The sequence below is a fragment of the Nycticebus coucang genome, chromosome 23 (assembly GCF_027406575.1).
Source record: "Nycticebus coucang isolate mNycCou1 chromosome 23, mNycCou1.pri, whole genome shotgun sequence".
NCBI lineage: Eukaryota > Metazoa > Chordata > Mammalia > Primates > Lorisidae > Nycticebus > Nycticebus coucang.
The window spans coordinates 137,825-268,984 of NC_069802.1; the positions used below are offsets into that span (position 1 = coordinate 137,825).

General features: G+C 39.8%; 1 protein-coding gene and 3 pseudogenes across 1 annotated transcript; 2 read left to right on the forward strand and 2 right to left on the reverse strand.

Annotated features, from left to right (window-relative positions):
- Positions 1-851: 851 nt before the first annotated feature.
- LOC128575931 (sphingosine-1-phosphate phosphatase 1-like) lies at positions 852-45,856 on the reverse strand (annotated as a pseudogene).
- LOC128575933 (60S ribosomal protein L7-like) lies at positions 28,193-28,940 on the forward strand. Its single transcript, XM_053577752.1, has one exon. The coding sequence runs from the start codon at positions 28,314-28,316 to the stop codon at positions 28,938-28,940; it is 627 nt and encodes a 208-aa protein (XP_053433727.1). The 5' UTR covers positions 28,193-28,313.
- Positions 45,857-57,005: 11,149 nt separating the features above from the next.
- LOC128575930 (diphosphoinositol polyphosphate phosphohydrolase 2-like) lies at positions 57,006-58,548 on the forward strand (annotated as a pseudogene).
- Positions 58,549-112,963: 54,415 nt separating this feature from the next.
- LOC128576079 (protein SET-like) lies at positions 112,964-116,566 on the reverse strand (annotated as a pseudogene).
- Between the last annotated feature and the right edge of the window lie 14,594 nt (positions 116,567-131,160).

Genomic DNA, 131,160 nt, shown 5'->3' on the forward strand with positions numbered 1-131,160 from the left:
TAAAGAAAAAAGCAGGTAAGCAAGTAAGGGCAGAATTCCTCCAGATGAGAGCAGAAAGTGCAGAACGCACCTGCACCTTTGGAAAAAAGCTTCAGGAGAAAACAGTCCACTCTCTTGGGATAGCAGGCCTGCGAGAGGATATCCCTGTACTCGGCAAGGAGAAGACACCATCACATACCAGGCGCTGCAGCACCCGGCCCAGGCAGAATTCCCTCAGGATCTTCTCTTTGTAACTCACTGAGGTCTCTGACAGCCCCCGGTTCCTCTTTTCCTTTTCTGTCTGTGTCTTCGCTTCACAGTAGTAAAACCAAGACTTGGCTCCTCTTTCAAACATCCCGGCATGTGGGGAGCTGGGGAAGTCTCTCCCTCCAGGGCCTTGCTGCTTGGGGTCTTCCCTGGACAACATCCGCACCACAGAGACACCTGGAAACAAAGCTATCCCTGCCATCTGGAATTACGATAGATCTGCAGGAAGCAGGAAAGCTCCGGATTAAACCCAGGGGGCCACAGTGCTGCCCTTCTTGTCCAGAGAGGATTGAGCTGTACTCATTAATCCTTCACAGCAGTAAACTTCGAAAGACAATCCAAGAAATGTAGTCTGGCTAACCCCTGTTCAATTCTTACTTTCAATCCCAAATAACCATTTCCCCAAAGTCCTCCCTGCTGCCACCAAACAATTATTTTCTTGTTATTTTATTTTTGGGGATTCATTGAGGATACAGAGAACCAGGTTACACCACTTGCATATGTGGGTAAAGTCCGTCTTATAATTGGGTCCCTCCCCCAAGAGGTGTGTCACACATCGTGACCCCTCCCCCTCCCCCTCTCTCTCCTCCCCCATTTCCCCACTCCCTGCCGTGTACTAGCATCAATTGTCCTCATATCAGAATTGAGTACATTGAATTCTTGCTTCTTCATTCTTGTGATGCTTTACTATTCTTGTGATGGGTTTCTACTCCATCCAGGTTAATACAAAGGCTGTAAAGTCTCCATCTTTTTTTGTGGCTGGATAGTATTCCATGGTATACATATACCACAGCTTGTCAATCCATTCCTGGATCTGTGGGCAGTTAGGTTGTTCCCACAATTTGGCGATTGTAAACTGAGCTGTAATAAACAGTCTAGTGCAAATGTCCTTATGATAAAATGATTTTTTTTCTTTCTGGGTAGATGCCCAGTAATGGGATTGCAGGGTCAAATAGAAGGTCTAGTTTGAGTTCTTTGAGGGTTGTCCATACTTCCTTCCAAAAAGCATACTTTCTTCCAAAAATGTTGTATTGGTTTGCAGTCCCACCAGCAGTGTAAAAGTGTTCCCTTCTCTCCACATCCACACCAGCATCTGCAGCTTTGAGACTGTGATGTGAGCCATTCTCACTAGGGTTAGGTGATATCTCCAGGGTGGTTTTGATTTGCATTTCTCTGATAATTAGGGACAATGATCATCTTTTCATATGTTTGTTAGCCATTCATCTGTCTTCTTTAGATAAGGTTCTATTCCTCTCTCTTGCTCATTGATCTAAGGGATGGTTGGCTCTTTTTAAGTCAATTAATTTGAGTTCTCTGTAGATCCTAGTTATCAAGCTTTTATTTCGGATTCATAATATGCAAATATCTTTTCTCATTCTGATGGTTGTCTATTTGCTTTGGTTGTTGTCTCCTTGGTAGTACAGAAGCTATTCGGTTTAATGTAGTCCCACTTGTTTGTTTTGTTGTTGTTCCAATTGCCACTGGAGTCTTCTTCATAAAGTTTTTCCCCAGACCCATACCTTCAAGTATTTTCCTTATACTTTCTTCAAGAATTTTTACTGTTTTATGCCTTAGATTTAGGTGTTTTATCCATCTTTAATCAACCAAATGTTCGTTTTCAGCATTACGAATATACTGTGCTCAGAGGCTCCATCGTAAGCTAGAAAGATGCAGCAGGGACTGTGCCGTCATCTCTCTCTGGACTTTCAACACCGTAGTTGGGGTTAGCCACTGTGCTGTGCAGGAGAGCTATTGATAGTGAAGAAAAATAGGTAATGTCAGTTGTTCAATAGGTGTTGTAGTTTTATTAAACTGTCTAGCCTGGGTGTCCTATACCCCCCCCCTTTTATTTCTCTGCAGCAAATTGGAAGAATAAAAGTTGCCTCAGGCCACACATTAAATATCTGGACACTAAAGATAACGATGAGCAAAACAAAAGGTCTGCGCATACTTTTTGCAACATCTGCCACCACAAATAAGCAAAAACAGGGCCCCGATAAGTTAGCACATGGCTCGCAGGCCCTGGGTCAGACACCCCTGGGTGCTGCATTCTCCTTCTTAGTAACATAGTTCCTTTCTGTTTTAGAAACTCAAAAACTTGCAAGTGATCACTTGGTTAAATAATTCAATCCATAAATGACCTCTCTCTTCTGATCCAAGCCTCGTGCCCACTTAATGAAACCAGATTAGGAAAAGGGATTATGGTCAGCTCAGGGAGGTTGCCGCCAAAAGCGATGCCTCCCTACGGATTGTGCAGATACTAATACAATCACTCCGAGCCAGCCTTCGTGTTTACACCTGCCTGGCACCTGGCAGGCCCTGGAGCACCCTCAGAACACTCCTGGGCCCCATCTGTCCGGTGCCTCAGCCCTGTTTTTCCCCAGGGGTGGATCCGAGTGAGTTATGGCATGGGGGCCCTTCTCCCACTCACAGTGCCTGTGTCTTTCCTCTTTAAGACCATGTACAGATAAAAAGTGATTTAAAGAAGCTCACATATTTCTTATTTTTTTCCAGTTAGAAAACTGGGGAAAATATTATCATAACCAATGTGGTCATGGTAAAGTTCTTGGCAAATAAACCTTTTCTGTAGCATCTGTGTGGAAGATTTACTTTTCAGAAGATCAAAGCTCCTTTGCATGGCCAGGTCGTAGTAACTGTAAGTAATAACTTTTGCTGGCTTTGCTTCTGACCTTGTGTGTGACCTAGAGAGAATAACTTTGTCCCTACACTTCATCATGTTCACCATAGGGTCTGGGCCTTGCCGACCCTGCAGACACTACCCTTCCCAGGTTGACCAATTCCCAGAGTTAGCAAAGGACTCGCCTGGAGCCTGCCTTTCCTATGCAAACCAAACAACTCGGAGCCTGCTCCCCAAGCACCTGCCTCCTTTATCATATAACAATATCTGACTTCTTTTCACCCAAGTAGTTTTAGCTTACATGCCACCTCCCCACTCTATGAAAGGTAGCCCTGCCCCCATTCTGTTGGTATCTTTTCCCTACATTATTATTGTTATTTGTCAACTTGACTTTTTTCTAATCCTACCTGTACCACTTTCCAGGAGGAGAAAGGCTGTCTGCACTCTGGGCTACCTAATCACTCCAAGGGCCTGGTACCCAACACTAGTGACAGCTAGTATTGCCCAGAGCCCTGAAATTATTCAAACTAGCCAGTCCTAAACTTGCTTACTCTGCCTCACCCCTTCCTTCCCACGGAAACCACAATAAGGCTCATGCCCATGTTTCCTCCTGGTCCCTCTATCTCCTGACCTACCTGGTGCCACCTCCTCTCGGGAGCTGAGTAACAAGCTAGCTTGTAGCACTCATCTCCTCATCTGTTGGCCTCCCCATGCCTGAATAAGAAAAACTACATCTAAAAACACTGTGGCTCAAGAGGCTAAGGTGCCAGCCACATACACCTGAGCTGGCAGGTTCAAATCCAGCCCAGGCCCGCCAAACAACAATGATGGCTACAGCCAAAAAATAGCCAGGAGTTTTGGCAGGCACCTGTAGTCCCAGCTACTTGGGAGGCAGACGCAGGAGAATTGCTTGAGCCCAGGAGTTGGAGGTTGCTGTGAGCTGTGATGCCACGGCACTCTACCCAAGGTGACAGTTTGAGGCTCTGTCTCAAAAACAAAAACAAAAACCCCACACCCATTGCAAGTACAGACCTGGGGCTGGGCCAGGACAGTGCTGTGAAGCACTTTGAGCTTTGTGAAGAACTGGGGCAGAGACAATCACAGAATCCCTGCTATGTTCTTCAGCATCAGCAATTTCTGTGAACACAGCCCTCATTGAAACTTCTGAGAGAAACAGTGCCATCCTGTGGCTTTTTTGTAGCCTCTCAGGTCATTAAAACACACACACACAAGAAAAACAGACTATTTTTAGAGAAGTGGGGTTCCCATATACCTCCTGCCATCAGCATCACTTCCAGACACATTTGTTACAATCATTGCACCTCCACTGATACAACATTTTTGCCCAAAGTCCTTAGTTTCTGTGAGGGTTGCATCTGGGTGGTGTACATTCAATGGGTTTGGACAGGTGTTCACCATTAGTGCATCACACGGACGGTTTCACCACCTTAAACACCCTCTGCACTCTGCCTATTCATCCGTCCCTCCCCTCAGCCTCTGCCAACCACTGATCTTTTGACTGACTGCGTAGTCCTGCTGCAGGCCGTTTTTACTCCCATAGTTTCTTTATTTGGCTGCCCACTTTGTGCAGGGTGCATGAGGTAGAATAATGGTGAATCAGACAGATAACGTCCCTACTCCCGGAAAGAGGTGCAAGTAGGATTAGAAAAAAGTCAAGTTGGCAAACAAATAACAATAGTAATATAGGGAAAAGACACTAAAAGATACTGACGGAGAATGGGGGCAGGGCTACCTTACATAGAGTGGGGAGGCAGCATGTAAGCCAAAACGACTAGGGTGTAAAGAAGTCAGAGATTAAGAGGGGGCAGAAGATTTTAATATAGACTCGGAATGTGTGAAATCACAGACACAGAAGAGGGTGGGATGTACCCAAGCACTTACGAGTTGTATGAACTAGCAAGTGGGGTTGCAGGGTGTGGAGGTCATGTAGTAATGACAGGAAGGCCACCCGGAGCTCAACCACACTGGCCTGGTGGGTTTGGATAAGGAATTTGGATTTTACTCCGTGGACATTAAAAAGCTCTGGAACCCTTTACCCAGGGGAGTAACATCATATGTTAGATGTCTTAAGAAGCTTATATTTGAGGCTAATATTTTACTCTGTTTTAACATTTGTTCCCTCTCCTTAAATTATCTGGGGGAACCATTTGGACCTAAGTTACATATGTCATGATTAAATGCATCCCTTTGCTCTAAGGATGGAGACATATGTCTTTAGAATAATTACCGACTTCATAAATTTACATTAACACAATGCTTTTATCTAATATGCAATCTGTATTCTAATTTTGTCAGGTATTAATAATGTCCTTTATAGCATTTTTATTCTGCCCCGGATCCAATCTGGAGTCAGGCATTGCATTTAATTGTTGTGAGTCTTTAGTTTCCTTTAATCTAGAGCATTTCTATGTACTTCATCTTTTATGATAATGTTTTTGTTGTTGTTGTTGCAGTTTTTGGCTGGGGCTGGAATGTTTTTGAAGAATACAGTTCCTCTTCCCCACCACTGCAAAAATATATATTCTTCATTTTGTGTTTGTGTGATGTTTTCTTTCAATACTTGTATCATCCTTGTCACTTGTGTTCTTCTACATTCAGGTATGAAATTTGTACAGGATGTTACACCTTCTTGAGAATATTACACATAACATACCCCTGTTTCTTTATTTTATTTAGTCATAGCTGTGTATATTAATGCAATCATGGGGTATAATGTGCTGGTTTTATATACAATTTGAAATATTTTCATCAAACTGGTTAACATAGCCTTCATAGCATTTTTCCAGTTACTGTGTTTAGACATTTATATTCTACATCTAGTAAACTTCACATGTACCCTTGTAAGATGCACTTTAGGTGTGGTCCCACCAATCACTCTCCCTTCACCCATCCTCCTTCCTCCCCTCCCCTCCATCTCCCCTTTCTCCTTCTTCTTGGGCTATAATTGGGTTATAGCTTTCAAGCTATAAACTGGTTTCATAGTAGGGCTGAGTACATTGGATACTTTTTCTTCCATGCTTGAGATACTTTGCTAAGAAAAATATTTTCCAGCTCCATCCATGTAAACATGAAAGAGGTAAAGTCTCCATCTTTCTTTAAGGCTGCATAATATTCCATGGTGCACATATACCACAATTTATCGATCCATTCATGGGTCAGTGGGCACTTGGGCTTCTTCCATGACTTAGCAATTACGAATTGGACTGCAACTAAACATTCTGGTACAAAAATCTTTGTTATAATGTGATTTTTGGTCTTCTGGGTATATACCTAGTAGAGGAATTGTAGGATCGAATGGCAGGTCTATTTTTAGATCTCTAAGTGTTCTCCAAACATCTTTCCAAAAGGAGCATATTAGTTTGCATTCCCACCAGCAGTGTAGAAGTGTTCCCTTTTCTCCACATCCATGCCAACATCTCTGGTTTTGGGATTTTGTAATGTGGGGTAATCTTAGTGGAGTTAGATGATATCTCAAAGTAGTTTTGATTTGCATTTCTCTGATGATTAAGGATGATGAGCATTTTTTCATGTGTCTGCAGGCCATGCCCCTGTCTTCTTCAGAGAAGTTTCTCTTCAAGTCCCTTGCCCAACCTGAGATGGGATCACTTGTTCTTGCTTGTAGAGGAATGGACACCATGCTTGCAAAGGATAATTACTGATTCTTATCACATTAAAAGGAAATGCTGAGAATGGGACAGTCTCCTGGCAAGCCTAGAGACGTTTTGTGACCTGGGGGCAGTCCCCCAAGTAACTCAGTGTTCCAGGATGAGATAAGATCAGTCACTCACTAGTAAGCTAGTGTTAAACATTGATGCTTTGTAGTTCTTCATGAGGGTTGTGAGGAAAGAACACGTGGGGAAAGAGTATTTGAGGAAAGAGCAAGTGGGAATCCTTACGCATGCAACTCTCTACACCTGTTGTGCATGTCATGCCCTTAACTCTCCACACATGTTGTGCATAACCTTAATAAATAGCCATTGCAGAGGGGGCTCTGGGCTACCCTGCACTTAAGGTTAGCTCGCTTCCTGCAAGCTTGTACTTCTAATCCATGTCACGCCTGGTTCCTTCCTGCAGCGACCGAGACCAGTGCCTTAGGGGTCGTGACACTTGCTAATACGTTTGAGTTTTCTGTGGATTCTGGTTATTAAACCTTTGTCGGAGACATAACCTGCAAATATCTTCTCCCATTCTGAGAACTGTCTGTTTGCTTTACTTACTGTGTTTTGGGCTGTGCAGAAGCTTTTTAGTTTGATCAGGTCCCAGTAGTGTATTTTTGATGCTGTTTCAATTGCCCCGGGGGTCCTCCTCATAAAATATTCGCCCAGGCCGATTTCTTCAAGAGTTTTCCCTGCACTTTCTTCTAGCATTTTTATAGTTTCATGTCATAAGTTTAAATCTTTAATCTAGTGAGAGTCTATCTTAGTTAATCGTGAAAGGTGTGGGTCCAGTTTCAGTCTTCTACAGGTTGCCAGCCAGTTCACCCAGCACCATTTGTTAAGTAGGGGATCTTTTCTCCGCTGAATGTTTTTTAATTGCCTTGTCAAAGATCAAATAACGGCAAGTAACTGGGTTAATCTCTTGGTTCTCTATTCTGTTCCATACATCTACCTCTCTGTTTTTGTGCCAGTACCATGCTGTTTTGATCAATATTGATTTATAGTGCAGCCTGAGGTCTGGTAGTGTAATTCCGCCTGCTTTGTTTTTATTTCTGAGTAATGTATCAGCTATTCAAATTTTTTTCTGATTCTATATAAAACGAAGTTTTTTTTTTTTGAGATCTTTAAAGCATAACAGTGGAGCTTTAATAGGGATTGCATTAAAATTGTATATTGCTTTGGGTAGTATACATTTTAATAATGTTGATTCTTCCCACTCATGAGCACAGTATGTTTTTCCATTTGTTAACATCTTCAGCTATTTCTTTTCTTAGAGTTTCATAGTTCTCTTTATAGAGATCTTTCACGTCCTTTGTTAGATAAACTCCCAAATATTTCATCTTCTTTGGCACTACTGTGAATGGAATAGAGTCCTTGACTGTTTTTCAGCTTGACTATTGTTGGTATATATAAAGGCTACAGATTTGTGAATATCAATTTTGTAACCTGAGACACTGCTGTATTCCTTGATCACTTCTAAGAGTTTTGTAGTAGAATCCCTGGTGTTTTCCAGATACACAATCATATCATCTGTGAAGAGTAAAAGTTTGATCTCTTCTGACCCTATATGGATACCCTTGATCACCTTTTCTTCCCTAATTGTGATGTCTAAGACTTCCATTACAATGTTAAAAAGCAGTGAAGACAATGGACAACCTTGCCTGGTTCCTGATCCGAGTGGAAATGATTTCAATTTAACTCCGTTCAATATGATATTGGCTGTGAGTTTGCTGTAGATGGCCTCTATCAGTTTAAGAAATGTACTTTCTATACAAATTTTCTTAAGTGTTCTGATCATGAATGGATGCTGGATATTAACAAAAGCTTTTTCTGCATCAATTGAGAGAATCATATGATCTTTGTTTTTTATTTTGTTTATGTGATAAATTATATTTATAGATTTACGTATATTGAACCAGCCTTGAGACCCTGGGATAAAACCCACTTGGTCATGGTGTATAATTTGTTTGATGTGTTGCTGGATTCTTGTCCATTAGGATCTTGTTGAATATATTTGTATTAATATTCATTAGTGATATGGGTGTATAATTTTCTTTTCTTGTTGGGTCTTTTCCTGGTTTAGTGATCAAGGTGATGTTTGCTTCATAGAATGTGTTGGGTAGTATTCCTTCCATTTCTATATTTTGGAAAAGGTTAATATAGGTACTAGTTCCTCTTTAAAGGTTTGCTAGAATTCTGATGTGAAGCCACTGGTCCTGCGCTTTTCTTTTTTGGAAGATTTTGTATAGCTGATGCTATTTCAGAACTTGATATAGGCTTGTTCAACAATTCCACTTCATTCTGTCTAAGTCGTAGAAGGTGGTGTGCTTCCAAGTAATGGTCAATTTCCTTCAGATTTTCATATTTCTGAGAATAAAGTTTCTTTAATATTCATTAAGGATTTTGTGAATTTCTTTTTTTTTTTTTTATTGTTGGGGCTTCATTGAGGGTACAATAAACCAGGTTACACTGATTGCAATTGTTAGGTAAAGTCCCTCTTGCAATCATGTCTTGCCCCCATAAAGTGTGACACACACCAAGGCCCCACCCCCCTCCATCCCTCTTTCTGCTTTTCCTCCCCCCCCATAACCTTGATTGTCATTAATTGTCCTCATATCAAAATTGAGTACATAGGATTCATGCTTCTCCATTCTTGTGATGCTTTACTAAGAATAATGTCTTCCACTTCCATCCAGGTTAATACGAAGGATGTAAAGTCTCCATTTTTTTTAATGGCTGAATAGTATTCCATGGTATACATACACCACAGCTTGTTAATCCATTCCTGGGTTGGTGGGCATTTAGGCTGTTTCCACATTTTGGCGATTGTAAATTGAGCTGCAAGAAACAGTCTAGTACAAGTGTCCGTATGATAAAAGGATTTTTTTCCTTCTGGGTAGATGCCCAGTAATGGGATTGCAGGATCAAATGGGAGGTTTAGGTTGAGTGCTTTGAGGTTTCTCCATGCTTCCTTCCAGAAAGGTTGTACTAGTTTGCAGTCCCACCAGCAGTGTAAAAGTGTTCCCTTCTCTCCACATCCACGCCAGCACCTGCAGTTTTGAGATTTTGTGATGTGGGCCATTCTCACTGGGGTTAGATGCTATCTCAGAGTTGTTTTGCTTTGCAATGATCTAATATATAGAGATGATACATTTTTTCATGTGTTTGTTAGCCATTCGTCTGTCATCTTTAGAGAAGGTTCTATTCATGTCTCTTGCCCATTGATATATGGGATTGTTGGCTTTTTTCATGTGGATTAATTTGAGTTCTCTATAGATCCTAGTTATCAAGCTTTTGTCTGATTGAAAATATGCAAATATCCTTTCCCATTGTGTAGGTTGTCTCTTTGCTTTGGTTGTTGTCTCCTTAGATGTACAGAAGCTTTTCAGTTTAATGAAGTCCCATTTGTTTATTTTTGTTGTTGTTGCAATTGCCATGGCAGTCTTCTTCATGAATTCTTTTCCCAGACCAACATCTTCCAGTGTTTTTCCTAGGCTTTCTTTGAGGATTTTTATTGTTCAGTAAGTTTCAGAAATGTGCCACCTATGCCTATACTCTTCAGTGTTCTAATTAGAAAAGGATGCTGGATTTTATCAAATGCTTTTTCTGCATCTATTGAGAGGATCATATGATCTTTATTTTTGCCTCTGTTAATATGGTGGATAACGTTTATGGACTTGCATATATTAAACCAGCCTTGCATCCCTGGGATGAACCTATTTGATCATGATGAATGACTTTTTTGATGATAAGCTGTAATCTATTGGCTAGGATTTTGTTGAGAATTTTTGCATCTATATTCATGAGTGAGATTGGTCTGAAATTCTCCTTTTCCTGGTTTTGGTATCAGGTTGATGTTTACTTCATAGAATGTGTATATAGTAGGTATATAGTCTTCTACACCCAGAAGACCAAAAAATCACATTATAACAAATATTTGTACCAGAATGTTTATTGCAGCTCAATTCATAATTGCTAAGTCATGGAAGAAGTCCAAGTGCCCATCGAACCACGAATGGATTAATAAATTGTAGTATTTGTACACCATGGAATATTATGCAGCCTTAAAGAAAGATGGGGACTTTACCTCTTTCATGTTTACATGGATGGAGCTAGAACATATTCTTCTTAGTGAAGTATCTCAAGAATGGAAGAAAAAGTATCCAATGTACTCAGCCCTACTATGAAACTAATTTATGGCTTTCATATGAAAGCTATAACCAGTTATAACCTAAGAATATGGGGAAAGAGGAGAGGGAGGGGAGGAAGAGGGGAAGATGGGCAGAGGGAAGATAATTGGTGGGTTTACACCTATGGTGCATCTTACAAGGGTACATGTAAAACTTACTAAATGTAGAATATAAATGTGTTAACACAATAACTAAGAAAATGCCAGGAAGGCTATGTCAACCAGTGTGATGAAAATATGTCAGATGGTATATAAAACCAGTGTATGGTGCCCTATGATTGCATTAATGTACACAGCTATGATTTAATAGAAAAATAATAATAATAATAGGGGAATTCATTTGTTGTGCAGGTTGAGAAATCCAAGGTCATGGGCTGTAGCTGGTGAGGGTCTTCTTGTTGGTGGGGGCTCTCTGTGCTGCTCCACAGGGTTGTGGGCATGATAGGGTGAGGAGGCTGACTGTGCTAATGTGCTGACTCAGGTCTCTCTTCCTCTTCTCATAGGGCCACCTGTTCCCCTCCCATGGTACCCATTGAGACATTCACCTGTTAATCCATGAATGAATTTATCCATTACTGAGGGCAGAAACTTATGATTCGGTAACCTCTTAAACCCCCCTTCCGTCATACTGCCACGTTGGCTATTAAGTTTGTATATGAGTGTTGGAGGGGACATGCCAACCACAGCATTCCACCCCTGGGCCTGTAAAACTTATCCCCTTCTGACATACAAGTACATTCTTTTCATTTTCATAGCTACAAACTATTAAGTCCCTCCAGCACCAGTTTAAAAGTACAAAGTCCTATCTGTGAGCCTGTAAAATCCAAACCAGCTATATCCTTCCAAGATATAGTGGTGGTCCAAACATAGGGTACGTGATCCCATTTAAAAGGGAGCAATAGGGAAGAGCAAAGGGGTGACAAGGCCAAGCAAGTCTGAAACCTAAGACAGCAGACATTGGATCTAAAGCAGTGATTCTCAACCTATGGGTCACGGCCCCGTTTGGAACAAGGCAGTAATTAGGAAGGTTGAGAACCACTGGTCTAAAGGCTCCAGAATAATCTCCTTTGACTCTATGTCCACTCTGGTGTGCAGGATGAGTCCCCAAGGACTTGGGCAGTCCTGTGCCTACGGTTTGGCTGGAATGAGTCAACCTAGCTCTCCGTGGTTGGTCTTGCACACTGGTAGCTCTTTGGTTGTGGGGTCTTAGTGGCAGTCCTGCTACCATGGTTCCACTGGGCATCACCCTAGTGGAGACTCTTGGCAGTGGTGTTGCTCTCACAGCTTCAGTAGGCATTGCCCTCATTGTGAAAATTTCCCTCTATGCCTAGTCTTTGGTCTCTGAGTTGGAAGAATTAAACCATAGACCACACAGATAACCAGCATGATAGAGTTCATTGACAGGGAAAGATTAATAGAAAGAGTGATAAGCCAGTGGGAAAAGAACCTCCAGCAGTGGAGGCGGGGAATCCAATATGGAAGCCCCCTGAATTTTCAATGTAGGGGGTTTAAATGCTGCTTTTCCTATCCTGTGGGCGGGGGGGGGGGGTTAGGGAAGTATGGCACAATTAGCCAGAGGACTATGTGCAAAAAAATGATCCTGAGGCATCCAACCTTTCAGGTTTTGAATGAGGGAGCCTATTTGTGTTTTGCGAAGGGGGTCTGTAATGATACTGCTTTCTGTGTTCACCTAGGGTGAGAAAATAGGGTTCCCGGTCCTGCCCTGAGCAGCAGAGCACTGCATCACTCTAATAGGGACTCTCTGTGGCAGTTCCAATACCTACTTCCAATTGGCACAGCTTTTATGAGGATTCTCCTACTGAGACAGATCTCTGTGTGGGCATATTGGCTCTCAATGACTCTCTTAAGTTTTAAGCTCCTTTTCTTTTTATTGCAGGTTTTGGGCAGGGCTGGATGTGAACCCACCACCTCTGGTGTATGGGGCTGGAACGCTACTCTTTGGAGTCACAGGTGCTGCCCTGTCCTCCTTTTCGAAATGGTTTGTGATGTATATTTCTCTTTAATTTTCACTTTGGTACAAGTAGGGTAATACTTTAAATGAGATAACATTTATAAAATGTTTAACATTTCTGAAATACTGAAGATAGTATAATGTTTGTGATGATGATGATGATGATTGGATCAAAGTTTGAAAGATTCTTAAGTTAATAGGATATGAGTCAGGCAAAACAAAGGATGAAGTTGGAGTAAGGAAACTCCTGTTTGGAAGCTGATACCTTTTCCCTGCTGGATTGGCCACTTTTTCATCTGAAAACTAGGAATCAACCCAGGAAACTGGGATGAACTTTAGCAGAACACATGAGAGAGTTCTGAAACACCTGGCTTGTGCAGAGCAGTTGGTGGTAGAGCTCAAAGACATCATCAGGCTGAAGGATGTTCAGCTACAGCAGAAAGATCAAGCCTACCAGCTACAGTTTTTTCAGTTCTTGCAGAACATATAATAAAGCCCAGATACCTGTTCATTTAGATTTTTCTCTTCACATAGATTATTAGAGAATCTGGTCCCTGTTTCCCAAATACAGTAACATGATGTCTACTGAACATAACTGTGGTTATATGATAGGTAAGTGATGAATAAACATTTGTCTATTGATATCCCTTGCAAAATGAAAAAAAAAGCTTCCAGTAAAAAAAAATAAATAAATAAATAACAAACCCCAGACTGCATGCAAAGGCTGAAGTCACTCTGCTGAACAAACAGATAGAAGAACTGAAGGCACAACATCAGCCGGGGAAGCCACTCTCCCAGGTATGGTGACTGCGTGGAATGTACATTTTCTCATTCAGAAATGCCTCCCAACATAGCAGAATAGTAAAGCAGATCTCCACTAATCACAGACATTTGAGATGGTAAATCATACATGTTGTCCTTTCCTAGTGTCCTTGGGGTCCAGCTGGACTACAGACTGCACACAGGGAGAAGAAAAATGCCACAGAAACATGGACGTGAAATGTCTCACTGTCACCCAGACTTGAAGACAAATAAAAAAAAAAAAAATTACGAGAGGAAAGCAGTACTGACAGGAAGCATTTAGAGAGGAGAGGTACATCTCTTTTGGAGGCGCTTCATCATTGGTTAGAAGATTAGCTGACCTCTAAGGTGTATTCCAGCTCTGAAATCCTTCATTTCAATTACACTACAGAGAATGTTCTGTGTCCTCCATGGCTTCATGGGTTCTTGTGTGCATGAGTTAGATTACCGTGGACTCCCCAGAGGGAGGCTCTCTAGTTTTCAACTGCTACCACTAACACAGTTTAAGACTGGGGACACAGAGGGGAAAAAGGGCAGCACTGCCTTTTGAGGATCAGAGCATTGACCCATAAGCATTTTCATCATCTTTCCTCTGTGGTTACAGATACTTGTGTTCAGCCAGCTATTTTGAGAAGCGGGGACTTCAGTCTTGTGGAGAGTTTGGCATATGGAGGCAGGAATATCACATGTGCACATTATTGTTATTGAGTCTAGATTTCGCCTGCATAAGAAATCTTTTTACTTTCACAATTTTCCTCTACTTTCCCCTTTGACCCAGTAGTATTCTTATTCTCAATTTGCTTTGCTCTTGTGAAATAGGTTTTAATAATTTATCTAGGCCCAACCCTTGGGGTCATTGGTTAGCTTTCTAGTACCCAGGTTAGTTATGTTTTGCTTTGTTTTCTTTTGGTTTTTCTGAGGGTTTATGTTTAGAGGACATTTCTTTTTCTGAATTGATAACCTTATTAACTTTGCAAAGCATATTTTAACAGCCCTTCTCAAATAATTTATTCATCTTGGTTCTTGTTTCCTTGATGTTTGGTTTTTTCTCTGACAATTCTTACCCTCACCAGCTGTGGTAACACCCACCTCTTTCCCCATCTTGGTTTGTTCCTTTATCTTCCCCGGAGTTATGTCATTAGCTTTTTCAATTGTCCATTTTCTATGGTGCTTTTTAATTTAACTTTTAGCTCCGAGACCTTAACCTAAGCAATGTGATATAGCTCATTTCCTTCTGTTAAATAAATGATTTCTAAACTGCAAGCAGTTACAGCAACACTTTAACTACGATGCACCCAACAAAGGGCCAAGTATTTTATGGGAAATGTAAGGGTTATAATTAGCCTTTTAAGCAACTGAGCCTATTTCTCCACTGAATAAACAAGCACAATCCTTTTTATATGGCGAATAGGTTTGTAATATACCTGTGCAGTATTTATTCACATCCTCATGAATTTAAACAGGAGGTTTCCAGGGCAGAGATCAAACTTATTCTAATTAACATTGTAAAAATGATCTTTTTATAATGAAATGATAGAGAAATTATTAACTCATAATGCTTCAGTGAGGACTAAATCTCTCTTCCTGCTTTCTTTCTTTCTCTTTGTCTTAACTGAAAGCCTCTCAACCTGCAGCCCCAACCCTAACCCTAATTCTAACCATACCTCTATCCCTATCCTTACCTCTACGGCTAAAAAATAAAATATCAGTCTCCCCACTCTGTGGATTTCTGTTTTTACAAACCACCGGAGGAGCCTGGTATGGAGACCAGCCTGAGAAAGAGAAAGACCCCATCTCTACTAAAAATAGAAAAACTAGCTGGGTGTTGTGGCACATGCCTATAGTCCCAGGTACTCAAGAAGCTGAGGCAAGAGGACCTCCTGAGCCCAAGAGTTTGAGGATGCTGTGAGTTGTGACAACACAGCACTCTACCCCATGGTGACTGAGTGAGACTTTGTCTTAAAATAAAAAATAAATAAATGAATAAATAAATAAAACATTAAAGAGGAATAGGTGAAATTAATTTTTCAAATATATCTTATTTGGCCAGGCATGATGGCTCCTGCCTGTAAGCCTAGCACTCAGGGAGGCCAGGAGGGAGGATTGCTTGATGTCAGTTTGAGAACAGCCTGAGCATAGTGAGATTCTGTCTCTACTAAAAAATAGAAAAATTACGCTCAGCTCCTTAGCTTAGCTCAGCTCCTATAGCTTAGACTGGCCATATGCACCGGGGCTGGCAGGTTCAAACCTGGTCCAGGGCCTGCCAAACAACATGACAATGACAACTACAGCAAAAAAAAAAAAAAAAAAAAAAAAAAAAAAGCCGGACATTGCGACAGGTGCCTGTAGTCCCTGCTACTTGGGAGGCTGAGGCAAGAGAATTGTTTATGCCCAAGAGTTTGAGGTTGCTGTGAGCTGTGATGCCACAACAGTCTACTGAGGGCAACATAGTGAGACTGTCTCAAAAAAAAAAAAATTAGCCTGGTGTGGTGGTGTATGCCTATAGTCTTAGCTACTTGGGAGGCTGAGGCAGGAGGTATGATTTAGCTGAAGAGTTTGAGGTTGCTATGAGCTATATTGAGGCCATGGCACTCTAAAAACCAAAACAAAACCAACCAAAAAGTCTGGGGCAACAGAGTAAGACTCTGTCTCAAACAAACAAACAAACAAACACCTTGGGAGGTCAAAGGTGGTAGGATCACTTGAGGCCAGGAGTTTGAAAACAGCCTGGACAACATAGCAAGAACTTATCTCTAAAAAAATTTCTAAAAATGTAACAGGGCATGGCAGAATGCACCTGTGGTCCCAGATGCTTGGGTGCTGAGGCAGGAGGATCACTTGAGTCTAAACATTGGAGGTTACAGTAAGCTATGATGATGCCACTGCACTCTATCCTGGGCAACAGAACAAGCTCTGTTTGAAAAAAGTAAAATAATAAAATAAAAAGACTAACCATACATCGGGGAAGATGTACAGCATCTGGAACTCTCACACATTTTTGGTGGGAATGTATAATGATACAACCACTGCTTGGATGTTTCTTAAAGAGTTAAACATGCACTATATGATCCAGGCATTGGACTCCTAGGTATTTATCCAGGCTGCACTGCTGGTGGGAATACGTTCCTTTTGTAAAGAAGTTTGGAGAACTCTCAGGGATCTAAAAGTAGACCTGCTGTTTGATCCTGCCATTCCTCTACTAGGTATATACCCAAAAGACCAAAAATCACTTTGCAACAAAGATATTTGCATCAAATTGTTCATTGCAGCTCAATTCATAATTGCCAAGTCATGGAAGAAGCCCAAGTGCCCATCGACCCATGAATGGATTAATAAATTGTATATGTATACCATGGAATACTATGCAGCATTAAAAAAGATGGAGACTTTACCTCTTTTATGTTTACATGGATGGAGCTGGAACATATTCTTCTTAGTGAAGTAGCTCAAGAGTGGAAGAAAAAGTATCCAATGTACTTAATACCTTAATGAAACCAATTTATAATTACTCACACTTTCTTATAAAAGATCACAACTATAGCCAGGATGAAGGAGAGACGTAGAGGGTGATGGAAGGGGAGGGGAGAGGTTCAACAGAGGGAGAGTAAATGGTGGGACCACACCCAGGGAGCATATTGTAAGGGTACAAGTCAAACCTATCAAGTATAGAACATAAATGTCTTAACACAATAATTAAGTAAATGAGGTGAAAGCTGAATTAGTTTGATGTAACCATTCCAAATTGTATAAAAAAACACATTGTATCCCACAAAAGCATAAATGTATTCATGATCTATGTATATACGACTTAAGAAAAGGAAAAAGTATTTATCCAGGAAAAATGAAAACATTTCTATAGGAAGACTTCTCTGTGAGTGTTCCTGTTTTGATCTGAAGTGTCATATTTTATTGACAAAGTTATTCATAATATTTTCTTATCTTTTAAATGCCTATAGTGTGAAAATAAAATTTAAAAGCTGTTGGAACTCCAAGAACACTTTTAAGTCTTGAAAGATGTTACTTCTAAGATTATACATTAACTCTCTTTCTTATTGTTCTTACTCTGTAAATGACTTGGAGAAACCAAAGACCAAACCTCCTGCTCTTAGAATCACTGAACTTTGTTGTGATTTAACTGCCTCTTCTTTGTCCTGAACCTAATTTAGACTAGATGGTGCAAAAGACCTTATGACTGTTACATCTTCAACGTGAAAAGTTAAATATACGTTTACCAACTCATTGACCAATCAGACCTTTTTTATTTTATTTTAATTTTTTGAGACAGAGTCTCACCATGTCACCCTGGGTAGAGTGCTGTGGCATTACAGCTCACAGCAACCTCAAACTCTTGGCTTAAGTGATTCTCTTGCCTCAGCCTTCCAAGTGGCTGGGACTACAGGTGCCTGCCACAATGCCCAGCCATTTTTTGGTTGTAGTTACCATTGTTTGGCAGGCCTGGGCTGGATTCCAATCCGCCACCTCCGGTGTATGTGGCTGGTGCTGTAACTACTGATCTACAGATGCCAAGCCCAATCAGACCATTTTGTAACTATGCATTGAGCCTTGCTTAGAAAGATGTTGAAGTTCTGTTAAGCTTCCCCAAACCTTGTCTATATAAGTGACTCCAAACTTCTACACTTTGTAACACTGAAATCTATTATTTGGAATCTGTGCTTCCTGGCTGGCTGTCCTTAAGCTTTGTGCTTGCATAAACTCTAAACTTAATTGTTTTTTTCTGAGTATCTGTATTTAACATCGACAACAGCAATGTCTACTTTTTATTTCAATTAGATAATTTTTGCTTTTGAGAAAGAGAAGTGACTCAGAGCAAGCTGAGAAATGTGAAGTATGCAAAATGTAACTTCAGTTATATCCCCTGTACCCATGCTTGTTGGTAATTGTTTTAAGTAATTTATTTTTTCTTTCCTACCCAGTAGTTTCCAGACCAGCTGATAAATGTCTTAAATGATACTACAAGTTGCACAAGTGTGACCCTGACCCGCTATCTTTATGCTCCTGGAATTTTTGACACAGAGAACTTCAGTAGCTTATGTTATTTTAACAAACCAATATAAATTCTTGGTAAACAACTTAGAAAATACTCTCGTCTTTTTTTTTTTTTCTTTAAAAACTTATCTGTAATTACTGCTAACCAGAGCATCTATTTAGAGTAACTTCCTATGACTTCCTGGCTGCAGTCCCCAACATTGGCCCAATAAACTCTCTCTACTTATGTTAATGTTTGCCTCTGTTTCTTCCTTTAGCTCAATATTTCCTGCCTTTTGTTGTGCTAGGGGTTTAGTAATTTTGTTATTCTTTCAAAATAACCAACTTTTCATTAATTTTTTCAATTGTATATCCATTTTCCATCACTCTTTATTTTTTCTTTTCCCCTTTTGAGTATAATTTGCTACTTTTTAAATAGGCTATTGGATAAGTGACTTTTAAGCTAAGTATTCATTTGAGGATTTCACGCTGTCCCCCAAGCTGGAGAGCAGTGGCATCATCATAGCTCTCAGCACCCTCAAGTTCCTGGTCCACAATCGACCCTCCCACCTCAGCCTCCCTAATAGCTGGGAGCCCAGGCTCACACCACCATGCCCAGCTGATTGGATCACTACGTTGTTCAGATCGCACTTTTTTTTTTGGTGACAGAGTCTTGCTTTGTCATCCTCAGTAGAGTGCCCCGGATTCATAGCTCACAGCAACCTCAAACTCTTGGGCTCAAGTGATCCTCTTGCCTCAGCCTCCCAAAAAGTTGGGAGTACAGGGGCCCACCACAACATTCAGCTATTTTTAGATTTGGGGTCTTCCTCTTGCTCAGGCTGGTCTCAAACTTGTGAGCTAAGGCAATTCATCCTCTTTGGCCTCGCAGAATGATAGGATTACAGGTCTGGGAAAGTATTTTATGAGGAGGACCCCCCCGGGCAATTGAAGCTGGTTCAAAAATACACCACTGGGACCTGATCAAACTAAAAAGTTTCTGCACAGCCAAGAACAGAGTAAGTAAAGCAAGCAGACAGCCCTCAGAATGGGAGAAGATATTTGCAAGTTATGTCTCCGACAAAGGTTTAATAACCAGAATCCACAGAGAACTCAAACGTATAAGCAAGAAAAGAACAAGTGATCCCATTGCAGGCTGGGCAAGGGACTTGAAGGGAAACTTCTCTGAAGAAGATAGGCGCACGGCCTACAGACATGAAAAAATGAACATCACCCTTAATCATCAAAGAAAGGCAAATCAAAACTACTTTGAGATATCATCTAACTCCAGTAAGATTAGCTCATATCACAAAATCCCAAGACCAGAGATGTTAGCGTGGATGTGGAGAAAAGGAAACACTTCTACACGCTGGTGGGAATGCAAATTAATACATTCCTTTTGGAAAGATGTTTGAAGAACACTTAGAGATCTAAAAATAGATCTGCCATTCAATCCTGTAATTCCTCTACTAGGTATATATGCAGAAGACCAAAAATTACATTATAACAAAGATATTTGTACCAGAATGTTTACTGCAGCCCAATTCATAATTGGTAAGTCATGGGAAAAGCCCAAGTGTCCATCGATCCACAAATGGATTACTAAATTGTGGCATATGTACACCATGGAATATTATGCAGCCTTAAAGAAAGATGGAGACTTTACCTCTTTCATGTTTACATGGATAGAGCTGGAACATATTCTTCTTAGTAAAGTTTCTCAAGAATGGAAGAAAAAGTATCCAATGTACTCAGCCCTACTATGAAACTAATTTTCATATGAAAGCCATAACCCAGTTATAACCTAAGAATAGGGGGAAGGGGGAGACTGAGCAGAGGGCGGGGGGAGGATGGGCAGTGGGAGGGTAATTGGTGGGATTACACCTGCGGTGTATCTTACAAGGGTGCATGTGAAACTTAGTAAATGTAGAATATAAATGTCTTGGCACAATAACTAAGAAAATGCCAGGAAGGCTATGTCAACCAGTGGGATGAAAATATGTCAAATGATCTATAAAACCAGTGTATGGTGCCCCATGATCGCACTAATGTACACAGGTATGATTTAATAATAAAAAAAATAAAATAAAGAATGCTAGGATTACAGGCATGAGCCACCACACCCAACCAGATTGAACTTTAAAATTATTATGTTGCACTTAAAACTATATTTTCCAAGTATTTCACAAATTTTATCTAGTCAAAATAGTTTTAAATTTCTCCTATATTTTCTTCTTGTTCTTCTTCCATTTGTTTTGGGAACTATTCTGCTCAATTTCCAAACATTTGAGAATTTTAAAATCATCTTGTCAGAAGAGTTTTGATGCTCTACATAGTAAGTTAACCATATATCAGAACTGTGACTAACATCTTTTGCTTATTTTATGTTTATTTGTTGGTTGGTTGGTAAGTATTAATAGCCTATTGACTCTGCAGTAAAATACTGTATCTACTCTCTGTGAAGCAAGTGTTGTATCTGGCAGACACTGTAAAATTCCCACTGTGCTCCCATCTGTCATATTTCCATGTAACTTCAGGCATAGGGAAACATTCAAAAGCTCACAAACAATTTTCTGGAGAGATTTCTTTTTCCTATTCTGTTAACAAATATGACGGGGGGGAATTGAACACAAAAAGTTCTTATTTATCTTTGTAATTCCTTGTATAGAGAAATGTCTTGAGTATTACAATTTTTAAATTGAAACATTATTATACTTTCTGTTTTGAAGAACTGGATCACAAAAAGGGCTGATATGTGAAAGAGAGAAAGGAAATTGGAGACTAACTGCCTTCTATCCTCAGAACAAAGCTGGTTCTGAAATGAAAACAGAACACAGGTCACAAAGAGTGAAAGGGCTCATCAAAAGAAGCTCAAATGGGCTCAGCACAGTAGCTTTGTGGTTAGGACTCCGGCCACATATACCTGGGCTGGCTGGTTTGAGCCCAGCCCTGGGCCTACTAAACAACAATGACAACTACAACAACAACAACAATAACAAAACAGCCGGGCACTGTGCTGGGCGCCTGTAGTAACAGCTACTTGGGAGGCTGAGGCAAGAGAATCCCTTAAAGCTGAAGAGTTTGAGGTTGCTGTGAGCTGTGATGCTACGGCACTCTACTGAGGGCTACATAGTGAGACTCTGTCTCAAAAACAAAAACCAAAACAAAACAAAACTCAAATAAACAGGTTTACAGGAAAATTAAAAGTTTTTTTATGGGGCTGCTTTTTACAAATTTGCCATTCTTGAGGAGGCTCTGGATGCTTCTAGATCTTGCTGAATCCTCCTTTTTCTTTCTTTCTTTCTTGCTTTTTTTTTTTTTAGAAAACGAGTCTCTTTCTGTTGCCCAGCATAGAGTGCAGTGATATCATCCTACCTCACAGTAACCACCTCAAACTCCTGGGGTTCAAATGATCCCAGAGTAGCTGGGACTAGGGCGGCTAATTTTTTTTAATATTATTATTTGTACAGACAGTGTGTAGGGGGTGTCTCATTCTTGTTCAGGCTGGTCTCCAACTTCTGAGCTCAAGGAATCCTCCCACCTTGGCCTCCAAGAGTTTTAGGGTTACAGGTGTGAGCCACTGCACTGCCCAAATCCTCAATTCTGCACAACAAATTCCATCTTGATTTCCCTTTGAAGGAAATTATCTTGGAATAAAATCAGTCTGGATAATCTGGTGGTGTCTTCTGTTAGAAGAAAGAATGAAACATGCCATCCTGGGGCTAAAGAACTTTAGTGAAAGACCACTTTTCAAGTACAACAGTGACATCTAGTGGAAGAAATACTTCAGTAATTTACCAAATAGAAGAATTAAATATTTTTTGTTTCTGTTGGTTAGAAAAAATATGCTTTAATTGCTAAAATTCTTATATTTCCTTCTTTCTATTTTTAAAGTGTTTATACTGACTTTTCTTCTTGATGATTTTTATCCATGTATTTGTTTTGAAATAAATACTGGAGAAATTTTAAAAAAGAAAAAAATACATTATTTTATTTTATGACAGAGTCTCACTTTGTTACCCTTGGTAGAGTGCCACAGCATCATAGCTCACAGCAACCTCAAACTCTAGTTCTCAAGTGATCCCCTTGCCTCAGCCTCCCAAGTAGCTGGGACTACAGGTGCCTGCCAGAGCTGGGCTATTTTATTTTTATTTTTTTCATCAGATCACTTGAATTTTATTTTATTTTTTATTAAATCATAACTGTGTACAGTGGTCTTTTTTTCCAGAGATGGGATCTCATTCTGGCTCAGGCTGGTGTTGAACTCATAAATTCAGGCAATCTAACTGTCAGCCTCCCCAGAGTGGTAGGAATACACATGTGAGCCACCAAAAAAATATGTTTTAAAAAGAGGTGCTTTTTTGGGGGGGGTGGAGGGAGGTGGCAGCGCCTGTGGCTCAAAGGAGTAGGGCACCAGCCCCATATGCCAGAGGTGGCGGGTTCGAACCCAGCCCTGGCCAAAAACTGCAAAAAAAAAAAAAAAAAAAAAAAAAAAGATGTGCTTTTTAATAAATGCTTGTTTGTTTCCTAACTATAGGTCAGTGCACGGATAGAAAAAGTTTCTGGTCCAGGTGTGGTGGCTCACACCTGTAATCCTAACACTCTGGGAGGCTGAGATGAGAGAATCCCTCGAGTTCAGGACTTTGAGACCAGTCTGAACAAAGTGAGAACCCATCTCTACTAAAAATATAAAAACTTGCTGGGTGTGGTGGTAGTTTAGTGGATAGGGTGCTGGCCACATACAACGAGGCTGGCGGGTTCAAACCCAGCCTGGGCTAGATAAAACAGCAACAATGACAACTGCAACAACAACAAAAAAAGTCAAGCATTGTGGCGGGTGCCTGTAGTCCCAGCTACTTGGGAGGCTGAGGTAAGGGAATCACTTAAGCCCAAGAGTTTGAGGTTGCTGAGAGTTGTGATGCCAAGCATTCTGTCTAGGAAAAAAGAGGGGAGGGAAGGGGAGAAGATGGAAAAGAAAAGAAAAAGTTTCTGACACTTATACTAACAAGGCTCTAGTGACCCATGCGACCAGGACCTTCGTCCCTATGTTCAGCAGGATATTGGGTAATATTTGGCATCCACAGAACTTATTTGGGCCAGGGAACAAGTCTGCTCCTAGCCACCTTCCTTCCCTTCAGTAAAACTCTGATCAATTTTCATCACACTGGTCAACACAGCCTTCCTGGCATTCTCCGAGTTATTGTGCTAAGACATCAAATGTGTCAAACGGTATATGAAGCTAGTGTATAATGCCCCATGATCATATCAATGTACACAGTTATGTTTTAATAAAAAAATTAAAAAGAAAAACTCTGATCAAGTTTTTTGACAGTGGCCATGGAGACTATGGGTGGGGCTTTGACTATCCCCCTCAACAATGTTTAGAGATAATGATGACATTGTAGCTAGTGGCCTCTGAGTGGAGGTTTTTCCAAGCTTCTTGGTCCGCTTTTAAAGAATCTGGGTACTTAGAATTAATGTTCTCTCTCCCATTTTCATACTTCGTATGGTTGTTTTAGAACTGTCAAGGGTGGCGAAATTGTAAAACCACAATGTAAATGATATAATTAGCCAAAGTTTATGCAGGGTGGCAGAGATAGTTGACAAGCCAGTTAATGCTGGTTCTCGTCTGTGGTTATCAGCTCCTGGGTGAGCTTCTGCCTCAGGGTGTACATAGGCTTGAGTTCAGAAGGGGAGAAAGGAATTCAAGTAAAATTTCTACATAGATACATACGAGAATAAGAGGAGTTTAATTTGCTATCTCCTCAAGCAAATAAAAGAAGATTAAATAAACAAAGCCTGTTAGTAAGTTCTATGTTGTTCTTTATTCTCTTTCATGTTCGGTCTTGCTAAGAAGTCCTAGGAAATTGCCTTGCCCTTCTCTAGCAGACATGGCTGCTTCTAATGTTTAGAAGAATCCTGAGGAGGACAGAAAGCTCCCATTTGTTCAGCGTCCACTATGAGCTAAGATTTTACACACAGTAACTCAGACCATGCTTCTTATGCACCATCCTGATGTGTAGACTTTTTTTTTTTTTGTAGAGACAGAGTCTCACTTTATGGCCCTTGGTAGAGTGCCGTGGCCTCACACAGCTCACAGCAAACTCCAACTCCTGGGCTTAAGCGATTCTCTTGCCTCAGCCTCCCGAGTAGCTGAGACTACAGGCGCCCGCCACAACGCCCGGCTATTTTTTGGTTGCAGTTTGGCCGGGGCAGGGCTTGAACCCGCCACCCTCGGTATATGGGGCCGGCGCCTTACCGACTGAGCCACAGGCACCGCCCTCGTTTTTGTTTTTTAAAGACAGGGTCTTGCTTTGTTGCCCAAGCTGGAGTGCTGTTATGCAATCATAGCTTATTGCAGTCTGGAACTCCTGGGCTCAACAGTGCTCCCATCTGAGCCTCCTTAGTAGCTGGGACTACAGGTACACACTACTGTGTCCAACTAATTAAAAAATACATCATTTTTGAAAGATGGAGACTTTTACATTTTTTGTATTTACCTGGATGGAGTTGAACATTCTCTTTCGTAAAGTATCTCAAGAATGGAAACGCAAGCGCCCTATGTAGTCATTACTAATTTGAAACTAGCAGATGAACAATGATAGGCCCACATGAGAGAAAAACACAATTAAATTCAAGTGGGGGTGGGGGAATGGGGGAGGAGACTCAGTAAGTTCCTACCTAACCACAAAATGTAAGGGTATGTGGCCAGCTACAACTTGGATGCTACCTAAGAAATGCAAACAAATGAAATACAACTGTATGTACGCTTTTATTAATCTGAAATTTAAAAATCTTTTAAATTTTTTTTGAGGCAGAGTCTTACTCTGTTGCCCTGGGTAGAGTGCTGTGGTGTGATCATAGCACACAGCAACTTCAATGTCTTGGGCTCGGGGGATCCTCTTACCTCAGCCTCCTGAGTAGCTGGGACTACAGGAACCACAGGTGCTTGCCATGACACATGAGAGATTAAGGAGCAAAAATAAGAAAATATTCTGAGAGGTGAACCGAAGGAAATTGGAGTCCAGATTCTGTGTGGGCAACGTGGCCTTTATTCCACTCAGGTGCGAGTGAGCTGAGTTCGAAAAAGAGGTCAGCATGTGGGTTAAGGTAGATGGGAATGTAAAAATTTGGGGCTGTAGGGACTGCCATATTCATTTCTTCCTGGGCAGGATGTTCTGTTTGGGTGTTCTATTTGGGCGAGTCCTTACATTTTGCACTCTCAACAACCAACTAGTTTTTCTACTTTTAGTGGAGCTTGGGTTCTCACTCTTGCTCAGGCTAGTCTCCAACTCCTGGACTCCAGTAATCTACCTGCCTTGGCCTCCCAGAGTGCTGGGATTGTAGGCCTGTGCCACCATGCCTGGCTGGGAGCAACAGTTTCAAGGAGGCAAGATTGGCCCAATCAGAACTCTCTGGGTGATCCTCTGAGTTTTTCTTGATTTTTCCAATGAAGTTTCTGTGAATCCCAAAGTGGAGTCCGGGCTGTGCCCCTGAAGTCGTTATGTTCCAACTTTGGCTTTAAAGCTCCAAGGTGTGAACTCCAGCTGCTGGGATTCACATGTGCAAAGCTGTGCAAGTCCATGCTGGGTACTCTGGGGTCATCTACAGAGGAGCATTACAATTAGACCCTTACTATTCCTGTCTCAGTCCTTCTTGCCTTCATCTCCTTTATTGATTGAGTTCCTTCATCTTATGGGTGAATAAAAAAGGAAAAACTAGGGTGAGGATGCTTCTTTTCATAGTTTGAGTAAATAAAGGAGGGGTAAGAATTTAAAACTAAGAGTTCAAAGGAAGTTTGTGGCCACGCTAACCCTCACTCTAGTGCAGTGGTTCTCAATCTTCCTAATGCCGCGGCCCTTTAATACAGTTCCTGTGATTATAAAAATCTCCTCTTTTCTTTTTTTGGAGACAGAGCCCCAAGCTGTCACCCTGAGTAGAGTGCCGTAGAATCACAGCTCACAGCAACCTCCAACTCCTGGGCTTAAGCAATTCTCTTGCCTCTGCCTCCCAAGTAGTTGGACTACAGGCGCCCGCCACAACGCCTGGCTATTTTCTGTTTCTAGCTGGATTCGAACCTGCCAGCTCTGGTGTATGTGGCTGGTGCCTTAGCCGCTTGAGCTACAGGCACCAAGCATCAAAAAAAAATCTCCTCTTTTCAATGTTCATTAACTTTCTTATCACCATGCCTGCTCAGAGGCTAGGACACCAGCCACATACAAAGGAGCTGGTGGGTTCGAATCCAGCCCAGGCCTGCCAAATGAAAGGAAAAGTAAGTGAAGCACCTTATTACTTAAAATATTAATAAATAAATAATTTTGGACAGTGACTGTTCTGGTGATAAGAAAGTTGTTTGTTTGTTTTTTGAGACAGAGTCTCAAGCTGTCACCCTGGATAGAGTGCCGTGGCATAACAATTCACAGCAACCTCAAACTCAAATTCTTGGGCTTAAGTGATTCTCTAGCCTCAGCTTCCCAAGTAGCTGGAACTACAGGTGCCCGCCACAATGCCCAGCTATTTTTTTGGTTGTATGTGTCATTGTTGTTTGGCAGGCCCAGGCCGGGTTCGAAGCCACCAGCCTGGGTGTGTGTGGCCAGTGCCTACCCACTGAGCTATGGGCAACGCAAGAGGAGTAATTTTAAATAAAATTTACACAAACAGGCTCAGTGCCTGTAGCTCAGTGAATAAGGGCTCCAGCTACATACACCAAGGCTGGTGGGTTTGAGCCCAGCCAGGGCCTGCTAAACAACAATGACAACTGCAACCAAAATATAGCTGGGCATTGTGGCAGGCACCTGTGGTCCCAGCTACTTGGGAGGCTGAGGCAAGAGAATCACTTAAGCCCAAGAGTTTGAGGTTGCTGTGAACTGTGATGCCACAGCACTCTACTAGGGTGATGTAGTAAGACTCTGTCTCAAAAAAAAGGATATATTGGATATTTACCTCTACCTCCAAGATACATCAGTTTAATTGGCACTTTTGGATAACATTACTAACAACTGTTTGCGTAATTTTTTTTTTTTTTGGAGGCAGAGTCTCACTATGTCACCCTCAGTAGAGGGATATGGCATCACAGCTCACAGCAACCTCAGACTCTTGGGCTTAAGTGATTCTCTTGCCTCAGCCTCCCAAGTAGCTGGGACTATGGGCGCCCACCACAATGCCTGGCTATTTTTTGTTGCAGTTGTCGTTGTTGTATAGCAGGCCCGGGCTGGGCTCAAACCTACCAGCCTCAGTGTACATGGCTGGTGCCGTAACCATTGTGCTACAGGAGCCCAGCCAATATATCCTCTTTTTTGAAGGAATGATCTGTAACTTGTTGTGATCAATTAATTGTAAACTCCCCAGGCCTCAGCCTGGCCAAGAGAATTGAGATGTAACAGATGTAAATATTGTGCCAGTTAGGAACGAGTTTGGTTGTCCATGGTGAAAGCTAAGTGTATGAAAGGTTGACCAGATACGTGATATTCAGAGTGTGACAGTCCTCCAACTGATCAGACACTACTTGGGGGGTAGTGTTCCCACTGTAGGAGGGTGGGCATCTAAGACCTGCTCTTAGGAGGTTGTTAGGATGGTGAGAGGACTCAAAATCATGCCTATGAAAAATACTTGAAGAAACAGATTTCTCCCCATGGCACTACGGAAGGCAAAAATAGAGCCAACTGCCTCTTTTTCCGGCTGGAACCATGGCGGCTGTTGAAGAGAAGAAAAAGAAGGTTCCTGCTGTGCCAGAAACCCTTAAAAAAAAAGCGAAAGAATTTCGCAGAGCTGAAAATCAAGCGTCTGAGAAAGAAGTGTGCCCAAAAGATGCTTCGAAAGGCAAGGAGGAAGCTTATCTATGAAAAAGCTAAGCATTATCATAAAGAATATAGGCAGATGTACAGAACTGAGATTCGGATGGCTAGGATGGCAAGAAAAGCTGGCAACTTCTATGTACCTGCAGAACCAAAATTGGCATTTGTCGTCAGGATCAGAGGTATCGATGGTGTGAGTCCAAAGGTCCGAAAAGTGTTGCAGCTTCTTCGCCTTTGCCAGATCTTCAATGGAACTTTTGTTAAGCTCGACAAGGCTTCCATTAACATGCTGAGGACTGTAGAACCATGTATTGCATGGGGGTACCCAAATCTGAAGTCAGTAAATGAGCTAATCTACAAGTGTGGTTATGGCAAAATCAATAAGAAACGAATTGCGTTGACTGATAACAGTTTGATTGCGCAGTCTCTTGGTAAATATGGTATCATCTGCATGCAGGATCTGATTCATGAGATCTATACTGTTGGAAAACGCTTCAAAGAAGCAAATAACTTCTTGTGGCCCTTTAAGTTATCATCTCCATGGGGAGGGATGAAGAAAAAAACAACCCACTTTTTACAAGGTGGAGATGCTGGTAACAGGGAAGATAAAATCAATAGGCTTATTAGAAGAATGAACTAAGGTATCTGCCCTGATTGTTTTTGTAATCTGGTCAGTTAATAAACAGTAACTGCTTTCAAATTGAAAAAAAAAAAAAATAGAGCCAACTGATAGATACCACAGAAATGCAGATTTTAGCTCGAATTGAGGAGTTATTCATGCTAGAACACTCCCAAAATAAAATGAGTTGTTGGAGGAAGTAGTTAAATTTCTAGTAGTAGTAAAAGTAATAGCCTTCCAACAGCTTAAGAAAAGCACAGCCCATGGAAATAGGACATAGCCAGATGTGAAATGTTTCAGGCAGCCCTATTCACTTAGGCTTGTCCTGTTCTGACTCAATTTGCAGTAGCCTCCATCCTGGAATGCTTGTTCACTGTAAAATTTGGTTCCCACTTTTTCTTAAAAAATTAAAGTGTTAGAAGAGTTAAAAGAAAAAAAAAGAAAGGCCATAATTTATTGAAGATTTACAGTGTACCAATTACTATTCTAAATAGTTTACATGAATTAACTGATTGTATCCTCCAAAATCATCCTAGAAAAGAAGGGCGGTGCCCATAGCTCAGTGGCTAGGGCACTGGCCACATACACCGAGGCTGGTGGGTTCAAACCCAGCCTGGGCCAGCTAAAAAACCAACAGTGAAAATTGCTACAACAACAACAACAAAAAATAGCCAAGCATTGCGGCAGATACTTGTAGTCCCAGCTACTTGGGAGGCTGAGGCAAGAGAATCACTTATGCCCAAGAGTTTCAGGTGATTGTGAGTTGTGACACCATAGTACTCTACTCAGGGCAACAGCTTGAGACTCTGTCTCAAAAAAAAAAAAAAAAAAAAAAAAGAAAATCCTAGAAGGAAGTATTATTATCCTCAGTTTAACTATAAGGAAACTGGGCATGTTTCTCACCTTTTGGCTACGATCAAGTGAAGATAAGGAAACTGGGTCTGGGTGCAGTGGCTCAGGCCTGTAATCCCAGTACTTTGGGAGGTCAAGGCAGGAAGACCACTTGAGGCCAGGAGTTTTAGACCAGCCTGAGCAACAAAGCAAGACTCCAGCTCTATACAAAAAGAAAAAAGAGAAAAAAGGGGAAACTGAATTTATTTGCCCAAGGCCAGGCAGCTAGAAAATGGCAAATTTGAATCCACAGAGTCTGACTCTAAAGCTTGAGTTCTATCTATCATTTATTTATTTCTGTGACACAAGGTCTAGCTTTATTGCCCAGCTTGCAGTGAGCTGTGGTCTGGCTTGACAGACAGGTCTCATGCCAGACCACAGCTCACTGTAACCTCCAACTTCCACACTCAAGCAATCTTCCTGCCTCACCTTCCCAAGTAGCTGGGAGGTACAAGACACCACTCCCAGGTAATTTTTTATTTTTATTTTTTAGAGACCGGTGTCTTCTTTTTTTGTCTTAGGCTGATGTTGAGCTCCTGGCTTCAAATGATCTTCCTGCCCTGGCCTCCCAAAGTGCTAGGTTTACAGATATCAGCTGCCATGCTCAGTGTATTTTTAATTTTTATTTTTGTTTCTATTTGTTTGTTTGTGGAGATAGGATCTCCATCTGTTGTCTAAGCTAAAGTACAGTGGCATCATCATAGCTCACAGCAACCTCAAACTCCTGGGCTCAAGCGATCCCCCTATCTTAGCCTCCTGAGTAGCTGGAACTACAGGTGCACCTTACCACATCTGCCAACTATTTCTACTTTTTGTAGGTATGTGGTCCTCCTTGTGTTGCTTAGGCTGGTCTTAAACTCCCAGCCTCAAGTTATCCTTCTGCATCAGCCTCCCAGGTAGCTGGAATTACAGGTGCTTGGGCCACCATTCCTAGTCCAAATCCTATTCAAGTAAAGGCTTGTAGACTAATGATAGGGGTGGGGTGGGGTGAAAGGTGTGCTGGGAGATCAGTTCTGGCTAGGATGAAATTTACATGAGACTAATAGCTACATTTGTTGGACATTTATTGTGTGTCAGGCATTGGACTAAGGATCTCACATACATTAAGAGATAATACAGTAAAGCACCTGTCTGAGGGTTGAGTACATTATAATACTCAATTTACTACTCGCTGGTAAGTTACTACTGTGATCACTTCTAATCCTCTCTACAACTATATTAGATGGGTTTTAGTGTATCCACTTTGTTAATGGAGAAGTGAAGTCTTGAGAGATTAAGTAAATCACCCAAGGTGAAACAGCCAGTTATTCCTGCAGCCAGCAAATGAACTCAAATACATCTGCCTGAACCTATAACCCTATCCTATGCACTTTACCCTGCTTCCCCTCGAGCACCCACTCTTCCAACGTGGAAGTTTTGTGGTTCTCTGAAACCAGACATAAAATGATAACTTTAACTTGAAAAAAGAAGTCTACACAAACTTAGATAAATCTTACAAATTAGTAGAACATTTAGCTATTTGAAGTTAAATCACAAATAGTATGACAAATGTATATCACAAGTACAAGGAAATTGCATCGTTTTTGTCTTTTAACTTTCAAACCCTCTTATTTATCAGCTACAGATAGTCTTCCTGGTTCTTCTCTTTCCAGGTGCCAATAAATGAAGAGAAACTCAGTGTCAGAACAGTGATTATGAAAGTTAAATGGCCCCGAAGGATCAGAAGTGAATAAAAAAGGCTTAGGGGCTACGACTTAAAAGCCTTTGAAGAAAAAAGGACTTGACACCATAATTGCAGTCTCCTGCAGAGGGTTGAACTGTAATTGTGTTCTCTGCCTTAAGTGAGCAGCTGGAAAAGGCTGCTTGGTCTGTTAGAGGTACAGAGAAAAGTCCAGCACTGGTCTACGTAGATATACATGGAAACTGGCCAACAGGCTGGGCACAAATGGTGAAGAAGTAAACCAAGAAAAATCAAACCCAAAGCCTCTGCTACAAGTGCATGAGTACAAATGTGGCCTTCAAGGTGAAGAAACCCCAAGTCAAAAATCTGGCCCATATTGTCCCAATATGTTCATATTATGCATATTTTCAGGCTTGTCAGAAGTCCCCATTTATAGCATGTTCTTCCTATAGACAAAGCTCCTTTAGGCTGTGGCTCATGCCTATAATCCTAACACTCTGGGAAGCATAGGATGCCTTGAGCTCAGGAGTTCAAGACCAGCCTGAGCAATGGGCTAGACGGGTGTTATGGCAGGTGCTTGGCGTCCCAGCTACTCAGGAGGCTGAGGCAGGAGGATCACTTGACCCCAGGAGTTTGAGGTTGCTGTGAGCTAGGCTGATGCCATGGCACTCTAGCTTGGGCAACAGAGTCAGACTATCTCAAAAATAAAGAAATAAAACAAAAATTCAGATAGAACCAGAGAAACAAACCCATGGGGACTTAGCAGAGCCAAATTAGAAACGATTCCATAAGGACCTTTCATAAATAGAACACATAGAATTCCCACAACAAATAACTCAGAGGAGGAACTCAGTCAAAAACAAGAAAGGAAGCAATATCTACAAAAGTCAACAGAGCCAACCATAAATGTAACAAAAGACCAGACACTGAAGGAGACCAACGATATGAAAGTGTATTTAGGAAACAGTAGGGACTCTGACGAGGGGGCTGGAAAGAACATTATAGAAAAGAACAGAGAGAGAATGAGAGATGTGATTTAAAAAAAAATCCAGAAGGTAGTGCAAAAAGGAAAAAGAATACTATGTGAAAGAAAATTTAAGGAATATAAAAACCAGAATGCCTCTAGTAAAAACTTCTAGAGGAGATGTAGAGAGAATGGAAGATAAATATTCAGAGACAAATAATAATGGAGAATTTTCCCAGACATGAATCTACGATTAAAAATTCTAGTTACTTAGAGGCGGAGCAAGATGGCAGCCGAGTAACAGCTTCCTTGCATCTGGGCACCATGAGTCTGGAGAGATAGGACTCCAGGCATCTCTGGCTGGTGGGATCTGCCTATCATCACCCCTGAGAGGATACAGGGAGTCAGCGAGAGACTTCTGGACCCCAAGAGGAGGACTAAAACAGTGGAAAACCGGCAAGTGGTCGCGTGTGTTCAATCCGTCTAAACCCGCCCGCAACTGTAAGTTCAGTAGCAGAGAGACTGCAAACCAGAAAGGCCTTACCTGTGAACTGTTTTGGTGTCTTTGGACTTGGCACTCAGCTGAACTGCCTTGCAGAGAGCCTGAGTGGGAGTGCAGAGAACTTTGGCCTTTGTCTAGGGCCCCAGTCTCAGCCAGACGGAGCTAAAAGTGTTTGGCTCTGGGTCACAGGCAGCCACTGTGAGCGATCTGCCCCGGCAAGCTCCGCCCTCAGGGGCGCAGAGCTAGAATTGGGTGGGAACTGGTAACCCAGTGACCAAGTAGCCTAAGGTGGGGTCTGAGCCGCCTTGCAGCACTAATGCTCGGGGGCAGAGGGAGACCAGTTTTGGCACACAGGGTAAGTGGATAGCCACTTCAGCAGTGATTCCAGCGACAAGCACTTCCCTGGGAAAGCTTCTGCTCAGCAAGTGAACAATTTCAAAGAGCCTTTTAAGTGGGCTGAAGAGAGATTTAGGGTGTCTACCCGCTGGGGTTTGAGAAACTAGCAGCCTCCAGTCGTATCAGAACTGTGATTAACATCTCATACACCAGAAGACCACATGTTGCCCAGACAATATTCAATAACATATATATACTGCTTTGTTTTTGGTTGTGGTTGGTTTTTTTTTGTTTGTTTGTTTTGTTTTTTTGGGTTGGTGGTTTTTCTTGTTTATTTTGATGTTGTAGATTGTTGTCTTGTTTTTTAAGTTCAACCTTTTCCATACAGATCCTTTTTCTTTCTCAATTTTGCTAGTTTAATTATAATTTCCCATTGCTGCCTATTTCAATAATTAGAACTTCATTTTTGTTAGTGTTTCAACCGCTATTATTTGGTTTTCCACCCAATTTTATCCCGTAAAGTTTTCTGTTTGCTTGTTTTGGTTTGATTTATAGCATTTTTGTCTTTCCTCTCTACGTGGTGGAGGTGGGGTACTGTGTCTGATCAGGTTAGCAAAGAGCTGCTGACCTCAAGGGAACCACCCAACTGGGCACCCCCAGAAGGTGAGTTTTTTTTAAGGTTGTATCAAAGTACCCTACTGTACACCTATATTGCTCTGTCTCCCTCTTTCTGTCCCTCTCTTCTTTTTGTCAATATTCCTTTTACCCACCCCATCTCCTTTCTCTGTTTTTCTTTTTTTTTCTTATCACTCGGTCCTCCTTTCTTTCATCCCTTTTTTGCTCCTCAACCTTCTCACCCTTCTGGTCCTGTAACCCTTAGTCCACAGGCACAAGAACTTAAAGAGCAAGAGGAAGTGAAAGGAAAATTAGGGCAAGGAAACAGTTAAAAGAAATCACTCATGAGGAAGAATCAGCAGAAAACTCCAGGCAACATGAAGAACCAGTCCAGAACAACCCAGCCAAGGGACCATGAGGTAGCTACTGCAGAGGATTCCACCTATAAAGAAATGTTAGGAATGACAGAAAGGGAATTTAGAATACACATGTTGCAAACAATGAAAGAAATGATGGAAACAATGAAGGAAACTGCTAATAAAGTGGAAAATAACCAAAAGGAAATTCAAAAACAGAATCAAATAAGAGATGAACAATATGAAGAATATAAAAAGGATATAGCAGAGCTGAAGGAAATGAAACAGTCAATCAGGGAACTTAAAGATGCAATGGAAAGTATCAGCAACAGGTTAGACCATGCAGAAGAAAGAATTTCAGAGGTAGAAGACAAAGTTTTTGAGATAACTCAGATAGTAAAAGAGGCAGAAAAGAAGAGAGAGAAAGCAGAACGTTCCCTGTCAGAATTATGGGACTTTCTGAAGCGTTCCAACATACGAGTTATAGGAATTCCAGAAGGGGAAGAAGAATGCCCCAGAGGAATGGAAGCCATACTAGAGAATATTATAAATGAAAATTTCCCAAATCTCACCAAAGATTCTGACACACTGCTTTCAGAGGGCTATCGGACCCCAGGTCGCCTCAACTCTAACCGAACTTCTCCAAGACACATTGTGATGAACCTGTCCAAAGTCAAGACAAAAGAAAAGATTCTGCAAGCTGCCAGGAGTAAGCGCCAGTTGACCTACAGGGGCAAATCCATCAGAGTGACCGCAGACTTCTCTAATGAAACTTTCCAGGCAAGAAGACAATGGTCATCTACCTTTAATCTACTTAAACAGAACAATTTCCAGCCCAGAATTCTGTACCCTGCTAAGCTAAGCTTAAAAATTGACGGAGAAATCAAATCATTTACGGATATACAAATATTGAGGAAATTCGCCACAACAAGACCAGCTGTACAGGAAATACTTCAACCTGTTCTGCACACTGACCACCACAATGGATCAGCAGCAAAGTAAGAACTCAGAAATTAAAGGACAGAACCTAACCTCCACACTGATGCAAAAGATAAAACTAAGCAATGGACTCTCACAAAATAAGACGAATAGAATACTACCACACTTATCAATTATCTCCATAAATGTTAATGGCTTGAATTCCCCACTGAAGAGACATAGATTGGTTGACTGGATTAAAAAACACAAGCCATCCATTTGCTGTCTGCAAGAAACACACCTGACTTCAAATGACAAATTAAAGCTCGGAGTCAAGGGTTGGAAGACAATTTTTCAGGCAAATGGAATTCAGAAGAAAAGAGGAGTTGCGATCTTATTTTCAGATACATGTGGATTTAAAGCAACTAAAGTCAAAAAAGACAAAGATGGTGACTTTATATTGGTCAAGGGAAAAATACAACAAGAAGATATTTCAATTCTAAATATTTGTGCACCCAATTTAAATGCTCCCAGATTCTTAAAACAGACCTTACTCAGTCTGAGCAATATGATATCTGATAATACCATAATAACAGGGGACCTTAACCCTCCTCTTACAGAGCTGGACAGATCCTCTAAACAGAAATTAAACAAGGATATAAGAGATTTAAATGAGACCCTAGAACAACTGTGCTTGATAGATGCATATAGAACACTCCATCTCAAAGATAAAGAGTATACATTCTTCTCATCACCCCATGGAACATTCTCCAAAATTGATCATATCCTGGGACACAAAACAAATATCAACAGAATCAAAAGAATTGAAATTTTAAGTTGTATCTTCTCAGACCATAAGGCACTAAAGGTGAAACTCAACTCTAACAAAAATGGTCGACCCCACCCAAAGGCATGGAAATTAAACAATCTTCTGTTGAATAACAGATGGGTGCAGGAAGAAAGAAAACAGGTAATCATTAACTTCTTTGAGCATAACAACAATGAAGACACAAGCTACCAAAACCTGTGGGATACTGCAAAAGCAGTTTTGAGAGGAAAATTCATCGCTTTAGATGCCTACATTCGAAAAACAGAAAGAGAGCACATCAACAATCTCACAAGAGATCTTATGGAATTGGAAAAAGAAGAACAATCTAAGCCTAAACTCAGTAGAAGAAGAGAAATATCCAAAATCAAATCAGAGACCAATGAAATTGAAAACAAAAGAATCATTCAGAAAATTCATGAAACAAGGAGTTGGTTTTTTGAAAAAATTAATAAAATAAATAAACCATTGGTCAGACTAACGAGGAATAGAAAAGTAAAATCTCTAGTAACCTCAATCAGAAATGATAAAGGGGAAATAACAACTGATCCCACAGAGATACAAGAGATCATTTCTGAATACTACCAAAACTCTATGCCCAGAAATTTGACAATGTGTAAGAAATGGATCAATATTTGGAATCACACCCTCTCCCTAGACTCAGCCAGGAAGAAATAGAGCTCCTGAACAGATCAATTTCAAGCACTGAGATCAAAGAAACAATAAAAAAGCTTCCAACCAAAAAATGCCCTGGTCCAGATGGCTTCACTCCAGAATTCTATCAAACCTTCAAGGAAGAGCTTATTCCTGTACTGCAGAAATTATTCCAAAAAATTGAGGAAGAAGGAATCTTCCCCAACACATTCTATGAACCAAACATCACCCTGATACCAAAACCAGGAAAAGACCCAAACAAAAAGGAGAATTTCAGACCAATCTCACTCATGAACATAGACACAAAAATTCTCAACAAAATCCTAGCCAATAGATTACAGCTTATCATCAAAAAAGTCATTCATCATGATCAAGTAGGCTTCATCCCAGGGATGCAAGGCTGGTTTAACATACGCAAGTCTATAAACGTTATCCACCATATTAACAGAGGCAAAAATAAAGATCACATGATCATCTCAATAGATGCAGAAAAAGCATTTGATAAAATCCATCATCCTTTTCTAATTAGAACACTGAAGAGTATAGGCATAGGTGGCACATTTCTAAAACTGATTGAAGCTATCTATGACAAACCCACAGCCAATATTTTACTGAATGGAGTAAAACTCAAAGCTTTTCCTCTTAGAACTGGAACCAGACAAGGTTGTCCTCTGTCACCTTTACTATTCAACGTAGTGCTGGCAGTTCTAGCCAATACAATTAGGCAAGACAAGGAAATAAAGGGAATCCAAATGGGAGCAGAGGAGGTCAAACTCTCCCTCTTTGCTGACGACATGATCTTATACTTAGAGAACCCCAAAGACTCAACCACAAGACTCCTAGAAGTCATCAAAAAATACAGTAATGTTTCAGGATATAAAATCAATGTCCACAAGTCAGTAGCCTTTGTGTACACCAATAACAGTCAAGATGAGAAGCTAATTAAGGACACAACTCCCTTCACCATAGTTTCAAAGAAAATGAAATACCTAGGAATATACCTAATGAAGGAGGTGAAGGACCTTTATAAAGAAAACTATGAAATCCTCAGAAATGAAATAGCAGAGGATATTAACAAATGGAAGAACATACCATGCTCATGGATGGGAAGAATCAACATTGTTAAAATGTCTATACTTCCCAAAGCAATCTACATATTCAATGCCATTCCTATCAAAATACCAACATTGTACTTTCAAGATTTGGAAAAAATGATTCTGCGTTTTGTATGGAACCGGAAAACACCCTGTATAGCTAAGGCAGTTCTCTGTAACAAAAATAAAGCTGGGGGCATCAGCATACCAGATTTTAGTCTGTACTACAAAGCCATAGTGCTCAAGACAGCATGGTACTGGCACAAAAACAGAGACATAGACACTTGGAATCGAATTGAACACCAAGAAATGAAACTAACATCTTACAACCACCTAATCTTTGATAAACCAAACAAGAACATACCTTGGGGGAAAGACTCCCTATTCAATAAATGGTGTTGGGAGAACTGGATGTCTACATGTAAAAGACTGAAACTCGACCCACACCTTTCCCCACTCACAAAAATTGATTAAAGATGGATAAAGGACTTAAATTTAAGGCATGAAACAATAAAAATCCTCCAAGAAAGCATAGGAAAAACACTGGAAGATATTGGCTTGGGGAAAGACTTCATGAAGAAGACTGCCATGGCAATTGCAACAACAACAAAAATAAACAAATGGGACTTCATTAAACTGAAAAGCTTGTGTACAGCTAAGGAGACAATAACCAAAGCAAAGAGACAACCTACACAATGGGAAAGGATATTTGCATATTTTCAATCAGACAAAAGCTTGATAACTAGGATCTATAGAGAACTCAAATTAATCCACATGAAAAAAGCCAACAATCCCATATATCAATGAGCAAGAGACATGAATAGAACTTTCTCTAAAGACGACAGACGAATGGCTAACAAACCCATGAAAAAATGTTCATCATCTCTATATATTAGAGAAATGCAAATCAAAACAACCCCGAGATATCATCTAACCCCAGTGAGAATGGCCCACATCACAAAATCTCAAAACTGCAGATGCTGGCGTGGATGTGAAAAGAAGGGAACACTTTTACACTGCTGGTGGGACTGCAAACTAGTACAACCTTTCTGGAAGGAAGTATGGAGAAACCTCAAAGCATTCAAGCTAGACCTCCCATTTGATCCTGCAATCCCATTACTGGGCATCTACCCAGAAGGAAAGAAATCCTTTTATCATAAGGACACTTGTACTAGACTGTTTATTGCAGCTCAATTTACAATCGCCAAAATGTGGAAACAGCCTAAATGCCCACCAACCCAGGAATGGATTAACAAGCTATGGTATATGTATACCATGGAATACTATTCAGCCATTCAAAAAAATGGAGACTTTACATCCTTCGTATTAACCTGGATGGACGTGGAGGACATTATTCTTAGTAAAGCATCACAAGAATGGAGAAGCATGAATCCTATGTACTCAATTTTGATATGAGGACAACTAATGACAATTATGGTTATCGGGGGGGGGGAACAGAAAGAGGGAAGGAGGGAGGTGGGTGGGGCCTTGGTGTGTGTCACACTTTATGGGGGCAAGACATGATTGCAAGAGGGACTTTACCTAACAATTGCAATCAGTGTAACCTGGCTTATTGTACCCTCAATGAATCCCCAACAATAAAAAAGAAAAAAAAAAAGACAGAAAAAAAATTCTAGTTACTCTTAATTAGGATACATACAAGCAAAATAACACTTACATGCACTGAAGTTAAACAGTAGAAATCAAAGACAACTAGCAAATATCCAAAAGTACTGAAAGGATGGAAGGGTAGGAACTGGGGAACAGATCAGGGTCAGGTTCAGACGGTCCCGGATTTCTCTTCAGTAGGCTTGTCATTAGCACTTTACCAGATCTGAAATTTGGACATCGAAGCTCAGTGTAGTTAGGGGTATTTCTTCTCAATAGCTACAGTGCTCAGATACAGGCAGCAGGGATAGCTCTTCCATTATTTCTGCTACCAGGTTTCCAGACAGAAGGAGAGTTTGAAGAAGACCCAGTGAAAATGAAGCTTCCATTAGGGAGAAAACAAGTAGCATAAAAGTTATTATATCCTCATGTTGCTCTTTGAAAAATTGTGGACATTCTTTCTGCACAGAGCCAGAGCCAGTCTCTCGGTGACAAACTCTGTTCAGTAGAACTACGTGATCCCTTTACTGACCTTCCGTTTGTCAGCCTGTCTCTTACTTCTATTCTCCCTCATCACCCATTGCTTAGAAACTCTTTTTTCTTTTTTTGAGACAGAGTCTCACTCTGTGCACTGGATAGGGTGTCGAGGCATCCTAGCTCACAGCAACCTCAAACTCCTAGGCCCAAGCAATCCTCCTGTCTCAGTCTCCCAAATAGCTAAGACTACAAGCAACTGCCACAATGCCCTTCTAGTTTTTTGATTTTTAGTAGCGACGGGGTCTTGCTCTTGCTCAGACTGGTCTGGAACTCCTGAGAGCGAACAATCCACCTGTGTTGGCCTCCCAATGTGCTGGGACTACAGGTGCAGCCATCACCCCCAGCCAGCTTAGAAACTCTTTATTCTATACCTTAGAACACTCGTGTGCTATGAGAGGATCTTAGATGTGCTGTGAAATTTTTAAAAATCATTGATTAAGTTCTTTTACTTTTTAATTTTTTTATTTTCACATATACATGTGTTCACTAGGCTCCCACTTTTTGCCTTCACAAAATTAAAAAGCTTAAAATGTAACAACAATAACAATGTTTAAGGTAGGGAACAGAAACAAAAACCTTGCAAAGACCGAATGAAATCAAATACATTCAGAAAAGAAATCAGACAATTGCTGCAACAAAGTATTAAGCAATAATAATAATAGTAATGCAAAGAAAGTAACATTCACATTGTCAAGTAAGAGTCGGTAGGGCGCCGGCCCCATATACCGAGGGTGGCGGGTTCAAACCCGGCCCCGGCTGAACTGCAAACCAAAAAATAGCTGGGCGTTGTGGCGGGCGCCTGTAGTCCCAGCTACTCAGGAGGCTGAGGCAAGAGAATCGCTTAAGCCCAGGAGTTGGAGGTTGCTGTGAGCTGTGTGATGCCACGGCACTCTATCGAGGGTGATAAAGTGAGACTCTGTCTCTACAAAAAAAAAAAAAAAGAGTATGTCTATTATAGACTGCTTTGACTCTGAGTTTCAGTATGGAGTCAGATTAACCTCTTCTTATTATTTTTTTCCCAAAGTATCAAAGAAGAGAAAACTAATATTTATAAACAAAAATAAAAGATAATTTTTGAAAACAGATCATGCCAAATCTTATAGACAATAGAAAAAGAGAAATACTTCAAAATAATTCTACTTAATCTGGATACACCTGATGGTTAAGTTATTATCAAAAGAAGTTCAAGGCACAGTAAGTATATTCCTTTTTCTTTTTTTTACTCTTTTTTTTTTTTGATCAACATAATTTAAGTGTGATATGGAAGTTTAACTATAGGTTTGAGTGTGCTGTGAGGTTTAAAAAAAAAAAAAGGTTGAAAAACATTGCTTTACACTTTTTTTTTTTTTTTAGTTTCCTTCAGATTTTGCCACAAGATGGAAACAGCTACTGAAGGAGGAGAGTTAACAGCAGCCAGAAATGTACCTGGAGAGGTCAAGTTTGAACAATGCTACAAACGCAGATATACAAAAATAGAGTATCCCTTATTTTCCACAACTGACTGAAACCTCTCTTGAGCACTGGATCTACAGATGGAAGGTGGGAACGTAAGCCTGCCATTTTAAGGTATCTCCATTTCTCCTGTTTCTTTCTTTCTTTTCTTTGCTTTCTAAAATTGAGATAGGGTCTCTCACTCTGTTGCTCCTGCTGGAGTGACATGGTGTTATCATAGCTCACTGCGACCTCGACCTCTTGGGCTCAAGGCAGCCTCCTGCCTCAGTCTCCCAAGTAGCTGGGACTACAGGCGTGCTCCACTGTGCCTGACTAATTTTCTTGTTTTTTGTAGAGACAAAACTTATCTGTCTTCCTCAGGGTGGTCTCAGACTTCTGGCCTCTGCCCCCCAAAATGCTAGGATTACAGACGAAAGACACCACTTTCTGCATGTTTCAACACTGCATTCCAGGTAAGTGTATTTGGGAAGTCTTCCAGAATCCACTCCTAGCTCAGTGCCTGTAGTTCAGTGGTTAGGGCGCCAGCCACATACACCTGGGCTGGTGGGTTCAAACCCAGCCCAGGTGTGGTAAACAACAATGACAAGTACCAAAAAAAAAAAAAAAAATAGCCGGGTGTTGTGATGGGTGCCTGTAGTCCCAACTACTTGGGAGGCTGAGGCCAGAGAATTGCTTAAGCCCAAGAATTAGAGGTTGCTGTGAGCTGTGACGCCACAGCACTCTACCGAGGATGGCACAGTAAGACTCTGTCTCAAAAAAAAAAAAAAAAACCCAAACCAGAATCCACTTCTGAATTTTCAGTCGTTAGCTTTACCACACATTTTTTATCTCCACCTTCATTTCTTTTTTTCCTTTATTTTAAAATTTTACGGGGATACAAATTTTTTTTCATGGATACCTTGTATAATGCTTAAGTCAGAGCTTTTAGTGTGCCCATCACCAGAACAATGTTCATTGTACTGATAAGTAAGATTTTATTCCTCATCCCCACCCCACTCTCGGTTTCCAGGGTCCTTTACAGCTCTTTGTGCTTGTGTGTGCCCATCTGTTAGCTCCCAATTATAAGTAACAACATATCTACACTCATTTCTTCTATTCCCAATCTTACTGTCCTTGGGAGGGTTCCTTATTCTAGGTCCTATTTCTCACAACTCAAGTATAAGATGGGGAATAGGAAGACTTCGGACATGCAAAGACTCAAAAGACAAACAAAATGGGTGGCACCTGTGGCTCAAAGGGGTAGGGCGCCAGCCCCATATACCGAGGGTGGCAGGTTCAAACCCAGCTCCGGCCAAACTGCAACAACAAAAAAATAGCCAGGCGTTGTGGCGGGCGCCTGTAGTCCCAGCTACTCGGGAGGCTGAGGAAAGAGAATCACGTAAGCCCAAGAGTTAGAGGTTGCTGTGAGCCGTGTGACGCCACGGCACTCTACCGAGGGCGGTACAGTGAGACTCTGTCTCTACAAAAAAAAAAACAAAACAAAACTATAATGTAAGCTTATTTTGGTAATTCAAATAACCGTGAATACTAGATCATTTAAACCGGTAATTAAATACTAGATCATTTAAAAACTACAATGTAAGCTTATTTTGGTAATTCAGATAACCGTGAAATGTGAGAACACTGATAGCTACATCACATAAACAATCCAGCTATACTGCTCTCAGACTTCCTGTTTAGCATGTGTCCTGAATACATAAAGAGCAAAAATAGAAACTTCTCTTACTGAGACTGTTAATATCATAGCATACAACATAGCTACTTGCTGAGGTGTTATAACAGGCCCTATTTTTATAGAATCCTAAAAGTCCCATGAAAATAAGAGAAACATCAGCTAGTGAGCAAATACCATGCCAAACACAGTTCACTGACAATCTTAGATTATGAACTATTTTGATTAAACGAAAAATTTCAGATATTGATTTATTGTGCAAACAGGCAGCATTGCTTCACAAATAGGAAAAGACTTCCAGACGACGCTTCCCTCCTAATCCTGTCATCCTCACTATGCACATTACATATTTTCCATGTTATTTTAAGAGAGATGCACTACACAGAGTACCTAGGGGGATAAAGTTTTATCTACACTGAAATCAAACGTGGGATAAGTAAGGTTATCAGAAAGGAGTTTTGGCATTAATGTGTATTTGTCGATCTAAGAAGATTTTGTTCTGTAAAGGGGGAAAATAGAGGATGTCTGCTTCCTTAGAATCGCCATAATCATGCACTTTATTCTTTTTTTCCTTACTGTCACTGAAGACGGAACACACTTTATTCTTAAATTAAGGGACTGATTTACAGCATAAGTAAATCTTTTAACAATGTAAAAGACAAATAAAGCAATCCCAGAAATCTAAGAATAAACAGTTCTTCTATACAAAAGACATTTAGTTTTTTTTTTTTTTTGCCTTTTCTTGCAAATAGACAAAAGACCAGTGCAGAAAGATAATTAGTTTTAAACCTAAGTAACATTTATGGACCATGGAGAACTCAAAATTGGAGGGCCAAAAGAAGTAGGCAAAATAAAAATAACTACCATTAAAAACTCTTTCCTGGCTAGGCACCTGTAGCTCAAGCAGCTAGGGCACCAGCCACATACAATGGAGCTGGTGGGTTCAAATCCAGCCGGGGCCTGCCAAACAATGACAATTTCAACTTAAAAAAATAGCTGGGTGTTGTGGTGGATGTCTGCAGTCCCAGCTACTTGGGAGACTGAGGCAAGAGAATTGCTTAAGCTCAAGAGTTTGAGGTTGCTTTGAGCTGTGATATCACAGCACCCTATTGAGGGTGACAGCTTGAAGCTCTGTCTCCAAAAAACAAACAAAAAAAAAACTTTTTTGATGGTCAGGCTGACCTTGCTGTCCTATTTGCCACTTTTATAAACCCACCAGTCTGATTAAGGACCCTATCTTTAAGAAAAACTTTTAAACCATGCATTTTTTAGAGTTATTGCAACAATAACACTGCTGTAGCCTAACAATTGATACTTGCAGATCAATGGTCCAGAAGATTATTAAACCTTCTATCAGCAAAACAGCAACAACATCTCTTGAGACCATGCTCCATTAACTTCCATTAAGGGTAGATTTCAGCTGAAAATTCTTTACTTCACTATTTGGAACTAGCACGTTTGTTTTGAAATTATACTAAGGTTTTATAAACAGTCTCAGTGAATCTAATGACTTTACCTAATACCTATGTCTGAAATAGAATAAGTTTTAGGGAAAACAACATATGTTAACTATAAAACTGGGTCATAGTTTCCTAACAATCAGTTACAAGGAAAATACACTTCCACTGCGCATCACAAGAATTAAAGCAGTTTATTTATTTTTTAGAGGCAGAATCTCACTATTTCACCCTCGGTAGAGTGCTGAGGCGTCACAGCTCACAGCAACCTCTAACTCTTGAGCGCAAGCGAGCCTCTTGCCTCAGCCTGCCTAGTAGCTGGGACTACAGGGGCCCGCGACAACTCCCAGCTATTTTTTTGTTGCAGTTTGGCCGGGGCGGGTGTGAAGCCCAGTGAGCCCAGTAATTAAAGCAGTTTAAAAACTCAAAGTCCAACCATAATGTATTACTCCATTAAAGGTGTTCCCTTTGGGTTCTAAGAAGGGCTCTGGTATCACAACAGAAATTATTCCAATCTCTAGGCCTCCCTTATTACTTAATTTTTTTAAACCCAGAAAGGCCTGTTTGAGGAAACTGACAGACGGTAGAAAGACAGATTTTGGAGCAGACTGGCCAAATTTAAAATAACTGTACAGAGCAAAGAGAACTCCAAGCTTTTAATTGCCCCAAGCTGAGCGGGGAAAGGGGAGGGATTCTTACCTGCCAGCGGCCATAGGTGAGGAGGACCATGGAAATGGGGATGGCGGTGCCGGACATGGCATGCGTGGAGGGCATGCTGTACTCGGAGTTGTAGAAGACCTCCAACTTCACCAGGGGCGGCGAGGCGGCGGGGCCAGCGGATGATGTCTTTGGTGCACTGGCCCAGGAACATGACCAGCACCCAGATGACCACGAGCCTCCGGCCCACCAGGGGGTCCAGGTTCCAGATCCAGAAGGGGAAGAACATGATGTAAAAGAGTTCGTTGCCCAACTCTGGGCCGAAGCAGAACAGGTAGTAGAGCGGCCCGTTGCTCACGGAGGCCAGCTCGCCCTCCTCGCCCGTCAGCGAGTTGCGCGCGCGCGCGCGGTGGCGAGGCCGGGCCCAGCTGGGCGGCCAGCCTGTTCCGCAGGCCGTTGGGGGCCCCACCGCCGCTCGGCGTGGCGGGGCACTGATTGCGGTCGCTCCCTGGGCGGCCGCGCCTCCCCCGGGGCCCTCGCCTGCCGCTCTCGCCGCCGGGGGTCTCCGGCTCGGGGCGCCTCCGCCTCCTCATTCTCCCTCAGGTCGGCGGAGCGGCTTGGCAGCGCTTCCACCCCGCACAGCCGCTGGAAACGGGCCACTTTCTGCGGCTCCTGCAGCCAGCCGGCCAGTCGGGCCAGGCGCTGCCTCAGCGACATGATAACGGGACCCGCCGGGACGGCAGGCTGGCCCCCCGCGAAGCCCGGAACTGTCCCCGCGCGCCCGGTCAGCAGCAGCGGCAGCTGCGCCTCCCTCTAACCGCGCGAGTCCGACGGGTGACGGCGCCACAGGCTGCAGAGACCGCTGCGCGCCCCCGCCCCGCGCGCCCCGCCTCCTCCCACGGCCTCCACGCGCCCGCGCACTTGTGTAGTTACATTGGACTGAGATCCTCCTCTTAGTTCACAGCTGTTACTTTAGCTCACACCCAGAATCAGACACATTTGCAAAAGATTTTCATTGCTTAAGAATTTATGATGCAATTATTTCTCTTATATGTTGCAAGTTTCAGGTTGTCCACATCTGGACATTCCTGTTCATCAGGAGTTTGAGGTTGCCGTGAGCTATGAGGGATGATGCCATGACGCTCCAGTTGGGGCATCAGAGCCAGACTCAGTCTCAAAAAACAAACACAAAAACACATAAAAATATAACTTATTAAAATTTAAAACTAGCATTTTTTTTTTCAGACAGAGTCTCACTATGTTGCACTTGGTAGAGTGCCATGGCATCACAGCTCACAGCTCAAACTCTTGGGCTTAAGCGATTCTCTTGCCTCTGCCTCCCAAGAAGCTGGGAATACAGGCGCCCACCACAACGCCCAGCTATTTTTTTGTTGTAGTTGTCATTGTAGCACTTAAATAAAATTACGTTAATAATGATAAATAAAATATAATTTAGTGAAATAAAATGTATTATGTAACAATAAATATAACATGTAGATGACTTATTTTAAAATTTTAATATAGCTTATCAGATTTTTGAAATGTAAAACAGCTGTTACTGGTGGGTAGCTTGATGGTGATAAGAAATACAATTTTTAGAATTGAAACTAACAAGTAGTGGATGTGGAGAAAAGGGAACACTTTCACACTGTTGGTGAGACTGCAAACTATTACAGCCTCTTTGGAAAAAGTATAGAGAATCCTCAAAGAACTCAAAATAGTCCTTCCATTTGATCCTGCAATCCCATTACTAGGCATCTACCCCAAATAAAAATAATCATTTTATTGTAGGGACAATTTGTACTAGATTGTTTATCGCAGCTCAATTTACAGTTGCCAAGATGTGGAAATAACCAAAGTGCCCATCGACCCAGGAGTGGTATATGTATACTATGGAATACTATTCAGCTATTAAAAGGTGGAGACTTTGCATCTTTTACATTAACCTTGATGGAGTTGAAATACGTTCTTCTTAGTAAAGTATCACAAGAATGGAAAAGCAAGTATCCAGTGTACTCAATTCCAATATGAAGCAGTAGATGAACTAATACATACCCTCATAAGAGAAAAATTCAATTCAATTCAAGTTGGGGGGAGGGGAGGGGAGAGGAGGGAGAGGATTGCTATGCTCCCATCTAATGGGCACAATGTAAGGGTATATGACACACCTCCTAGGGGTGAGACAATTACAACAGGGACCTTACCTGACAAACACAAACATTGTAACCTAATCGTTTAATCTAAACATATATATACATATATAAACAAATCAATCAACAAAAGGAATTAATGAATAGTAAGCATAGCAGAAGCAAAGGCCCAGAACTGAGAAAACTCACAGTGTGTGGTTTGGCATTAGTGAGTGGATCAAGGAGGCTACAGCATATGGTGTTGAGGTCACACGGGGTCAAACTAGTGAGGGCCTTGAATCTCCTGTTAGTCTGAGCAGTTGCATTTCATACTGTGGTTAGTGGGAAGCTGTGATGTGTCTGAGCAGGGATCTGATTGTGAATCGTGTGGGAACGACTCTCACAATGACGTGGAGCAGCAACCAGGAGCAGGGGGAATCGCACCTAATAGCACAGAATATAGAACTTTTAAAATGCTTTCTATTATATTTTATCACTGTGAAATACAGTGTAAATGCAAGCTTAAAACACAGTAGGTATATATAGTGTAAAGAATGATAAACATCAGCTCTTAAACTTATAAAATACAATACTTTTTTGCAACTTATTAATACATTCCAAAGTGTTACGCTCTATTTTTAGTTTCACCTCTGTTTGACTTTGACCTAAGGACACCAGACTCTAATTTTTCTGTGATAGCTTTCCCCCCACTTAGCATGTTTGAGCTTCTCATCTATATTTGTGCCTATACTTTATCCATTTTCACTGCTATATAGTGTTCCATCTTTTGAATACACTAGTTTTACCTTTCTGTGATGTTTCTAGTTTTTTCTATTAAGAATAGTCCAGCCAAGAAATTCTCACATATGCTTGCTGGTGTTTGTGTAAAAGTTTCTCTACGGTAAATACCTAGAGTGAAATCACTGGGTCATTAGAAATGCCATTTTTAACTTACAAAACAATACTAAATTGATATCCAAAGTCATTAGCAAATTTTTGGTCACATCAGGAGTGTATGAGCATTTCTCTGGCTCCAATTCCTTATCAAAAATTAACAAATTTAAGAGGCCAGGGGTGGTGGCACCCATTCTAGCACTTGGGAGGCAGAGGTGGGTGGATTGCCTGAGGTCACAGGTTCCAGACCAGCCTGAGCCAGAATGAGACCTTGTCTCTAAAAATAGCTGGGCATTGTGGTGGGCACCTGTCATCCCAGCTACTTGGGAGGCTGAGACAAAAGAACAGCTTAAGCCCAGGAGTTTGAGGTTGCTGTGAGCGCTGACACCACAGCCCTCTACCAAAGGTGATAAAGTGAGACTCTGTCTCAAAAAAAAAATTTAACTGATGGGCAGTGCTTGTGACTCAGTGAGTAGGGTGCCAGTCCCATATACTGATGGTGGTGGGTTCAAACCCAGCCCCGGCCAAACTGCAACAAAAAATAACCGGGCGTTGTGGCAGGCACCAGTAGTCCCAGCTACTTGTGAGGCTGAGGCAAGGGAATTGCCTAAGCCCAAGAGCTTGAGGTTGCCATGACCTGTGACGTCACAGCACTCTACCAAGGGTAACAGAGTGAGACTCTGTCCCTCAAAAAACAAAAAAATTAACTGATTTAAAAAGACACAGTGTTTCATACCTGTAATCCTAGCACTCTGGGAGGCCAAAGTATGTGGATTGCTTGAGCTCAGGAGTTTGAGACCAACCTGAGCCAGAGCAAGACCCTTGTCTCTACTAAAAATAGAAAACCCAGCCAGGCATCGTAGTGAGTACCTGTAGTCGCTGGTACTTGGGAGGCTGAGGCAGGAGGATCATTTGAGCCCAGAAGTACCTGTAGTCGCTGGTACTTGGGAGGCTGAGGCAGGAGGATCATTTGAGCCCAGAAGTTTGAGGTTGCTGTGAGCTATGATGCCATGGCATTCAAATCCAGGGCGACTGAGTGAGACTCCATCTCAAAAAAAAAAATTGTTTTTGGCAATCTGGTAGGTGTAAAGTAGCCTCTCCCTGGTTTTAGCTTGTGTTTATCTTATCACTAATATCACTAATGAGTTTGAGAATCTTTCCATATGTTTATGGGTCATCCGTGCTTCCCATCTTTGAAATATCTATTGTATATTTTCCCACTCTTCGGCTGTTTTATGTTTTCCTTACTGATCTACCAGGATACCTCTGTCTTAAATCAGAGTTCCATGCATCTGTGGGCTTGTTAGACATGCATCTTTTGGTGAATTCATTTTTTACTTCTTTGAATATTTGTGTTTGGCAGGCTGAAAAACTATCTTCAGGGAATATTTCGTCACAGGGATTTACAAGAGATTCTGGACATCAGTAGGTTATCGCTGAGGATTGGTATGCTACCAGAGGGAGCCCACAGTGACTCAAATCCAGCATAGTCCCCTTCAAGCATGCGCAGGGAAGGGGGTCCCAATTGACTTTCATGGTATTTTCCACTATTACGTACATCAAGGTCTCAGGGTTTTGAAACATTTTTGCAATAGGTCACATATTCCCTTGGGTATTTCATTATTTTAATTTCATTTTCCCATATCACTGAATATAATAACACACATCATAAAACAAAATAACTGGCCAGGCAGTTGGCTCACACCTGTAATCCTAGCAATCTGGGAGGCCACGGTGTGTGAATTGCTTGAGCTCAGGAGCTCAGCACCAGCCTGAGCAAGAGCTGACCCCATCTCTAGTAAAAATAGAAAAACTAGCTGGTTGTTGTGGCAGGTGCCTATAGTCCCAGCTACTTGGGAGGCTGAGGCAGGAGGATCTCTTGAACCCAGGAGTTTGAGGTTGCTGTGAGCTAGGCTGATGCCATCGCACTCTAGACTGGACAACAGAATGAGAATCTTTCTCAAAAAACAAAACAAAACAAAAAAACTAATCTTATGTTACTCCTATTCAGTGACCTACCTGATTCATTACAGCCCAGCCACGGCACTCTTACCCCTTCCCTGTGTTTGGGAACCAACCTTGATAGTGAAAAGGTAAGTTTATCAGCTTTACTTCCTATGAGTTAAGCTTGGCCTATTCTAATCTCATCTGCCAGAACTAGCAATGGGCTTCTGCTACCTCATAAGCCCTCGCTGCTAGTGATAAGGGTTATATTTTGTTCTTTATCGTCTAGTTTCTGAAAACTAGTTCCTCTACAACCACATTCCTTCAAGTGAGCAAAGTTCTGTCCTGAAAGCCAGACAGTGATTATGGACTCTGTACCTTGCTCCTCAAGACACTAACACTAGGAATAAAGCAACTTTCTTAGCTCAGTTTTGGTTTGTTTGTTTGTTTTACTCACACTGCCTTCTGGGATGGGATAATCTTAGACTATGGACAGGCTGCAGGCCAAAATCCTTGGCTGCTTCTTTCTTTGTCCTGGCTACTAGGACCATATTTTATGTTCATTCTTTTTTTTTTGAGACAGAACTTCAAGCTGTTGCCCTGGGTAGAGTGCTGTGGCATCACAGCTCACAGCAACCTCAAACTCTTGGGCTTAAGCGATTCTCTTGCCTCAGCCTCCCGAGTAGCTGGGACTACAGGTGCCTGTCACAATACCCAGCTATTTTTTGGTTGTAGTTGTCATTGTTGTTTGGCGGGCCCAGGCTGGCTTCCAACCCGACAGCTCTCGTGTATGTGGCTGGTGCCTTAGCCACTTGAGCTACAGGTGCCAAGCCACATTTTCATCTATTTATTGAATTAATGAGGCCCTGTGCCATGCACTTTGGAATATGGCAATATATGAGATCGAAAAAGTCTCCGCTATTAGGAGTTTATATTCCAGCAAGGGTTCAAGGCAAACAAGTTTTAACTGGATAAGTGCCTCAAAAGGGAAAGACCCAAAGGAAGCTGACATTATGGAAACCTAACCTCAGCTGGTTGACTTTTATTCTGGAACTTTTTACTGCTTTTGCATTACAGTCTAATTTTTTAGTTCAAGCCAACTCAAAATCTTTCAGTTGTAGCCAAAGATGCCTTTGTGCAGGTAATCACACAATGAAGTTCATGCTTTCTTTTTTCCATAAAGAATCTGATATGATGAGCAAGGCCTGGTGGTATTCACCTGTGGTCCCAGCTATTGAGGAGGCTGAGGCAGGATTATCACTTGAGCCCAGTAAGATCAGCCTGGGAAATACAGCAAGTCCTCACCTCCACAAAAGAAAAAGGATCTGAAATGATGTGTCATTCAGATAGTCATTAGAGTTTCTGAGCTATGTTTTCACTAATTCAACTTGTGACTTAGCAAGTGGACCCTCAGCATTATAGAAGCAGATCTATAGGCCGAGCACAATGGTTCATGCTTGTCATCCTAGCCCCCTGGAATGCTGAGGCATGTGGATTGCCTGAGCTCACAGGTTCCAGACCAGCCTGAGCCAGAGCAAGACCTGGTCTCTAAAAATAGCTGGGTATTGTGGCAGGTGCCTGTAGCCCCAGCTATTTGGGAGGCTGAGGCAAAAGAATCGCTTGAGCCCAGAATTCTGAAGTTGTCACAGCCCTCTACCAGAGGGGACAAAGTGAGACTCTGCCTCAAAAAAAAGAAAAAAAAAAGAAGAACCAGAAGAAGATCTAATACAAAAAGTAGAATATGAAGGTAATAATTAGCTCAAGTTCTAAGCCAGCCTACGATGAAGAAAAGCAAAGAAAGAGTATGGCTTGTCTGTAGGTAAGCCTGGGATGTGGGGAGCTAGAGAGGGCTCGAATGCAGAAATGAGGGCCCTGCATGGACAGAGCTTCCCCATCTATGAGAGAAGACAGAACTTAGATTTTTATGTTAAATTCTCAAAAAAAAATTTTTTTTTTTGAGACAAGAGTCTCACTCTGTCACCCTGGGTAGAGTTCTGTGGTATCATTGCAGCTCGCAGCAACCTCAAACCCCTGGGTTTGGGCAATCCTCTTGTCTCAGCCTCCCCAGTAGCTGGGACTACATACAGGTATGCACCACCAAGCCACACTAGTTTTTCTGTTTTTAGTAGACAGTGGGATTTCAGTCTTGCTCAGGCTGGTCTCAAACTCCTGAGCTCAGGGAATCCATCTACTTCGGCCTCCCAGAGTGCTGGGATTACAGGTGTGAGCAACTGTGCCCAGACTGAAATTCTCATTTTTTTTTTTTTTGTTTTGTTTCTGAGACAGAGTCTCCCTTTGTCACCCTTGGTAGAGTGCTTTGGTGTCACAGCTCACAACAACCTTAAACTTTTGGTCTCAAGTGATTCTCTTGCCTCGGCCTCCCAAGTAGCTGGGACTATAGGTGCCTGCTACTACACCCAGCTATTTTTTTATTAGAGACAAGGTCTCACTCTGGCTTAGGCTGGTCTCAAAACTGTGAGCTCAGGCAATCCACCCGCCTCGGGCTCCCAACTGCTAGGATTACAGGTGTGAGCCACCATGCCCAGCCTGACATTCTCAATTTTTAATGCCAAATAACTTAATTTTTAAAATTCTGCAAGCTGAAGACAGCACCCTTGCCTTCCTGAGATCTTTAATTCAGGCTCTGAATTTTATGGTGACGTTCTAAGTATGAACTCATCAACAACAGCTGAGCAGATCTTGTTTCTTCCCCTGTTTGACTTATCCCTCCCTTAAACTCCCCATTCACTTACTTCCAGTATCACCGAGTCACCTAGCTAAGGAAGAAGTTGGTCAAAGGGCTTTTTGTTCCTCTCTCTCCAGAGAGGTTTTCTTTACAGAAGGAAGGGGAGCAGGTAGGAGAGGCTAAGTCCAAGGTTTTTATTTTCTCTCTCTTCCCCTGAAGAGGAAAACTTTTCTTTTCTTTTTCTTTTTTTTTTTTTTTTCGAGACGAAGTTTCACTCTGTCACTCTGAGTAGAGTGCTGGGGCATCATAGATCACAGCAACTTCAAACTCCTGGGCTCAAGTGATAATCCTACTTCAGCCTCCCGAGTAGCTGGGACTACAGGTACCCACCACAATGCCTAGTTATTCTATTTCTAGAAGTGATGGGGTCTCACTCTTGCTCAGGCTGCTCTCAAGCTCTCCTGAGCTCAAGCAGTCTACCTGCCTCAGCCTCCCAGAGTGTTGGGATTATAGGCGTGAGCCACTGCACCCACCCAGGACTGGAAACTTTAAACACCACTGTCGCAGAATTTGTCTCCTGTCTGTAGATTGTCTACTTAGAAGAGAGCAATTAATGAAGAGTTTCACCATTGGCAAATCTATCCTTCGCTAATATTGCCACATTGCACAACTCCCTGCCAGTAGATAACACATATGGTGTGATATAACCACACAATAGAAGGAAACTGCTCCCCAGGTGACACCCACTGTCCTGACAGCAGTTTCCATATCACAGTGATGATGCTCTACCTTCAGGCAACCAAGTGTTCAAAATTAGGATGGTAAATTCTCCTGAGAAAATAATTCTGCTCTTCAGAGATTTTTGTTCACACACTAGTGAGGTAGCAACAATGGCAAATATGTGAGTATTTACTACAAAGTGAATTTAATATTTTTTGCAACCCTATATAAATCCAGACATGGTTAGGGCATGCTATTTTTCAAATCCTGTCTTCTCAACTTGACCATTATTACTAGTTTCATATCTCCTGTTGTTTCTTAAAAAAAAATATTCACATAAGACTATGAATTTGAGAAATTTTAGCAAAATTTGGTTTTCCTTAATGTGCTCTTTATCACAAGAAATCACTTTCCTCAACTTTCTTGCCCTGTAACTCATAGAGTATGGACCGGGCACGGTGGCCCATGCCTGTAATCCTAGCACTCTAGGAAGCTGAGGCAGGTGGATCGATTGAGCTCAGGAGTTTGAGACCAGCCTGAGCAAGAGCAAGACGCAATCTCTACTAAAAATAGAAAAACTAGCTGGCCATAGTGGCAGGCACCTGAAGTCCCGACATGCTCCTCCCATTGTTTCGTCACCACTACAGATGGTGGCAGCTTCCTGCTGCCTTAACTCAGAGTTGCTTCACTGTGCACTTGGAACTTCTCAGCCTTGGCTGTTCCATCACCTATACACACAGGTGCATTAAATTCTCTCTCTCTCTCTTTTTTTTTTTTTTGCAGTTTTTGGCCAGGGCTGGGTTTGAACCTGCCACCTCCAGCATTTGGGGCCAGCGCCCTACTCCTTTGAACCACAGGTGCCACCCCTTAAATTCTCTCTTTCAAACAGAGGTTTCTATGTTTCTGACTCAGCCTTCACTAATAGAAACACAATGGAGCTCTTCCCAAAACACTCTTCTAAGCTTTCAGGTCCGTGTCATAAATCCAGTTTTTTTGTAGTGTAGTAAAGGCTAAATGATGTCGTAGGTGAGTATTCCTCTGGATTGCCTAATCTCCTCCCCCATTTTAGTAACAGCATACAGGTTTTCCTTTGAGGAAGCATTCCTCCCTCAGTTGAGTACATCCTGATTTCCATTTTCCCATTCATTAAGGTAAAGATACCGACCTCTATAAAATGACTGTAATTTTTCTGGACCTAGAGAACTGGTTGCATTTTTTAGAAAGCTACTTCTTTTACTGTCGGCTTCTTTCTCAATAGGCTCAGATTTTCTCTTTAGACATACTTACCTTTAATTTCTTTGCTTGATTGCAAGATACAGGGTAGTATTATCATTTTAGCCACTCTAAAATGCAGTTACAGGTTATGCAATCTCTTTAAGAAAAGAATTACTTTGTATTTGGCTTGAAATATTTTCTTAAAGTTATATACCTGCATATAGTATAAAATTCAAGGGCTATAAACTGGCATATTATGAAAAACATTTTCATTCTCTCACCATTTTTTAGGTAATCATTGTGTGTGTTTTACACAAATAATGGCATATTATACATGCCATGTCTTGCTTTGTATTTAGCAAAATAGCAAGATAATATGCAATATCAATATAAAATGTGAACTAATCACCTAAGTTTACTTGCAATTACAGTGTGTTTTTAGGGATGTATTTATTGGGAAGATATTGTGCACCTCTCATGCTGTAAGCACTATGTTGGACAGGGTATGTGGTGCTTGTTCTGTGACTTGATGTATGTTGGTTATCTTTTCTCATTGGACTGGTTTGATATTATAGGTACTCCAAATTTTCTTTCTTTAAAAGAAATAAATGATAAAATAACACTTGTCCTCTGATAATGAAGAAAGAGTATGTATAAAGATAACACAGGTGGGAAACAGCTTGGTGCTTTTGGACCATTAAATGTATTTCAGTGGGCCTACAGCATAGGATGTAAGGGGCTGGTGATAGAGTTTGAGAGCTTTTGCGTCTATTCTGTCTCATTCCTATGATTTTTCTCTAGGCCTGTGTTTCTCAACTATGGTGGGTTTACTAATGAAGTGATACAAATTTAGGTGGTATATAGACAAATGCTTTGTTTTAATAGCTGTGGGTTTTTTTTTAATTTTAAAACATTAAGGGGATACAAATGTTTTTGTTACATGGAGTGCTTTTATAATACTAAAATCAGGTCTTTTTGTGTGTACCCATCACCTGATAGTGTTTATTGTGCCCATCAGGTATATTTTTGTCCCTCCTTTCCTCCCCTTACCCTCTGCTTGATTTCCCATGACTATTACTTCTCTCTGTTCATTTGTGTGCCCATTAGTTCAAACTTGTTAGAAAGTGTGTATGGTGTTTGTTACTTCACTCTTCAGATACTTTACTTAGGATAATAGTCTCCAATCTCTTCCAAATTCCTGTAAAAGGCATTAGTTCATCCTTTTTAAGGCTGAGTAGTACTCCATAGTATGAATATACCACATTTTAATAAGTCTTTCATGAATTGATGGGTTTGATTCCAGATCTTTGCAATTGCAAATTATGCCACAATAAATACTGAAGTGCAGGTGTCTTTTTGATAAAATTATTTCTTTTCCTTTGGGTACATACCCAATTGTGAGATTGCTGGATTGAATGGTAGGTCTACATTTAGTTCTTTGAGAAATATCCATACGGTTTTCCATAGGGGTTCTACTAATTTGCAGTCCGCCTGACAGTTTATAAGCATTTCTGCCTCTGCATATACTCTACCATCTATTGCTTTTGGACTTTCTAATAAAAGCCATTCTAATAGGAGTAAGGTGATAAGTCATTGTGGTTTTAATTTGCATTTCCATGATGATTAGTGATGTTGAGCATTTTTCATATATTTGTTGGCTATTTGTCTATCTTCTGAAAATCTACTATGCATGTCTTTTGTTCCCTTTTTAATGCTTTAATGCTTGCTTTTTTCATCCTGATTTGTTTGAGTTCTTTGTACATTCTAGATATTAGCTCTTTATCAGGTGTATAATTTGTGAATATTTTCTCATATTCTGTAGGTTGTTTATTTGTTTTTATTTCTTAGCTGTGCAGAAGCCTTTTAATATAATCAAGTGCCATTTATTTATTTTTGTTGTTGTTGTAATTGCCATTGGGGTCTTAGTCATAAATTCTTTGCCTAGGCAAAGAGTTTTCCCTGCCTCTAAATCTTAAGTAGATTAATAACCACAAAAATAACTGAAAAATGTAATGAACCCTTTGTTAGGTAAAGTACACAGTTATTATTTAATAGAAAAAAAAAAGAGAGAGGAAGAAGAATGTAGTGAAAAAATCATGAAATTAAAATATCACCTCAGTGGCGGCGCTGCTGCTCAGCCGCTGGGGTCTTCGCAACTGTCTGGCGCGGCGCGAGCCTCGACTCCCGCTCTCTCCCTGGTGGCAGCGGCCGCAGGGAGCGGAGTCTAGCGTGAGGCGGACTCCATGGAGAACGGCGGGCGCCCGGGCAGAGGCGGCATTTCCATCTCAGTTCCCCGGCTCCAGTGACCGACGCTCGCGTCCCGCACCGCGTCCGAGCAGCCGCTGTTTCCGGGACTGACTGACCGACCGGCCTCGCTGCGTCCCCCACGCCGCTGCCTCGCAGACCAGCGCGCTCGGCGCCTCAGCGCCGAGACTTCCCCTCGCCCCACTCCTCGGCGGGGTGGCGGCGGCGGTCGGAGCAGCAAGAGCCCGCCTCTAGGATGAAGTTCAAGCCCAACCAGACGCGGACCTATGACCGCGAGGGCTTCAAGAAGCGGGCAGCGTGCCTGTGCTTCGGAGCGAGCAGGAGGATGAGGTGCTGTTAGTGAGCAGCAGTCGGTATCCAGACCAGTGGATTGTCCCAGGAGGAGGAATGGAGCCCGAGGAGGAGCCCGGCGGTGCTGCCGTGAGGGAAGTTTATGAGGAGGCTGGAGTTAAAGGAAAATTAGGCAGACTCCTGGGCATATTTGAGAACCAAGACCGAAAGCACAGAACATACGTTTATGTTCTTACAGTCACTGAAATATTAGAAGATTGGGAAGATTCTGTTAATATTGGAAGGAAGAGAGAGTGGTTCAAAGTAGAAGATGCAATCAAAGTTCTCCAGTATCATAAACCTGTACATGCGGAGTATCTGGAAAAGCTAAAGCTGGGTTGTTCCCCAACCAATGGGAATTCCATGGTCCCTTCTTTTCCAGATAACAATGCCCTGTTTGTAACCGCTGCACAGACCTCTGGGTTGCCATCTAGTATAAGATAGAAAGAATGGGGAAGACCTCTCCCTCCGTGGGCAGTGTCATGAGGGGAGGCTTCTTTGTATTCTTTGGTGAACATCTGAACGATGCTTGCAAACTGTCTGAATTTGCCATGCAAGGTTTTCAAACAATTCGCATGTTTTTCAGATGCTTTCAAATCTTCTTTAAAAAAAAAAAGTAGTGTAAAATATTTTAATAAGCCAAAGCCATGTGGAATTTCTTTTAGATGCCTTAACTGTGCCCCACCCCCCATGTTATTTTGGTTTTATTCACAGCATTTTGATTTTTTTTGTCCATTTAACATCAGGATGGCTTATTTTGTTGTATCAAATTATTTTAGGGTTTGTTTTCTCCCCAAATTTTCTCATTCACAGCATTAACATACTCAATAAATCCTTCTGTGGTGGGAATTCATGAAAAATACTCTTGATATTAAAGGAATCTATCCATCCCCAAAATTGATTTATAGGTTCACAATTTTAATTTATAAATTGCAGATTCAGGCTTTTTATTTATGATCCAATAACTATTTTGACAAAAGATTTAATTTGCTTATTTCAAGGGATTCATTAACTCATTTGTCTGAATTTTCAGAAGTAGTATTATGTCACTATACTTGACAATGGCTACTGCCCTTAACTCAATAGAGTTGGTAAATTTGGGGGAAATATTAGTAAAATGCATGTAGTAAAATACACTTTACCATGAAAATTACATTCACAGAATTTGATTTAGCATGCTAAGTTCCTAGGTCCCATTAACTATAATATCTCAACACAGAATAACTCAGAACTATATTTCCTTCAATGTAAATTGCTCTTACAACATATTTGCAGTTTTTTGTTTTTTTTTTTTTTTTGTAGAGACAGAGTCTCACTTTATGGCCCTCGGTAGAGTGCTGTGGCCTCACACAGCTCACAGCAACCTCCAACTCCTGGGCCCAAGCGATTCTCTTGCCTCAGCCTCCCAAGTAGCTGGGACTACAGGTGCCCGCCACAACGCCCAGCTATTTTTTGGATGCAGTTTGGCCGGGGCCGGGTTTGAACCCGCCACCCTCGGTATATGGGGCCGGCGCCCTACCGACTGAGCCACAGGCGCAGTTTTTTAAATCTAGTGTGACACCTCTTCAGTTACACTTTTATATTTACCAGTAACCACAGGAGTAGAATCTAACCTTACATGCCAGTCAGTCATGACTGCTACACAGTTAGGCGAAATGGCCTTCTTGCTGTTCAGCTGTTACAGACTTAAGATTGTTGGGACATCTTTGATTGTCTCATCTCTCTTAGGTTGTCAATCGGTACTATTTATCACAGAGCTAATTTGGGGGCATTGGAACATAACCTGATCTGGGAATTACTTTGTCTTATACCTGTCTTTATACTCACCTAAAAATCAAGAATCCCATCTAAAACACATAGGTACCTTGTCTGAAATTTCTGCACTTCCCCATCCAGGTCACGGTGAAGTGGGAGGAAAAACCCTTGACAAAGAGGTGAAGTGGGGGAGAGTGAAGGATCATTTTGTAGCCTTTAGCCTTTTGTAAATAATTATCACTAGTGACTATAAAGTAAATAAGTATAATTAAAACATTTGTTCTATCAATTGTTAATCTTTCGAAATAAAATTGCTGCTAAAAATACAGTGCTGTTACACCTAAGGAAAATTGGTGCCATTTTGAAAATGAGATCTTGTGCCATAAATGCAGCTGAGCTAAATAAAAATTGTTCCCAAATGAATGCTGTCCAAGGAATGAGTAAAATAGAAAAACTTTCAACCAATGACATTTCATTCTAAATTATGTAGTGTGATCAAACATAATCATCCAGAATTTTTATATTTTTCTTGTACAGAGATTATATATTCTGGGTGTTTTCTAAAAAGGAAATATTTCCAGTCCTATAAATTGACACTTTCTATATTTAATGGACTAAGATTTTTCTGTCAATAATCTCTGAAATTTCTTTAAATTATATGTTTAACACAGCAGAGAAAGTGGATTGTTTTTGTATATAGATTGCTTCCACCTGAAATGCTGTCACAAGTACTGGGGGGAGGGGTTATCTTGTACATGATATTCTTAGAGGTAATAATGCATGAACTTATTTTATAAAATCTTGAACTATGTATTTGACATGTAAAATATGTACAGTATTAATGTCAACCATCTCTTAGAAATTAGCCTATAAATATTGTTGTATAATTTTCTTTGGTCAGAATTTGGACTGAGTAGTGCCACTGGGTCAGGTTTTAATTCAGTTCCATTTAGCAAACAAACTATCTTTAGTCTATGCAACTAGCAAAAATTTGTATAATGCCAACAGAAAACAGTTTTCACACTTTATTCTTCTGGAACCCAGTCTAGCAAAATCAGAGGGGAGGCCCTAAATAGATTACTGTAAAGAGATAAAGCCAATAATATCAGGCTTAATATTTGAATGTACTAAAGATAACAAATAGCGTCTACTATCTCAACCCTCCAAAGTTTGCAGAGTGTTGGGGTTGTCATGTGTGATTTTTTTATTTTTTTGGTGAGGTAGTTGAATAAAATTGGGCAGCTAAATCTTTCCATTCCATGTGCCTCCTAAATAAAAAAACAAAATAAGCAGTTATTGTGGATTGACTTGCAGACAAAGTAGAAATTGTCTTGCATGGTTTTTCTTGTAAACAGATGACATTTTCCAACCAGGCACATGGCATCCAATTTTGTCAATAACACAATTGTATAAAGCAGCAGAACCTAAGGAGAAAAATGATTGTTGTACACACTGAATTTCTTTGCATGGTCTCATTTGACATAATTGGTGTAAGAATCTTAACTTTTTTTTATATTTGGAAATATCAAATAAAAAATGAAATAAAAAAATAAAATATCACCTCAGAGAATATTCACTTAATGCCAAAAAGAGCAATAAAGGAATAATAAAGGTACAAAAGAGAAATGAGATATATAGAAAAAATAAAGTAGATTAAATAATCCAATCAAAAGTCAGAAAGTATTTGACTGAGTAACAAAAGAGATTGAACAAAAGAGATTGAACACATTATTTTTAGGAAACAGAGTATACTTTTAAAGATACATGTAGCTTGAAACAAAAAGTTGAAAATGATATATCATGCAAATCACAACCACAAGAAAGCTAGACTAGCTAGAGTAATGATACAAAACAGACAATAAAAGAAAAAGATATGCAGACATAGGGAGATTTTATAATAATATAACTAATGTTATTAGATTTGAAAGGGGAGAAAAACTGCAACACAATAATAATGGGGAAATTAAACACCCACTTTCAGCAGTGGACAAATTATTCAGACAGAAAATCAACAAAGAAACATCTGAATTAAACTACACAGTAGTCCAAATAGACCTACCTGAAATTTACAAAACACTCTGCTGCAGAATAATCATTCTTCTCATTAGCATATTGAACATTCTCTCGGATTGATGGTATTTAGGCCACAAAACAAGTCTTAACAAATTCAACAAAACAAAATTAAAAAAAAACCTTTTATTTTATTCAAAATAAAAACCTCATACCAAGCATCTGTCTTACCACAATGAAACAAACCTAGGAATCAATAATAAAAGAAACTTTGGTAACTATAAAAATACATAGAAATTAAACAACATGATCCTGAATGACAAATTGGTCAATGCACAAATTAAGAAGAAGAAGAATGGGCGGCACCTGTGGCTCAGTTGGTAAGGCGCCAGCCCCATATACCGAGGGTGACGGGTTCAAACCCGGCCCCAGCTGAACTGCAACCAAAAAATAGCTGGGCGTTGTGGCAGGCACCTGTAGTCCCAGCTACTCGGGAGGCTGAGGCAAGAGAATCACTTAAGCCCAGGAGTTGGAGGTTGCTGTGAGCTGTGTGATGCCAGGGCACTGGACCCGAGGGTTATAAAGTGACACTCTGTCTCTACAAAAAAAAAAAAAAAAAAAAAAGAAGAAGAAAAAAGAAAATTTAAAACATTCTTGAAGCAAATGGAAATGCAAACACAGCATATAAAAAACCTATAGGGTACAGAAATAGCAGTACTAAGAAGGACATTTATAGGAATAAACTTCTGTATCAAAAAGCAGAAAGATTTATAATAAACTACCTAATAATTCACCTCAAGGAACTAGAAAATTAAGAGCAAGTCAAATCTAAAATTAGTAGAAGGAAACAAATAATAAAGATCAAAGCAGAACTAAATGAAATAGATACTTAAAAAATATAAAAGATCAATGAAAGAAAAATATTGTTGCTATGAAAAGATAAAAATATCCATAACCTGCTATCTGAGTAACTAAGAAAAAAATAAAGAACACCCAAATACATAAAATCAGGGACAAAAAGGGAGACATTGCCCCTGATACCACAGAAATTCAAAGATCATCAGAGACTATAATGACCAACTAACTATATGCTAATAAATTGGAAAAACTAGAAGAAATGGATAAATTTAAATACACATACAACCTACCAAAATTGAACCATGAAGAAATAGAAAACCTGAACAGATAAATAATGAATAATGAGATAGAAGCAGTAATAAAAATTTTCTCATCAAAGCCCAGGACCTGATGGCTTCACTGTTGAATTCTACCAAACATTTAAAGAAGAACTAATACCACTTCTACTCAAATTCTTCAAAAAAATTGAATAAAAAGAGAGTATTTCCAAACTTATTTATGAGGCCAGTATGACTCCAATGCCAAAATTAGAAAAAGGTATAGTAAAACAAGAAAACTACAGGCCAATGTCACTTATGAACATAGATGCAAAAATCTGCAACAAGATACTAGCAAACTGAAATCAACAACACTTTAAAAAGATCATTCACCATGATCAAGTAGGATTCACCCCAGGGATGCAAGGATGATTCGACATATGTGAATCAATCAATGTGATACATCATATCAGCAGAATGAAGGGTAAAACCCATATGATCATTTCAGTAGATGCCAAAATTTTTCAATAAAATTCAATATTCCTTCATGAGAAAAACTCAACAAACTTGGTATTAAAGAATTATATTTCAAAATAGTAAAGGTCATATATGACAATTTCACAGCCAGTGTCACGTTGAACAGGGAAAAATTGTATGCCTTTACTCTAACATCTTAAACAGGATAAAGATACCCACTTTATTCAACATAGTACTGGAAGTGATACCCAGAGAAATAAGACAAGAAAAAGAAATAAAGAGTACCAAATTGGGAAGGGATAGTTCAAATTATCCTTTTATGGAGAACTGCAGGGTGGGGACAAGGCAGTCTGTCCTCTGGGCTAGAGTGAAGTGGCATCATCATAGCTCACTGAAGTCTAAAACTCCTAGTCTTAAGTGATCCTGCTGCCTCAGCCTCAAATAGCTGAAATTATAGGTACATGCCACCATGCTTGAGTAATTTTTCTTTCTTTTTCTTTTCCTGTTTTTTTTTTTTTTTTTTTTTTTTTTTAGAAACAGGGTTTCACTCTTACTCAGGCTGATTTTGAACTCCTGGCCTAAAGTAATCCTCCCACCCTGGCCTCCCAAAGTGCTAGAATTATACATAATGAGCCACAATGCCTACCCTCCTTTGTTGAAGATTTTAAATTTAGAAAATTTGATCTTGTATTTGGAAAAAAACTCAAAGACCTTACCATAAAACTGTTGGAAGTGATAAACAATTTTATTAAAATTACAGGTTACAAAATCAATGGACAAAATCAGTAAAATTTCTATATGTTAATAGTGAACAATCTGAAAAATAATGCAATTCCATTTACAATAGGTATAAAAAGTGCTGAAAAATAAACTTAGCTAAAGAAGTATAAGATATTCACAATGAAAATTATAAACCACTGAAAAGAAACACACACACACACACATAATTGGAAAGATTCTCCAGGTTCATGGATTAGGAGAATCAATGTTGTTCAAATGTTCTTACTACCCAAAGTAATCTATAGACCCAATAACCCCTTTCAAAATACCAAAGACATTTTTCAAAAAAGTAGGAAAAAATACTGAAATTCATATGTACCCACAAAAGACCCAGAATAGACAAAGAAATCTTGAGCAAAAAGAACAAAGCTGGAGGCATATCATTTCCTGGCTTCAAAATACATTACAATGTTGTAGTAACTAGAACAGCATGATACTGGCATAAAAAAAAAAACACACAAAGACAAAAGGAATAGACTAGAGAAACAAAAATAAATCTGCACATTTATAGCCAACTTATTTTTAACAAAGGTGCCAAGAACATACATTGGGGAAAGAACAATATCTTTAGTAAATGGTAGTGTAAAACAGATACTCCATCTGCAGAAGAATAAAACAAGACCCCTATATCTCACTATACTCGTGTGCAAAAGACAACAATAAATAGATTAAAAACATAAATGTAAGACCTCAAACTACTACAAAAAAAAATTGGGGTAACATGCTAAAATATTGGTCTGAGCAAAGATTTCTTGAGTAAGATCTCTATAGCACAGGGAAAAAAAGTAAAAATTGACAAATTGGATTACATCAATGTAAAAAGCTTCTGCACAGCAAAAGAAACAATCAACAAAGTGAAGAGACAAGGCGCCGGCCCCATATACCGAGGGTGATGGGTTCAAACCCGGCCCTGGCCAAACTGCAACCAAAAAATAGCCGGGCATTGTGGCGGGTGCCTGTAGTCCCAGCTTCTCAGGAGGCTGAGGCAAGAGAATCGCTTAAGCCCAGGAGTTGGAGGTTGCTGTGAGCTGTGTGAGGCCACAGCACTCTGCCGAGGGCCATAAAGTGAGACTCTGTCTTTACAAAAAAAAAAAAAAAAAGTGAAGAGACAACCAACAGAATGAAAGAAAATATTTTCAATCTGGTCTTTGACAAGGGGTTAATAACAAGAATATATTGGGAACTAGACCTACTCAATAGAAAAGACTCCAAATAATCTTTTAAAAAATAGACAAAAGGCTCAGTGCCCTTAGCTCAGTGAGTAGGGCGCCAGCCATATACACCAAGGCTGGCGAGTTGGAGCCCAGCTCTGGCCTGCTAAACAACAATGCCAACTGCAACCAAAAAATAGCCAGGCATTGTGTGGGCTCCTGTAGTCCCAGCTAGTCAGGAAACTGAGGCAAGAGAATCACTTAAGCCCAAGAATTTGAGGTTGCTGTGAGCTGTGACACCACGGCACTCTACCCAGGGCAACATAGTGAGCTTCTGTTTAAAAAAAAAAAAAAATGGACAAAAGATCTGAGCAAGTATGAGCAAAAGAAGACATACAAATGGCCAACTAGTATAGGGAAAAGAGCTCAAAATCACTAATCATCAATCACTAAAAATCAAAACCGTAATGAGATATCATCTCACCTAGTTAAAATGTCTATTAACAAAAAAACAAAAAATAACAAATGCTGGCCAGGACATGGAGAAAGTGGTGGGAAATTAGTACAAACACTATGGAAACAGTATGAAAATTTCTCAAAAAACTAAAAATAGAATTGCCATGTGATCCAGCAATCCCACTGTTTGGTATATATCGAAAGAAATGAAATAAATATATCAAAGAGGTATTTTATAAATCTTTGCACCTCCATGGTTATTGCAGCATTATTCTCAATAGCTAAGATATTAATCAACCTAATTGTCAGTGGAAGAATGGATAAAGAAAAAAAGTAGTACATATACACAAAGGAATATTATTCAGCCACAACAAAGATTGGAATCCTGACATTTGCAGCAACATGGATAGAAATAGAGAATACTGTGTTAAGTGAAGTAAGTTATATACAGAGAGACAAATATTTCATGTTCTTACCGATATGTAGGAGCTTAAAAATTGTTCTCATGGAGCTAGTGAATAGGATGGTAGTCAGCGGAGGCAAGGGAGTAGAGTGGGGAGAGAGGACTTAAAGAAGAGTTGGTCTATTGGTATAAAAATACATTTAGATTAAAGGAATAAGGTCTAGTGTTCAGTAGTAAAATAGGGCTATTATAGTTCACAATAATTTTTTTTGTATATTTTAAAACAGCTAGAAGAGAAATTTGAAATGTTCCCAATTTAAAGAAATGACAAATGTTTGAGGTGTGGACATCCCAGTTACCCAGATTTCATCATTGCACGTGATATCAAAATATCATGTTTTCCATAAGTACGTACAACTGTTATATACCCATACCAATTTAAAAAATTAAATTAAAACTTGAAAAGACAAATAATCCAATTAAAAATAAGCAAAGAATATAAATAGACATTTCTCCAAAGAAGGTAAGCAAATGGCCAATAAGAACATGAAAAAATGCTCAATATCATTATCTATCAAAGTAATGTAAATCAAAACATAGTGAGATACCACTTCATACTCATTGGGATAGCAACAATAAAAAAAGACTCAAGTGTTGTTGGGGATGTGCAGAAATTGGAACGCTCATGCGCTGTGGTTGAGAATTCTGGTAGAGGTTCTTTCAAAAGAAGAACCTTTTGGCAGCTTCTTAAAAGTTAAAAGTTAAACATAGATTTCACCATACGCCCAGCCCAGCAGTTCTACTTCTGGGTATACACTCAAGAGAATTAAAAGTATGTGCCCATGCAAAAACTTACATGTGACTGTTCAAAGCAACATTATTCATCATAGTAAAAAAGAAACAGCTCAAATACCCACCAATTGATGAGTAGATAATAAATGTTGTAAATCCCCACAATGGAATATTTTCAGCAATATAAAGGAATAAAGTACTGATACAACACAGATGGACCTTGGCAACATTATTCCTAGTCAAAGAACCTCATCAAAAAAGATTGTGCATTGTATGATTCCATTTAAATAAGATGTCCAGAATAGGCAAATTTATATAGACAGAATGTTGATTAGTGGATTCCTCGTTATGGGGGAATATGAGGAATGAGGGTTACTATTAAAGGATATGCAGTTTCTTTTAGAGGATAATAAAAGTGTTCTAAAATTGATTATGGTGATGGGTGCCCAAGTCTGTCAAAATACCTGAAAACCTTTGAATTGTGCACTTCGAATGGGTGATTTGTATGATAGGTGGTTTATGTGTCCATAAAACTATTAGAAAAGAAATATAGGGGGCTTATAACCACTATTTGTAGAACTTGTATTTATAAAGTGTTGCTGCCTTCAATATCTCATGGGCTTTTGTAGCAATCCTGGAAAGAGGTTGCTAGTGCTAGGCCAAGATGCAGAAAAGAAAGCACTTTAAGTGACCTACCACATTCACTGGTTTGTAGTAGAGCCAGGAGTAGCCAGCCTCCACACCCTGAGGCCAAGTCTGTCCGTCTTCCCAATATACCAGTTGTTTTTGTTTTTGTTTTTGTTTTCCTGAAGTGATCTGCTCATTATTTACTTTACCTCAGATTCCTTATTTATGGAATCATAAATAAGTCTGATTCTGTGCCAGGTGGTGGTCTAAGCCCTTCAAGTATGTTAACTAATTAAATCCTTACAACTCTCTGAAGAAAGTGCCACTTTGACCCCAGTGGCAGATGAGGAAAGGACAACATGGAGATTAGCTTTCCGCATCCCACAGTTTGTAAGTGGCAAAGCTAGGATTTGCACCCCAGGGAGTCTGGCTCCAGACCTTATTGTTCTTCAACCTCCACAGTCCACAGAGAGGGTCTCCTTTAAGAATTGGATCTTGGATCTCAATCTCAATTGTAAAAAGAGATAAAGAGAGCTGCTCTGTTTAGTCATGCTGAGATCTGATAAGGGCACACGCCAGAAGTCTTGGGTTCCCCAGCACCAGCGCCAAAGGTGAACAGTAGTGGTCACTCAATGACATCTCTGCACTAAGAGTCAGCCAAGGGCAGTGTTTGCTCTTCAGTAACTAAACAAATCCTTCCTCTGTCAGGTAACCAGGCTGGGGTTGGTTGGGGTGAGGCAGGCAGAGGGGAGGAAGAGCTTCAGAGTTTGTATGTATTCAGTCTTCCCAAACCACACCCCCATGGAAGGAGACTAAACAAGAACTCTATGAAGGATTCTTTCTCCCTACACACACACACACACACACACACACACGCGTGTGCTGATGGCAATACCACAGTCCTCACAGTTTCTTCCTGCTGACACAGCCGCAGTGTTCCATGTTATTTTACATGGAACTCTCTGGGTTCTGCATCAACGGGGCAGCCCACAGCTGGTTGCTGGACTTGTCCTTCCGGTTGGTTGTTTAGAAAAAAAACTTAAGGGTGTAATAGTGCTTCTCTTGTGACTTTCAGTCTCTATTTACAACCCTGGATGTTGAGTGTAATTGAGAGTTCTTACCAGGCCCCAAGCTTTCCCCCCCACAGTAGTGTCTGTACCTGGCTCTCTCAGGGCAGATCCAGCTGCTCTTGTATTCGCTTTGTGGACAGGAGTCAGGTCTGTTAGTTTCACAATCCATTAGGGCACTCAAAGAGTTAAACAAACAGCTCTAGGGTTGGAGGAATCCGTGGTTTCCGGGTGCTGATGTGGGAGAACAGAGCTGGACCCACCTGTATAGAGAGTGGCCACGTTTCTTGCTCAGGACTGTATGCATTATAATTCAGGGCACTGTGAGTAGCTTGTTGAAGATTAGTAATGTCCATGCCTTTAAGAGTTCCTTTTAGGATATAAGTCTTAGTTTCTCTGTAATTTGGATCTTCTGCAATTTATCCTCCTTTGGGCAATACTTTGTTGTGTCCTATTTACTCCTTATTTTATTTAGAATCAACTTAAATCTGAATTCTGATTTTACTTTAGGAACAAAAGGTTTATAAGTGGTCTGTATTGAAACTCAAAAATAGCTTAGAAATGTTGGTAGAGTAAAAGGGTCATTCAGGTTTATTCTGCTTTATATTGTTTAGTGATAGTGGCTTCCACCACCTCTGCCACTCTCTCCTAATTAGCTATTACAAAACTTTGATCTAGTCCAGGGCATTGACTCATGCCTGTAATTCTAGCACTCTGGGAGGCCGAGATGGGTGGATCGCTTGAGCTCAGGAGTTCCAGACCCACCTGAGCAAGAGACTCCCATCTCTAAAAAATAGCTGGGTGCTGTGGTCAGTGCCTGTAATCCCAGCCACTTGGGAGGTTGAAGCAAGGGGATCGGTTGAGCCTTAGAGTTTGCGGTTTCTGTGAGCAATGATGCCACTGCCTTCTACCAAGAGTGACAAAGTGAAACTCTGTCTCAAAAAAAAACACAACTTTGATCTAAATTTTAAACCTATTTTTAACAATTATACAGGATATTGTGACATATATGTGGTCCTTATCACTGCCTGTGTTTCCCCCCTTTTTTGTCTTCCTTTTTATCTCTTGAAATGTAGATTTAAATTTAAATGCTTGTTGTAGTGAGGTTGGGCATAAAGAAATAAAAAAGACCGTAACGTGCATCCATACTACAAATGTTTGTTAGAATTTGCCCTGTGCCAGGCACTGATCCAGGGACACAAATAACACAAAGTTGACCCCTCTACACCCCCAAATAGCTTCTGATATTGGGTTGTTTATTTTTTATTTTTATTTTTTTGCCATTGTATTTAAAATTTTCTTTTAATGTACAATTGTGTTCTTTTTTCGGGGTTAATATGAAGGTACGTATGATTAGGTTACATTATTTGCATTTGTAAGGTAAAGTTCAAAGTCTGAATGGTAGTTGAGTCCTTCACCCAGGAAGTGTGCCACACACATCTGCATTGTACGTGATAGGCGGGAACTTACCAAGTCAACTCCCCATTTCTTTAATTTAATAGTGTCTTTCTTTTTTGTGGGCCTGTCCTTGTTGATCTACTATTTTCTCCTGTTTTAGTACTGAGTACATGGTATGCTTGCTTTTCCATTCTTAAGATACTTTACTTAGGAGAATGTTCTCCAAATTCATCCAGGTAAATATAAAGATGGAATGTTTCCATCTTTTTATGGTTAAATAGTATTCCATGTTATATGTATACCACAGTTTATTATCTACTCATGAATTGATGGGCAATTGAGTTGCTTCAACATCTTTGTGATGTGAATTGAGCTGCTATAAACATTTGAGTGAGTGCACATGTTCTTATGGCAAAATGATTTTTTTCTTCTGGGTACATACCTAGTAATGGGATTATGGGACCTAAGGGAGATCTACTTTTAGTTCTTTGAGGATTCTCCATACTTTTTACATAAAGGCTGTACTAGTTAGAAATCCTACCAACAGTGCATAAGTGTTCTCCTCTCTACACCCACAGCAGAATCTGTAACTTTGGGATCATGTGATGTGGGCTGTTCTTGCTGGTGTTAGGCAGTATCTCAAATCAGCTTTGATTTGCATTTCTCCGATGGTTAGGGACAATGAAAAATTTTCATATGTTTCTTGGCCATTTCTGTCTTCTTGAAAAAGGTTATGTTCATAGTACTTATCCATTGATTGATGGTATTGTTTGTGCATTGATTTGCTTGAGTTCTTTGTTATTCTGTTCACTAGCCCTTTGTCAATTCATAATGTGTGAATATCTTCTCCCATTCTGAAGGTCGTCTATTAGCTTTGTTGATGTGTCCTTGCTTCACTGTGCAGAAGCTATTTAACTTGATCAGATCCCATTTATTTATTTTTGTTGTTGCTACAATTGCCAATGGGGTCTTCTTCATGAATTGTTTCCTAAGGATGATATTAAGAGTTTCTCCCATACTTTCCTCCAGGATTGTTATTGTTTCATGTCTTAGATTTAACTCTTTTATGCTGCATGAGTTAATTTTTGTAAGTGGAGAGAAGTGTGGGTCCAGGTTCAGTTTCTTATATGTGGCTAACCAGATCTCCAGCACCATTTATTAAACAGGGATTCTTTCCCCCTTTTGTTTGGTTTGTTGAAGATGGGGATCTGAGGCCGGTTTCATCTCTAGGTTCTCCAGTCTGTTCCATAGATCTGTGTCTCTATTTTTATGCCAGTACCATGCTGTTTTGATCACTATAGACTTGTAGTATAACCTGAAGTCTGGTAATGTGATGCCTCCAGATTTGTTTTTTAAAACTATCTTGTGTTTATGCTCTCCTCCATTTCCATGATTTTACCTGCGATCATTTTCCTTCTGTATAAAAAACTTAGTTTAATATTTCTCCAGTCTGTTGTTGACCGATTCCCTTAGGGTTACTTTTTAATTTTTGTATAAAATATTTTTATTTCACTAACATTTTTGCCAAATCAACTGATGCTTTCTTTCATCAATTTAAAGATGTCGTTCTATTGTCTTCTACCTTTCTTTCTTTCTTTCTTTCTTTTTGAATCAACTATCAATTAATTGTTGCCCCCTTTTGAAAGTGATCTTTCTTTTTCTTCTGGTTGCCTTTAAGTGCCTCTGTCTTGTTTTCCATCACACTGTGAATGGAGTGGTTTTCTTTGTATTTAACCTTTTAGTTCACTGAATTTCTTTAAAGTCTGGGTTGTTGTCTTTCATCAGTTTTGTATAATTCTTAGCGATTATTTCTTTGAATATTGCTGAGGACTTTATTGTGAAATGCATAATGTCCTTATAGAATAAGTGAGTTAGCCTTGTGAAAGGAGTATTCCAGGCAGAAGGATCAGCCAGAACTACTCGAAATGACTATGACAGGGTTGAGAAACAGCAAAGAAAGAAGTGTGAGAGATGTAGAGAAAGAAGAAGAGTAATATGAGATAAAGTGACAGCTAATGGGACCAGTTTGTGTAGGTTTTATTATACCATTACAAGAGCTGTGGCTTTTAATTCAAAATGAGATTGAAAAGATATTGGAGATTATCAAATAGACTTTTAAAAACATGATTGCAATACTATCTTCATATCTTACAACACAAATAATAAATTGCTAATATAATTACCTGCTCAACTGGTATTCATACTTTGGATTATTCCATAAATGTTATATTTTTAATTAAATTATTTCTAAATTATGATCCAAATAAGGGAAACACATTGTGATTGGTTGATATGTCTTTCAGTTCTCTTTAAATATATAGGTTCTTCCTCCCTCTTATTTATTTGTAAGATTTAAGCTTATTTGTAAAAAATCCAGGTTGCTATTGTGGAGCAATTTCCACATTCTTGATTTGTTGATAGCATTTGGGGCACTTTAATATGTGTCTCAGTCCATTTGACATGCTATAACAAAATATCATTAACTAGGCATCTGATAAATAGTAGGAATTTATTTTTCATAGTTCTGGAGGCTGGGAAGTCTGAGATCCAAGCACCACCATATTTTCTATCCAGTGAAGGTCTTTTTTCTGGGTCATATGTGGTACCTTCTTACTGTGTCCTCATGTGATGGAAGCAAACAAGCTCATAAAAGGCCTCTTATTTAAGGCCATTTTTCCATTCATGAAGTCTCTGCCCTCATGTCATAATTCCTTCACAAAGACTCCACCTCCTTATCGTCACCTGGAAAGTTGGGTCTTCAACAAAGGAATTTGTGTGTGGGGGGGGGTGAATGGAAGCATTCAGTCCATTGAAACTTGTTTCCCTGCACCCCTGTATTTCTTATAAATTATTAATTAGACTTGTTCTGCTCAGATACAGATTTTATTTTTTCAGATAACTTTTTAGATGCTTTTGTGTTCTTTCACAAGGAAGTAATATAATTTCTAGTTATTTTCTTTGTGTGTGTGAGAGAGAGAGATATTAGGAGCTGTTGATCTTTATTGCTTAGACTTATTAGTTAACTAACTCATTAGATATTGAAAAATGGTAATATTTAAATTCTTTTATACTGAATGTATTTCACTCTGGGCTGAGAACAGCTTAGGGAAAGCAAAGACAGATGAAGGAGGAGTTAATGATCTAGGTGAAAGGTGATGGCTTAGGTTAAGGTAGTGACAGTGGAGGGGTGGTGAGTAATTGGATTCTTGTTATATTTTGAAGATAGATAAAACAGGATTTGCTGATAAATTTGGTGCAGGGTGTGATAAATAAAAATAAAATTTTAGGATGACTTCAAGCCGGTAGAGGGCAACAACAGTAGTTCAGTTTTCGACATGTTATTTTTGAGATACTGGTAATAGGAGAGCCATACAATTTGTAGTTTAAACTGAGAAATACTTGAAAATGAAAGGTATTCTCTGAAATTTTCTGTAAGAACCTGGTTGACTTCTAGAAGGTAAAGTTCAACAAAGCGTGGGACCTCCCCACTGATTAAATCCCTGTAGCTATTTTTAACTCAGGCTTTTCAACACTAAGCTTCCAGAAATTTGTTAATACACGTCAGTTTTTCCTACCTGGCCAAGGTTCCCGCAGTGGTTTCCACTCAGGAGTGCCTGCTCTAGGAACACCTTATATTTGCTTAATTGTTTCTCTTTCCAGTCTTGGGAACAGCAATTTTCCCGGTGTCCTCATCTCTCATATATGCCCAAGAAGGATTGTTGTTTTTCAGTCTTTCAGCTTTTTATTTGTTGCTAGGATGGAGTGGCGACTTCCAAGGTTCTTATTGTATGGTAGACTGGAAACCAGAAGTCCTATACTTACAAATTAATTTTTGTATTTGTACACCTGTGACATATTTTTATTTAAAAACTGTTTTCCATTGTGAATTTTTTTGTAAATACAAATTTCTATATGTGTAAAGCAAAAATTATTATTTGAACAGTGGAACATAAATAAAGTAATTATTCAGGGTACACGGTCACATTTTTTAATTCTTTTCTTGCTTGCCCCTGATACCATCTCTGGCAGTTTTTTGAATATTATATTTTTTTACGTGGCAGTAATGTCAGATGTTTTAGTTTACAGAGAATAATCTGCCAGAAGATTTACTTAGTCTTCTGCCAGAAGATTTACTTAATCTTCTGCCAGAAGATTTCATTAAGTGGATGAAAAAAGATAACTTTTATTGAAGTTGCCCCAGTTGTCAATTTTTGGTATTTGATCATATTAAGATAAAACTGGCATCAATTAACTATTATCACTTTGGTTTTCTTAAATGTCAGAAAAAAAAAAAACTTGGATACAAACATGAACTAAATTAATTTTTAAAAGAAGTCGTTTAGTTTATATGAAAATTCATGCTTCCCAGATAATATTTAAATGTACCCTTTGTAGTTACATGTTCTGAATCATCTCCAGTCATAGTCTTTGTGCAATAACTATTAAATTAACCTTGAATTAAGTACTAATGTTTCTTCAGCAGATTTGTGTCTTATAGTTTTCATGTGGTCACTGATACTCCTGGAGTCTCATGATAGTTGGTAAATGTCAACATTTTGTAAAAGATACATTTTAATTGTCAAATAATTTTTTAGATGGATAAATTCAGTGCTTACTTCTTAATTAAACATGTGCATTTTTTTACCTCATTGTGACTGAAAAGATTTATTGGAAAAATTAAAGCTATCTTATCAGCAATTAACAAGTAATTGTAGATTTATACCATGCAGTACATGGCAAAAAATCTCTTTTTCTTAGTCTATTTTCTGTTGTTATCACAGAATACCACAGAGTAAATAATTTATAAACAAAAAAAGTTTAATTAGCTTACATTTCTACAGTCAGGGGAGTTCAAAACATGCTTTGGGTATCTGGTTAAGACCTTCTGAGTCACAACATGGCAGAAGGCATCACACGGCAAGAGGGAATGAGCAAGAGAGCCAGAGAGAGCTTGCTCTTATAACAAAGCCACTCCTGTGTTAACAGTCCACCCCTACGACAGCAACATGGGTTCATTCATAAAGTCAGAGCCCTCGTTAATCCATTCATGCAGTCAGAAGAATTAAGTTTTCAACACACAAACTTTTAAGGGACACTTTCAAACCATACAACTCTGTTATAAGAACATTCAGACTCATCTATTTGTAGAACTGCTAAGTCTGTTTCCTGTGTATTTTTCATGCATAAGTAACCTATAACTCATACTTCCTATAGACCTACTAACTGGCTGCCTGTATCTTTGTGCGTTTTGCAGGCCATGGTGGCAATGCATGGCAGAACGGGCTGGTACACTGAGTGGCCAGCTGCAGCAGTATCTTCCAACAGATTTCCCATTGCTACTTCTGTCATAGGAGAAGGCAGATCTCTCCCAAAGGAATTAAATACCTGTCACAGGCCAGGCACATTAGCTCATGCCTGTAATCCTAGCACTCTGGGAGGCCAAGGTGGATAAGTTGCTTGAGCTCTGGAGTTTGAGGCCAGCCTGAACAGGATTCAGACCCTGTCTCTACTAAAAATAGAAAAACTAGCTGGGCATGGTGGTGCACACCTGTAGTCCCAGCTACTTGGAAGGCTGAGGCAAAAGGATCTCTTGAGCCCAGGAGTTTGAGATTTCTGTGAGCTATGAGGCCCTGACACTTTAACCTAAGCCAACAGAGTGAGACTCTGTCTCAAAAATAAAAATTGAAATTGAGTAAATACCTTTCATAGTTTTGTGAGACAAGGAAATTATGTCTGTTGTAGACCAAATATGGCACATGGGCCATTAATATGCGAGAACTGCTATATGAACTCTTCAAAAGATACATTATTCCTCTATTTCCGGGCACGGTAGAGGAATCCAGGGCCACATAACTAATAAGTGACAGGTGTAGCATGGAAACTCACCTCTGCTGATTGTAGAGCCAACATTCCTTTTACTGCACCAAACCACTGTCCCCTAATTTCTGAGACTAAACCCTGCTAGCCGTTGACTATGGAGTGTGAGCATCAAGTTGGCTCTGTCTTCTATGACTGATGAGGTGAACAAATAAAAAGGAGGAAATTATATTTTGTTTTGTTCCAGAATATTCTCATTGGTACTCTTATATTTCCACCTCACCCCATTCAAGTTTTAATATAAAATGAAGGAAATGAAGATCCTTTGTATATTTTTCGTTAGAAGTCCCTCATTTTTGAAGTCTGAGGAAATGTATAGAACCCAAACATAGAAGGAAGAAGAAGAGTAATAGAACATCCAGGTATTTTCAGGGCCATCAAGTATACTCCTGGCTCCCTTCACACGACTCTGGAAGACTGGATGGATGGCCTTGGAATGCTGCCCATTGTTCATAGACTCACTTGCCTCTTCCTCTCTTTCCTTTCTGGTTTAAGAGGTCTGTTTGTACTAGGTGGCACCAGTGTTCTCTTTGGCCGTGCCTCTTGTTAGTCAGCAGGCTGGTGTACAGCGCCAGGCTTTGCCACTTACTGTTTATGTGACCTTGGGGCAAGCCCCACAGATTATCTGGATCTCGTGGGGTTTTTTTGTATTTTTTTTTTTTCTAATTCTAAAATAGGAATGAAAATACCTTTCCCCATTATTCCTTAGATGGTTGCACACCTACAATACAGTATTTGTGATTTCACCTATAGGAGAACACTTTATTAACTCAATGAGTGGGAATCCTTATTTTAATAGTAAGCAAGGGGAACATGGTATTTTAGTGTGGAGAGAGGATAGGTAGGCTTAAAAAAAACTGGATGTGAGCAAGGACATCACCGTAGGGTAGAAAGAGGGATGGCCAACTTAGGTAGAGAACTTGTGAAAATCATGCTCCAACTCTTTGTGCTTTGCAAGTTCCTGGTATTTGAGCACTTCAGAGGCAATCGGGTGTACCTAGGGAGTGGGAACGTGATGTGTGGGCAAGAATGGGAGGGGACTGGTATCCTGACCAGCTGTGGGTTTTCTCACTCTGACTCTAATGCAAAGGGAGAGCCAGTGTTCAGTGTGAGTGGCCTGTCTGAAATTACGTGGGTGAAAATAAGGACTGTAAGTGGTACTTTCAGTGCTGGGGGGGAAGGGCTCCAGAAAGGTATGAACTTTTGAATGGGATCTTACAGGCAAATGGATAAAGCACAGATGCTGAATGAAGATAAGTGTCAGTCAATTTGCAGAAGACTGTGTAGTTCATAGGACTTTCCACATCCCTTCTCTCTTTCCTCCTAACAGTGACACTATGCAAACAGGGCAGGTATTATTGTCTTCATTTTTAAATAAGGAATCTGAGGCCATAATGATGTAATGAGCTGATAAGTAGCAGAAGGCACACTAGAACTTGGGTCTACTATCTTAATCTACTTTTTATCCTCCAGCTTTCTGAAGTCCATATTTGGCAAGGCCCAGGGAAGTTAAGCAATTTCTAAAAGGTCACACAGCAGTAAGTGGAAGAACCAAGACCGTTCTCCAGATATTCAGACTCTATACCCTGTGTATGCTCTACTATCCCATGCAGGCTCCAGAATGTACAGTGGAAGTATTGTTTGACGACTGTCAGGGTACTCAGTAGGTGCCAGGGTGACTTCTTGCCCTTGGAGAGATGACATTCCACAGCAGTAGGTGGCACACTGAAGCCTACTATAGCTGCTAAAGAATATGCCACATAATCCTCCCTGTAATCCTGTGAGGTGAAGCTTTTGGAGTTGCACGTTGTTTCCCTTCTCAAGGTCTTCTAGTACTGGGAAACTAGAAGAGACTTACCTAAATGAGAGAAACTGTTAAACAGCCTCTTACAACAGGTCTAGTATAAGAACTCTACTGGCAGGGGTTGGAACCTGAGGTTCTTTGACATGTTGCTGAATTACTGAGTCAGGGAAGAAGGGCTGATGTAACTTTAGGGGAAGTGCAGAGGCAGCTCAGGGTCCCCATGAGGAAGAAACAAAAGAAATGGGGCCTAGTAACTTGCAATTGATGTGGACTTTCTCTGAAGTTTTGAAAGTACAGAGACAGTCTTCTTAAACTCAGTGACTATTTTCTAAGTGCCTTGCAAAGTACAATATAACCTTTGTAAGTTGACCACCCAAGGAACTGCAACAAACTGGTCAACATACAGAGGTGGTCAACATAAGGAACTAAGCCTATTGTATTGATATACATGTGGTGCATGTCTGGTCTATGAAAATTAGGTCAACTTAAGGAGATGGTGAGTGTGGAGAGGTGGTCAGCTATGGACATTCTGCTGCATATAAGGTAAATGGTAGGTTACTTTGAATGTATAGGGAATAAAAAATTTCTTACAAGCAGCAACATATCAAAATAAAAAGCACATGTTTTAATGAGGTAGATACTCTTTAATAAATGCCTAGTCATGGGGAGAGCAAGATCCTAAGTTGAGATGGTGTGGTGGGGGAGAGAGAGACAGAGAGAATGAATTTAAATGTACGTGGTGTGTAAGGGAAGTGGTGATTGGGCAATTGATGTGACCTGCTAAACTATATCTTAAAATCATTATGGTTGAGTTGGAATTGATAAAACTTATTTCTAAGTTTTACTATCTTTTTTTTTTTTTGCAGTTTTTGGCTGGGGCTGGGTTTGAACCCACCACCTCCAGCATATGGGGCAGGCGCCCTACTCCTTTGAGTCACAGGTGCCACCCCAGTTTTACTGTCTTTTATATTATGTAGAAATCTCTGCAAAGACAAGTTTTTTCAAGCCATACTTTATGGCAACATTAGTATCACAGAGTATTTCATCAAGCCAGAGGAGAAGACATTGTTCTACTTAATTCTCCCAAGATATGTGTCATTTTGTTATGAATACAGAGTCACTAACTGTCCTATCAGGGGTGTGTGTGGCTAGCAAGGTTTAGTTTTGTTACCCTAGGTAGAGTGCTGCAGGGTCATAGCTCTTAGCAACCTCAAAGTCTTGGGCTCAAGTGATCCTCTTGCCTGAGCTTCCCAAGTAGCTGGGACTACAGGCACCCACCACCAATGCCTAGGTAGTGTTTTTACTTTTAATAGAGATAGGGTCTCACTTTTGCTCAGGCTGATCTCAAACTCCTGAGCTCAAGCAATCCATCAGCCTCAGCCTCCCAGAGTGCTAGGATTACAGACGAGAGCCACCGTGTCTGGCCTGCACAGTTTTTATATAATTTTCTGAAATTTATTGAAGAAATTTGGTGCTTCGTTTTGTTTAGAAATTTACCAAGAACTGTTTGTGTCTTTAGAAAGTTATGCCATTAACAGCAGTTCTGGGCATACTGCTGTCACCAAGACAACACACCAAAAAGTATTAGGATCCTGCTACTGTAAAATGACCTGGAAAAATGCTTTTTATTCTGTTACATGATTGTTCTTTCTGAAGTGAAAAGAATAGGATTGCAAAATGTTCCAAGCTAAGTTTACAGATATTTCCATCCAAAATATTGTGAGATGTATATATGTACACCTGTGTATGATGTATGTATTCAGTTACAGTATTTGTGTTACATTATTATCTGGGAGACACGAAGTATAATCATGTTATAAAATACTTCAAAATGTCTACTCTTACCCTAATTTAAACTTCCTACTAAGACTGGTAAATTTTTGTTAGCCTCCCTGGTATCATGCTTTTTCCAGTTGCTGGGAGCTCTGTCTGCTCTGTTTAATTTTGTTCCCAAGGTTTCAGAAGCCAGCATTTCAATTGTGACTTCAATCTAAGGTCTTTAATGGTGGGAAATGTTCCCAGGAGTTTAAATACAATGACAGTTTAAAATAGCAGAGAGTTAAGTTCCTCCTTTAGCACATGCACCCATACGCATGCATATTCGTTTGAAAATTTCTGACAGAAGCTGTCAAAAGGGTTTGGAATATTTGATGAGAGTTTCTAACTTTCATGTGAGTTCATGGATGAACAATTTAGGAGGACGGAGGCTATATGCTCTGTTGACATTCACGGATCAATGGGTGTGCAAATCCTGGATTCCTTCCTGCTGCAATAACAGCCAAATAGCAGTTCTCTCCAGAATAGCAAATTTACAGAATACTCACTTGAAGGATCATGTGTATTGGGGGGTCAGGGGCTTGAGATCTTTTTTATCCAGAGAAATGTTGCACACAGTATTGGCTAAGTAAAAGCTTAATTAAAAAATCACATTTTTTCATTTAAAAAAATCACACTTTTTCAGAGCTAGGAAGACCCCTGGGGTCAATCAGCCTATTTCACCTTTTTGTCACTTCCTTCTTTTCCAAGTGGTGCTCCTCTGACCCTTAGAGATGAACTGAATTGCTGGTGATTGCTCCTATACTTCACCTGTACTGGTAAGCCACCTCATGTCTCCCCGGGAGTGTCACCTTCAAGAACTCTTTACCTTTGGCTTTTTCAAAATTTCATTTGTCTGCTTCAAATATCATAGATGATGAAACTTTAAGACAGATGGTTCTTTATAACTACATTATAAACTGTCCTCTTTATGAGAACCCATGAAATAAATATCTCCAAAAACTCTGACCTATGTCCTTCTGAGTTGCTTGTTTGATACTATTTGATGGAAAGTATGATTTTACTTTCTTCTTCACCTTTACCGGCAGGGAATCCAGTTCAAAATGAATTTAAACATCTTAACAGGACATAGGATTTATGATTTATATTCTGTAAAGTAACCTAACCTATGGCCTTATTTTATTTTTCTCTATCCTTTTTTCCTCTACTTAGTTTTTTTCCCCCTTCTTTATTTTTATCTTATTGTACTGTAGGTATTTTTAAGTTACATAAGATCCCTTTTAAATATTATGCTTAACACTTTTCCTTGAATCTATTGTTTATTGAACACCAGCGTGTGCTAGGACTGTTAGCAGACCAACCTTAGAAGCTGTAGGGAGACAGGCTAAAATGATAGGTAATTCAATTAGCTATCTCTCTGGGACTGAAATAAATTTGGAGGCCCTACCAGGTGGGAAGAATGCAGGCTTATCTTCACTTCTAAGGTCTCTTGAATTAAATGGCAAAATATCATATTCAATACATGCTAAAAAATTATATACCTTAAAAATATAATACTGGGTGAAACTAATTCGGGGTTCTCTTAAGTGGCACAATAACCTAGGATAGGGATTATATGCTCAAATCTGACAAATTATGTCATGGCATGACTACCTCAGAGATGTGCACGTTTGAATCCCTTCTTCCATAGGTTTTATTGTCTGTGTTAACGCTGTTAACAGGGCTCTGCCCTGCATATATATATATATATATATATATGAGTTACCTCTGAGTAAACTAAGAGGGCAACTTTAAAGACTACTTGGAAGAGTAGCTTCAAAATTATTTGAGATAATTTTTTAAGATGAGTCATCAGACTATCCTAGAAAGATTTAGAATTAAAGCTAGAGATGTTTATGAGAATCAGATCTCTGATATTAGCATTTTATGTTAATATCTGTACATACTGCTATTTATGTTTTATGTATTTGTAGTATCTATGAGGATTTGATTTATTAAAGTAACAGGTTATCCTTGTGATTCTAATTTCAAATGTATCAATGTACTTAACTAAATGATTTATACTTATAAGCCAACATTTGCATTCATGCCACTCTGAGCCCTGTTTATTTCTTCTTCCATGCTGAATACTGTAAGAAGTGACTGATGGTGTAACTCAGTTACCTATCAGAAAACAGGAAAATGCTTCATTTCTGGGTGTATTTTCCTTCTGGGAACCAGCTGTCTCATATTCCCTGGATGTACCGTGTACCTCCATACCTGTATATTTCCTCAAGCTGAAAACCTGTTCCCAATACTCACCGCCCACTCTATGTCTGCTTTGAAAATTCAACCCATCCTGTAAAGCACAGTGAAAATGTCACCCTGGCTAACATCTTCCCCCTCCCCTTCAACAAGCAAAATTTTTTTCCAGCTCTGTGGTGCTCCTTACTCCATGCCCTAAAATAAGTGTATTTGACTGTCAGCTATGGGATCCTGCATCCATCAAGACACAAATCATGACACAGACACAGTGTCTGGTCCATGAAAGTCACTAATACATGTTAAATTGAGCTAACATCATGAGTTTAATTGGCATAAATTAAATACACTCACCGGTTAGAAAACAGACTATTACTTAGCCTCCTCTTATTCAGGATACCTAAAATTATACAGGACTCTGAAGAATTTAAAAGATAATCTAGTTCTATCTGTTTCATATGTTTGCATTCTCCGGAAAGTTTAATTTGAAGACTTCTATATCATAAAACAGCCACTGATTCTTTTTTTTTTTTTTTTTTTTGAGACAGAGTCCCACTGCACCGCCCTCGGTAGAGTGCCGTGGCCTCACACGGCTCACAGCAACCTCCAGCTCTTGGGCTTAAGCGATTCTCTTGCCTCAGCCTCCCGAGCAGCTGGGACCACAGGCGCCCGCCACAACACCCGGCTATTTTTTTGTTGCAGTTTGGCCGGGGCTGGGTTTGAACCCGCCACCCTCGGCATATGGGGCCGGCGCCCTACTCACTGAGCCACAGGCGCCGCCCGGCATGTAATTTTGAGAGTTCAACTTGTTCTGTTAAAATTTTGCAAAAATTTCTTTCTTTGATTATTGTGACATTTCCTTTCACACAGGGGAAGCTTCAGTTCAGTGTGATTATTCTTTCCTTGTAAATAATCTGTTTGTCTGGCTTTCTTTTCCTGTATGAATAAGGTCATATTGCTTATAAAATTTTTATCGTGAAAACAAAACTATTGCCAAGACAAGTTTAAGACTGAACAATATTAATTTTTGCCAAGGATATGGTGAGCTCATTAGAGCTATGGACTCCTTCTTTTATCCTAGAAGGTTTTTCTTTTTGTAGTTTCATAAAACAATTTTATTGGCATATAAATTACATAGAAAAATTTACTCCTGTTAAATGTATGATTCAATGAATTTTGGTTTCAGAACATTTTCATCATTCCCAAAGCTCCTTTGTGCTCACCTGAAGTTATTTCCCTGCTCCCAATCCCAGCTCAATGCAAGTCTAAGCCAGGAATGTACTTGGCCTAGTCATGACCTTGAGCAGGTAAGCTATTGTCCTTCCCCATTCACTCATCAGCAAGACCATCACTTTCACAGACAGACACCATGAGGCAGAGGTGTCTCTATCACATCAAACTGAATAGCAGCTGCCTGTCTTCACAGACTATCCTTTACCCAGGCAGAACGTTTGTGGCTACTGAGCTAGAGAAGCAAGGGGCAAGAATTAAAGCAGCCCCAGGCAAGAATGCCTCAGACTCGCTGTTCTTACTTGAAGTCCAGCCATTTTTAAAGCATAATTCCTTCAGGAATTATTGTTGATAGCTGTTTTAAGGAAGAGGCCTTGCTGACCTCCTCATTCAGCATAGCCATTAAGTCTCTCATTTTTATATATGTTAGACTTTTTTCCCATTTGTTTTTTCTGCTTTCTTTGTCAGGGATGTCAATGGTCAGCTGGTTGGAGATTTGTGCTCTGTAATCTGGTTGCTGTGTCTTTTAGTTTTATAGTTTTGGTCTCTATTTTCCCTGGGAGTTTTTCTAGTTGGTTTCTGATCTCACTGATTCTTTCTGCCATGTGTCTTCTGCCCCACACTGCCTTTGAGATGGATTTTCATTAGTTAGTGTTATTATTTTTTCTTATACTTGTTTGGTGTCCTTCCTATCTACACTTTTATATAAGGCTTGCACCTCAGTTATTATATTTTTTCTTAATTTTGTAAGGTTATTTTCTTCTCTACCTTTGAAAATAGAAGCACTTTCTAAATTTTGTTCTAATTCCTTAGTATTAACAAAAATACTTTTTCTCTGCATCTTTGGAGAAATAATTGCCTTTTTTTTGATTTTCAAATGTTATATTTGTCTGATTTTCCTGATTACCGAACCTTGAATAAGGAAGCTTGATGCTGTTCTTACATTTGCCAGCTAATAGGACCCACATATTCTATTTGGAGTCTCTCATTGTCCACCAAGGTATCATAAGAGCTCCCTTTCAGAATATAAGCTGGAAGTCAGTTAGATACACATGTCCTAGATTTCAGTTCTTAATGTTTGGACAAAATGTATCCAGTTCAACATTCCCTTAATGAGGCAAACTACTTTCATTCCCATTACCTGGTTTTCTAACTGTGAGCTGGTATATTTATGACTAAAGAATTCATTTAATTTTTAAAAAGTCAACATGTGCATCTTGCTGTATTAGAGGCAGTGCCTGGGGATCTCATCTCTGAAGTGGATTGCTTACCTATTTCTGTCCCCAGCTACATATGACTTAACATCGGAGGCTTGATGCACTATTGCAGTGCACCAGACCCTTGAACTCACTGCCAAGTTTAATGACTGAACATTATAGTCTTTATTACTAGATATGTCTATCTAATAATGAAGCACTGAAGCATTTTTAGGGAAGCATTTCTTTATGGAAGAAGACCCCTTTAGGAAACAAGTCTCTAACATCATGGCAAACCCATATGGCTGTGTTACTTTCTTTAAGAGACCCATATATAAGACCACTGGTAATTGTTTCTTAGCATGACCCATCTACATTACAGGTAGGATTAATTCTTTCCAATGACTAAAAACATCATTGATACCATTAATTTATATTCATCAGTTTTCTACTGCTGTTGTGATTTTTTTCACCGTGTTTTTAAAGTGAAAGGGGAAATTACTAACCAATTCAATTTTCAGAATTTTAGAAAACACTAAATATCTCAAAAGATTGAGTAAGCTGATGAAATATTTTCCCTTTCAGAGGGAAACTTTTTTTCATGACTCTTATAATTTTTACCATAAATCCCAGAAAAAATACATTTTCTGCTCTAGTTTATACAGTTTACCCTTGAATAACATGGGTTTGAACTGTACGAGTCTACTTATACGTGAGTTTTCTTCTGCCTTTGCCACCCCTGAGTCAGCAAGACCAACCTCTCCTCTTCCTCCTCCTCCTGCTCTTCAGCTTACTCAATGTGAAGACAAGGATGAAGACCTTTATTGTGATCCACTATCCCTTAATGAATATAAGTATATTTTCTATTATTTCCAATTTTCTTAACACTTTTCTCTCTAGCTTACTTTATATAATAATATATATTATGTAATACATGTAACATACAAGATAGTTGATCAACTGTTTATGTTATTAGTAATATTTCTAGACAACAGTAGGCTATATTAGTAATTAAGATTTGGGGGGGAGTCAACAGTTATATGCAGATTTTCAACTCTACAAAGGGTTGGATCCCCACCTCCATGCTGTTCAAGAGTCAACTGTATACAAAGAAATCTCTTGAGAGAAAGTGTGCTAGAGAAATGAATCTCACATTTCCATGTATAATGCTTCTCAAATTTGAATGTGCACAGGAATCCCATGTGATCTGTTAAGATGTGTATATCGCATCTCTTTTTTTTTTTTTTTATTGTTGGGGATTCATTGAGGGTACAATAAGCCAGGTTACACTGATTGCAATTGCTGTCATGACAAGGCAGGTGGTGGGAGAGCTGGGGTGCTGTGTCCATGACTTGGAGCCTAAATCACGCATATTCTGATTGCCATTCTGGAATATCATACTGGGAAAATTCTGCAGTGTTACCATTTTCAGACTCACTGCGAGCCTGATGTTTTTTGTGACCCTTGCCCCCCAAAGCAGAAATTGTTACCAGATGATTGCTCTATCAACAATTGTGTGTCATTTCATGTTCAAATACCCAGGGCCTATTTTATTTGGGAGGAGACTGTTAGGGTAAGGAGGCAACAACCACAGATAAGTCTTATCATTTTCATGACACTGATCATGAGTTTTTACGTTTTATAAAGCTTCTAAGGGTTTAAAGTGGAGTATGTTGCATAGCAGATGATGTCGTAAAAATTCACAGACAACATTTTGAGGTCTTGGATAGAGCAAGGGGTAACAAAACTCCACAAGGGGATTTCTGAAAGGAACAATGGCATCTGCCAAACAGGAAAATAGCCAAGTGTGTGTTCAGAGCAATGGGAGAAGAGAATGAGTGATCTGCTTTTGAGAAGGTGGTTCTGCTCTAAAAGAACTTTGTTGATGCTTCAGCATTGAATAAAGATGTTCCCATAGATTTGGAAAGTATATCACAGAAGACCCTTCAAAATAGATTCTATTAAAGTTCTTTGCCAATTTGGGCATTTTTATGGTGTCATATTTAATTTTCAGGATAAGACTGCTTTTATCCCATCTGTTTGACAACAACTCTTTTTTCATCCCTTCCTAATTACTTCCTCATTATAATAATTTCTTTAGAGAACTGCCTTCCTTGTTGGTAGTTTTCATTAATGGGTTATGTTGTGGCTAATGATCCCAAAACATTTAGTTGGAAATATCTAAATAGCAAACTTGGGACCTCCCATAAAAGAAAGATAATAATGTTATTTTTGGTAATAGTGCCATCTGAAACTATCCTGCTGGGATTATTTGGACAATCCATATGGGTAGGAAAGCAATATATTGAGGAAGGTTTAAAGACCTTAAGGGTTTGGTTAAAGAAGATTAATGTAGGTTCTACTGATACCAATTCTATAGCCTTGGACAAATCCTGGATGTCGTTTAATTTTTCTTACTGTATGGTATTTTAAAGTAACTAACAAATAAATTGCAGTTAGATCAGCTCCTTCTATGGATAATGTTTGACTTTTTTTTTTTTGACTATTCTCTATCAAAGAAGTTATCTTTTGTTTGTTTTATTAAGTAAATTTATATCAAGTTAATGTGAGGGTACAAACAACCAGGTCTATATATTTGATTTTTTTAGATAGAGTTCTTCTTGTGGTTCTGTCCAACACACAAAAGGTGTGCCAACCCCCACACCCGATGCCCATTCAGTGAGAGCACCCCAACCTCCTCCCTCTTCCTCGTTATGCCTCCCCCCAACTTGAACTGAAATGGGTTTTTCAGCTATCTGGGCATGCACTGGTTTGTCTACTGGCTTCATATTGGTATTGAGTACATTTGATATTTGCTTTTTCATTCTTGTGATACTTTACTAAGAAGACTGTGTTTCTATTCCACCCAGGTATTACAAAAGATGTGAAGTCATCATCTTTTTTATGGCTGAATAGTAAGAATTCCATGGTGTGCATGTACCACAATTTACTAATCCATTTCTGAGTTGATAGGCATTTAGGTTGTTTCCACATCCTGGAGATTATAAATTGAGCTGCAATAAACAATCTAGTGCAAATGTTCCTATGGTAAAGTGATTTTTTTCTTCCGTATAAATGCCTGATATAGTGGGATTGTGGGGTCAAATGGGAGATCTAATCTGACATCTTTGAGGATTTCTCCATATTTCTTTCCAAAGAGGCTGTATGAGTTTGTAGGACAAAGGCTTGATAACTAGGATCTACAGAGAACTCAAATTAATCAACAAGAAAAGAGCCAACAATCCCATATATCACTAGGCAAGACACATGAACAGAACTTTCTCTGAGGAAGACAGACAGACTAATGGCTAAGAAACATATGAAAAACTGCTCATCATCCCAAATCATCAGAGAAATGAAAATCAAAACCACCCTGAGATATTACCTAACCCCAATAAGATTAGCCCACATCACAAAGTCCCAAAGCTGCAGATGTGGAGAGAGGGGAACACTTTTACACACTATTGGTGGAACTCCGAAGAAGTCATTTTTTAAGGGTCTTTTCTCTTTCTGTTTTAGAAACATAGTGGTTTGTTGCCAGCTTAGCCCACACCCTCCCCCTCCTTCATGTTTCCTTCCTTCCCTTCTGCTCTTAGCACATACTGCTTTCTCTCCATTCCTTTCAGTCACTTCATAGATCAAAGTCTCCCATGGCAGCTCTCCTGCTCCCTACTGAATTTCCAGCCTCCTATCTGTGCATGGCCCCAGACTGTGCCTAAATAACCTTCCCATGTCTTCCCATGTCATTCTGATAAAACGATTTTCAGTGGCTCTCTGCACCAGCTGACCTAGCTCCGCTTTTTACACCTTCCCCATTGCTCAAGTTTTCTTATTCCCAGCAAGCCCGCTGTTACTGCCTTTTTGCCTATAGCTCTTTCTCCTTCTTTCTTAACATTCACCATCATACTGTTTTCTGTCTGCTAAATGATGCCCACACTTTTCAAGATTAACCCTTTTAAAGTCTTTTTTTTTTTTTAAGATTAACTTTTATACCAGTGGTTCTCAACCTGTGGGTCAAGACCCACAGGAACTGTATTAAAGGGGCCGCGGCATTAGGAAGGTTGAGAACCACTGCCAAGTATTTTACAACTCTTGATTAGTTAACTCTCCACCTTAATTAGTTTTTGTGATTATTGTTTTCATTATGTACTTAATATCTTTCTTATTCATTTTCATCCATAGACTAAACTCTTTTTTAATGTCTATTATCAGGTTCAGTTCATAAACCAGCAATTTGCCAAACAATATTTTCCTAAATAAAAATAAGACAAAGAATAGAACATTTATTTGAATTGTGGAAGATTAACGTCTTCATTTTTGAAAATATAAAAGAAATTGTAAAAAGAGGATTGATACCGTCAAAAATAGACGTGTTTAAAATGTTATATTAATGAAAACCCTCAAGAAGTTCATATATACAATATTAAAAAATTATATTTATAAAGAAGACATCCAAAATTTAAGGATAAATGTAAAAGCAGATGTGGCTGTCTTCTCCTAGACTGTAAGCTCTTCAAGGACAAGGCTATTTCCTTGTATTTCACATATAGAAGACACGTAATAAATACTGAAGGATTAAATGAATATGGAGGAAAAAGTAGAAAGCGAACTTTTAAAAGCTCATCATTACAAGAATAAATATGTGAAATAAACAGCTCTGGACAACTCAAACATCCCAACTAAAATAGTTTTTAAATGATACCATACCATACAAGCAAGATTATAGCAGAATCGGTATACATTTTTTGTAGTGGCTGTTCAAATCAGTTTATACCTTTTGGAAGGTAACATGATAATTTGTAATAAGGACTAAAAATCATCCATGTATAAATTATCTTAATGAAGTAGCCAAGGCTAATATATCACATGTACCTACTAAATGGTAGAAACATTTAATATTTCTATATTCAATATTTATTTCTACAGTAAATGTGTTCAACCTAACTTTATCCACAGTTATATCCACGGAATGGTTATATGCAACTTCCCTTTATGCTATGAAACCATGCAAGTAATATGAATCCTAAAGATATGTGAAGACTGTTTCTTAAGTAAAAACAGAATATATATTATTACATATTATGATTTTAGCTATAAAAATCCTATAAGCTCATAGATGAAAATATGCATACGTGCAGAAATAACAACAGTTTTATAGGGTGGATAGGGTGGTTAGACTTACGACCTTACTATTATAGTTGTAATCTATTTTTAATATACCTTTAATTAAAATATTCAAAGTCTTATCTCTACTATATATTATATATGTACATATATACACACACACATATGTAATTTACATTCTCATGAGCCTAGTAAAGCCATTGGTCTTCCAGGGAAACTGTAATAATTATTGGGCATTAGATTGTGTTTGCATCACGAGATGGGACCATTTTCAAGTGAATTAACTGGTGAATACCCCTTATGAGGTAATTTGCAACATTAAAAATATTAACCATACTTATTTTTATGTCTTATGTTTATTGAAGGCTTTAAAAAAATCACAGGTTTATTGATAAAATTTACATACCATAAACTTCCCCCTTTTAAAGTATGCAAAGTAAGTGATTTTTAGTATATTTGTGGAGTTGTGCAACCATCACCACTACATAATTTTAGAACACTTTCATTACCCTAGGGAAACCCTGTAGCCATTAGCAGTCACTTTTTGGCTATTGTGAACAATGTTGTCATGAACACTCATGTACCCATTTTTTTTTTTTTTTTGTGGACATTTGTTGCTTTCAGTTGTCTTTGGTGTATACCTGAGAATGGAATTGGTGAGCTGTGGTGACTCTAAGTTTCACATTTTAAGGAGCCACCAGATTGTTTTCCCAAATAGATGCACCATGTTACGACCTCTTTGCAGGTGGCTTTTACTTTCTTTTTTATTTACTTATACTTCTTCAATGGATATATATTATCTTGATAATTAGAAAACAATTATGTAAGAAAATCTGTGATCTCCATCTGTGGACCACGGGCCTGGTATAATGGGGTTTTAGTCCATTTGAGTACCACCTTTGTCTTCTATTTATTTTTTATTTTTCCCCTTCCCTCCTTTCTCTCCTCTCTACCTCTCCAATGCCCCCCAATTTGAACTGAATTGAGTTTTTATTTTGTGTGGGCATGTATTAGTTCATCTACTAGCTTCATATTAGTATTGAGTACATTGGATACTTGCTTTTTCATTCTTGTGATATATTACTAAGAAGAACATTCTTCAGCTCCATCCAGGTTCATACATAAGATGTAAAGTCATCATCTTTTTCTATGGCTGAATAGTATTCTATGGTATACATATACTACAGTTTATTAATCCATTCATGTGGCAATTGTAAATTGAGCTGCCATAAAAAATCTAGTGCAAATGTTCTTATGATATATGATTTTTTTTCTTCTGGGTTGATGCCTAGTAACGGGATTGTGAGATCAAACAGAACATCTATTTTGAATTCTTTGAGGATTCTCCATACTTCTTTCCAAAGAGGCTATATTAGTTTGCAGTCCCACTAACAGTGTAAAAATGTTCCCCTCTCTCCACATCCACACCAGCTTCTGCAGTTTTTGGACTTTGTGATGTTAGCTACTGTCACTGGGGTTAGGTGATATCTCAGGGTGGTTTTGATTTGAATACCATCTTTGTCTTTAACTGAACTACTGAGATTAAAGAGGAATAAATTTGTTTACTAGGGGAAAAAATCTGCTCCTAGTCAGTTGGGCCAAATGGGAAACCTCTTTTTAAAAAGAAGGATGGACTAAATATTTTCTTTGGGTAAATTGCTGAGTTTCTTTTCCATGTGTTCTCTGCTACACTTGCCTGTGAGTACAATAAAACCACCACTGCTATCAGATGTCTAGAATAGAAGGGAGAGAAGAGGGAGAGAAAGACTGTACAGAAGTGGAAAAATTTCATTTCAGTCCATTGACATAGATAGCTAAATCTGTACATAGATCCATAATATATGCCTATGTCTGTCCTCATATTTGTATCTCTGATTGTATCTATTAAATGTGGCTATCATAATTTGGACTAGTGCAGAATCCTGAAGCAATTTTTTAATGAATACCTAAGTGTGATCTATACATAAAATAAAACTTCTGAGTTGCATTTACGTGGAGGGACCTAAAGCAACACGAGCACAGGTTTCTTGTCTGTCGTGACAATTACATGTGATGACCTGGTGGGAAGGACTTCATTCATAAGACTTTTAGGCTCAGTAATGGAACCACACAGAGCCATATAGAACCTGAAGCAAAAAGAAAAATCAGTATTGCCTATCCTTTTTTATTGAATTTTTTAGCTATTTTGTTCATTATAGATTTTATTCACATTAATTTTGATTTCTAAAAAGCATTGCACTAAATACTATTTATGTTGGTTACTGAGATTTTTGGTGCCCTTTAAAATTTTGTACCCAAGGAGTGCAAAAGGATCATTGGCTTCCCCCTAGTCTCACCCCTGACTGTTATTAGACTTAGAGTTGTGTAGGTGAAAGGGCTGGAAAACTCAGTGGTATTTAATTTGTGGATAAACCGAGTCATGGTTTAGATTAGTTGATGTAGTCATGCAGTGACTAATTGGGAATCACACAAGTCACTGCTTTTATCAAGTCAGTAAGTGTTACTCCCTTGTTATATATTTACTAAGGTTTACCTCCTTTAGCTTAATTTCCATTGCACATATAGTATAAGTTGACCACCCAAGGGACAGCACCAAACTGTTCAACATATGGAGGTGTTCCATATAAGGAACTAGGCGTACTGTACTGACGTGTACATGTACTTTAATTTCCCATACACTTCTCAATCTCTCAAATTACTGCTTTGAGAAAGGGATCAGCTGCCCTTAGCTTGCATCTTCCTTTGTAGCATTTATTAAACTGGACCTCCATTTATTAAGTTCCTAATTGCTCTCTGAGTGTGGCTCACTACCTTGTCACCCAACTTGTGCCCTCTCTCAAGAAAAAATAGAAACAAAAACATTTCATCAGCACAAGGAAACCATAATCTGCTTTTCCCCATGTGGGTTCAGAGGACAGACAAGAACTTTCAAAAGATAATGTGGGACACTTTGGTGTAAATTTGCCACAAAAAAAACCTTTGTATACAATTCCAACCATCAAATTTATTAATAACAGCAAACATATTGCATGTATTATGGACCAGGCACTGTGATAAGCTATTTACATACATTAGCATGTCAATAAGTCTCTCTGACAGACAGTATAATAATCCTGTTATCCCCACTTTGCATATTGGGAAATGAAGGCGTAGGCCACAATTATGAGCTGAAGTCAAGCCTTGAACACTCTTCCGTGCCTCTACAAAGCTCCTGCGCTGTTCCAGCAAGTCACTTGTCCTCAAACTTTTGTGTGCTTACTTTGAGAACACTTCTTCAACAAGCTCTTCTGTTTCCCAACCAACCAATCTCTCTCCCAGTTTTCCTGAGTACTCACTGGACTAAGTGTACAACTGATTGATGGACAGATGCACACATGACCATCCCTCAATTGCTGTTTCTACAGGCATCCTTCCCATTAGGTTAAACCCATTCAAATTTTGCATTCAGTAGACTAGGGACAAATTGTTTCTCTGTCTTACTTTTTTATCAGCACTGTGCTTTGTTTCACACATGGAAGGACCAGGAAACCCTAAATTCTCTTTCTAAGAGCAATTTACCATATTTGATCAGAAAAATGAAGCATTTCTAACTTTTTCAATGTCGTCTCTAATTTTTAAGCAATTATAAGTGGACAGGCTTTTTACTAATAACTAATAGTTTAAACTTCATCCTTAGTCTTTCAGAATTTTCTGGATAGAAAAGCCAGGTAAGGAACTGATAATTCACTGCAGTGTAGTTTTCTGCATAATTCCTTCCCTCCTCTCAAAGAGATTAGGGGCAAAACATCTCTCTCTCCTTATATCTTTTTAGTTTGAAGGTGAGATAGTAAGAAGAGCCAGAGGGCCATGGAAATTTCAGAGCATTGAAATGTTTGTCAAATCCATGGAAGAACAGCATATCCTGGAACTATTATTAGCAATGCAAATAGTGAGTGACATTCAGAGTTTATGCTGTTTGCTCTCTGATACTGTTGGCATGAGTTTACGTCACACACAGAGTTACCAAGAGATGGCTTTTTCTGGGCTGGCCAATAACTGTTTGTTCTTCAATTTACTATCATGGTGTAGTAAAATCTTCATTATCTGTAGCTCAGATGACTGTGGAGGAGGGAAATCTACAAAGGAGAGCATTGCTTTAGCCTAGAATTTCCCAAAGTTGTCCTTTGAAAATAGCTATGAAAATAGTTATTTGGGAAAATAAATTGGAGTAATAAAAATACTGCATACTGGTGGCACCCATAGATCAGTGGATAGGGTGCCAGCCATGTGCAACCAGGCTGGTGGGTTCTAACCTTGCCAGGGCCAATTAAAACAATAACAACAACAACAACAAAAAATAGCCAGGTGTTGTGGCGGGCACCTGTAGTCCCAGCTACTTGGGAGGCTGAGGCAAGAGAATCGCTCAAGCCCAAGAGTTTGAGGTTGCTGTGAGCTGTGATGCCATGGAACTCTACCAAGGTTGACATAGTAAGACTCTGTCTAAAAAGAAAAAAAAAATACTGCATACTAATGCCAGTCTTAGAGATGGACATACTCATTAGCATATGAAAGACTTTGAGAAATCCAGTAAGAAAAACCAAAAACTTAGAGAGTTTGGTTTAACCCAATTTTGCCCAAAATTTGTTATGGAAACTCTTACTATGCTTTGAAACAAATTGCTCCCAAATTTAGAGGCTTATGACCATAATCATCTTATTATCTGTCACAGTTTCTATGAGTCAGTAACATGGGAAAGATTCTCCTGGGTACTGCTTCTAGCATAGGTATTTCATGCTGTTGTAGTCATGAGTGGCTGGTGCCAGAACAGCAGGTGATAGGAGCAATGGGAGATGGGCTGGGCATCTCTCTTCCTATCACCTGCCAGCTTTTCCTTCTGGTTTCCCCATATAGGCTAGATTGGGTTTCCTCACAGCATGGCTGTCCCTAGGAGTGAGACTGTTTGGTGATCACTCAGAGTTCCAAGGCAGTACTTCCACTCATGAGGTGGAAGCTGCAGCAATTTCTGTGACATAATCTTGGAAGTTAAGCACCACCACTTACCAGTGAGTCACACGTCCACTTGGATTCAAGAGAAAGGGAATTCAATTTTGTATCTTGATGATGGAGTCACACAATTCTAGAAGAGCATGTAGGACAGAAAATAGTGTCACTACCTTCTGTGGAAAATTAATCCTACCCAGAATCCACCTTTCTACATGAAATCTATTCAATATTAGTTCTAAGAAACCTACTTTGGGAAGTTTGCCTTACACAATTATCACCAAAGGTTCTTCTAAGTAGAAAAATGGACTGACCAAAAAATATTTGTCTTTACAATTTCTAAAGTGTTACAGAAATGCAAGCAATAATAGGACTGCTGTATGATTTGGAATGATGACATTTCTTTTCTTTTCTTTTTTTTTTTTTAATCAAGCTGTGTACATTAATGCCATCATGGGATACCATGCGCTGGTTTTATATACAATTTGAAATATTTTCATCACACTGGTTAACATAGCCTTCTTGGCATTTTCTTAGTTGTTGTGTTAAGACATTTATATTCTTTTTATTTTTATTATTTTTATTTTTTATTAAATCATAGCTATGTAGATTAATGCGATCATGGGGCACCATACACTGGTTTTATAGACCATTTGACACATTTCTTCTTAGTAAAGTATCTCAAGAATGGAAGAAAAAGTATCCAATGTACTCAGCCCCATTATGAAACTAATGTATGGCTTTCATATGAAAGCTAACCCAGTTATAACCTAAGAATATGGGGAAGGGGGAGATGGGTGGAGGGAGGGTGATTGGTGGGATTATACCTGCGGTGCATCTTACAAGGGTACATGTGAAACTTAGTAAATGTAAAATATAAATGTCTTAACACAATAACTAAGAAAATGCCAGGAAGGCTATGTTAACCAGTGTGATGAAAATGTGTCAAACGGTCTATAAAACCAGGGCATGGTGCCCCATGATCGCATTAAGTTTTATTTTTATTGTTGGGGATTCATTGAGGGTACAAGAACCTGATTACACTGATTGCATTGGTTAGGTAAAGTCCCTCTTAAAATTGTACCTTACCCCAAAAAGGTATGTCACACACCAAGACCCCAGCACCCTCCCTCCCTCTCTCTGCTCTTCCTTTCCCCACCCCCTCCTTCCTTCTCTCTCTCTGTTCTCCCCTTCCCAAACTCCCCATCGTGTCATCAATTGTCATTAATTGTCCTCGTATCAAAATTGAATACATAGGATTCATGCTTCTCTATTCTTTGACATTTTACTAAGAATAATGTGTTCCACTTCCATCCAGGTTAATAAAAAAGGCTGTAAAGTCTCCATTTTTTTAAATGGCTGAAGCATATTCCATGGTATACATATACCACAGTTTGTTAATCCATTCCTGGGTAGGTGGACATTAAGGTTGTTTCCACATTATGGCACTTGTAAATTGAGCTACAATAAACAGTCTAGTGCAGGTGTTCTTATGATAAAAGGATTTTTTTTCCTTCTGGGTACATGCCCAGTAATGGGATTGCAGGATCAAATGGGAAGTCTATCTAGGGTTCTTTGAGGGTTCTCCATACTGCCTTCCAAAAAGGTTGTATTAGTTTGCAGTCCCACTAGCAGTGTAAAAGTGTCCCCTTCTCTCCACATCCATGCCGGCATCTGCAGTTTTGAGATTTTGTGATGTGGGCCATTCTCACTGGGTTTAAATGATATCTCAGGGTGGTTTTGATTTGCATTTCTCTAATAATTAGTGATAATGAGCATTTTTCCATATGTTTGCTAGTTATTCATCTGTCTTCTTTAAAGAAGGTTCTAGTCATGTCTCTTGCCCATTGATATATGGGATTGTTGGCTTTTTCCATGTGGATTAATTTGAGTTCTCTATAGATCCTAGTTATCAAGCTTTTGTCTGATTGAAAATATGCAAATATACTTTCCCATTGTGTAGGTTGTCTATTTGTTTTAGTTGTTGTCTCCTTGGCTGTACAGAAGCTTTCAGTTTCATTAAGTCCCATTTGTTTATTTTTGATGTTGTTGCAATTGCCAAGGCAGTCTTCTTCATAAAGTCTTTCCCCAGGCCAATATCTTCCAGTGTTTTTCCTATGCTTTGAGGATTTTCATTGTTTCATGCCTTAAATTTAAGTCCCCTATCCATCTTGAATCAATTCTTGTGAGTGGGGAAAGGTGTGGGTCCAGTTTCAGTCTTTTACATGTGGATATCCAGTTCTCCCAGCACCTATTATTGAACAGGGATTCTTTTCCCCAGTCTATGTTCTTATTTGGTTTATTGAAGATTAGGTAGTTGTAAGATGTTAGTTTCATTTCCTGGTTTTCCATTTGATTCCAAATGTCTATGTCTCCATTTTTCCGCCAGTACCATGCTGTCTTGACCACTATGGCTTTGTAGTACAGCCTAAAATCTTGTATGCTGATGCCCCTGGCTTTGTTTTTATTGCTAAGAACTGCCTTAGCTATACAGGGTTTTCTGTGGTTCCATACAAAATGTAGAATCCTTTTTTCCAAATCTTGAAAGTGTGATATTGGTATTTTAAGGGTAAAAGGTAAAAATATAGGAAAAGTATGATGTTGGTATTTAAGATGGCATTGAATCCGTAGTTTGCTTTGGGAAGTACAGACATTTTAACAATGTTGCTTCTTCCCAGCCATGAGCATGATATGTTCTTCCATTTGTTAATATTCTCTGCTATTTCCTTTCTTAGAGTTTAATAATTTTCTTTACAGCGGTCGTTTACCTCTCTTGTTAGGTATATTCCTAGGTATTTCATTTTCTTTGAAGCTATGTTGAAGGAAGTTGAGTCCTTAATTAGCCTATTGTTTTGGCTGTTATTGGCATGTACAAAGGCTACTGATTTGTGGACATTGATTTATATCCTGAGACATTACTGTATTTTTTGATGACTTCCAGGAGTCTTATGGTTGAGTCCTTGGGGTTCTCTAAGTATAATATCATATCATCAGCAAAGAGGGAGAGTTTGACCTCCTCTGCTACCATTTGGATGCCCTTTATTTCTTTCTCTTGCCTAATTGTATTTAGTACTTCCAGCACTATGTTGAATCGTAATGGTGACAGAGGACAACCTTTTCCCAGTTCTAAGTGGAAAAGCTTTCAGTTTTACTCCATTTAGTAAAATATTAGCTGTGGGTTTGTCATAGATAGCTTTGATCAGTTTAAGAAATGTGCCATCTATGCCTATACTCTTCAGTGTGCTAATTAGAAAAGGATGCTGGATTTTATCAAATGCTTTTTCTGTATCTATTGAGAGGATCATATGGGTGTTTTTTTGTTGTTTGCTTTTTTCAGTTTTTGGCTGGGACTGGGTTTGAACCCACCACCTCTGGCATATGGGGCTGGCACCCTACTCCTTTGAGCCACAGGCACTGCCCAAGGATCTTAATGTCTTTATTTTTCTTCTGTGAATAACGTTTATGGACTTGTGTATGTTAAACCAGCCTTGTATCCCTTGGATGAAACCTACTTGATCATGATGTATGAATTTTTTGATGATAAGCTGTAAATGATTGGCTATGAATTTCTTGAGAATTTTTGCATCTGTATTCATTAGAGAAATTTGTCTGAAATTCTCCTTTTAAGTTGTGTCTTTTCTCGCTTTGGTGTTAGGGTGATGTTTACTTTGTAGAATGTGTTGGGGAGAATTCCTTCCTCCTCAATACTTTGGAATAATTTCTGCAGTATGGGAATAAGCTCTTCTTTGAAGATTTGATAGAATTCTGTGTGAAGCTATCTGGACCAGGGCATTTATTTTTGTTGGGAGATTTTTTATTCTTTCTTTGATCTCAGTGCTTGAAAGTGGTCTGTTCAGGAGCTCTATTTCTTCCTGGCTAAATCTAGGGAGAGGGGATGATTCCAAATATTGATCCATTTCCTTCACATTGTCAAATTTCTGGGCATAAAGTTTCTGGTAGTATTCAGAGATAATCTCTTGTATCTCTGTGGGATTAGTTGTTATTTATATAACAATCCCCTTTATCATTTCTGATTGAGGTCACTAGAGATTTTACTTTTCTATTTCTGGTTAGTCTAAATGTTTATCTATTTTATTTATTTTTCAAAAAAGCAACTCCTTGTTTCATTAATTTTCTGAATGATTATTTTGTTTTCAATTTAATTAATCTAATTTAATTTTGGATATTTCCTTTCTTTTGCTGGGTTTAGGCTTAGATTGTTCTTCTTTTTCCAATTCCATAATATGGCTTGTTGATGCACTTTCTTTCTTTTTGTATGCAATGTAGGCATACAAACAGAAAGAAATGTCAGCATCTAAAGTGATAAATTTTCCTCTCAGGACTGCTTTTGCTGTATCCCATAGGTTTAGGTAGCCTGTGTCTTCATTGTTATTATGCTCAAGAAAGTTAATGATTTCCTCTTTTATTTCTTCCTGCACCCAACTGTCATTCATCATAAGATTGTTTAATTTCCATGCCTTTGTGTGGGATTGAACGTTTTTGTTGGAGTTGAGTTCCACCTTAGTGCCTTGTGGTCTGATAAGATACAAGGTAAAATTTCAATTCTTTTAATTCTGTTGACATTTGTTTTGTGTCCTAGGATATGATCAGTTTTGGAGAATGTTCCATGGGGTGATGAGAAGAATGTATGTTCTTTACCTTTGGAATTGAGTATTCTATATATGTCTATCAAGCACAGTTGTTCGAGGGCAGGAGTTCTCAACCTGTGGGTTGGGACCCACAGGAACTGTATTAAAGGGTCACAGCATTAGGAAGGTTGAGAACCACTTTTCTAGGGTCTCATTTAAGTGTCTTATATCTTTGTTTAATTTCTGTTTAGATGATCTGTCCAGCTCTGTGAGAGGAGTATTAAAGTCACCTATTGTTATGGTGTTATAGGATATCATATTGCTCATACTAGGTAAGGTCTGTTTCAAGAATCTGGGAGCATTTAAGTTGGGTGCATAAATATTTAGAATTGAAATGTCTTCTTGTTGTATTTTTGACAACATTTACTTTAAATCCTGTAGCTCAGAGTATAACCATTTTGATATTTCATTTTTATGGGTCACGGAGAGTTAATAGTGCTCCACCATCCTAGATCAGTGCCAGTGACTGAACCAGGTTGTGTGGAATCTCCTGGCATTTATGTCAGAGACTCCAGCCAATTCAAAAGTGATCCACTGAGATTCAAAATGGCCCTGGAAGTGAAAATGAAGTGAAATGGGTTCTTGTGAATGAATAGCATTCTGTTAATGTAGCCAAATTTTGAGCTGGATATCAATAAGCTTTCCACTTCTGAGGTTAGGGTTCAGTGTGATGAGCTAGATTTCACCTAACTATATGTTCAAAATCTAATACATAGTGTTTGGGGGATGCTTCTTTCTGGTTAGCGCTGTTCTCAAGTCAAGCTGTTGGAGTAAACTATTGGAGTAACAATCCAAAAGACCCCTCCACCTCCCTGACAGCCTGTCTTATTACTTCTTGTCCTCAATATGCAAAATTTATTTTCTCTGTTACTGGCATTTATGCAGAGCCATATTTTGAAGTATGTAAGTACAGAAGAACTTTTTGTTAACTCTTTTTTTTTCGATTAAAGAGTTCATATTTTAGATAAATTTTAGGTTTTCAGCAAAAATGAGAAGAGATTTCCAACATAATTCTTTTCCCAGTACATGTGTGGCTTCTTCTATAGTTAGTATCCCCCATCACAGTGATATGCTGTTATAATCAATTAACCTGCAAGGATACATCATCATCACCCAAAGTCCATAGTTTACATTAGGGTTTATTCTTAGTGTTTATAGACTATGGGTTGGGGCACATGTATAATGATATATATCTACCAGTGTAGTACCAGACTATTTTCACTGCCTTAGAAAGTCTCTGTGCTCCACTTATTCATCCCTCCCATGCCCTAACCCTTGGCAACCACTAATCTCTTTATAATTTTCAGAAATTTTTCTTTCCATTATATCATATAGTATATATACTTTTCAGAGTGACTTCTTTTACTTAGCAATATAATTTCCTGATATCTTTTCATGGCTTTATAACTTGTTTCTTTTTAGTGCTGAATATAAATCTATCATCTGGTTTTACCAAAGTTTATCTGTTTAAAATGTCCTAGTGAAGGACATTTTGATTTTTTCCAAGTTTGGGCAATTATGAATAAAGGTTCCATGAACATCTATTTCCAGGTTTTTGTACAGATAAAAGTTTTCATTTCCTTTGCATAAATATCAAGAAGCACAATTGTGGAATCATATAGTAAAAGTACATTTAGTTTGGTGATAAACTGCCAAATTGTCTTCCAAAATAGCTGTACAATTTTGTATTCCCACAAGCAGTGAGTGAGAGTTTTTGTTACTCCACATCCTTGTCAGCATTTGGTGTTGTTAATGTTCTGAATTTTGGCCATTCTAAAAGCTGTGTAGTAGTATCTCATTGTTTCACTCTGCATTTCCCTGATAACATACATCTTATCTAGGGGTAAGAGAACAGAGGTGGTTGTTCGTCAAATCCCAGGAGTCATTAGCAGAGGGCTGCTTCCCTAGAGAGTTAATTCTTTATTATTTCTGGCTTGCTACTTGTGAATGTGAGCACAGCAGCCTCTGGAAAACATCTCAGGCAAAGAAGTACAGATTTTGGCAAGGTCTGACGGAGAGGGTCGGGTAATGACAGCAACTGCTGTATATACAAAGTTACTCAAGGGTAAGAACTCTATTGTTGAAGTGATGCACATGGATCAGAGTTAGAAAGGACCCAAGAGATCATTTTGTGTGATTCTTTCATTTTATTCAGTTGAGGCTACTGGGAGCTAGAGGTAGAGTATTTTATAAACGTCACTCTGCTAGCTAGTGTTAGAGCTAGAACCAGAACCAGAAGCCAGTCTAGGACACTCATTCAGTGCCTTCCACAGTGTCTTGCAGTGTTAGGTGATAAGAGGACTTGGTCTCTTTTATTCTTGAGTGGTCCTGTTGGCTTTGGAGGAACTAGGCCCACTTGGTGATCTGTTCCTTTTCCAGCATTCTGTATCCCTTTGTACACACTACTCATCATTCTGTGCTTGTGTAGCTGTCTAGGTTCAGTATTGTTTTCCTTTTACCTGTTTGTGAGTCACTGAAGATGGAGACATTATCCTTGCTTCTTTGTTTCCTGAGGGGGTCTGCACATAGCAGATACCCAATAAGGGTTGGCTGAAGGGCTTAGCACATAGCAGACACCCAATAAGGGTTGACCAAATGATTGAGTGAATGAATAAGTGCTAGTGCATTATTCCCACATGAGGCAGATGGTTTCACTATTGTGTCGGTAGGGCATTTGTCAAATTGATTTTTAAGAGAATATGTAGTTTTATGCTACTGAATAAAAAACTACATAAGAGTTTTTTGAAACCCATATATAGCACATCACCCAGACTGAACCCTAATGTAAACCATGAACCTTGAGGAATAATGATGGTCAATGCAGGTTCCTCATTTATAACAAATGTACCACTCTGGTGGAGATGTTGATAGTAGGAGAGGGGCATGTACATTGGGGGCTGCCTCCTACTCAATTCTGCTATGAACCTAAAACCTCTCTATAAAGATAAAGCCTTGAAAAAATTTCTGTAAGGATAGATTAAAGAAGTGCTGAAAAAGATGAGATTACCCAGAAAAGCCAATTTAGGCTTCTGCAGTGCAGGGATGCAATGAGAAATGGAAATGCTGACTTCTCAAGAATGTCTCCTCTAGAGAAGGTCTCTAGGCATGGGACTCCTGTCTTTCCTGACCTGGTATCAGCTAGCCAATTGACTGCTCTGAGCCATTTGGCCACACTGAGACATTTATCTACTTTGAGGCTTTTGGTCACTTCAATGCCCTGGACTGTCATGGATACATCAGACTTTATATTGCAAAACTGTGTTCCACACCCCCAATTTAAAAAAATACCAAAGCACTTCCAATCATTCCCATAAAAAAAGAAAATCTATTATGCTAAGGAGATATTGTTTAGCTGCATCTTATGTTTCTTTAAGTCAATCTATTGTCATGTTGTGTGGTGCTAGGCTTGGGAGTTAGAACCAGTGCTGTAGCTGTTGGCCATCACAGGTTACTCCACTTGGAGAGCTCAGGGTGTGAGCAAACACCCAAGATTGGAGGAGAAAGGCACTGAAAAGGGGCAGAATTTTTCATTGTCTTCAAAGGCCACGTTTTTTCATTGTTCCCATCCCATATGTTCTACATAAATGCTTATTTTCAAGTTAAGCCCAGCCTAAAGGCTAAAAATAGTGAACAAGCTTCCATTTTATATCTAACTCTTGTTGAATTGTAGGCTTAAATAGGAAGAGGGCACTTCTTCTCTTAGAAATAAATATTTTAGGTTTATAACAAAGTATTTGAACTTAAAGCAATAGTTGTTAAATTTTAATTGACTTTAAATCAAACGACTTAAAATTCTTTCTCACACTAGTGATGAATTTTTATTGCTTTTATCACAGAGCTAATCTTGGCCCCGAAGGCACCATTTAAAAGTCATCTGACAGACTTAGGAATATATAGTCTGTGACAGAAGATAAATGGAATTTTTATCTGTGTCTTTGGAATTTTTATCTGTGTCTTTGTTTAAGGATAACTGAGACCTACAAGGGGATAAAATTCCTTGATTTAAACCCTTTTCTCTGAAAATTCATGCATCTGAAGCATGTTCTTTTAAACTCCTTATTAGGCTATGAATTTAAGAGAACTAAATAATATGGAGTCGAAACTGTGATATTGAAGCTGTGTTCATTACTTTCAAAAAAGAGTTTTAGAATTGCTAAGATGCTTCATAATGCAAACATTATTTCCTTACATAAACTACAGAGTAGAAGAAAGCATTGGATATCATTCAGTTATTTTTTTATTTTTATTTTTTACATATACATGTGTTTGTTAGGTTTCCACTTTTTGCCTTCACAAAATTAAAAAGGCCTAAAATTTAATAACAATAACAATGTTTAAGATAAGGACTAGAAACAAAAAACTTGTAAAGAATGAATGGAGATAAATGCATTCAGAAAAGAAATCAGATGATTGCTGCATTAAAATATTAAGCAATTATAATAATAATGCAAAGAAAGTAACATTCACATTGTCAAATAAGAGTATGTCTATTATAGAATGCTTTGACTCTGAGATTCAGTATGGAGTCATCGGTTAACTTCTTCTTATTATTTCTTTTCCAAAGTCTCAAAAAATAGACAACTAATATTTGTAAATAAAAGTAAAAGATAATTTCAAAAAACATATCATGCCAAATCTTATAGACAATAGAAAAAGAAGAAATACTTCAAAATCATTCTACTTAATCGGGATACACCTGATATTAAAATTGGAGAACAGAAAATTACAGAGTAGAAGAAAGCATTGGAGAGCTCAGGGTGTGAGCAAACCATTAGTTTTTACAAAAAAAAAAGAAAGAAAGAAAGAAAAAGAAAGAAAGAAAGAAAGAAAGAAAGAAAGAAAGAAAGAAAGAAAGAAAGAAAGAAAGAAAGAAAGAAAGAAAGAAAGAAAGAAAGAAAGAAAGAAAGAAAGAAAGAAAGCAAAAAAGAAAGAAAGAAAAAGAAAAAAAGAAAAGAGAAAGAAAAATCCCCTTTGTTGTAGCACGGATTCCTTTCCATGGTCCTATTCCCCAAGTTTCAGGTCAGTGAATGGGAACAAATATCAACTCATCTAAGAAATATCATGGAAAAACTGGCCACAACAAGCAGGTTTCATTCTTGTAAAAACGCATGAAGCATTAGAGAAGTCATTCCTAATTTGGTGTTTTTTGTTTTCTTTTTTTGAGTTTATGGCTACCGTAGGCTTCAGGGTATGCCTCTTGGTAGACTTTCCAGGTTTCCTGAATTCTTGTTATTCGTGTTCTGCTTCACAGTTCATTGTAGACAAAGGACTGCCTGTGAAAGTAGTCACACACACAGACCCATGACTACCATTGTGACTGACCCCGCCTGGGATACCTTGGAAATAAAGCTGCAATACCAACCTCCTGCATTTTCCCAGCATTATATTATGAAAAGTTTTAAATATACTGAGAAGTTGAAAGAATTATATAAACATTAGATTCATCATTTAGGTCTTACCATTACATAATATGTATACTGCATCTGTTTTATGTAGCATCTATCTACTCATTCCATCAATGCATCTTTTAAAAATATATATGTGTGTATATATATATATATATATATTTTTTTTTTTTTTTTTTCCTTTCTGAGACTGAGTCTCACTCCGTCACTCTAGGTAGAGTGCTGTAGCATCATCACAGCTCCCAGCAACCTCAAACTCCTAGGTTCAAATGATCCTCTTGTCTCAGCCTTCCAAGTAGCTGGGACTATAAGCATGCACCGACTTGCACAGTTAGTTTTTCTATTTTTAGTAGAAAGGTTACACTATTGCTCAGGCTGGTCTGGAGCTCCTCCTGCAACCCACCCACCTAGGCCTCCCAAAATGTTAGGATTACAGGTGTGAGCCACTGCTCCCGGCCTAGAAAATTAATATTAAAGTAAGTTATAGACTTTTCCTTTCCCCCATCCATGTCAGCACGAGTATCATCACAGTCCTGTTTTTTTCCTTTCTGAGGTAAAATTCATACACAGTAGAAAGCACATAGTGTAACTGCTCCATTTGTTGAATTTTGACAAGTGTGTACCCCTGTGCGACCCTACCCTGTTAAGACAGGGATATTACCACCACCTAGAAAGTTGTCCAGTGCTTCTTTTGCCCAGAGGAAATCGCTGCTCGGAGTTTTTGTGCTGTAAATTAGCCTTGCTGGCAAATAATGTTTTTTTTTTTAAAGCTATGAAATTAATCCATATTAAAGAGCGCTTTAAAACAACATTTAAGAAAACATAATGGAGAAGATAAAATACGTAAAACATTTTGTAGTCATTTTTACTTAAGTGTTTTCTCAATTAATTAAAAAGCTCTTTATAAATACCTTTTAATGGCTACATAATTATTGACTGTTTAACAAGCTGCTATAGACCTATAATGGCTCCAAAGGTACTTTTCTCTCTTAATGGAATCTGATCTGCCTTGAAGATGGGTGGAGTCAGTGAACAGGCCTGGAGGCAGATGGGCTGGCTTGCAAAGAAGTGCTAATTTTAATTGCTGGGGTAGTTTTCTTCCTCCTCCTTTTGCTTATGCCTGGGCTCCTGGCTTCCCTGGTGAACTCCCTTTCTCCCTTCCCTCTCGTCTTACTTCTTGCTAAATCCCCTTTTGATTATGCCCTGTTCCAAAGGGAATCTGAAGCATTTCTAACAAATGCTCCCTTGTTTTTTGTCACCCAGGAGCTGAATGTGACAAGCTGCAGTGGTTCTGGGCTCACAGGGGATGAGGTCCTACTGCATGCAGTGCCCCTGTGCAGTTGGCTGACAGCAGAGGATGCAAGTTGGTCCAGGGTTATGGATGTGCATCCTGGCTCCAGTACAAGGATCTTCAAGGTACCTCACCCAAATACCCTGCCCTTCTCCAAAGTAATTAACTGATAAGTTAAAAAAAAAAAAAAACTAACACTTCTTGTTCCTGTACACAAAGCACTGTGTAAATGCTATATCTGCATTAATTATTCTAACTCCCAGAACACCTCTGCAAGTTCAGTGTGTATTCTTATTATTTTCCTCATTTTGCTGATGAGAAAATTTAGGAGCAGTGAGGTTAAGTGATTTTCCTAACTTCATATACATAGTGAGTAGGAGCCTGGATTGGAATCTGGACAATGGGATTTCAGTATGATTGTCCTTTGCGTTATACTTAATATAAATGGATAACAAAAGACAAATATAAGTTACATTTAAGCACCTCTTATAACTGCAGAAGTCAAGCATGGCTCAAATATTACAATTTTACTACAGTTTTTTTCTGCCTTTTTTGGCACCCTCCATATGTATCATCTATATATCAACTGATATAATTATGTGTATATTAATTAATATGACATATTTACATAATTGAATAGTGCCTTGAAAATTTATTTCCTTTAGAAAAATCGGATGACAAACAATCTTTACAAATAATTTATCTCATCAATAGTTTTCATCCAAAAATAAATTATATTCCCTGAAAAAACTGAAACAATTCCAAATTGTATAATTAAAACATAAAGCAAAAATTAAATCTGCTTTAGAACAACTCTAATTGGAAGGGCTATTTTTTTTCCTTTGTGCACACATTTATTTTTATTGTAACAATGCAACTTGTACACTTTTAACATTTAAAACTGAGCATCATCTTTCCTTTCTAGTGAAACAAAAAGAAAATTTAAAAATAAACAGGAACAAAATTATAATAGAGAATGTCAATTCCAAATAAGATTCTATGGATTCTGATATTCTCCCATTTCAGTGGCAGTGCTCAAGTCATCATTAAGAGAGAATTTATTTTAAACTTGTCATCTTAAACTTGCAAGGATGTCTATTACACATAACAATTAAACATGCCAAAGGAGAAGCCATGTTGTCCAAATGCCCACTTGACCCACCCAAACATCTCAAACCCGCCTCTGCTGACTTTCTATACTCTATTTTTTGAAGTTTCTTACTTTTTTTTAATTTTTATTTATTTATTTTTATTGCTAAATCATAGCTGTGTACATTAGTGCAATCAAGGGGTACAATGTGCGGGATTCATATACAATCTGAAATATTCTCATCAAACTGTTCAACGTAGCCTTCATGGCATTTTCTTAGGTACTGTATGTAGGCATTTGTAGCCTGCCTTTAGTAAGTATCGCCTATACCCATTCTAAGATGCACTGTAAATGTGGCCCCACGCATTACCCTTCCTCCACCAAAACCTCCCCCATCCCTTCCCCTTCCTTGGCCCTTTCACCATAGTCTTGTGCTATAATTGGGTTATAGCCTTCATGTGAAAGCTGTAATTTAGTTTGATAGTAGAGCTGAGTACATTGGATACTTTTTCTTCCATTCCTGAGATACTTTGCTAAGAAGAATATGTTCCAGCTCCATCCATGTAAACATGAAAGAGGTAAAGTCTCCATCTTTCTTTAAGGCTGCATAATATTCCATGGTATACATGTACCACAATTTGCTAGTCCATTCATGGATCGATAGGCACTTGGGCTTCTTCCATGACTTAGCAATTATGAATTGGGCTGCAATAAACATTCTGGTACAGATGTCTTTGTTATATTGTGACTTTTGGTCTTCTGGGTATAAACCTAGTAAAGGAATTATAGGATCGAATGGCAGGTCTATTTTTAGGTCTCTAAGTATTCTCCAAACATCCTTCCAGAAGGAACGTATTAGTGGGCATTCCCACCAGTAGTGTAGAAGTGTGCCCTTTTCCCCACATCCACGCCAACATCTCTGGTTTTGGGATTTTGTTATGTGGGCTACTCGTACTGGGGTTAGGTGGTATCTCAAAGTAGTTTTGATTTGCATTTCTCTGATGATTAAGGATGATGAGCTTTTTTTCATGTGTTTGTACATCGTGTGTCTGTCTTCTTTAGAGAAGTTTCACTTCAAGTCCCTTGCCCACCCTGAGTAGGGTCATGTGTTCTTTTCTTGCTAATACGTTTCAGTTCTCTGTGGATTCTGGTTATTAGACCTTTATTGGAGGTATAACCTGCAAATATTTTCTCCCATTCTGAGGGCTGTATGCTTGCTTTACATACTATGTTCTTGGCTGTGCAGAAGCTTTTTAGTTTGATCAGGTCCCAGTAGTGTATTTTTGATACTGCTTCAATTGCCTGAGGAGTCCTCCTCATAAAATATTCACCCAGGCAATTACTTCCAGAGTTTTCCCTGCACTTTCTTCAAGTATTTTTATAGTTTCATGTCTTAAGTTTAAATCTTTTATCCAGTGAGAGTCTATCTTAGTTAATGGTGAAAGGTGTGGGTCCAGTTTCAATCTTCTACAGGTTGCCAGCCAGTTCACCCAGCACCATTTGTTAAATAGGGAATCTTTTCCCCACTGAATGTTTTTAATTGGCTTGTCAAAGATCAAATAACGGTAAGTAGCTGGATTCATCACTTGGTTCTCTATTCTGTTCCAGACATCTACTTCTCTGTTTTTGTGCCAGTATCATGCTGTTTTGATCACTATGGATTTATAGTCCATTCTCAGGTCTGGTACCCTGATTCCTCCTACTGTGTTTTTATTGCTGAGTAATGTTTTGGCTATTCAAGGTTTTTTCTGATTCCATATAAAATGAAGTATTATTTTTTCAATTCTTTAAAATATGACAATGGAGCTTTAATAGGAATTGCATTAAAATTATATATTGCTTTGGGTAGTATGGACATTTTAACAATGTTGATTCTTCCTGGCCATGAGCATGGTATGTTTTTCCATTTGTTAACATCTTCGGCTATTTCTTTTCTTAGAGTTTCATAGTTCTCTTTGTAGAGATCTTTCACGTCCGTTGTTAGGTATACTCTGAAATATTTCATCTTCTTTGGCACTACTATGAAAGGAATAGAGTCCTTGACCGTTTGTTCGGCTTGGTTATTGTTGGTATATATAAAGGCTACAGATTTATGGGTGTTCATTTTGTAGCCTGAGACATTGCTGTATTCCTTGATCACTTCTAAGAGATTTATAGTAGAATCCCTAGTGTTTTCCATATATACGATCATATCATCTGCGAAGAGTGAAAGTTTGATCTCTTCTGACCCTATGTGGATACCCTTGATCTCCTTTTCTTCCCTAATTGCAGTGGCTAAAACTTCCATTACAATGTTAAAGAACAATGGAGACAATGGGCAACCTTGCCTGGTTCCTGATCTAAGTGGTAATGATTTCAATTTAACTCCATTCAATACGATATTGGCTGTGGGTTTGCTATAGATAGCCTCTATTAGTTTAAGAAATGTCTCTTATATACCAATTTTCTTAAGTGTTCTTATCATCAAGGGATGCTGGATATTATCAAAAGCTTTTTCTGCATCAATTAAAAGAATCATATGGTCCTTATTTTTTAGTTTCTTTATTTGTTGAATTACATTTGTATATTTACATATATTAAACCAGCCTTGAGACCCTGGGATAAATCCCACTTGGTCATAGTGTATAATTTTTTGATTTGTTGTTGGATTCTGTTTGTTAGGATCTTATTGAGTATTTTAGCATCAATATTCATTAGTGATATTGGTCTATAATTTTCTTTTCTTGTTGGGTCTTTCCCTGGTTTGGGGATTAAGGTGATGTTTGCTTCGTAGAATGTGTTGGGTAATATTCCTTCTTTTTCTATATTTTAGAAGAGGTTTAGTAGTATAAGTACTAGTTCTTCTTTAAAGGTTTGGTAGAATTCTGTTGTAAAGCCATCTGGTCCTGGGCTTTTCATTTTAGGGAGATTTTGTATAGTTGATGCTATTTCAGAACTTGATATGGGCCTGTTCAACATTTCCACTTCGTTCTGGCTAAGTCTTGGTAGGTGGCATACTTCCAGGTATTGGTTGATTTCTTTCAGATTTTCATATTTCTGAGCGTAGAGTTTCTTGTGATATTCATTAAAGATTTTTTGAATTTCTGAGGGTTCTGTTGTTATTTCATTGTTACCATTTATGATTGATGAAATTAGAGATTTTACTCTTTTTTTCCTGGTTAGGTTGGCCAAAGGTTTATCTATTTTATTGATCTTTTCATAAAACCAACTTTTGGAGTTATTGATCTGTTGTATACTTCTTTTGTTTTCAGTTTCATTTAATTCTGCTCTGATTTTGGTTATTTTCTTTCTTTTCTTCTGCTGGGTTTGGGGTTGGAGTGTTCTTCCTTCTCCAGTTGCTTGAGATGTCCAATTAAGTTATTAACTTCCTCTCTTTCCGTTTTCTTGAGGAGAGCTTGCAGTGGTATAAATTTTCCTCTTAGGACTGCCTTTGCAGTATCACAGAGATTCTGGTAATTCATGTCTTGATTGTTGTTTTGTTCCAAAAATTTGGTGATTTCCTCCTTAATCTCATCTATAACCCATCTATTCTTCAGCAAAAGGTTGTTTAGCTTCCATGTTCTTGTATGGGTATGCAAGTTCCTGTTGTTATTGAGTTCAACTTTTATTGGTGTGAGAAGATGCAAGGAATGGTCAACAACATGATGGTGTGAGAAGATGCAAGGAATAATTTCTATTTTTTTTTAATTGGCTGAGGTTAGATTTCTGGCCTAGGATGTGGTTGATTTTGGAGTATGTTCCTCTGGCTGATGAGAAGAATGTGTATTCAGTTTTGTTGGGATGAAATGTTCTGTAGATGTCTGTTAAGTCCAGATGTTGAATGGTTAAGTTTAAATGTAAGATTTCTTTGCTTAGCTTCTTTTTGGAGGATCTATCCAGCAGTGCTAACGGGGTTTTAAAATCTCCAACTACTACGGAAGTGGAGGAAATCGAGTTGCTCATGTCTGTTAGAGTTTCTTTTATAAATTGAGGTGCGTTGTGGTTGGGTGCATTAATATTGATAATTGAGATCTCATCATATTGAGTATTACCTTTAACAAATATGAAGTGTCCATCCTTATCCTTAATTATTTTGGTTGGTTTAAAGCCTATTGCGCCTGCAAACAGGATTGCAATGCCTGCTTTTTTCTGCTTTCCATTTTCCTGGAATATAGATGACCATCCCTTCACCTTGAATCTATATTTGTCTTTTAATGTAAGATGCGATTCTTGTATGCAGCAGATATCTGGCTTGAGTTTTTGTATCCAGTCAGCCAACCTGTGCCTCTTTAGAGGACAGTTTAAACCATTTACATTAATTCAGAATATTGATAAGCCTTTCAAGAGTCCAGTGGACATTTTAATCCTTTTGCGATTGTGGAAGTTGGAATATGATCAAAATTTTCTAAGTGAATTTACTTTTGTGGTGGAGGATTATGCTGGTCTTTATGGAGGATAGGTCTGAGAATATCCTGGAGAGCTAGTTTAATTATGGCAAATTTCTTCAACATGTGAATGTCATTGAAGTATTTAATTTCTCCGTCATAAATGAAACTCAGTTTAGCTGGGTATAGGATCCTGGGTTGAAAGTTATTTTGTTGTAGGAGATTGAAAGTCGATGACCATCCTCTTCTAGCTTGAAAGGTTTTAGCAGAGAGATCTGCAGATATTCTAATATTCTTCCCCTTGTAGGTAATGGTTTTCTTTCATCTAGCAGCTTTCAGAATTTTCTCCTTCATATTAACTTTAGTGAAATTGATTATGATGTGTCTGGGGGATGTTTTATTTGGGTTGAGTTGTGCTGGAGTTCTGAAACTGTCTGCTATCTGCATTTCAGGATCTCTTGGCATGTCTGGAATGTTCTCCTTCATAATCTCATGGAGAAGAGACTCTGTGTGTTGTGAGGCCACTTCATCACTTTCAGGGATCCCTATAAGATGAATATTGGTTTTCTTCGAATTATCCCAGAGCTCTCTGAGAGAGTGATGTCTTTTTGCCCTCCATTTCTCATCCTCTTTGAGAGTTTGGGAGTGTTCAAAAATTTTGTCTTCAATGTCAGAAATCCTTTCGTCTGCTTGCTCCATTCTGTTACTGAGGGATTCTACTGTGTTTCTCAGATCTTTGAGGGATGCAACTTCTTGTCTCAATGTGTCAAAATCTTTGGTCATTTGGTCTTTGAATTTGTTGAATTCTTGAGATATCTTTTGGGTTACTGCTTGGAGTTCTAATTCAATCTTATTTGCTATCCAGATTCTCAATTTGATTTCTGACATCTCAGCTATTTGTTTGTGCATGGCATCTTGTGCTGTGTCTGCCCCATTGATCCTTTGGGGAGTTGATCTACTCTGATTATTCATATTGCCAGAGTTTTTCTGTTGATTTCGCCTCATGATTTTTTTTCACTATTGCCTCTGGCCGTCCTCAGAGTTGGGGAGGTGTCTCTCCCAGCTTAGACCCCAGTTGGATCACTTTATTGTTGCTGTATCTTTGTATGGAGTGACCCTGTGTAGTTCCTCTGGGGCTGCTCCAGCTAAGTAGTTCTGGTTGTGGAAGCAGCTCCGGCATGTGACACATCCACATCTAGCAATAGGGTGTGTGGTGGTGCACACAGTTCTGGAAGTGCCTGGCACCCAGTGCCTTTGGCACAGAGAGCCCAAAGCTCCAGCAGTCTCTGGCCTGGAGAAGTGCTCTGCACAGAGGCAGGGAGGGCTCCAGAGGGCACTCAGCTACCTGACGATCAGGCCAGTGTGGAGGCTGGGAGGACACAGGAGGGAGGATGCAGGGTTGTGCAGCTTCCGCAGTTCCTGGTCAGGCCATGCGGAGGCCTGGTTGGTGCGGGGTCATGGTGCAGATCTTATGGAGGCCCGGGAGGCACCAAGAGGTTGAGGTTGCTGTGAGCTGTGACACCACGGCACTCTACCCTGGGCAAAAGCCCGAGCCTCCAGTGTGCCAAATCCGTCTCACTCTGTGCCTGAGGATTAAGGCTGTAAGGGAGCTCAGTCCACACCTTTAGGCTGCTCTGTCACTAGGTTACTAGGTCCCACCTGATCCTTGCTTTGGGACCCTGTGGGTGGAGCTTGCCAGTGCAGTTCTCTCACAATTGCTCCCTGCAGCCCAGCTCAGTGGCTCTGTCTGAGGCCCCAGACAATGCCCAAAGTTCTCCGCACTCCTGCTCAAGCTCTCCCTAAGGCAGTTCAACTGAGTGCCAAGTCCAAAAACACTGACACAGTTCACAGGTAAGGCCTTTCTGGTTTGCAGTCTCACTGCTGCTTGTACTACGGTTGCCGGCGTGATTAGGTCGATCGAACACACGCAACCACGTGCCAGTTTCCCACTGTTTTTGTCCTCCTCTTGGGGTCCAGAAGTCCCTTGCTGACTCCCTGTATCCTCAAAGGGATGATTATAGGCAGATCCCACCAGTCAGAGATGCCTGGAGTCTTATCTCCCCAGACTCACCGTGCCCAGTTGCAGGGAAGCTGTTACTCGGCCGCCATCTTTTCTTCTTTTTTTAAACACAAGAAAATAGACAGATACATGTTGGTAAATGCTAACTGCCCATATTCACATAGAGACACAGTGTACCCTCTGAACCCAACATACAGAGAAAGGAGGAAAAAAGGTAGAATTCTATGCACTACTACACAGGGCCTAAGCGTGCTCCAGCTTCCAACAGAGCTAAGGGAGCAGGTTTTTCTTTTTTCTCCACAGAGCTCCCTGGTGTTGGTTCTGTACAGTTTTTGTTGAGATAGGAAGAGATAAAAATGAATTTGGAACAGAAACAAATAGAGATTCTTTTCCCATTGTATTCTACTCAAGGTATTTCCCCCCAAAATAAGTTGAGAATCATGGTGTAGGGATTCATCTTCTTCACCTTCATGCTCTTCCTCTTCTTCATCAATATCTTCCAAACCTCCTTTTCCTTCTCCTTCTCCTCCTCCTCCTCCTCCTCTTTCTCCTTCTCCTTCTTCTCCTTTCTCCTTCTCCTCCTCCTCCTCCTCCTTCTCCTTGACATCATCCATATCAGGAACCAAGTAGTACTGTAATGTATTTGGCCAAATATCATCTTTGATGACCTCTCCTAATTCATCTGCACCCGCATCAGAATGGTCAGTAAACCAGGTAAAGAAGCTCTCTGGTTTCTCATGCTGCCTCTTCCTGCTGGATTTTTTCTGTGTTTGACTGGAACGTTTGGTCAAATCCTTTCCAGATTTCCATTTGATTTCAGTGGACTTTGAAGATGGATCACCACTCTTGTTCAGATGAAATTCTTTGGAGAGAACTTTATTTTAAAAATAAGGGTTTTCATCAAAATAAAAATCTATTTTGTAATTTAATATCTTCAAATTCTGTCACTTCAACCCTGGTCAAATAATGCAGTGCCTCTGCATCCTCCTCCCCAAGCAGTGCAGACACTTCTGGGTGGTTGACAAATGTTGTTTACCCCCAAAATTTGAGATTTGGGCACTCAATTCTGACCTCTTCTGAAAAAATGGTTGGCGGAGTTTGTTGCATTTCTGTTCTACTTTCAAAATCTCCTCACTGGCTTGTTCATTAAGTCTGTCTATTTCATTTTGTACTTCATCAATACATTCAATTGCTTCATGGTGTTCTTTTTCTCTGAGGTCCCGTGGGCCCATCATGGTTGGAGTTGAGCTCCTTTTTACTGCTTTTGGCTGCCCACGAACCTGGTGCTGCTCCGTAGTGGTGGTGAGGGCAGAGGAGCGGGGAGGGGGAGAGAAAGGAGGGCAAAGGGGGCGGGCAGCCTTCCCCTCACGCTCACCACAGGCGCAGGTGCTCACTAGGGACAGCACCCTCTCCTGTTTCTTGTTTTTTTGAGACAGAGTCTTGCTATGTCACCCTCCGTAGAGTGCAATGGCGTTATAGCTCATAGCAACCTCAAACTCTTGGGCTTAAACGATTCTCTTGCCTCAGCCTCCCATGTAGTAGCTGGGACTATAGGTGCCTGCCACAATGGCTATTTTGTTGCTGTTGTTGTTGTTGTTGCAGTTATCATTGTTGTTTAGCAAGCCCAGGCACCAGCCTCAGTGTAGGTGTATGTGGTTGGTGTCCTAACCATTGAGCTATAGGCACTGAGCCAGCAAGGGCTATTTTGAATGCAAACATCATCTTTAACTTCCTAATGGTTGTGACCTTTTTGTCCCAATGGTAACAAAAACTGAGAGCTGAGCCCTATCTTACAGAGGTGTACAAATGTAATCAGAACCCCAGTAAGTCCCTTTATCAGATAATGGTTGATATAACTCAAGAAATCCTCGGTTTCTCAAAGGCTCTTACATTCAGTTGATGTTGTATTGCTTCCTTTGTTCTTAAAGCAGTGAGTTCATCATGGCAAGATTTTTATCATTGGTACTTTCTATGGCATCAAGACCATGATTACAGATCTACATTTATGTTTGCAGGGTTATTGAGTTGAAGGACCTTGTTAAAAAGAATTCTGTGACATTTCTGATTGTCTTCAGAGTTATCCTTGTATAAGGACTTCCTTCAGTAAAAAAAAAAAAAAGCTGGCATCATCCTTGTATCAGTCAGGAGAAGCTAGATTATGCTGTGATAATGGGAATAAAGGTTTCTTTTTTGCTCTTGTCCATCTTGGATGGATGGGGGAGTCTGCTGGACAGCAGCATCATGCTGGCAGATTCCAGGACTAGCAACTTTCATGTGAGAAAGAAATAGAAGGTGGTGAAGCATGCCAAGGATCATAAAGCCACTGATGATATTTCATGGGCAAAGCCAACAGTTTCACAAGAAGGGGAGTCACAATCTTACATTTTTGGAAAAAACAAACATTTGTGAACTGCCCTCTTGATAATTACAATTGATTTTCTTTAATCTCTTTTTTCCACAGTAGGGTTGTGGCCAAAGTAGTTTTAGTTTTCTGTTTGCTCGCTGATGGCCCAGCCCCTAGGTCTGATGAAGTTGACAGTAATTCTTTTAGTATTTGGCAAGGCTTCTTTCAGATTTGTCCGCAGAATCTTAAATATTGATATATGCCAAATGCAAAAGACAATGAGTCTCTATGAGTTTTCCATCCAAAGGAGCAAAATCAGGTGTGTTGTTAATTATTATAAGTATACTTTCTATATAAGAACTGTTTGGGAAATACATTTAATATCATTTTGAAGATATCAGTGTTTTTACCAGTTTTCTAAAAGGTGAAAACAAAAGAGGAATCTGTCTCTGAGCATGTGGATGTGTATACGACAGATGAAAACCAAACCCGAACTTCATCAGCAATTCCATCCAGTTGTCTGTGTAGGGAAAATGGTGCAGTGTCTCTATGGCCTGCTTCAAAATTGCTGATGACACGCCCGATGGGGAGGAAAGTCCCCAAGACAGGGCTATAGTTTCAGTTTTCTCCCTCTTACCTAAGTCATCATGTAAGATAACCATTTCTATGACGCATGACTTTATCAAGAGTTCTCTGATAATGCTTCTCAATGTGAAAAGTTTCCTTATAGAATGTTTTAAGATAAGAACTTTATATTGAATTAACTCCAAGGCTTAGTAAAGTAAGCCTTTACTAAAGCTTTTCACAAAGAAATCATACTGCTGACAAAATTTTGTAAGTGTGTAAGACGTAAGATGCTCTTATAGCTTTTCTGATTTTGTACATCCAACTGGAAGAAATGTGTCATATAAAAAGCACTGTGGCTTTTATGCCCATTATATTTGGTGATAAATATATGAAGACCCATATTTTATTTCTTTGCCAATTTCTAGCTGAAGCATGGCTTAGTGGTAAGCAAAGAGAATCTCTTCGGTGTTCATAATGCCATTGCATGCTGTCTTTTTTCTGTCTCCCACAGTAACTGTTGTTGGGTTAATAACATGGTGGTGATGATGGCAACTATACTTTAAATGACCATACACATAGATAGTCCATATCCATGTCAATCACAGAACTACAACCTTGCACATCCATATGGACACAACCGAAGCCTTATTAAAAATAATTAAAAATGAAAATACATTTTTATGAAGGCAAAATTAAAGCAACAGGAAAGAAATAAAAATATGTATTTGTGCTTGATATTTGTGGCCCCTCCAAATTAACATGCATTGCTTAGAAAAACACAATCCCTCTTTAAATAATTTTGATGCTATTTTTATACTAATTAACTACAATTTGGGGGTATAAAATATTTTTTTATAATCAGACAATATAGAATTTATTACTTTTTAATTTTTTAAAGTAAATTTATTTCAGGTTAATTTGAGGGTATAAGCAACCAGGTCAAAATATTTGATTTTGCTAAGTAGAGTTCATCTACTTGTTATAAAGAAACACTTTTTCCCATTTATGTATCAATTTATTCTCATTTTAAAGGAAACAACAAAGAATATGAAACGCTCCTATTTACTGTTTCTTGGAAACTTTCAGACACCAAAGCTCACGTTTAGTCTCAACAGCGCAAAGGTTTTTAGGGCAAGGTTTGATTCAGGAGGTCCTTCAAAGTCACACCTGTCCATTTCTCTTCCGCGCATTTCCCCCACACCAGCACAGATGCCTGTGACGCTGAGAACTTCACCCAACCAGAAGGTGCTGGCATGTCCAGCCCCCATCGCTTCAGTAACAGGCCACACGGACAGCAGGGAAGGGAGGACCAGGAGCCACGGTGTTGAGACTGTGGTCATGATGGCTGAAGGTTCCAAGGAAATGGTTTATATATATAACAATTCTATAAGACTTGAAATTTTTTCTTTTTTTTTTATTTTATTTATTTATTTAGTTAGTTAGTTTTGTTAAACCATAGCTGTGTACATTAGTATGATCATGGGGTACCATACACTTTGTTCATAGATCGTTTGACACATTTTGATCACACTAGTTAACATACCTTTCGTAGCATTTTCTTTGTTATTTTGCTAAGACCTTTACATTCCACATTTACTAGGATTCACATATACCCTTGTAAGATGCACCGCAGATGTTTTTTCGTTTCTGGGGCTCTGGATCAGATGCTTTTCCTCTCCTTGCAATTATTAGTAAGTGTTTGGAATGTTGGTTTGTTTTTTTTAAATTTTAATGGACTATTTCCTAAACAAAGTCAGGTGCTTAGCAAAATTGAGCAGAAAGTATAGGGAGTTCCATACGGTGTTTGTTCACACTACCAAAAACCCCACTGGAAAGGCACATCTGGAACAATTGAATAACGTACATTGATATGCCATTATTATCCAAAGTCATAGCTTACATCAAGGCAACAACTTGATGTTGTACATTCTCTGAGTTTGGACACATGTCGTGTATCCACCATTACAGTATCATACAGAGTAGTTTCACTGCTCTAAAGATCCTTTGTGCTCTGCCTGTTCTTCCCAACCTTCCCCACAACCCCTGGCAACTACTAATCTTTTCACTGTCTCTAGTTTTATTTTTTCCAGAATATCATATTTCAGCTAGTATGGCATATAGCAATTTCAGAGTGGCTTGTTTGTATTTTTAAAATGTTTTGTGCCTAAGCTTACATGACTATTCATGTATTATATATTCATTAACTAGTGATAATATCAAACACAGTGTTTAGCAACTTTCTTCCATAAAAGTAAGTCTTGACCATATTTTCTCAACACTATGACCAAAGATTAGGGTATCAACCACAATAGTCACTAACCAACTTGAACATTTACTGTGCCATGTACTGTTCTACTGTAACTGTCCACGTGTAATTTGGACTAAATCGTGGCCCCCTAAAGAGCATATGTTGATGTGCTAACCCTCAGTATGTCAAACTGTGACTGTACATAGACAAAGGACCTTTAAGGAGGTATTGAAGTTACAATGAGGTCATTAGGGTGAACTCTAATCCAACGTGATGGTTGTCCTTAAATACGGTGGAGATTAGGACATGAACACACAGACACACACAAAGGAATGATTATGTGAAGAGGGATGAAGAAGACAGCCATGTATAAGGCAGGGAGAGGGCTTCGGAGGAAGCCAATCCTGCGGTCATGATCTTGAACTTCCAGCCTCCAGAACTCTAGGAAAATAATTGTTCATGGCACCAGGTCCATAGTACTTTCTTATGACTTCTCTAGCAAACTACTACAATGTGTAACATTTATTCTTGTCGTAGCTTCAAAAGGCAAGTACTACTGTCTACTTTTTATAAGAAGAAACATGAGGCATAGGGAAAATAAATAATTTGCCCACGATCCACCAAAGTGTAATATCCAGCTACCAGGATATGCTGTGCTACCATAAAAATCCCCAAATCTTAGGCGGTTAACCCAACAAACGGTTACCACTGACTGATGTGGACAGTGTATCAAGGGTTGGTGAGGGGTACTTCTTCCTAGTTTCTCAGGGTCCCAGGCTCATGGGCCCTTCATCCCAACCTGTTTCCACAGGCTCCTGAGATCAGGGAAGGGAACATGGTGAACATGTTGATTCTGAAGTTTCTGCCTTCTCATTATTTCTTCTTACATTTCCCCTACTAAGGCAAGTCATTAGGGCACATCTGTCTTCAAAGGGCTAAAGGAAGGAAGCATAACCCCACTACGTGCCCAGAAGGAGAGGAAAACCAGGATGTTTATGGATAGTGTCATGGCAGGTACACAGGACAAGCAAGCTCAGGGTGAACATGTCTTCCCCGATACAGGCGGGGCAGTGTGGGGCAAAAAATTCTCTTCACCTGGAGAGATGTCTGGTCTCTGGCTTCACCTACTGGGAGGAAATCTCAAGGTCTCTGGAGTGTCCTGCCTCATCACAGCATCGTTATCTGCCTGGGGGCTTTAGCCATGAGACAGTCTAAGAAGGTGATGTATGTTGGGGACTTTGGGACATGCCATATGACTTTGGACCTCCAGAGGGGCTGAGGGCTAATGGTCAGCTACGCAAACACCATGTGATCAAGTTCACAAAAAAAGCCTGAACACTTGGGGCTCGACTGAGCTTCCTGGGTTGGCGGGACTCTGTGTGTACTGCCTCACCTTGTTGATACTAGGAGGGGAACGTGTTCCCAGGACAGGAGACTGCACATCTGGACCTGCTCCAGATTCTGCTCTAGGTGTCTCTTACTTCCGCAGTTCCAATATGCATCCTTTCACTCTAAGAAACTATACTCACAAATATAACACTTTCCGGAGTTCTGTGAGTCATTTGGTCTTTTCAACCCAAAAGGTGGTTTTGGGAACCCCCAAATTAATAGCCAGCTGGTCTGAAGTGAGGGTGGCCCTGGGATCCCCTAACATCTAGGTATTTGTCTTTGTCTTTTTTTATTTTTATTTTCATTTTTTAAATATTTATACTTAACATAACACTTCATTCTATTGCTCTGCTGAGACTTTTCCATTTAGAGATGAGAACCCATCTTTTAGTTGCTGCTCCTTCCCTCGTTCCAAATTAGGTATCATTTGACAAAGTAGAATTTCAAAATTCACTTTTCAATAATACAATCCAATTTAATTTTTTATACAGCTTGAAACTGAGGGTTACAATGCATACATTTGAAAATAAAATGACATCTTTTAGCATAACTTATTTTGAACAGTAAAAAATAACTTTATGTACCTGACTATCAACGTCCATACAAATGAAGAAGCAACATTGTCAAACAATATATCAATATTCCCAATGTTGGTTATTACCGAGGGTTCAATTTCTTACTATTTATCTTACAAAGTTAAAATTTGTTCTCAGGATTTTGTTTTCAAAAACCTGCCTTTTGGAAGTGCTTTTATTTCTTCAGGGTGATGGCAACATAGATTGTGAAAACAATGTGTAAGGTGTCAAAGATAGTGTAAAAATACATACAGATACACACATATGATAAATAGTCCTGTTTTTTTCTGATTCCAAAAGCAGATATCTAGCCATCTTCCTTAAATGGTATCAAAAATCTCCAAAGAGCATCTAGGTAACTGGAATATGCAGAACCACTCTATAAGAAACAGATAAATTGGAAGTAGGGCTTCTGTCACAAACAGGATGACTATAAAGCAAACAATCTATGGAAACATTCGTATGTTGGAAGTGGTGACAGAAACACAGGTATTTTTCTTGTTGTTTTAAGAACAGCTATTCTGATTTTTATAACCCTAAATTCTTTTTTTTTTTTTTTTTTTTTTTTTATTTATTTTTTTTTTTTTTTATTGTTGGGGATTCATTGAGGGTACAATAAGCCAGTTACACTGATTGCAATTGTTAGGTAAAGTCCCTCTTGCAATCATGTCTTGCCCCCATAAAATGTGACACACACTAAGGCCCCACCCTCCTCCCGCCATCCCTCTTTCTGCTTCCCCCCCCATAACCTTAATTGTCATTAATTGTCCTCATATCAAGATTGAGTACATAGGATTCATGCTTCTCCATTCTTGTGATGCTTTACTAAGAATAATGTCTTCCACTTCCATCCAGGTTAATACGAAGGATGTAAAGTCTCCATTTTTTTTAATGGCTGAATAGTATTCCATGGTATACATATACCACAGCTTGTTAATCCATTCCTGGGTTGGTGGGCATTTAGGCTGTTTCCACATTTTGGCAATGGTAAATTGAGCTGCAATAAACAGTCTAGTACAAGTGTCCTTATGATAAAAGGATTTTTTTCCTTCTGGGTAGATGCCCAGTAATGGGATTGCAGGATCGAATGGGAGGTCTAGGTTGAGTGCTTTGAGGTTTCTCCATACTTCCTTCCAGAAAGGTTGTACTAGTTTGCAGTCCCACCAGCAGTGTAAAAGTGTTCCCTTCTCTCCACATCCACGCCAGCATCTGCAGTTTTGAGATTTTGTGATGTGGGCCATTCTCACTGGGGTTAGATGATATCTCAGGGTTGTTTTGATTTGCATTTCTCTAATATATAGAGATGATGAACATTTTTTCATGTGTTTGTTAGCCATTCGTCTGTCGTCTTTAGAGAAAGTTCTATTCATGTCTCTTGCCCATTGATATAAGGGATTGTTGGCTGTTTTCATGTGGATTAATTTGAGTTCTCTATAGATCCTGGTTATCAAGCTTTTGTCTGATTGAAAATATGCAAATATCCTTTCCCATTGTGTAGGTTGTCTCTTTGCTTTGGTTATTGTCTCCTTAGCTGTACAGAAGCTTTTCAGTTTAATGAAGTCCCATTTGTTTATTTTTGTTGTTGTTGCCATTGTCATGGCAGTCTTCTTCATGAAGTCTTCCCCCAGGCCAATATCTTCCAGTGTTTTTCCTATGCTTTCTTTGAGGATTTTTATTGTTTCATGCCTTAAATTTAAGTCCTTTATCCATCTTGAATCAATTTTTGTGAGTGGGGAAAGGTGTGGGTCCAGTTTCAGTCTTTTACATGTAGACATCCAGTTCTCCCAACACCATTTATTGAATAGGGAGTCTTTCCCCCAAGGTAAGTTCTTGTTTGGTTTATCAAAGATTAGGTGGTTGTAAGATGTTAGTTTCATTTCTTGGTGTTCAATTCGATTCCAAGTGTCTATGTCTCTGTTTTTGTGCCAGTACCATGCTGTCTTGAGCACTATGGCTTTGTAGTACAGACTAAAATCTGGTATGCTGATGCCCCCAGCTTTATTTTTGTTACTAAGAACTGCCTTAGCTATACGGGGTTTTTTCCGGTTCCATACAAAACGCAGAATCATTTTTTCCAAATCTTGAAAGTACGATGTAGGTACTTTGATAGGAATGGCATTGAATAGGTAGATAGCTTTGGGAAGTATAGACATTTTAACAATGTTGATTCTTCCCATCCATGAGCATGGTATGTTCTTCCATTTGTTAATATCCTCTGCTATTTCCTTTCTGAGGATTTCATAGTTTTCTTTATAGAGGTCCTTCACCTCCTTCGTTAGGTATATTCCTAGGTATTTCATTTTCTTTGAAACTATGGTGAAGGGAGTTGTGTCCTTAATTAGCTTCTCATCTTGACTGTTATTGGTGTATACAAAGGCTACTGACTTGTGGACATTGATTTTATATCCTGAAACATTACTGTATTTTCTGATGACTTCTAGGAGTCTTGTGGTTGAGTCTTTGGGGTTCTCTAAGTATAAGATCATGTCGTCAGCAAAGAGGGAGAGTTTGACCTCCTCTGCTCCCATTTGGATTCCCTTTATTTCCTTGTCTTGCCTAATTGTATTGGCTAGAACTTCCAGCACTATGTTGAATAGTAAAGGTGACAGAGGACAACCTTGTCTGGTTCCAGTTCTAAGAGGAAAAGCTTTCAGTTTTACTCCATTCAGTAAAATATTGGCTGTGGGTTTGTCATAGATAGCTTCAATCAGTTTTAGAAATGTGCCACCTATGCCTATACTCTTCAGTGTTCTAATTAGAAAAGGATGCTGGATTTTATCAAATGCTTTTTCTGCATCTATTGAGAGGATCATGTGATCTTTATTTTTGCCTCTGTTAATATGGTGGATAACGTTTATGGACTTGCGTATGTTAAACCAGCCTTGCATCCCTGGGATGAAGCCTACTTGATCATGATGAATGACTTTTTTGATGATAAGCTGTAATCTGTTGGCTAGGATTTTGTTGAGAATTTTTCCATCTATATTCATGAGTGAGATTGGTCTGAAGTTCTCCTTTTTGCTTGGGTCTTTTCCTGGTTTTGGTATCAGGGTGATGTTTGCTTCATAGAATGTGTTGGGGAAGATTCCTTCTTCCTCAATTTTTTGGAATAATTTCTGCAGTACAGGAATAAGCTCTTCCTTGAAGGTTTGATAGAATTCTGGAGTGAAGCCATCTGGACCAGGGCATTTTTTAGTTGGAAGCTTTTTTATTGTTTCTTTGATCTCAGTGCTTGAAATTGGTCTGTTCAGGAGGTCTATTTCTTCCTGGCCAAGTCTAGGGAGAGGGTGTGATTCCAAATATTGATCCATTTCCTTCACATTGTCAAATTTCTGGGCATAGAGTTTCTGGTAGTATTCAGAGATGATCTCTTGTATCTCTGTGGGATCAGTTGTTATTTCCCCTTTATCGTTTCTGATTGAGGTTATTAGAGATTTTACTTTTCTATTTCTAGTTAGTCTGGCCAATGGTTTATCTATTTTATTTATTTTTTCAAAAAACCAACTCCTTGTTTCATTAATTTTCTGAATGATTCTTTTGTTTTCAATTTCATTGATCTCTGATTTGATTTTGGATATTTCTTTTCTTCTACTGGGTTTAGGCTTAGATTGTTCTTCTTTTTCCAATTCCATAAGATCTCTTGTGAGATTGTTGATGTGCTCTCTTTCTGTTTTTCGAATGTAGGCATCTAAAGCGATGAATTTTCCTCTCAAAACTGCTTTTGCAGTATCCCACAGGTTTTGGTAGCTTGTGTCTTCATTGTTGTTATGCTCAAGGAAGTTAATGATTTCCTGTTTTATTTCTTCCTTCACCCATCTGTTATTCAACAGAAGATTGTTTAATTTCCATGCCTTTGGGTGGGGTTGAGCATTTTTGTTAGAGTTGAGTTCCATCTTTAGTGCCTTATGGTCTGAAAAGATACAAGGTAAAATTTCAATTCTTTTGATTCTGTTGATATTTGTTTTGTGTCCCAGGATATGATCAATTTTGGAGAATGTTCCATGGGGTGATGAGAAGAATGTATATTCTTTATCTTTGGGGTGGAGTGTTCTATATACGTCTATCAAGCATAGTTGGTCTAGGGTCTCATTTAAATCTCTTACATCTTTGTTTAATTTCTGTTTAGAGGATCTGTCCAGCTCTGTAAGAGGTGTGTTAAAGTCCCCTGTTATGATGGTATTATCAGATATCATATTGCTCAGACTGAGTAAGGTCTGCTTCAAGAATCTGGGAGCATTTAAATTGGGTGCATAAATATTTAGAATTGAAATGTCTTCTTGTTGTAGTTTTCCCTTGACCAATATAAAGTGACCATCTTTGTCTTTTTTGACTTTAGTTGCTTTAAATCCACATGTATCTGAAAATAAGATTGCAACTCCTCTTTTCTTCTGAATTCCATTTGCCTGAAAAATTGTCTTCCAACCCTTGACTCGGAGCTTTAATTTGTCTTTTGAAGCCAGGTGTGTTTCTTGCAGACAGCAAATGGATGGCTTGTGTTTTTTAATCCAGTCAGCCAATCTATGTCTCTTCAGTGGGGAATTCAAGCCATTAACATTTATTGAGATAATGGATAAGTGTGGTAGTATTCTATTCGTCTTATTTGGTGAGAGTCCATTGCTTAGCTTTATCTTTTGCATCAGTGTGGAGGTTAGGTTCTGTCCTTTGGTTTCTGAGTTCTTACTTTGCTGCTGATCCATTGTGGTGGTCAGTGTGCAGAACAGGTTGAAGTATTTCCTGTAGAGCTGGTCTTGTTGTGGCGAATTTCCTCAATGTTTGTATATCCGTAAATGATTTGATTTCTCCGTCAATTTTGAAGCTTAGCTTAGCAGGGTACAGAATTCTGGGCTGAAAATTGTTCTGTTTAAGTAGATTAAAGGTAGATGACCATTGTCTTCTTGCTTGGAAAGTTTCATTAGAGAAGTCTGTGGTAACTCTGATGGATTTGCCCCTGTAGGTCAACTGGCGCTTACTCCTGGCAGCTTGCAGAATCTTTTCTTTTGTCTTGACTTTGGACAGGTTCATCACAATGTGTCTTGGAGAAGCTCGGTTAGAGTTGAGGCGACCCGGGGTCCGATATCCTTCTGAAAGCAGTGTGTCAGAATCTTTGGTGATGTTTGGGAAATTTTCTTTTATAATATTCTCTAGTATGGCTTCCATTCCTCTGGGGCATTCTTCTTCCCCTTCTGGAATTCCTATAACTCGTATGTTGGAACGCTTCATAAAGTCCCATAATTCTGACAGTGAACGTTCTGCTTTCTCTCTCTTCTTTTCTGCCTCTTTTACTGTCTGAGTTATCTCAAGAACTTTGTCTTCTACCTCTGAAATTCTTTCTTCTGCATGGTCTAACCTGTTGCTGATACTTTCCATTGCATCTTTAAGTTCCCTAATTGACTGTTTCAGTTCCTTCAGCTCTGCTATATCCTTTTTATATTCTTCATATCGTTCATCTCTTATTTGATTCTGTTTTTGGATTTCCTTTTGGTTATTTTCCACTTTATTAGCAATTTCCTTCATTGTTTCCATCATTTCTTTCATTGTTTTCAACATGTGTATTCTAAATTCCCTTTCTGTCATTCCTAACATTTCTATACTGGTGGAATCATCTGCAGTAGCTACCTCATGGTCCCTTGGTGGGGTTGTTCTAGACTGGTTCTTCATGTTGCCTGGAGTTTTCTGCTGATTCTTCCTCATGAGTGATTTCTTTTATCTGTTTGCTTGCCCTAATTTTCCTTTCACTTCCTCTTGCTCTTTAAGTTCTTGTGCCTGTGGACTAAAGGTTACAGGACCAGAAGTGTGAGAAGGTTGAAGAGCAAAAAAACAGGGGATGAAAGAAAGGAGGACCGAGTGATAAGAAAAAAAGAAAGATAGAGAAAGGAGAGGGGGTGGGTATAAGGAATATTGACAAAAAGAAGAGAGGCACAGAAAGAGGGAGACAGGGCAATATAGGTGTACAGTAGGGTACTTTGACACAACCTTAAAAAACCCCACCTTCTGGGGGTGCCCAGTTGCGTGGTTCCCTTGAGGTCAGCAGCTCTTTGCTAACCTGATCAGACACAGTACCCCACCTCCACCAAGTAGAGAGGAAAGACAAAAATGCTATAAATCAAACCAAAAGAAGCAAACAGAAAACTTTACAGGGATAAAATTGGGTGAAAAACCAAATTATATCGGTAGAAACACTAGCAAAAATGAAGTTGAAGTTATTAAAAAAAGCAGCAATGGGAAATTATAGTTAAACTAGGAAAATTGAGAAAGAAAAAGGGATCTGTGTGGAAAAGATTGAAATTAAAAAAACAAAAGAATATCAGCAACGTCAAAATAAACAAACAAAAAAAACAACCAAGCAAAAAAAGAAAGAAAAAAATACACAACCAAAAACAAAGCAGTTTGTATATGTTATTGAATATTGTCTGGGCAACACGTGGTCTTCTGGGGTATGAGATGTTAGTCACAGTTCAGATACGACTGGAGGCTGCTGATTACTCAAACCCCAGCAGGTAGACACCCTGAATCTCTCTTCAGCCTACTTAAAAGGCACTTCGAACTTGTAAACTTGTTGAGCAGAAGCTTTCCCAGCTTTCTTGCTAGAATCGCTGCTGAAGTGGCTATCCACTTACTCAGTGTGCCAAAACCGGTCTCACTCTGCCCCTGAGGGTTAGGGCTGCAAGGCGGCTCAGACCCCACCCTTAGGCTACTTGGTTGCTGGGTTACCAGCTCCCACCCGTTTCTAGCTCTGCGACCCTGAGGGCGGAGCTTGCCGGGGCAGATCGCTGACAATGGATCTGTGTGACCCACCGCCAAACACTATTAGCTCCGTCTGGCTCAGCGGCTCAGACTGGGGCCCTAGACAACGGCCAAAGTTCTCGCACTCCCGCTCAGGCCTTCCCCAAGGCAGTTCAACTCAGTGCCAAGTCCAAGGACATCAAAACAGTTCACAGGTAAGGACTTTCTGGTTTGCAGTCTCGCTGCTACTGAACTTACAGTTGTGGGCGGGTTTAGACGGATTGAACACACGCGACCACTTGCCGGTTTTCCACGGATTTAGTCCTCCTCTTGGGGTCCAGAAGTCTCTCGCTGACTCCCTGTATCCTCATAGGAGTGATGATAGGCAGTTCCCACCAGCCAGAGACGCCTGGAGTCCTATCTCCCCAGACTCACGGTGCCCAGATGCAAGGAAGCTGTTACTCGGCTGCCATCTTGCTCCGCCTCCTTCCTGCCTATAACCCTAAATTCTAATACATCAAAACAAAAGGTATTAACATTTCACTTAAGATCACTCAGCACCCTCAGCTTTCAAAGAAATATAGTAAACACCTTAAAACCATGAAAATAGTGTTAACAAACTATACTCTAAATTAGTATGTGACCCCAAATGTTGGTCTTCTTAGCAGGTGATGGGCAAAATCCCAACTGTAGAACAATCTTCAGAAAAGTTGGCATGACACTCATATTCACTCTTCTCCCAAAGAGGGTGGGCATGACAGTGGGGCTCCTGGGCCTGGGCATGTGGTTGTAGTATAAAGCAGGAAAGGGGAAATGACCGGACAGGCCTCTTGGAGGGGAAATCACTAAGATACAGCCTGAAAGTATGGCTCAGGAAGGTAGATTTTGTAACTTAGAGTGTGGGTGAGGTAGCCCCCAGTGAGTTCTCATAAGTGGAGGGTAACACTCCCTCATCCCTTGTAGGATTTCATTGTTTGAAAATGATCTTGAAGTTTAGCTTTATCTTGGAGACCACAGTATGTGCTGCCTTTGCCATTTTCCTCCTGCCATTTCTCAATCAATGTCTCATCTCCGGTACTCTCTGGCAGTTTGGCCCCTAAGAGCTTGGTGGCAAAAGACTGTTAGCATGGCAGAGCCAGACGTGAGCTACTTCCCTCCAGGAAGGCAAAGCTCTTAGAGCAGGCAGGACACCCAGGCCCGCTGTCTGCTGCCTCCTCGCCCCACCTCCCTGGTGGCCTCATGGGGCCATTGTCTGCCTCTCCGAGATTATATGTGGGTGGCCTTGTCCTGTGATATTTGTGTGACGCTCATGCCTATGAATGTGGACAGGGAAGAATTGAATTGTATGAGTGTTGGCATGTTGGGAGTGCCAGGCTCAACGGCTTCAAGTTTACGGGCACCCAGCTGTCACTGGAAAGTATGTACTCCCTGCCTCCCCACCCCCACCATCCAGGTCTGCCAGCCCTTAAAGGCAAAAACCTTTTGAAATTCAGGATCAGCACTTGCAGCCAGACAGTGGCTGTACTGTCCACCTTCAGATAGCTGGGCCCCAGAAAACTTGAAGCAGTTAAGTCCCAAAATGCCGCCACTCATACAATTCAATTTCTCCTCAAACATAGGCAGGAGCATCAGACAAGTAACAGGACAAGGCCTCCTACATATCATCTTGGAGAGGCAGACAACGGCCCCATGAGGCCACCAGGAAGGTGGGGTAGGAGGCAGCTGACAGCAGGCGTGGGTGTCCTGTCTGCTCTAAGAGCTTTGCCTTCATGGTGGGAAGTGGCTCACCCTGGCTCTGCCATGCTAACAGTTTTTTGCCAGCAAGCCTTTAGGGGCCAGGTGGCAGAGAGGTTGGGAGATGAGGCATTGACTCAGAATATAAAGGATAAAAAATGACAAAGGCAGCACACACTGTGATTATATCCTACAAGGGACAAAGCAGCAGGAAATGGAGAAAGAGTCCTCTAAGGCAGTGGTTCTCAACCTGTGCGTCGTGACCTACAAGAACTGTATTAAAGGGCCACGGCTTTAGGAAGGTTGAGAACCACTGCCCTAAGGGAACTCAGTGAAGAGAGCCACTTCTGATAGCCAAGCCAAGTAAGGAAATGTTTTAGGGATAAGAAGTCTTTCCCAATCCTATCAAATGCACAGACATCCAAGTGGGCTGCACCTTGCAGCTGCCAGCAAAGATGGCTGTCACGGCAAAGGTGGGCATGGAGGCCACCCGAGTAAGGTTACACACTAAGCAAGAGTTAGGGAAGTGAATGAACTGAATGTACAGTATGTTCTGCAGCCTCACCAGTGAGATTGTCTAAGTAAAGGTCCCTGGCTCTGCCCTGCTATAACCAGCCTTCCCTTCCCCCAAGGCAGGTACTTCCCCCAGGAGAAGGCAAAGGGCACCAGGGATGTCACTGCCCTGCTGGTGGCTGAATCCAAAGATCTGGAGCAGATTTTCTTCACATAAATCAAAGGGTAAAAGGCTCTTTCTAATAGAGGCCATGGTCCACATTTGGGAAAGGTGCTGGGGGACCAGAGCCAAGGGACAAAAGGCAACTTGTTAGAGGTGAGCCTCTTTCTGATCTTCAGTTGCGGCCGAGCACCTGGATTCTTGGATCCTGCATTAATGGGCAATAGAGGGGCTGCAGGCACGACAAGCCCACCTCTCACAAAGCCTTGGGTTGGTGTTGAGGACGCTCTAACAGAGACGCTGCTGCCCAATGTGCCCACTCCCGTGGTGGCGGTGTTCTGATGGAAGGTGGCACTGGAGGTGGCTCCACGTGCAGGTTTCTTGACAGATGGGCTGGGCACCTTGAAGACCTCGCTTGTCGGGATGGGTGAGCCCAGCCTTTTCCAACGTAAGCTCCCCCCACAGCTGGTGGTAGTGCTCGTGGTCCCCTTCTGTGCTGCTTTGACACTAAACTCTCCTGATGTGGATCTAGAGCCTGGGGTAGCCACACTGATTCCCAAGGCCCCGCTGCCAGCTGGAACTTCTGAGGCCGCCAATGTGTAGGAGCCAAGCACTGAGCCACTAGTCCCACTGCTGGTGGTTTGGGTTGTAGCTGTCAAGCCAGAGGTGGTGGCTGTGTGGTCTGGGGTATCCTCACTCATCTCAACGTCTTCAATGGCAGGTGGGACTGCCAATCTCCCTAAGGCGAAGGGATGTGACACTGATCTATGGCGCCTACTTCTGGTGGTTTCAGTTGTAGCTGCAGAGGCAGGGATGGTGGCTGCAGCAGAGCTGTCACCTGAGGTATCCTCACTCATCTCAATGTCTTCACTGGCAGGTGGGGCTGCTTATGGCCCCAGTGGGAAGGGACCAGACATTGAACTAATGGGGCCTCTGCTGCTGGTTTGGGTTGTGGCTCTAAAGCTGGGGGTGGAGGCTCTAGCAAGGGAGAAAACAGCCATGGTGGTAGCAAAGGCTGGCTGAGTGCCGGCAGGTGTGCCCAAGGCAGAGGCTATGGTTACCAAACTTCCAGAAGCTGAATGTGCAGCAGAGCCAAAGCCTGGCTGGCGTGGGGTTGGTTTTGGCTTTTTAGCTGGGGCCAGGGTTGCAGATTTTCCATATGCCAGTGCTGCCACAGCTTGGGGTAAGCCCTCGCTTGGTAGCCCAGCATCATGGCCCATCAGTGACCTTACATGCAGGCTGGGGACTGGCTCCTGGATATGATGGGAGAGGAGGTTTCTCACTTGAGGCAAAGGGAATTGTCAATGCTGGGGTCCCTGTGTTACTGATAGTCAGCGCTGGCTGGCTGGTGGGGGCTGGGCGTGAGGTGGTCAGGGTGCCGCCCGACCTACGGAAGCCGACGGAGCTGCTTCTGCTGGCTGTCTGAACAGCACTGAGAGGGGACTGGCTGAATCCAGAGGTGGTGACTGTGCTTGATGTATGCTTGCGAGTAAACTTGGTCACCTGGATGATGGAGATGTTGGCTGGGATAAAGCTGTCACCGGAGGCAGGGAGTGCCCCAGAGAGAAAGGGCTGTGCAGTGTAAGGGGTGGCGCTCCTCACACTGCTCCTGGTGCGGCTCACACTGCTCAGGGGAGATGAGGAAGACACAGCAGGTGCCGCAGAAGATGGAGGGTTAGAAGGTGGGGTGCTCAGCATTCCAGACTGAAATCATTGCACGGTGGTGGTGGATGGGGCAGATAGGGCCTGGGATTTGTTAAACGTCTCCGCTGGAAGAGCTACAGGTGACCTGGTGTCAGTGTCTGGTGGGCCCACCTCCATCATCTCGACTGTGTAATTTGAGTCTGTAGTGGTGTCTGCAAGGGCCCTGACTGTGAAAAGCTGGTCTGAGCCAGAAAGCTGAGTGTCATTGCAGACAGATGGTCCTCAGTGTTTCCCAATCTAGCAGATTCTAGGAAGGGTGGGAGGCCTGGGGGACTCTGCCTTTCATTCTAGCTCCCCAGCAGTGGGTTAGTGCTTGGCGCTGGGAGGGAGGCCATGGAGGGCGCAGTCTCTGCAGGAGATGGGGTCAAAGTAAATGCAGGCTGCATGGTGGCTGGGGTTTCAGGGAGGCAGGTGGCGGCAGCTTCATTCGTGTCTGCCAAAAGCTTGTTAAACCAATCGAATGAAGCTTTCTTTTCTAAGTCCAGGTCTTCAGCAGTGACTGAATAGCCAAGCTCGGGAGGTGGAGGCAAAGTCAGAGGCTTCCCTCGCCTGCAACGCAGCAGCTGAAACTTCCGTTTTCGCGGCCCAGAGCTGTGAGGTGTAGATGGGGAACTCCAAGAGTTTTGTTCCTTCCGCGTGGTCGTTTCTGCAGCCTTCTCTCCCTGGGACTCCTTGTCTGGGACAGGTGGAGTTGAGGAACTGAAATGATGACCCAGCTCCTCTCCTCTTATTTTCTTTGCTGGCCTCTGTTTCATCTGGGAGCGGGATAAGGGGGGTGAGGAACTGGGGCCGCTTCTCTTCTG

What these genes read in the sequence shown, in the direction of transcription:
- LOC128575933 (XM_053577752.1), top strand. Translation starts at nt 28,314, where the DNA reads ATGCTTCGAAAGGCAAGGAGGAAGCTTATCTATGAAAAAGCTAAGCAT.